Raw genomic sequence first — 144,179 nt, forward strand, 5'->3', positions numbered from 1 at the left:
TCATGTTAATGTTAGTTAACACTTTCGAGACGAGAATCTTGGTTGATATAACGAACAACATGGGCGATTTTACTGTTAGTTTATTTTTGTTAATTGATATAGAATGTATACGATGTATATATCATCGATGTTACCCTATAAATCTTATTGTCTTATTGAAGCTATATTCTGTTGATTTCATGTTCCATGAAGTATTTTACATTAACATGAGATATAAAAATATATATAACTTCTATTGTTCAGAGAATGGATATCGTCTATGTATCAAAGTAAAATGTTTATCAGTTGATAAGCTGGTCTATGTATGCAACGTTATAGAAAAGTATGATGGTGATGTCGTAAGCTATCCTCGTTCGTTTGTTTTGAGTAAGGAATGACGTCAGCGGCCAACAGTGGTGAATTTGCTAGTTTCCTTATTTCAAGTTCAACGTGGTTATTTTTTAAAATGGCTATTGTCAATATTTCAAACTAGTTGATAAGATTGGAAGGATCAAGGTAACTTGTTCTGGTAAGTCATTTACAATGTATATTAAGCTTCGTATAAAAAGTTGTTCAACAACGGTGTATGAAGAAGTTTTATCAATGGTATGCCGGCAACTGGTTACTCAAGGGGGATAACCGAAAGCAATCCGATTATTATTGCAATCAAAAAAAATTAAATATTTCTGAAAATTCTGAAAAATAAGAGTGTTGACAAAAATCTATATTTTTACCAACTTTAATTTAGGTATTTTAACTGTATTCACATTAATTAAGGGCTCATGTAAAAAAAACAAAAAAAAAAAAAAAAAAAAACAACAAACAAACAAACAAACAAAAACAACATTACACTAATATACTTAATTTATTTCATACTTCGCTTTTATTTTGTTTTGTTTGTGGTAAATACAATGGTTATAAAATTGACGGATCGGACACGACATGTACACAACTGTAACAGTTGGTCAAGGTAAATAACATGGGTCTACAATGTAATTCCAACCATGAATAATTCGAAGTCACAAACCAGGAATGTAATCATCTAAAGGAGGCAACCAATAGCTTGTTAAAGGCATCGGCAAGGAAAATGTATATCATATATTGGTACCTCAAACATTTCAAGAAAATATCGAAAAGATAAACGAAAATAAGTATCAACCTGCGTTAAAGATCAATTCAACAAAAATTACATTCCATCAACGTTTATTTTTAAAAAAAATAATGTATATAAAAATGACAAATCAGAAGGACTTTGGATCATTGTCCTCGATATTCCAGTGCTTATTATAACTGTTGCTATATACACCCCTGGACTATCTCATAGTGAAATTGGAGACACCAGAACAGAGCAGGTAATTTTAGTCTTTTGAGTTACATCAAAAGAATTATATAACGGTACACAGTGATTGACTGTGCGGCTTTGATTCTCTGCAGTGTTCAAATGAAGTCTTTTCATGCCTGTTAATGGTCATTTTTTCCCGAACCGCCTCCAGTTTTCTATTAGATAGTCCACAGATGGATATAACGACAGTGATAGTAACCCCTGGTGTATCGAGGATGTTGTATCATATGACTCAGTGTTATCAAGAAAATTAAACATCAGTAAATAGGTTTCAGAACGATATTCTCTAAGTGCATTCTCTAACGCAAAATAATATGTTTGATCATTAAAAAACGAGAGGAAAACATTGTGCATATGAGAAATAACGAAAACTGTGGAATAGTCAAAACTATTAATTGTTCGAGGTCCGTAAGGGCCGAGAACTGTTTATTATCTTGACTGTTCCACAGTTTAAAGTGTTTCTCATACTTAAAACATGGCAGCGAATGTCACTGGTACTCTCCACTATTAAACTATACAATTATGGTCCTCTGTGGAGGGATACATCTAGAATTGTCTCCCTGGAAAGAGTTATTTTTCTCGAGGGCGAAGCCCGAGAGAAAATAACTCTTTCCAGGGAGACAATTCTAGATGTATCCCGACACATAGGGACATTATTATTTTATTATGCCGAACAAAATTAAAAGAAAAAACGAACTCATGAAGATATTTCCCAACTAAAACGTTGCAAAATTTGTTGGGATGCAAAAAATACGCATCAGTGTTGACATTGTTGGTGACGTTACAGATGACGTCAACTTCCGGTCACGTGCGGAGCTTCCAAGGGGTTATTTCCCTGGGGTTATTTCCCCCAGTGTTTTTTTCCCTCAGGGGTTATTTCCCTAGGGTTATTTCCCTCGCCTTCCGATTCCGGGGAAATATCTAACTTATTCAATGTCACGTGATCAATTTTAATCCAACCAGAACATTCTAAATGGAAGTGAGGTATAATAATGGGTATTGTTGAACTATTCCACAGCTCCAGGTAAACACTTACTACATATTTAAACCTTGAGACTTATTCATGATTCATTTTAATACCTAATTCGGTGAACAGGTACTATGTGGCACTCACTGAAACATTTACTCAGTTTACTTTTCGCTGTTCAACATGTAGGACCATCTATATGTAGCTCTGTATGCAGATTTGAAAACAGTATTGATGATTTTCGGATATAAAGAAGCAATTTGTGCAAAATTATTTTCCCTTGCAGCACAGGCCTTAGAGAGAGCTAATAAAAATTCAGATTTTTTTTTTAAAAGTTAAATCATGTTGCAAAAGAGTGTTTTTTGAAAGTATTCCTTTGGAATTATTATCTTCTTGGTGGAATTTTAATGAAATATGAAGTGATTTGGATATACCGAATATGGAAAAAATCATGTCCATCATCTGTTTTCATGTTGGCAGAAAATTCAGTATTTTCTCTCTTCTGGAGTTGTTAAAGGGAATTCTTTTCTGGGTTATGGATACAGTGGTTGTGAAAGATATTATTTATTTCATAATAAAGTGAGTGAAAATTTCATATATTGGTATTATGAAAATAAGTTTATAAATACATCACGATGACGTAGACAAGTACGTGGGTTAATCGTTAATTCATCTCTCTGTGTGGATTTAATGAATAGGATGTATTTCTGACTACATGCTAAGCTATGATCACCAGTCTCTACATTTACCTTCAACTGTGGAATAGTTACCTTTTGCCATGGAATAGTTCAAAAACCATTCCAAAGTAGTAGGTAATAACAGTAGTCATTGCCCAAACTATACCTCAAGTTATAACAATAGATGACATCACAGCCATGTTTTAATTTATCATAATTCTGTATGTAGAAATTGAAACATATCAATATGTATACATGTATTCATTAAGATCCTCCACCGCTGACAAATTGTAATGTTCTCTATCAAAAACAAGAACAGACGATTTAGTATTTTTCTTCAGTTACAAAAGTTACTTACTTTACATTATTACCACCATTGAAAAGTTTGAGCTTCTAATTTTACTTCAATATAAAAATATTAAAAATAATTAATTGCATCTCAAAAATATCCACTATGGCACCACTAAATCCTATATACAACGAAGTACTGATTGCGCTTGCACCAATAGCAAAATTGTGTGTTAATTAGACAAATATATATACAATTAAACACCAATTATTGTTAAAATGATAAACATTATGCTCTGTCGGCGGAAGAGCATCTTTATGTATATTATGTAAAGGGAAATGATTTATCATATATTACTTGACATACAGTCTAATAGCACCTAATTGAGAAAAGAACGAGTCCGGACACATTGGGCACCAACCCTCACATTTCGGATAAAATCACAGCTCTGTCCTTGACATGTCTCGTTCACCAATCGAATCTCCCGCTGGATGTAAACGCATGTGTAGTCACGTGGGCCGAGCCTCCTACACGGACTTTCGTTCCCACTGTTCTGACAGCGTAGCTTTGCCCTGAGTATATGGGAGGGGAACAACCCCGGCTGATGAGACAGTTCGTAATACCAGGGACAGAGTGAGGAGGCGTACACAGGGAGGCGGTCTGTAGAGGGATGTTGCGAGCTAGGTAATAAAAAGGGGAAAAACATTAACACACGATCGAAGTCATACAATACGACCGTAAATGATATTCCCGTAAAAGGTACAAAATTAGTTTAATGTATGCTATGGTCTATTCGTATTAAGTATTAGGTGTATTGGAGGACAAATAAAACAGAACAACAGAAACTTCAATGGAGTAAAGCTGTAAATGGGTTACTGGAAAACCTTTGTTAGATGCGTGTATTAACATAATCTGATTATTTTGAATAGTTATTAACAGACAGTTGTAGGTATCCGTGGTTTTACATCACCAAATAAGGGTTTATCATATTTCTTTGACTGAGAGTTTTCTACGTTTCGCCCGCAGCATAATATAGTAAGCTAGTTATACTCTACATTAGGAGTCATGACACCAATAAGCAATCTCATACTAGATATAATTTAGGTTATATATTCTAAAAAGATCTGAAATATACTGTTTATTAGTGTTTATTATTATTATGATTATAATTGTCCATTTTTTTTTTCTTTAGTAAAAGAACGTTAGCTAGATTATGTCATTATACATTATTCATTATCGCTTGAACGAACAAAAACCGATCCATGTCATACACAAAATAATCAAACATTTCCAGAAATAACAAAATGTTTGTTTACCTGTCACAAGTGGTACCATAGGATTGACTCTCATTAACCAGGGCCTCGATTTCTGCTCTCGTAAAAATGATATTTCCGGAGTGTACAATATTTTGAAGACGGTGATCCAATATCGGGTTTGCTTTTAAAACTGTCATTATGTATAACGTCATAAGAATGAAGATCAGCTTGTACATACTGAAATATTAAATAAAAGAATAAATTACTGTAATGATTGGATTCAGTCATTGTTAATTGTCAGCAGGAATACCAAGAGAACTAATCGGCGTCTAATCTGATCCATATTTAGGATGTTGGTAGAATGTAAGCATGGCTATTTCAGCTATTTTCAATATAATATCAATACAATGATACGAATGAAACACAGCCTAATAACAGCCTAATAACAAAACGAATAAAAATACCGAATAGGTATGCATATTCCAAATATTGAAAACTATGTGAAAACACCACAAGTGAAAATACTACTATGTTCTGCATTTATATACGATCTTTAGGTAAAGTAAATATATATCAGTCGGCAGCAAAATGTAGAATTAGGTTCTCACAATGGCAGTATCGTAGTTGGTAGTTATTTGTATATAATTCAATTTTGCTTGTTACGAGCATTTTCATTGGCTTTAAAAATTTACTTTATCAGCCCATAAAGGAAAAAATGGCGTCGCCGTTTATAACGTTGCTTCTGATTGGCTGAGATTACGGCGTAATGATTTCATAGACAAAAGTGTCCCATAATGAATTTTGAATATTGAAGAGATTATCTTTAGTAAATTGAATTATAAGGATTAATTTGAATAGATTTTTTATGTTATGGAGATATAACACAAAAATCTGAGTGTACTCTCAGCATAAACCGCTTCGCGGTTTATTTAGAGTACACTCAGATTTTTGTGTTATATCTCCATAACATAAAAAATCTATTCAAGTTAATCCTTAAATAGTATACAGCATACCATACCTTTGTAGTTGGTCGGATATTATGTGGATATATTTTATGAAATTATACTTCTGGTAATGCAGCAAGCTCAAAATTCTCTAATTTATATAGTATTAAGAACGGAACTTGATGACGATTAGAATGGTATGATTACTCTGACGGATGTGATATTATATATATATATATATATATATCTATAGCAACTCGCCTCCATATAACCTTTAGGAACCTTTGATTGATGCCCACTGCTGTCTACAAAGGGAGATTTTTTTTTGTATTACAATTTTCGGGCAAATATCAGTTAACGTTTTACGCAAAATGTGAACCAGATACCAGTGGGTAAGTCTTTATCAGCGTGTATTTACTATAAATAGGCCAGGTAATATCCGGAATGTGTAGGTAGGTATCGTCAACACCAGAGTCGTCAACTTTTAAATCCAGGAATAGTTTAACATACTTTTAATTTTTTGAATGTATAGAACATTTTAGGTTTAATTAAAATTTTCTAATATGTTTTACCATTAAAAAAAAATTTATTTATTATTTAATTTCTTATTTATTTATTTTTTATTATTATTATTTTTTTATTCTTTGAATTAAAAATTTCATTCGTGTAACATTTATTTCCAAGAAAAGTTGTAGGCAAGAGAACTAACCGAGCGTTCCATTTGCAGAGTCGTACCAGTTGTATCAATACGAATCTGTTGTTTCTCAAATGGAAGCGCTGTACCAGCAGAACTGTACCGGTACAAGTGATTCGTTTACAGAAGCGTAACATAATGGCGGACCCGAGATTTTTCATTTACCATCGGAATTTTGTCAATGTTGAAAACAACACAGATAGTAATTATATGCAATGAAATTACATGGATTGATTTTTTCAATGTATGCTAAAAATATTTTGGTATTACTTTTATATCCATTTTATTGTGAACACCGAAAATGCTTGGCTTTTATATTCGAAGCGTATCTTTCATATGGGTGCCGCCATAATAGAAAATTCCAAACGCAGGGGCGTAGGAATCAGGGAGGGGGGGGGCAGGGGGGCAATAGCTCTCCCCCCGTTCCCCAGGACATGGGGGCAAACATGTCTTTTTGCCTCCCTCCCCCCATTTTCGCCGCGTGAAATGTTCTAAAAATGCACATTTGAAAGAAGAAAGGGTTCTCCTGCACATTTTTCGTACTTCATTTCAGTAAATTTTCCGCTGCGCGGCGCTTTTCCTAAAACGTTCAACCACGTAATGTTCACACCTTTAATAATGAAAATTCAATACAGACGAACTAGACTGAAAATGTCCATCAAGGGATTATACTATTTAAAAAAATGTTTCTTAAAAGATTAATTTATTTATATGTCTTAGTTACACAACAATGTGCCGATGGTGTGATTTCAGTATGTTCAGATTTAGCAGGGTTGCATATTGGTTAGCCCGAGATACTCTGGCCCTGACACCAGACTTAGACATTATGATAGATAGATGTCTTTAAACCAGACACCTATCTGACATTATGTCTTAGTCTGGTGCCAGGGCCAGAGTATCTCGGGCTACATAATGGTATGACGACATCCACAATCATCATTTCTAAATACAAGTAACATTAAATCGAAAAATTACCGTTTTAAGAACGCTTTATAACCATTAAAATAAATTGTAAAACTCATCTCAGCCATTCTAAATCGTAATGTGTCTATAGATGTGTATAAGGTGATTGCGGGGTACGCAGGGGTGGGGGGTTTACAAAACATTGAGGACCTTTGCCCCCCCACCCCCCATTAAGATTCATCTTCCTACACCAATGAAACGCGTTCCATTCGGCAATGCCGTTTCAATTTAGTACGACTGGTACGAATTCGCAAAAAAATAACATCAAAGCACTTTTCCAGCTGATCATCAAAACAAAAGGATCTTTCGAAAGCCCATCTTATCTAAGAATAGGTGCAATGTATTCATCATCACTTTAGTATAGCGTGATTTGACAAAGGCTTGCCTATCTTTCCCCATTAGCATATCATCCCTATTAAACTCAAAATATGGGTCCATCTAAACGAAGGAATACAACATCATGGTATATGGATGATCTAAATACTTACTCATCAGATTGATAAAGGGGTTTAGATATATTGTATATATTTTTTCGGCACCTACAACAATTTATATATCCTCCGCAAAATTGACTCAAAACAATTCATTGACGTCACGAATTGTAGGTGTGACGTCATTCCGGTCCAACAACACATTTAAAAGTCGATTTTAATAGTTCATTATTGGCATTTTTGTCAATAGAGTTTATATAGAAACTATTTTATAGGGGTATAACAACATGGAATGATTACGTCATCATAGAATTTACAAAACCTACATTTATACAACACTGCATACCATACAACGATCCCTGTCATGTGTATCCTTTTAAGTCTCCTAATGGGATTTTTATCAATGATGCACAAGTCTATATACCAATATCAAGAACATGACACACAAAATAAAAAAAGTATTCGAACTTTATTTCTTCCTGCATTACACGTTAACTGACTTTTTAAAACTTCCATAAAATAGAATAGAGGTCGCGACATAATACCACAAGTCCTGTACTTCCGAGTCACAAGTTTGAATCACAAGTAAGTCAGTTGCTAGGTACTGACCGCTGGTTGTTGTTTTTGTTTCAGTAATTCATCTTTCCTCCAATGAGTCTTCACCCCACGTACGTAAATGACCCTTAACCCGTTAATCTAATCAAACCAAACAAAGCGTTAGTCTCTTTGCTCACGTAAATGTTAATATCTCGTAATACCTTAATACCTTCGAGGCAATAATCATGGTGAAAGGAATCAAGAATTTGAAATAGAGAACAACGTGTGCAAACTGAGAGATTTTACTGATTATTCATTTTTGATATTTGATATGGAGATAATCTATGTATATATCACCGATGTCATTATATTAACCTTATGGCCAAATATTGTTTAGTTATAAATTGCGATGGAAGGCATATTCTTTTTCTCATGTTCCATGAAGTATTTCTTGTTAACAGGACACATCGCATTCATAGTTCAGAGAATAAGTATCGTCTATATATACCAATATATTCAATATATGCAACGTCATAGCAAAGTATGATGGTGATGTCGTAATAGGCCATGGGCTAGGAGGGTCCCACATGCAACCCCCCCAAACCTCCAAACCAATATTTTTCTGAACCCTTATGACCCACTGATCACAAATCAAAATGTTAACATTGCATAAGTTGGGATGAACTTCCGGTTATGACGTCATCAAGATGGCCGTCATCTCGAATTTGACTAAAAATTAAAAATAAATAGTCACAACATTGACATTTTTCAACCGAAGTAGACAAATGAGGTATCAAAATGACCACAATTGATCAACAAATACATATCAGGACCAAAGAATCCAATATATATAGTGATTTCTACGCAGGAAATGAAAAAATCTGATTTTAACCTCAAAAATGGAGATTTTTCAAAAAAAAATTCATATTTGGCTTGACGCAGCAAAAATGTTTCCCAACAGCAAACTATTATTTCTAATAAGTTTTTTGACCCCTTATCTATTAGTTTCAGCAACGAAAACAACAAAAACCAATGTTAACATCGTATAAAATCCGGTTATGACGTCATCAAAATGGCCATTATCTCGAAATTTACTGAAAAATGAAAAATAGTCATAACATTAACATTTTTCGACTGAAGTAGACAAATGAGGTATCAAAATGACCACAATAGAACAACAAATACATGTCAGGACCAAATAATCCAATATATGTAGTGATTTGAACGCAGGAAATGAAAAAATACGATTTTAAGCTCAAAAATGGTAATTTTTCAGCATTTTTTTTCATATTTGGCTTGACGCAGCAATATGTTTCCCAACAATAAATTATTATTCGTAATCAGTTATTTGACCTCTTATCAATCAGTTAAAACAACAACAACAACAAAAATATATAGAAATGCAAAAGAGAATTGTTGTTATACCTCATCATTTGGTTTACAAAACAACACCGGATGCGGCATATGATTGTTATTTTTTTCCAAACCACTGACACTACAGTTTCCTGGTGTCTCGGAATTTCCTGAATATAACATTGGCTATTGACGATTTATATCTTAACAAATTTGAATTTAAAGTTGGCTGAATATCTAAGTAGGACTTCAAAATAATTCATTTTCATGTTCGAAATATTGTAGACTAGTAGCCTCTCAAACTGAATTATTACAACAAAGCGCCAACTAATAGCTATAGGGTATCAACTTAAAATTCCGCAAATACCATGACACTTTCGAAACGTGTTGTGTCTTCTAGAACGAGCACATCCATTATTTACTTCCTGTGTATAACGTTAGGAAATATAAGATGGTTACAACAGTGTCACATATTTCTTTCACTAGTTCTTAATGATTATCATTTTCGTTGTGCGTGCTTTCTCGCCAGAGTGTCGTCTTCGACCTCGATGACCTGATGTGACATTACATTATCGGGTTACTATCGTGGTTCTAACTTGTCAACCGTCCATTATATAACATCAGAAACATCGGATTCAGGGATGTTGGAGCTCTTCCTCTTTCCTACCTAGTTTCACCTAGATTCACATATCGTATATGATGTTCCAGGCTTCCCCGGTATTATGGAAAAGACACCAGATCCACATTCTGCGGAGGGTTGGGTTGGTTCTCCTTAATTCGTATGAAGCACAATTCCTCATTCTTGTGAACCTCAGTAACCATAGGTGGCAGAGGTGGATTCTTTGAGGTCATAGATGAGGTCTGCAGTGAAGTTTCACTCTTTGCCAAGTCTGGAACGCACTGTAGAGAACTTTTTACTTGAGAGTCTTCAATGTTCTCTTTACGCATACACCAGATGTGACACAACTAGCACCTTCAAGGGAGTGAGAAAAGTCAGACCAATGAAGAGCATTTAACAATTTATGGCCTCATTAATGACCTCGATGATATCACCTGTGCCATTTATGGTTGCACGAGGGTCCACACGATTGATGAATAGTACTTCATACGAATTATGGAGCTATGCGTTAAGGATAACTAATGAACGTGGATCTGGTGTAATTCCCATAATGCCGGAGAAGTCTGAAACAGCATATATGTACGATATGTTAGAATCTGAAAGAGATCCCACATCCCTGAACCTGTTGTTTCTGATATGAACTCTTGCCATGGATGGGTCATAAAAGAAGACAGGCTAGAACAAGACTGCCAATGTAGTGTCACATCAGCTCATCGACATCGAAGACGACGCTCTGACTTTCAACGAATTGGATACCGATATCTCGATTACTCTGATTCGGACTGCATGTGCCAGCTACCAGATATGCCGAGTCTCTTCAGTGGATAGTGCAGTGAGGCGAGAAAGCACGCACAATGATAATGGTTATCATTGAGAACCAGTGAAAGACTTATGTGACACTGTAGTAACCATCCTACATTTTGCTTATGCTATGCATAGACAATAAACAATGGATCTGCTCATTTTCAAAGACACAAACGTTTTGGAAACTGTTAATGATATTAACGGAAACACAAGCTTAGCTTAGGTTATATTTGTTACGCTATCATTAGGCGTTGTGCTATAATAATTATTTTTGAGGCGCTGCTAATCTACACAATTGAGGGTATAACAATAATTCTTTTTTGCATTCCTGTATATTTTTGTTGTTGTTGTTGTTTTTACTGATTGATAGGAATTTAAATAACTGATTACGAGTAATAATTTGTTGTTTGGAAACATTTTTGCTGCGTCAAGCCAAGTATGAAAAATTGCTGAAAAATCACCATCTTTGAGCTTAAAATCTATTTTTTCATTTCTTGCGTACAAATCACTACATATATTGATTAATTGGCCCTGATATGTATTTGTTGTTCTATTGTGGTCATTTTGATACCTCATTTGTCTACTTCAGTTGAAAAATATCAGTGTTATAACTATTTTGCATTTTTCAGTGAAATTCCGGATGGTGGCCATTTTGATGACGTCGTAACCGGAATTTATACAATGTTAACATTGGTATTTGTTGTTTTTGTTGCTTAAACTGATTGATAAGTGGTCATAAAACTTATTAGAAATAATAGTTTGCTGTTGGGAAACATTTTTGCCGCGTCAAGCTAAATAAGAAAAAAAATTGCTGAAAAATCTCCATTTTTTTGAGGTTAAAATAAGATTTTTTCATTTCCTGCGTAGTAAGAGAAATCACTACATATATTGGATTTTTAGTCCTTATATGTATTTGTTGTTTTATTGTGGTCATTTTGATACCTCATTTGTTTACTTCGGTTGAAAAATGTCAATGTTATGACTATTTATTTTTTTAATTTTTAGTCAAATTCGAGATGGCGGCACATCTTGATGACGTCATAACCGGAAGTTCATCCCAACTTATGCAATGTTAACATTTTGATTTGTGATTCAGTAGGGTCATAAGGGTTCAGAAAAATATTGGTTCGGAGGGTTTTGGGGGGGTGCATGTGGAACCTTCCTAGCCCATGGCCTATAAGCTATCCTCGTTCGTTTGTTTTGAGTAAGGAATGACGTCAGCGGCCCACGATGTTGAATTTGCTAGTTTCCTTATTTCAAGTTCAACGTTGTTATTTTTAGAAAGGCTATTGTCAGTATTTTAAACTAGTAGATAAGATTGGAAGGATCAAGGTCACTTGTTCTGATAAGTAAGGTATATTCAGCTTTGTATAAAAATATTGATCAACAAATGTGTATAAAATAGTTTTATCGGTGGTACGTCGGCAACTTGTTTGTATTTATTTGGTACACGCAAACTAATTGGGTTTTTTAAACTCCCATGAACAGATTGCGGGCTGATAACGTGGACAGGAGATGATATCACAAAAATGAAATTCTGAAACGTACGATTATTCTGAAAAATAAGATTGTTGACGAAAACATTTTCTGGCCAACTTTGTTTTCAGTAATTAAATTCAATTCACAATGATTTACAGCTGATGGAACGAACCTTACAGCGATATTGTCAAAAAACAAGACTGTATTCGTCTCAGGTAGACATCTCCTGTAAATATTTGGGACGAGGGGGAATTTTGAGGGCAACACTTTTGTTATCTATTTCCTAAACCAAGTTTACCCAGAACACCAGACTTGGATATTTTGATAGATATGTAGAAAACCTGACTTAGCTACCGCCTTTCTATAATGAAATTAAAGATGAACGCCATGGTCGATGATTGGTCGAAATTTACCCTGACCACTCCCTAACAGGCAATCAATAGTTTTTTTTAAAGTCATCAAAAATTTTAATAATGGCGTCATGTGTAAACGGAAATAGGTATTTACGTCAATGCAGATTCAACAAAAATTATATTTGCATCAACATTTATTAAAACATATATATAACAAAGAAAAATCAGAGTGACTTTGTATTACGTAAATATAACTCCGAAAACACGATGCATAAGACAAGCAGAGTAAGTTTTTCCAAGAGAATTCAGCATCCATAGATTTCAGAACGACCATCAAATGCGTTCTCAAATAATTTGTTCATCAAAACGAGCAGGGGAGAAACGTGTAAGTATCAATTCGTTCTAGGTGGAACGATGACGGAACTAAGGTTATGGAATTAACAATGAAAACATATCATTATGTAAATGGGTATTCATTATGTTTGGCGTCGGAGAGAAAGGTACTGATGAAAACTTATACCACTTTACAGCCGAACAAAACCGACTAACTGTGTAAAGATTGAGTCCGGACACATTGAGCACCAACCCTCACATTCCGGATAAAATCACAATCCTGTCCTTGGCATGTCTCGTTCACCATTCGAATCCTCCGCCGGATGTAAACGCACGTGTAGTCACGTGGACCGAGCCTCTTACAAGGACTTTCGTTCCCACTGTTCTGACAGCGTAGCTTGGCCCTGAGTACATGGGAGGGGAACAATCCCGGCTGATGTGCCAGTTCATAATACCAGGGACAGAGTGAGGAGGCGCACACAGGGAGGGGGTCTGTAGAGGGATGTGACACGCTAGGTAATAAAAAATGAAAAAAATATTAATATACGAACGAAGTTATACAAGCACGTAAATGTTAATTTTCGTACAAATTTGTGAAGATAATTTTATTATTATTATAAAAAGAGTTTCTATGGTCTGTCAGCATTAGACATTAACGTTGAAATGTTGGAAAAAATTCAAAATTCATCAAAACAACTACAATTTGTTGAATGCAGGAGATCAGTAATATATCATTAGAAACGGTGATTATTTATTACATCTGTGTTTTACCATAGATGCTTTGATTTTCTATAGTTACATGTAACCTCCCATCAACAAATTAATGGTTCACCACATTTCTAACAGAGATTTATATTTCGGAACAACATAGCATACTTGTAATTTTTAACGTAAAGAAGTCATGATATAAGTACGAATTTATATTTTCAATTCCTTAATACGATTATGTTTTAAGTTTAAATTATGTTTTGTGAAATAGAATTGTTATATTAACTACTAGAGAACCTTTCTTTTGCGAAAGAACGTTAACTAGATAATTGTCATTATTCATTATCACTATGAAGAATAAAACTTTTACCGGTCCATGTCCTAAACAAACAAGAAATCAAACATATCAAGAAATAACAAAAGGTTTGTTTACCTGTCACAAGTGGTACCATAGGATTGACTCTCATTAACCATGGCATCGATTTCTGTCCTGGTAAAAATGACATTTCCGGAGTGTAAGATATTTTGGAGACGGTGATCCAATATCGGGTTGGCTTTTGACGCTGTCATTATGTATGACGTCATTAGTATAATGATCAGCTTGTACATACTGAAACAAATCAAAGAATCAATTACTTGAATATTCTGCATTGAAATACGATCTTAATGTACAGTACAACAGAAACATGTTTCCTTATTTACAACATGAAAAAAAATCTAAATGTGATTTTGATGAGTTCTTTAAGGACATAACATTACTATGGCATCCTTAGTGCATCTGAATGTAGAATTAGCTTCTCACAATTGTATTTACATAGTTGGTCGTTATTTGTATATAGTACACAGTATATAATACCTTTGTAGTTGGTCGGAATTTATCTGGATATATTTTATAAGATTATACTTCTAGTAATGCAACAAGCTCAAAATTCACTTATATATATAGTATTAGGTACGGAACTTGATGACAAATAGAACAGTATGATAAGTCCCACGGATAACCTTTGGTAACCTTTGGGGGTGATGTCCACTGCCTACAGAGGGAAATTTCTTGTATTTCAATTTTCGGGCAAATGTCAGTTTACGTTTTACGCAAAATGTGAATGAACGAACCAGATAGCGGTGGGTAAATATTTATCTGTGTGCACTTACTATAAATAGGCCAGGTGATATCCGGAATGTGTAGGTAGGTACCGTCAACACCAGAGTCGTCAACTTTAAACCCAGGAATAGTTCAACATAGTTTAAATGTTTTTTTGAACTGTTCACATAACATATTAATCTACATACAGTGTATACCCTTTAAATATAACATCAATATTTTGAATGAAACAGAACATTTAAGCTGTATATACAAATTCCTAAAATGTCTTTGCATTTTGTTTTCATTCTTTGAATTCAAAATTGCATGCGCGATACATTTATTTCCACGAAAAGTTCTAGGCAAGCCTTAGCTTTCTGATAGCAGTTATTAATAAAGAAATAATCGTCAGCGAAAATAGGTTTTTATAAGTTTACTTTTTTGTCATTGTTTGCTTCTTTCATTGTTCGCATATACATGTATTTTAGTCAAGATGTTTAATTATCAGTACCCGATACGACATTCGAATTAACCGAAAACCAAAATATGTAAAGCGAATGTTGTTATGAAGCAGAAAACGCCGAAAACTTTAGGTTCTGCTTCGCCGTATTTTTACATAGGTATCCATACTGATATAACTTCAACGTATATTGTTCTATTGTTATTGTATTGGTAAGATGTGTGTTGTTGGTGCTCATTGTTTTGCTGTTAAGACTTCTCTAATCTATTTTAAATTTTGGGTCGTTTTCAGTATTAACGTTACTATATATGTCTTACTGGGTGAATGAGTCAATAACTGACGATTAATTGTGTATATATGTGTATAATTAACACAAAAATTTATATATTTTTTGTTTTGTTCATGCGCAATCAGGTCATGAGATTATATTACTGTTTAATAACTTTTTTCATTATATGAAATTTCACATTATTTATTAATGATTTGTTTACTATATACTGGGATTTGTTTTATCTTCTCAAGATTGCTTTAACAAAGATGGTCAAATGCAACGTAAAGGAAATGGACCTTATGTATAAAAGTTAGAAAATTTTAATCAAAGATATAATCATTAAGGTAAAATATAAATCTAAAGCCACACAAAATGCATAAAATAACATCAAAGCATTTTTACAAAAGATCATAAAAAGGTATTGCTAACCCAACAGAATATAAACGATACCATTCATTTGAACAATAACTAAGGTTTAATCGTGCATATTTGTCTAACTAACACAAAAATGCTAATAAAATAATTAAATTTGTTTTGGTTCATGCGCAATCAGTCCATGGAGATTTTTCGGGACGCAATAAATTATTTTTGGTATACATTTTATTTTTATCTTAAAAAACATTAGAAGCTCAAACTTTTCAATGATGGTAATGGTGTAAAATAAGTAACTTTTATAACCGAAGCAACACTTCAAAGGAAGAGCAAATTGAAAATATGAGTAAAATGTATATATTCATTATAGGATTTGCAGGGCTGAGGCTATTCTGATAAGCTGCTCTTTAAATCAGCTTCGTATGAAAACAAAAACAATACGTGACACAATTTATGAAACATTGAATTTGAGGTACCAATGCTCTGTTGGAACATTCGATCACCTAATATAAGTGGATCTCCAAAAGAAAAGCAGGCACTATCAATATGGGATTTGTCTATGACGCCAGATCATATTGTCTACAAAGTAAGCAAACTCTATTTTTACAAGAATAAAAAGATATGGGTAGATTATAAAAAGTAAAATGGTTAGTATTTATTTCGTCTTTACGTTGAAAAAAAGCTTATTTGAGCTTTCGTCATTACTATATCAGCGACAGAAACATTAAAGTAGAAATGTGGGTCCATACAACCGCCCGGTACATTTGATGGTTGATTTATCTAGTTATAGTGGTCTTGTGTTCGATATTAAGTATATAAGCAGACAATATGATATAATGATAACGACACATAAGGTATACTTCCTTCTCTGACCTACTTTAGGCTGCGGTATTTATCAACAAAACGGTCTTCTTGCCAAGAAATCTGTATACGGAGATAAAAATTATACAACGTGTTGACAAGGATTACTTATCGACGAGTTTAAGTATACAAAGATTTGTTTACGACAACACAATTTCCGGATATCGCGCGACCGGTTAATCTGACGTGAGCACTGATACAGGGTAACCCCCTTCCCCGGGTTTGATTTATTCATTGAGACTTTCAACGTACGTAAAAAAGTATGTGTTCGACAATCAAATATATCCCCCTTCTGATTCACCATTGGCCATCGCCCTTCAACAAACGGAGGCGAGAAATTCGTCATCCAATATCTGTTGGACCAAATTCTTTCCTACTTATCACGATGTCAGTTTGTCTGGAGGAAAATAACATTAAAACACGCCCATACAGCTATCGTAAACAAAACAATTATTGTATATGCCGTTAGAAATAGAATAGGTATGGTTGTATATTTACATACAAACAGGTACAATTATATATATAATTGAGCGTTAGTATGACAGTTTTTTAACATGCGCAACCGCCATAGAAATTATAATCAAATAATTAGGTCAAATCACCATATCTTTTGAGATATTAACCAGAAGCATGGAATAAGTTTCATATTGCACAGAGGTTATAGAACAATTTCCGATAAAATCACCATTCTGACCATAAAACTACCCGATAGTTTTCAACCTTTGTTAACAAGGAAATAGTTTTTTTAGAGTTGCAGTGTAGTTTTATTGCTAAAGGTTATTACAAATGTGTTTTCTCTTTGTAGAATCACTTTATTTTCGAATCAAAGGAGGCGTGGTCTTTAGGTTTATTTCTTATTTTGAAAGGAGGGGAATCACTTTGGGCCGTTTTACGGCCACACAGTGATAAGCAAAATATTTTGCATGAATATACCTTTGGGTCAGCTGCATATTTTATGCTATTTTATGCTTAAATGTCATTTTTTTCACCCTTTGACCTCTGAGATTACTATGAGCCCAGAAAAAACCCAGGATATTCTAAATTGCATACAATGTGCAGATATTCATGCAAAATATTTTGTTAAGCACTGAGTTATACCCCTCCTTGATTTTAAACATTGTCAGATAAAGTGTTACATTTTTTTAATATCGAACTGGCTTTATTTCATACATATAAGTTTCTTAACGATATGAATGCCAGATATTCTAGCAGCTTCCTAGTTAGAAATACACAAATAGGCACATTGATTAATTGACAATCGCAGTCGATAGATCTGGCGGTTAATTAGTGGAATACAGTTTGCCGACAGGTTTTGGGGTATAGGAGAAGCGTTCCACAATCTAGTCCAGGGATAGAAGGCTATTGGTGGAATGTCAGACACCTTAACCACTTCGTCAACGCATGTCTTCAGAATTAGATGTCTGATGGTGAAATATCAGACAACTTAACCATTTCGTCACCACATAGACACAGATTTGGAGAGCCAGTGATGAGAGACACAATAACCACTCTCCTATCGCGACCCTGCATGCATTTGTGTTTGTGAATGTTGATATGGATATGATAGGTCCATGGTCACTTTCTGGCCGTATCGTACCACTTAAACATCGCATCAAGTCGTCCGTCATCTACCTGTGTTGTCCGAGATTCTGACCAGCCAGTGACAACAATCAGGGATGTTGAATGCAGTGGCCCTTACCTTGGTATTACTGATATCAAGCTTAGTCGTAGCAGGTATTTAACTATAGTTTATATCTAGATGTGTATCATTAGCTTAACTGTTCAAATAACACGAATAATTGGACGATTAGTTAAAAACATTTTGTGATTAGGTGTTCTATTCATTTACCAAAACTGATTTTGGGAGTTATTTTTAAAATAAATTCTGATAGAGTTTTACAATACCAGCATACATATGGATAATTTTAATGTATAATATACTTTATTACATGTTATTGTGCCTCGACTCTGAAATGAGTATAGGTTGCTGTGTGAATCATATCTCTATAGATAATTTGTTTACGTGTCAACCTAATGGATCGACCTTTTATCTCAGTTATACTTACCAACACTGACATCTCATCAAATGTTGACAATCATTTAGAATATTTAATTGGTTATTTATTCAATGCTATACAGAATGTATTACTCTCGATGATATATACATCATTTTTTACTAGAATAACAATATGAATACGCCTGCACTTTTTTTATATATCAAATGGCGGGTTTTTCATGTATAAATCAAGCATAATTCGATGTGATTTATATCATTTTGATAGACAAACCATATACAAATTGAAATCTACTAATGCTTTCCAGTACAGTGCAGTCTTCAGGATGAGCTCAGAGATTGTCCTCCATCTCTACCGAGGTCAAGCCATACGAAATCATACGGGAATGTTTGCCTGGTTTTCGTGACGACAAAATACTCCTGGCCCGACGCCAGCTCCCATTGCCATCACAATGGCGGTCACCTGGTGAAGATAGAGAACTCTCAAAAACAACACTTCATCTATAACACCCTCAGAGCTTTACACTGGAAGGAAATCCGAGTGTGGTTAGGAGCAAATGATCGGGCTTCCGAAGGCACGTGGAAATGGCAAGATGGTTAGTAACAACATGATATTATAATCAACAAACAGCAAACCTTGAAAAATAATTCACACGAAGAGCCCTATGAGAGGTGAAATCCGCTGGTGGAAGTCGACAATCAAACTTTTAAATTTCTGCATTTTAACCACTCAATTTGGATTTCAATTTTCTTTATGCACTGTCGATTTGCCAGAGACGTTTTAATAATATAGAGCCATGTACTCCGGAAGAGTGAGGTTACCTGCTTCATCGATTACAGGAGAGTGATAGACTGGACCATAGGGCAAATTGACCGTAACTTACTGTAGTAATGCTGGAATACCACCTCCCGCATCGTTCACATTAGATGAATGATATTTGAGATTGAAACAGTTCTCAAAATAACCTATATATGTATAGTGGGTGTAGTCGATGAAGCAGAGAAGAATTACTTTTCTGGAACTGTTGTTTCTGTTTTCAATTACTTAAACGAAGTTGAGTTTGGATTGCAACTACATCTTGTATGGTAGTTCATTGTATTGTTTTAACAATAAGTATTAAGGACTTCAATGATTTCACCAGCAGAATCTAAACCTTTCATCCCAAATAAGCGTACACCAATAAGAACCTTTACAACAATTGTATTAGCATTATTGTCTCTGACATAGGTACCAGGGTGTCCTACTCCAACTGGCATCCAGGCGAAGGTCCGTCACACAGCGGGTTTCTGTTCCAGTCCGGGTACGAGGACTGTGCCATCATGAAGCTGGACGATGGAGGGCGATGGTATGATTATGACTGTGGAGGGGTGTTGTTTCTGGAGACGTCCATTTGTGAATATAGTTAAGTATGGTGGTTTCAGGACACTCCCCGTCCTCAATATTCCAGGGGTTACTATATGATATCTACCCCTGGACTGTCAACAAAACTGAAGGCAGTTCAGGAGGAAAATACTTACCAATTATATAGGTATTCAGAGACAGAGATCCCTTTGACGATTACATTACAATCTTTTGGGCAACTGGCGTGTCTGACTGTTTAAGAGACAGTTTGGATATTAATAATTAGATTTAGGAATGTTAAGCACCTTTAGTAGTTCAATACACACTTTGTACAATATACTTAAACATTGTAGGACTACTCAGTTAAGTTTCATGACCTAATGAAATGGTGTTATCATTCGGCTCAAACCTAGACTTAAAACAGAAAATTCAATGAGTTTGAAACTTTTAATAATTTAAAAAAATGGATATAAGTCATTTCTGAGAATATAGCAATATTATTGAAAACTAATTCACAAAATTAATGGATAATGGATTAATGTACCTTATCGCAGATCTCTACTAAAACAGCAGGCTCTTGGAATCTTCAAGACTCTCATCCTCCACTAGACTGCTACCTTGATTTTACCCTCACTATTGGCAGGCGACCACTTATGGCCAAGTACCCATTCTTGCCATCGCATGTGTACTTGTATGATCACACATGGTAGTGTCTTCTATGAGGAGATGACTTTGATAATGTAACTTCCCATGGTAATCGTACAGATACAGATGCGATGGCGAGAATTGGTTTTTGGTGAGAATTGGTTTTAGACCAGTAACTATTAATGTACATTCCCTTCCTCTTTTATGAGCACACACCAACGTGGCAGAATGATCAACCTAACAATAACGGCCGGGACCTAGTAGAAGTTTGTAATTTTCTTGCAGTGTGATAATACAATAACATGACATTTTACCATTAAATTTCTATCAGGAAAAATTGTACGAACAACTAAGCGAATAACAACTACAAGATCAACAACGACAAAGCGAACAACACCACCAACAACAACAACTACATTGCCATCAACAACGAAAAGTGAGTCGCCTTCTTGTATTTTATATTGAATCAGATTATTCATTTGATTTATATGTGCCCTGATAAGTGAGCAAACTGCATTGGCCGAATTCCAGATGAATCTGTTCTTTATTTTCTCGGTTTTTTCTCTCTCTTCCATTGAAAACCATCATAGTAAACTACATGTGAAAAATTCAGTACGGTTGTCAATTTTTCTTTGCCATCAGGCTCGAAATTGACATAATACTAGGAGAGCCAACATCTGAAATATGCAAAAAAAATACCAGTACTTTGTTAGAAATAGTAATAAAAAGCATTGATAATCGATTCCAAGTGAAAAAGTCTGTCAGTTATCTAGATTTTATATCGAGACCAGAATAAAATAAGCACAACAAAGGAGCAAAGTAACCTTTGTATTACATTTTAGAAATATCATTTTTCTTACCTTCTGAGAAACAGTGGTAATAAACTTTAATGTCTATTTTCCAAAATGTCCGCTTGTCAGTCAGATTGTTTTGGGGTCAATTCAGAAATACAATATGCACAACTAATAGCCTATTAAAGAAAATTCGTGTAACATTTCTAGGAAAAGTAATATCTGTATCCTCCCAGAAATACCAGTGCTGAACTTCAATTGTCGTTTAAAAAATAACACAGGCAGCAATGCGAAAGCACGACTAGAGACAAATAAAGATTCAAGCAGTAATCTTTGCAATTCAGTCTTCTTTTTTTCTAACATTCATATGAACTAAATGTTATTCCAACACACCATATTGGTTACCTGACCGATGTGGAAATTCTATTTGATAGAGCCCAGGCATCCCTACGCATTCATAATTATATTGGATTTGTGTGTTTCATAGGCTTTCCTATGCTACAAAGATCTTAGTTTTTCCTCTGCAATTTCTTATTAATGTGTTATGTACTGTATTATTAATAGATACGTCAAAATCTATTCATAACTTAAAACCCATAAAACGTTCGCTATCCTCCAGAATCCTGTGCGTCCTTCCATCCACCTGCCTCCCTGGTTAGATTCTATGCCGACTCGTGCCTCCGGTTTGTACGAGGAGACAAGTCCTGGGATGGTGCTGATGCTGAGTGTAAGAGTCAGGGCGGACATTTACTACGTATACATAACAACCACGACCAGTCTTATATCTACCAAAGTCTCAAGTCTCTGCACTGGAGTGACTCTGACGCGTGGATAGGGGCAACAGACCGGGGCAGTGAGGGCCACTGGAAATGGACGGATGGTAACTAAATAGATAATGCAGAAACATATATATCTACAAGTACATATAGAGATTGGAAACTCCTTCTTTGTCTTTGTTGACAGCAGAGAAACCTCCAGTTTATAGGCATTTTACCTTGGCTAACTACTAAAGGCCCACTACCTTTCCGAAACGAAAATTAAAAGTTTCTTAAAAACAATAGTAACGTCAGAAAATATTTATTGATGGTCCAAGATGAAGTTACAAACTCAAACAAATGCAAGATTTCCTGCGTAATCTATTTTAACAGAGATGATTCATTTCGCTGGAATGTCGTCTGTTTTTTATTAATAGTCAGCTAATCCGCAGTATTTAGGACGACGGCGGGAAACAGAAGACAGAAGAAATAATTATTTATTTGAATTAAATTGTTGATAAGGTGTCAATAAGAGTAGCCAATGATGGTAAGTTGATAACATTTGCAACTCTACAAAATTATCAATCTCGTTTTACCTTCCATTTTAAAAATTGAAATCATTTTCGGAAACGTAGTGGGCCTTTAAATGTATTATTTTCAACATGAAATTTTTGCATCAATACAAAGTTTAAACATTATATCATGGTTTGATATGACCATTTTCCCCACTTGATATGTTTTAATATGATTTTTGAAAACATAAAAATAAGCAATTATACCTGGTATTCGAAAATCAGACATTCAAATCCGGAAGTGTATTTTTGTTGTTATTTTTTGTTGTTTTAAGTAAAAAAAAAAAAATCCGCAGTTCTAGCCAAAAGTTGCATTACATTACGAGCAAGGGACAGGGTTCGGTATACAAGAAGTTCGACCACAGTGTGCAATGGCGGAAAATCCGGAAGTGTATTTTTGTTGTTATTTTTTGTTGTTTTAAGTAAAAAAAATCCCAAAATCGTACTCAAACCCTCTGAAAATTACCAAACTTTTGTAACGTATCAAAGTTATCCTCCTGCATTAACTATTTAAGAGTAAGAGTATACATGAAACCCCTAAGCACATTTAAAAATGGCGGAGTTGTCAATTGCAATCTTTCTAATATACACACTGTAAGTGTCTGGTTAATGTAGTTAATATGTGAATCCTTGTGATATTATTCTGGAGTTGATAATTTCGTGGAACTGATAATTCATTATAAGAACAGTTGAAGACGCATATTAAAAAAGAGGAAGAAACACAACATCATAATTTTCTATTTGTGATTTTTTTAATAATTTGATGTACCTTTCCAAACTTCCAACTCAACATTTCAATCATACCACAAGTATTTATCTTCATTTTAAGAAATCACGAAATCGTTCCAAACTCGTATTCGTTACACACATTTAACCAATATTGGTCAAATATCAAATATAAGTTATTATTTGTTAGTGTTTCAGCAAATGCTTTGATTTTCAGGCTCATCCGTAACGTTTGGACACTGGAGTCAGGGAGAAGGTCCTAACCACAACGCCACAAACGAGAACTGTGCCATGATCAGCGTGGATGATGGAAAATGGTACGACTTTAATTGTGGAGAAGTCATCTACAACCAGGCCTACATATGTCAATACCATTATTAGAATGACAGAGTTATCTCCCCTGAATGTCATTATTTCCCTTAACGAAGAGCTCAATGGTGGCTGCTTATATATGTCAATGCCATTATTAGACTGACTGAAGGAGTTATCTCCCCTGAATGTAATTATTTCCCTTAACTATGAGCTCAATGGTGCCCGTTTAGTCTAAAATTGACATATCCCCCTTCAATATACATGTACATAAATATATATCCATGTCAAAGTAAGGTTGAAATGAGATTCCTGTGCAGCTTACACAATATGGAGGTCAGTTTAAAGTTATATTCCTGGAAATGTACCAAAAATGCCAATATAGAATAGAGTTTTTAATACTCGTGTAAGTAATGTGATATGGTTATCTACCCATATTATAATTATAAAAAAAAACCTTATTAAATACAATAAGTGTGGCGAGATTATCTCGATTAATAAACACATTGTATAGTTTACTGTGTAGTTATCTCCCCTTATGAACATTTAAAGAAGATTTTATTGGTTTATATACCTGGTACATCAAATTTATGAACATTTTGTCAGTAGTTATTTGTTTGATTTAGTTATAACCGTAGTTGTGGATGAAAAAATGTCAATCATATTTTAAATCTTTCTGTACCCATGGTACATTAATCTGTTAACATGCATATGCCTTTTATCCTTTGAGACGCATTATTGTGTCATGATTCACATGTAAAAGACTCACAAGCTCATGTAATATGGGATACAATGCTGATTGTAGAGATTAGAGGCATCACATGTTGTAAAACATGGTTAAATCCATGGGATGGGGCGTTTATAAAACTAATCTCTTCTCCAAACAAGCAAATTCGTGGAATTTCTATCCCTCGCAAGACCCATCCTCCAAATAGTGTCCAATGAAAATACTTATTGAGCTTGTCCAAACCCTTGAGACATTTAAACATGTTACCAAGTTTCGAGAAAAGCTGGTAATATTTGCAAGAGTTATTGAATGGAAACCAGTGAAAATGGCATTTTTTGTAAACCTAAGGGCCATAACTCAGTCAAATAAGGTACAATCAAAGTCCCGATCAAACTTGATAAGGAATGACTGTTGCGCTAATAAATCATGGCAACTTTGTTGTTTTCAAACGACAACACAGAAAACCTGATATAGTTGATGTGTTTTTATTATAGTAAACCCAGGATACCCGTTGGCAAGACAATGACTACATACAATGACAGTCACATACATACAGGGACATATACATACAACAGTTTTAATCAATTATCACTCATATATCACCATTAATTAATCGTTAAATGAAACTTCATGACAAGTTTCAAGATGTTCCATAATTTGAGAAAATTCCTTGATTTATAAAAATTCCTAAACTAAGAATTGCCCAAAGGAAAACATTAGAGATTTTAAGGAAAAATCTGATGTAAACGGATCTTTCTTATTTTACTCTCCTATGAAGAATGTTAAGGAATTTTCTTTACCCAATGAAACTGGGCTCAGATCAAAATTATTTTTACTACTTTTGTCTATCACATAATCTTAGCAATTTCTCAAATTCTTTCCAAGCACACCAAAACCATAATTTTCTTTTTTTTCTAATCCTGATTTCTCAGGGGAAATTTTGTGAATGATAAATTCTGAAATATCTTTTATCTATACAAATCTAAGACATGTTTTGCAAAGATTGTGCAAACATGTAGTTGAAGCACAAAAAACAAATTTAAAGAACCAAATTATGTTAAAAGCTAATTTTTTCAGTTTTATATGATGTTATTCAACAAAAACATAAGATATCATGCTTCAAAATATTGTGACACATCTGTGAAACGTTGACAATCAAATGGAGGTCAATTACTTACAAAGTATCATAAACTTGTGTGTAGCATTACAATAAAGCCACTTACAAGTTATCTTGACCAGATAATTGAAGAACACAGGGATCTGTCACAAGTTTTCATCACCCAGTTCATATGTTTATAGTGTGTAAATATATCATATGGGCTACAGGGTGACATCTTGTGCCCAGACCCTGTCAAACAGAATATATGATTTCGTACCATTAAATGGTAAATATAACTACGTCCCCAATGATGAACAGATACATACACACAGACAATAACACCATATATCATAAACAACGTCGCATGATACCTATCCAAATTGTTAATACTGGAAATGTTTTATAAACATCAGAAATCTTCTTTACTTCCACATAATCATGAAACATTAATCAATATCTATTTTTATGTTTAAAAAGAAATGAAATAAGTACAATGCATATTGACTTTTTCCTCAATTCTCAAGAAAAATGATAACCAATTTGAAGAAATTTTCACTTTTGCAGATTTTTAGTATGTATAAAGAATGCCTCTGTTGTATTTCTATCTTTGAGGTCAGTGCTACAGTGAGATAAAAGCAATGCACAACACATTAGTTTAGGTGATGCAAGTTAACTACAGGTTTTGTAATGATATCTTCAATATTAAGAAATTTTGATGGCGAGAGACAAAATTACAAACCAGATTTTGGTGGCATGGATAATTTGATAACTTTTAACATTCAGACAGAGAATGGACATGCAGACTTCTAGATAATAGAATATGAATGCATTTGCACTATTTATTTGACTAGATGTTAGACTAGAAATTTCTCCTGAAAATATATGCCAATATGTCAGGCATAAAATCAATGCTTTAAGTTCTCTTTGACCCCGTAGTTCAGCCTCACTTTGGTACTTTTTCAGCATTAACCAGACTAACAGACCTACTTTTGTTTTCCAAATGAAAATGAAGTACAGCCTTAGATTTATCAACACTACTATGAGAGAATCTAAATCCTAACCTTGATATTGTGGCCACAACACTTAACAATTTTGGCTATGAAAGTGTGACCTTGACACAATAAATTTGACCTTGGCACAATTTTAAATGCTATATTAACACTCTGTGACATAACGGCAACACTGTGCAACATTAAAACCAGATTGAACTTTGACCTTTCCGACAAAAAAAATAATGGAAAGTCCTTAAACTTTTATTACACTGAATACATATTTCTCCAATTACACACAATGAATAAACATTGAATATTGATTATTACACAGTAATATAAGATGGAATATGAAATATAAAATCTCTACATACATTCCACAACAACTTTGACCAACTTACACAAGTTTTAACAAAATAATATAGTCATTTCCAACCTTAACCAGCAACTCTTGGCTTCATCTAAGTAATGATAGGGAGCATAAAAATAACTGAAACATGATGATTCTCCATTTTGTTAAGGAGTCATGCAGCGTAAACAGAGTTCGTTTTTTCTACTTTTAACAAAAACCTTCAGTACTTTGACTTACGAAAATAACATTTGAAATATTTTTTGAATTGATTTAATTAACCCATTCTCTCCAAAACTAGTCTTTGAAATAGAAGAATCTAAATCTGTCTTAAGGGGATGAAAGGGATATGGCTAATGAAAATGAGGTGGGATGAAATAGGATAAAATAGAGATATAAAAGGCATGTGTAATTAAATCACTTTTATGTGAATTTTATATGTTACGCAAGTGAAGGATTTTGCAAACAAAAGTCAAAGTTTTTCTACATCGACATGTATATGTATTTCATATCTGCTGTACCTCGTATGTCAAATATCTATCTGATCTGATCAAAGTTAAATCTGAATCTCAATGCCGTTCCATATACTACTCTCTCTTATGTCTTGACACAACAGAGAGTAAGTTTACAATCAGATTGGTATCCACAAAATTCTTTTTTTCAATAGACCTGTGATTCATTTAATTCAAGTTTTTGTGAGACGGATAGACGTTGTTGCCAGAAAAAACCCTACAAATCTCAGTCAATACATAGCGCCTGAGTCTATTATCAGATGTTTGGGCTGGTGGTAAAATGTCAAGGCATACAAACCACTCGACCACCACAGACTCTACAAGTTATTTAAACTATCATGTTATACAAACATGGGTGGATTACATACATGTAGCATGCATCAGTATAAACCAGGAAACTTAGTCATTACCCAGATTCAGGAAGTACTGAGAGTTGCTGGTCTTGGTTTGACGACCTTTGACCTTTGACATCCATTCCGATCAGACTGACCACAAGACTGACTAAACAACAGGAGACAGTAACAATGAGATAACCAAACAAATAACAATTTAATGACCAAAATGATACATACACCAAAATATACAGGAGTTAGGTCTGGTACCAAAACATCATCAAAGACCCCATATCCTCCACAAAGGGAGACAATGGCTGAGTTTGTCATCAGTCAATAATATTCCATTAATGGTGATAAGAGCAATAAACGATGTGTGAAGTCCAAGGAATTCTGAAACAAAATTCACATTTGAAATCTATTTTTTTTCCTCAACATATGTCTCTAATCCCATACCAACACATACAACCAGTAACATTTGTGAATTACTTCAATCATGTTTTGGTAATCAGACCTTAAAAATCATAATATTACATACAGATATAAAATATGTTAATTTCAAATGGCACATCAGACAATATTTTATATAATATTTAAATACAGATTTAGTTGGCTGCACTGGCAAATACCAATTGAGAACACCCTCCTAAACATTAAAGTAGGCAGGCTGTCCATGTTCTGGTCAGTACGAAACAAAACAATAGGTTTATGGAAGCACATGAGATAATGACTCTAAAACTTCAAATACTGACCCTGCTTGTGGACTCTCCCCAACACTCCCTTCACTCCACCCAACACCTCCCAAATCAATTCTAAGTTATTCTTACCCTCATATACATGTCGGTATATCCAATCAGATATATATTCATAATATTTCTTCCCTTACCTTATCTCTCATTCACTCAGACCCAGTTCTGTGTTCCTCTACTATATGAAATTCTTTATTAAGTGTTAACTTTCCATAGGAAAGCATTACTGAATTTAAGTAAAGATGTAAAGCACTTGGAACATTTCCTAACTTCTGAAAAGCTATCCGAAGGAAAAAATTAAAATAAAGAATTTCAGTCGGTGAAGGAAAATCAATGAAACTTGGCTCCGACATTATGCTGTTTTCTTCAAACTCCTTTATACAAATCTATGACGTAACCATCTATACCTTCTCCCAGGAGCAGATAACTCATTATGATATACACAACATAATAGGGTCCTTTTATTTTCTACATTTTCAGTACATATGTAAAACGCAAATGGAACTAGCCAAGGATGTCATTCTAAATAATGCTTTTATTGGTAGTTAAAAAAGTCAAATATCATTAAATCGGCACCATGATTTTCTGTATTTTGATGAGTATGTATGAGTATTTCATCATTAACAACTGTAACATTAACATTATGTAAAATCCTACATGTTAATTCTTAAACATAAAAAACTCCTTACACTGCCTAGTGCTTCATAACAGCGTGAACTTCAATATCGATAATAAAGCTATCAAACATTTGCACCAGTTTATCAAAATAAAATACCAATGCTGTGTCAAAAACCTATTGGACTTTTAACAAATGAAATCTATTCACCAAAAATGCCACACTACCAAATTTTTTAGTGGGATGTCTACATTTTTACAACTGACAAAAAATAAATATCAGACAAAATTCATGAAACCAAATATATACATTGTACATCGAGCACTATTCTTTACTAAACAGTATATTTACATTGCAGTGAAATAATGAATTCAGAACACATTTCTGTGGTAGAAACTTAGTTTTTCACAAAACACATTTTCATACAAGTCCATCAAATTTAAAAGAGAATGAGAATAATTCATTTCTAGATTTCAAGTTCTATTGCTTTGGGAAAGTTCAACTGAAAAATGACTGGATTATCTCCCTTCAATCCTAATTATGAGAAGAAAAAATATTTATCTTCCACAAACTCCAATGGAATGTTGAAACAAATTTAAAACTACGAACTATAATTCAATCATTAAAGCTTATTAATTTCCAAAATGGAAGGACACTCATTAAAAAATACAATTTCTCTCATAATTTTTGGCCAAGAGAAAAATAGTGTTATTCTTTTAAGCAAATGAAATAACATTACACATTAAATGTTTCATCAACAAAATTCTAGTCTCAAAAAAAGGTAATTATTCTATTTTTAGAGAAAACTGTCTAGCTTTACTTCCTTTAATAATCTTAAAAAGTCTGATTACACAGAAATAATCTATTAATAATAACATTTGTTTTTATCTTCAATCACATACACTCGCCATTGACTAGACTCAGAACTTTGGCAAATTCAAAATTCAAATAGAACAAAAATATGACATGATATATCTCAATCATCTAACATAAACTAAAGTACCTTATGACCTAAATAATGATAATGAAAAAACAGCTTGTATGTATTTACATATTACAGAGTGATCTCCTCTTGAAGTCAGGTATTCTGTATTAGTATATTGGACTTCAGAGTAGACCCTGTTTGTGATGTCATGTGTTTGCGAGCGTAATATTTGTCATTTCTAAAGAAAACGACGTGAATTGCGTCCACAAAATAATGACATCATGATGGATACCTACCCTCAAGGGAACTACCTCTGTAATATGCAAAGACGGAATATATTTTTACTGAATGTGTTTGCGAGTGTAAATTTTCATTATTTTTTTTTATGAAAATAAAATATCACTTTATACAGTACACAATTTTCAATATCAACTCAAGTCTAGATAATTCTGTACTATGCAAAGATGGAATTGTAATAGGTTATGCAGTTTTCATGATGGAAATGTTTGCAAAGAGAAAACCTATCGAGTAACATTATGTATAAATTTAAGGAAATATACAGAAAGTCTGAATTTAACATTTAATGAACAAAGCCAAATCAATAATCCAATTTCTCCTATAAATACCAGTATTTTCAAATAAGTATTTCTAGGTTTTTTTAATATCTACCTGATGAAATTAACCAATGCATAAAACTTAATGTCAAAATTATGAAATTGACCTATAAAATAAATAATTATGTTAATATGGAACTTATATGGGTTCAAGCCTCATTGAATCCTGCTGATCTAGTTTAAATATTCTGTACAAGTCATTTACAATGTCTACATACACCCTATGGACAACTAAACAACTATCACATTTATCTAAAATAACAGATCTCTATTTTGACAAACTGTGTATAAAAATTCTAACATTTGGAAGCTCTTGCAGTTCGAGGTATTCATCTGTGAATCTAAAAGTTAAGTGGAACATCTGTGCGCCTATAATAATTCAAATAATAGTGAATGTCATTTTTGATCCAAAATGTTCCTGAAGAATTACAAAATGTTTTTAAATCTGAAAAACAATACTTCTAATGATTTAGTATCTGTCATCAATATATTTAAAGAACAAACTATGTCAATAAAATTTCAGTTTTAATGGTGAGAGTTTGTAAAATTCATACAAGCAACTTGTATATATGTTTACTTTAGGATATTTTTTCTTTTCTTCTTTCATCCAGCACCAAGATGGAAATTATAACAAAGTGAATATAGATTTTGATTATATCATTAACAATTTTTTCATTAAAGCAACAATACACATTGTTGTAAAGCTTAAATAATGTTAATTTTAATGAGATTACTGATTAAGCTACATGTTATCAGTTGTAATTAACTTCTTTGATTTAATTCCACGAAACAGATCAAGTGAGGGTATAATATTTGATATCATCAAATTATCAAACATGTTTTAAGAGACAAAGCGACTTCTAAAAGAACATAATTTTTAAAAATTTCAGATCAAATCAGATAGACTAGATTCTACACAATATAGCTATCATACTCTACGAGAATAATCTATTGAAAACATAAATAAATATTTAACAATTATATAACACCATACCCCTAACATCAGAATATAACTTGAGTATGTATACATCATAGACGAGAAAATCTCAGATTTTACCCTGTAGGTCGGTACATGTTGAGAATCTTTAACTTAAATAACGGGAAAATTAATTCCACTAATTAGAAATGAGAATTTTTTCTTCGGTTTTCTAACTAATTCTACTTTTCGGTTTTCTAACTAATTCTACTTTTAATATAAAGGTTCCTTCCTCATTAATAGGAACAAATATAAATAAGCACCGTTAATTTCCATGTTCCAACATCTTAATAAAACCTTGACAATCTATACCAGATACAATTTTCCTTAAACCCAAGAAACTAAATATCTATATACAGAAGATAAAAAAAACTTCGATATTAGTATGGTTCTTAATTTGTTGTATTCTTATTAGTTTTATTTGTAAGTTGTCATGTTTGATATTGAGATATTGAAACAAAATCAATCTTATGTACATATTTAAAAAATGATTAATTGGTATTATTTTATTAAAAGTTAACTTCTGGTAATAGTTTAGCATGCAGAGAATATTGCAATTTACAAAAAATTTCAAGTCTAGTGTTTTTATTAAGTGTTATACTGAGGGTAAAATTAATTCAAATTAATGAAAAGGATTGTTTAATGAACAATTGAACAGATTCTAACAATTATGCAGATGTCAAGTGACTTTAACAGATGAACACATTGGATGCTGAGAACAGGGCTGCGGTGGGTAGCTAGTAGCTAAATGTAATATTGGGGCAGTGTTATAAATGTTGAAGGTTATCAACTTATTTCTTATCATATATGCATTTTATAAAAGATCAACAAAGGTAAAGAATGGCTGAACAGTTGTTTTAAGTGAATTAACAAAGTTTACATGTAAATATTTCCAGCATACATTCCAATTAAACAATTATCTCCCTTAGGGTCCATGATTTTTATATACACTGGGATGCCAAATATGCAACTCATTTCCACATATGTATTTATAGTGTGATCATTATGAAAGAACATTATTTCGAACAAAAACTGTTTATTAATAGTAAAAAAAAATCTGTTCAACAAAAGAAATAACAAATGACTGCACCATATCTAACATACTACAACATTTCACAATAGTTTACTCGTATAAGAATCATATACCAGTAACAATATTTTGCCCTTATATCTTGGCACTGAGGGAGGCAAAATCAATATTTACAAGCACTAAAACTTTATTATTATCGGTCATTTATACCTTCATGACCAAATTTTCTTATTAAAGCTATGAATAAAAACAAAATCTAAAACAGCATAAAATGTCTGACAAATAAAATCTAAATGGAAGTTCTGTACAAGTTTTACTGACATTAAACCTCTGACCATACCAGTGTAGATAGAGAAACTGTATGTTGAAATTCTGTACACACATGCATTAGTTTTAATCGGTCCTAATTCAATCTTCTCCTATACAGTCATTTTTATTATGAACCAATATCAATTTCAATCTATGGAGAAAAAAAAACGCTGGGTTTTTTCTCTCACAAATTAATGAGAATTAATCTTTTTTAAGTTCCTGATACAACTTTTTAATTTATATAACAGGTAAGTTTGCGACATAAGATCCTAGTATCTTAAACAGATCATTATTGCACAACTGAAACATTCAGATTCAATGCCCTTTATCATGAATACAAGCTAGCTATTCCTATCTCCTGTCTGTAGGAGGTCGGCGCTGACATCTGATCGTGTCATGAAAACTGGAGAATGGTATCTCTTAACAGTATAATGCACTCTTTGAGACTTAGACAAGTATCTAACTTATTGACACTAGACAGGTGAACTACAAGTCAAAAAATAGAATTGTGAGTTACTCAACATATTTGTTTTGTAGGCATAACATGATATGTTAACCTGCTATGTCGTAACAACCAGCCATAAATGCCAGTTGACTATACACCAAATATAACACTCAGTACTGAACATTTCATTCACTATTTTGAGTTTTCTCCAAATCTTCACACATCTCTTGGCCCTGTTTGATTTGTCAGTTTTTTGTCATGTCTTAATCCTAACTAGGTTGTTCCTCTGGGGCAGGGGAGACTGACCCTGACCCCGGGGCTGACACCGGCTCTGACCCTGGTGTCACATCTGTAGATGGAGGTGTATCAAGCTTCCTCTTCTTTGCATAGTACTCTATACGCTGTTCTAGGCTTTCTGTAAACAAAGGAAATCTCAATCATCAATCACTGAACCCCATCTGTCTTTGTATATCACAGTTATCTGCCCTTGCAATTAGGTTGCGATTGTGACATCATTTGTTTTCATGTGTCAATCTCTCCCAGAGTACATTGCGGTCCCCACATTTCACCTCTGTAAATAGCCCATGCAAATTTCAAGATTATTGAAAAACATGTTTCGGACGCATATGAAATTCTTCAATGCGTGTTGTAAGTTTCCTTTGGTATCATTTCCCTGTAAACGACTGTCAGTTTTGACACATATTAATTTGATCATTCAATATTTAACCAAGCAAGTATGGATTATACTGGGTTTACTTGTAAGTAAATAGTCATGATTTGCATACGATGTCCGCTGTTTCAAAAACAATCACTGTGATGTCATACATAAAGGGGAGCAATGTATCAAACAATTGTCACGACGTAATATTCTGTGACCTGAGGTCAACAGACGGTCAGTCTGTGAGCTGTTGACAGAGGTGAATGTGGGGACTGCAATGAACTCTGGGAGAGATTGTTCATTTGTAACATATTTTTCAGAGAAAATGAAGCAAGTTTCACTCACAAAAAGTTTATGTCACAATCAATAGCTAACCAAAAGGGCAGATAACTGTAAAACACAAAGAGGCCATTCATGTATGGTAAAATACATTTAGAACAAACATTTTTATTTATAAATCATGGGTGATTTGGATTCTCTGACAATTGTTTTCTCTTAAGTATGGATATATGTAAAACAAATTATAATTATAATGGACACCGCAGATTCATTATATAAAGTAACATGTTTTACTGTATTATGTATTTTATTGATACAATTAGACTTGAAATAATAAGGTATACTGTCACCTTCCTCAACACAATATTAATGGCATCAAAATCACACACACATAGCATTGTGTTCCTATCAATGTCCTTATTTATTATGTAAAATGTTTACCACATGTTTGGCGCTCCAGAAGCCGCTTGTGAACCTTGCTTTTATTTCCAGGAATGATCCAGTCAGTCTGATTGTATATAGGGGAGCTCAGATCTCTCCACGGGGCAATATCACAATCTACAAACCAAAAATATCATATCTATATCTGAAATAATACTTTAGATCAAAATGATATATACAAACATGATGTCAAAACCGAAATGTGTGTAATAACTTCTTATTATACTAATGACAGAAATTTTGCTCATTCTTTGGCTTCAAAGACGATTTTCTAATACTACAATAGATATGAATTTGCTGTTCTATAGTAATACACAGGAAAATGTGAAGCTTGTGATATTTACCTGTCTCTACCTTAGCACAGTCCATTTCCTCTAACATGCGGCGGATCATCGTCGACCTGCAACATTTTAAACATCACATTTTCATTGTAACATACAATGGACCTTCTCACCTACATTTTAATACTGTTGTAACATTTAACAGGTTATTTTCGCCATGCAGTGTCTAACTTTGGCTATTTTCGCCTGAGCATTGCTTAGCGAAAATTAACTGGTGAATATTAGTCTGACAACAACTAAGACTTGCATAAATGTTTTCTTTCCTGTATAAACCAAGCAATCAATAAAAGAAATATATAATTACCCATATTGTTACATTATACGCTATAATTATAATGTCAATCCTGTATCTGCTACAATACATCAATACACGCGCTACTAAACGAAATACATGTAACGCCAACAGCTACCAGAAAGAGAACCCTAATCGTTGACATAATACACTGTTTTAATTTAAACCCGTTCTTCAATGGCAAAAATATGAAGTAGCTAAAATTAAATATCATATTTTCAGGAATTCATGTTTTTTGTTTTTGTTATATAGTAGTGGCTTTTAGATTTCATATAATGCAGAATACAGGCTGTATCTAGCTTTACTGGTTTTAGACTGAACTTTCAACTTACATACCCAGTTTTTATTATAAATCATTCCAGTCTAAGAGTTAGAGTTAAAATTTGTCTTCTGGGCTCACCGAAGTAGGTCACAGAGAATGTTAGTCGGAGGTAATACCCCACAAAATAGTCTGGGGACAAATTTTTGTTTTATTTCAACCAAAGCATTACCACAATTGCACAGACCAGTACATTTCTCAAGAATGTATAAAAAAAATTCTCAGATAGAGGAAAGTTGGACAGAAGATCTCAACATGAAATCATGAGGTACAGCTTACAGACACCGGTATCTAGTGCTATGGTGATCCACAGTTTGATGTACTCACCTCACTGTGTGATGAGCCCAGATCTGCTGTAAGTGGCGAATGTTTTCTTCATGCCAATCTGAAATAAAGGGAATTCTAATTGTGAATGATATAAAAAGTAAAAATTATAAAGAGAATCTTTGAAAACAGAAAGATTGTTACATTTGCCAGTTAACAGTTAAAGTTTGACCTGAATACTGTTATAACTTAGTGTTGTGTCCTGAGATAGTAAGATATTGTTGTATGTTAACAAGCAATGGTTACCTGCTTCATATATCCACTCTACGTCGTCGGAGAACTCACAGTCAAACAGCACAAGTGGCAGTTCTGTAAAACAATATGTTTACAGTTATTCCTATTACAAAACAGAACATCTGTAACCTCTGTTCAAATACTTCTTTTGACATAACAAACTTTTAAACATGTTTTTAACATTCAATTTTCTTATTTTCTTTTCAAACAAAACTTGACATATCTTACCTGAAGCCATGGTATATTGTGGTTTCTTAGGTGTCTTCTCAACGTCTAGTAACTCATCAATGATCTGAAAAAATTAACACAATCATATCATAACATACAACCTTCATCATGGTCATTATACTATACTAACATAAACTTAAAACAAATACAGAGTTATGTCCCCTTGGTCATATTTTTTCACCAATAATATTAATTTTGATCAACTGACCAATAAAATCTTTAACAAAGCCAATTATTTAAATCAATGCATTTTAGATTGACCAATCAGAACCAGCGTACCTCTGACTTTTCTTTCCCTTGACCAATCAAATATAAAACAGCAACAATACAGCGAATCTGGTGCCACAGGAATGCTAACCCGACAATGGTAAGTTCACACATCTGATAACCATTCTCCCTACGAGGAAAAAGAAGACACAAATCAATCAATCTCCTTCCTTTCTTTTCAACTGGTGATCATTTATTGAGTCAAACATAAAAATCACAAATGATTAAGAAATCAGATATCTATTTGTTACATCATAGTTTTTTAATTGCTCTTCTGGTACAAAAACAAAAAGATTTGGAATATTTTTCAGATATTGCTTTGTTTTATTGTCAAAGTGTCTAACTTCCCTTCAAATATTCCGATGCATAATGTTATTTTCAAAAATATTTCATACATCAACAAATATCACTAGCATTAAAGAGTATTTCTCCGGAAAAATTGACAAAAGAAAATCAGAATTCTAAGATTATACAAGATTATCCAATTTTTATCAAGGATGTTGCATGTCAGAAAGTTTACCTTTCATCCAAGTTCTTGATGTCAGCCGAGACAATCTTACGCCGGAAATTCACAACTCCATTACCTACATCCATCTTACATAAATTACGGAAATCATGTTCACCTGTGATTTTCTCAGCAGCCTCCGACATTGCCTACAATATGATAGGCACATATTCATTATCATTTTACAGCAAGAGGAACTTTATTTTTGTTAATTATTGATTTAAAGACATCATTGATAATATTACAACACTTTATTACTCTTGAAAAGAACTGAATATAGAAACAATTGAGTACAGAAACTCTGCTACATATATCTACCTATTTATATACTCATGACTTACTTCAATATTGAGGTTGCCCTTTGGGAAAAAATACTTGTATGTTCGTTTCTTGCAGTCAAATCTGAAATTTCCAAATCAAGATAACAGTTAGAGTTCAGGAAAAATAAGATATTAAGTTGGTCAACATTTTCTTTCCAAATTTTGCTGTGGGTTATGTCCTCTGAACTATAACATTAGTCTACTTTAATTGATTTAAAAGTTCTTGGCAAATATCAGATAAATCATTATCATAAAATCATTTCTTACTAAATCTGAGAGTTATGTCCCCTGCATTATACAGAGGTCTATTTGAATTGATTTTTTGCATACCTGGCACTGAAGTTGTCGCTTACTGGAGCCCATGCCAGAATTCTAATTTCAGGAGGTAAAACTTTGTTAAGAATGTGGACATAACGAATCTCAGTTGTCTTCTCACCTGTTAACCAAAATTACACATGATGAGTTAAGTCAATTTATACAACTTATGAAATTACCAGGTACCAATACCTATAAAGGACTCTGTCAACTGACGGAGATTATTTTTTTTATTTACCAGTTGTTGTTGTTTTTTTGTTTTCTTTATTATTGTTATTATTTGCCTGTCTCATTTTTCTTCATACTTAAGCATTCAAAAGATATTCTGTCTCTCTTAATACTTTGAAGTACACCTTTTCACCCTTCATTACTACAGAAGCTATCATATTTTTTCTCCCTTTAGTACTTACCTGGCCTTTCATAGGCTGTTCCATCTTCTCGCACTTTCACTCCTGGTCCCTCTAACAAATTGGTCCGCAAATCAATGGAAATAACCTGTCAAAATCAAACATAACCCTATGTCAATACCTTCATACTTAGCTAAAATGGTAAACAATATGAATGCTTTATAATTAAAGTATTCATAGTATTTAATTAAAGAACTCTCATAAATGGAATTTAAAGAAAGTTTTGGATAAAAGAGTTGAAGTTTATGAGGTTAACTTGTACAACAATATACCAGTAACAACTGGCGGGATACAGGTAAACTACATACCTGGCCGAAGGCACTAACACCTTTATCCGTTCGTCCACATCTGTGATAACTGGAAGTTTCTCTGGAAAACAAATAAACTCTTGGTGAAATCATCTATCTCTGACATGGCTAATAAAACCACATTGTTATCACTACAAGGATAGTATCACAGACTGTACATCATGAACAGCTGTTTTATTCTAGGAGCAACCAATGATGGCTAAATTATTTTCAAGCAGTAAAAATTAATCTGTTTATCTTTAATCATTTTCTCACAATTATTGGTGTAATGCTCAAAACTGAAGTTATGACAATCAAAATATAAACCCTAGATTGTCTTTTTGTATTGCTTTTTTACCTTTAATTTCATTTCTTTAAAGTAAATGAATATGTCATCAATGGCACTTTACACTTGGTACAGGCAGTCAATATGTAACTTACACAATAGCAATAAATAGCATGAAACAAAAGATTCAAACTTAGACTGGCCACAAGAACGTAAGTGAAGTACTGGTGGCAATTCTTATTCTGACTATACCTGGCTTCGATGAGCCTCGTTTTGAGAAGCGCCTCAAACAGAGCAGTTTCTATAGTTTTTTCGGTGTCCTCCTGAGCAGCGAAGCCATGGTAGTCCCAGCCGAGATATAGCACCTTTAGGGCCACATGACGGGTGTTGTACCTATTTTAACACATTAATTTACAATTATATATAAAGTCTAAAACTGTCATAATTGTTAGGACCATGTCACATCTCGTATTTCTCAGCCTTTAATTTTATTTTTCATTCTCCATATTATAAACAAAGACATTTCCTTTTTAACAATTTAGGGTACAACATCACACATCTTTTATGTTTTTTTTTTAACTCTGAAGACACAACGATTATTGACCATATTATTTTCAATTTTTAGAGTTCTTACTTTTTGAAGTCAAAGTCCCGCTGCCCTTTTTTCCGACTCTGTTTGGTGTTGCTCTCCCCCTGCGATTTCAGGACAACATTTCGGAGTTGGTTGACATGGGTTTCAAGCTGTCGCACTCTTGTGATCAGATCCTTAAAAAATAAGAAACAAACTGTCAAACTTGAGTATCACACTACATCCTTGGTTTTCACATCTGTCCTATCTACTCCTTTGTTGGATAACAGTTAACAGCTGGTTTATCAACATGGTGTTTTCTGTTTTCTACCTGCTGTTCAGTAAGATGGATACAGCTCAAAACAAAACTATGTACCAGTACCAGGTGTATATGAATAAAGTGGAGCTTTAAAAATACAAACACAAGTAAAAATGTTGATACTTCAGTACCCATTGCTGATGGATTTTACTAACAATTCTCAGTTTCCCCTCTGATCTTTTGAAGTCATATCCCTCTCCCAGCAATCAGTCTCCACACTCCCCTAACCCATGCACATATTTTGTGTCCCCAGTCAGCTCTTATTCTGCATTCTATACTACCATACAGGCTCCCTCATCTACCAGAACAACCCACCCCAAACCCCTAATCCCGTTAATACCCCCTCATCCTAACTCCTTTACACCTTATCTGCCAAAAACCTCCCCTACAAACTCATATTTTCTTTTACTCAAACATCCATTATTCATCACTTTCATTGAGTGAAGGCAATATATTAAATAAAAACATGTAAAAGATATGAACATATAAATTACACTATTTTTATATGTCTTATTTCATAACAATGTTACATGTACAATATAGCATCTTAAATATACCTTCTACGGTGTATTTTACAGAGGCAACCTTTTACAAAGGGAGGTAATCTGGTAACTTGTATGAAACCATTTCTCAGACATGTATATACCTGGTTCATATCTATCAATTCTTTAATTTGCTATTCATCAGGCCTAAAGTTATTATTCTGGCAAGATTACAGGGACATGGTTGTTTGTTCCGACTCATTTAAGTACCCCATTTTATAGCAGGATTGTGGGAGATAATATGCTAATTTCCATACAGTCTAAAATAGCTTCACCCCTAGAGACGCTGGTAGATTCGATCTACACAACGTCAACAATACTCTTAAGGGTATCACTCCAATAATGTATTACCTAAATGTGTTTTAAGTTCTTTTTAAAGTATTTTCAATGTATGTTTGTCCCGAATATGACTACATTATAACGTACAACATGAATACTTAACAGATTCTAGCTGGCTGCTCAGGGTACATGGATAAAATTGGGAAATATTCACACTAATAAACACTCCCATTTAGTAGTTAACATCATAATCAAAGTCAAATTACATGTACACTCAAAAATATACTTTTTCATGCCAAATTTCCTTTTTCAGATTTCATTTCATTACACTTGCTGGTTAATTTCAAAGTTCATATACTAATTAACAGCATACTCACAACATGCTACATTTCACTATATCATAATTCTGTAACAGCTATTCTCCTTAAAGTGACATTTCATGGTTTATTCTAAATTTCTTTCTCTCTCAAAAAATATAAACGAAATAAATAAGAAAAAAAAATCCCAGTTAATCCCTTTAATTGTTCTACAGACAAAAATGTTTCAAAATTATATTCATACCATCGTCATTATAAAAATAAGTATTTTGTTCAGACATGGTAAAAAAAAAATGGACATTTTGTCTCTTGCTTTAATAATTAACTAAATCAATATAGCCATTAAATATTTTAATGAATAATAATAAAAAAATCCTAAAACAATGCCTTGTTTTTATCTTTTTCCGTTTAAGTAAAAATGCCTGGGGCTGACATTAAGAACATCTGGTACACTGTAGACACACATACCCCAGGGTAGCGTATGGTATCCATAGCAACCTACCCTAATCTTCCGCCACTCATCAAAAATGTTCACTCACCCATACAAACAGCCAGATACAGATATGTAAATCGGACAAATATTAGCTGTAGGGTTGTGAAAGTGAAACAGCAAACACAAAAAACCAATTTCATGAATTTTTATGAGCAATTTGATTTATTTTATTCTTTTTCTCTCTCTAGCTGATACCCATAGGACTTTCTTTGTGTTCATTAAGCCTGCCATACAAACTTTCCAATCCTTAAGCCACCCATCATTTTTCTCCCCATTTACCTCTCTGTTAATACAACAGCCCTCCTATAAGCTAGTTATATGCCAATTTGTTGTAGGATACCCATCAAACTATTCCGCCGCCCAACAACATCAGGGTATTATTCAGTACAATGGGGAAAGTTAAATTGTGATCTATCTCGCTGCTATTGATTCCACTCTATACGACAAGTTTCGAGTGTTGCAGTGAAAATCAGGGAGCTTCGGGGTAGAGGTCTCCCTGGGTGATCGGATGGTTATCGGAAATATGTCTGATTTTATACCCTCGCTACAGGCATTCACTGAAAAGGAATTCTGGATCTCCGCCATTAAAACCTCAACACCCGGACTGTGTAATCGGACTTACTGACCAGATATGTATAATATGTGCAAGTATCTTACCATATACCATAGACTGGCATTCAATAATGTGTGTAAATCCTTGTGCATTGATTTATATATGTGAAATAAAAACTTCAGCAGAAACATAACTTGGAGTGCCGAAAATCATTAAACTAATCTAAATCAATTCATAAACTAAGGAAGAATCTAGAAGTTGTAATTGATCAAATTCTTATACAAGTACTAAATTAGGGAAAAAACAATTCCTTTTTCAGCTTGTATTATTTTGAAATAAAAAGTATTTGAAGGAACACAGTTTCTTTCTTCTCTTTCTCCTTCTCATTTATTTATTTATTTATTTAATGATTTATTCTATTTTTATTTTTTTAGGAGAAGAAAGTAATTCAATGGTCATACCAGCAGTTTGGATTCACAAAAATGCATCTTGTAAATTCTATAAAAAAAAATACTTATTAGGAAACACTCTCTCTGCCCAAAATCTATACTGTTTTACATATTTAAAAGGAAAATGTAATTTGATATAAACTGATATATGTCTGAAATCATATTTGCATACAACGATATATTTCAAACTTTGTGACAATTTCCATAACTTATACACACTGAAACAATACCTAGCCTATTCACACCATCATTGGTGTGTCCCTACGCACAGGTAAATATTTAACGCATTACAACAGTACAAAAACTAGTCCCAATCTGATTTCAGCATTAAATGGTTATTTTTCTTCATTTCTAAAATCAATAAGTTGTTCAATTTTCTAAATTCATTTTTCTAAGTCTTTCCCAAATACAAATTTGATTGTTATGGATTCAAACATGTTTTGTTGCAGATGGAAATCACAGAAGTCACGACCAAGGGAGATAACTTTGTTCAGTAAGGTAAACACAAATTCTAGCATGTTATGACTATCACACCCAATGGATCTGATTGGTTGAACCCACACTATGAATATTCATCCATAAAAAACATGTGTCACATGAGTTATAGCGGTGCGTTTATTTGTAGTACTTCCGTCGATGTAAAACCATGGCGATATCTCCCCGACCTGCATGTTGTCGGATGGTTATTAATCACGCGCGGGACTCCATTTGGTACATGATGCAGGTCTACGATCAAAGCGGACAGATATATACCTAGTCATTGTACCAGCACCGTCTCTGTATAACCAAATCACCGACTCACTAATCATGTCTACTCCTAGAAAGCACCAAACTATATGTAATATCACTAACATCAAAGCCTTTGACCTAAATCTATTCAGTATTTTCTCAAAATTTGTCAAATTTCCTTACCATTTAATCAAATTTTATTGAGAAAGCTTGACTCCTTTTTTGTTAATATAGCAGTTTATGGAAAGACATTATACATAAATCCTAATCAATATTTCCGATATGTGTAAGAATTTCTGAATGAGTTTTATATCCATACCAACTAGGAACTTTGTACCAAGTCCATTGTGATATTGTAGTATATCTGTACATGTATCATTAAAATACTTCTAACGTTGCTCAGTATTGAAAATAGTAATTTGATCTATCAATGATTAGTCTATCTATCATATTTATCAGACTGATATACTGTAGAAGAAATATCAAATATTTAGGAAATGTTTCTCAATTTCATTTTCTCAATTTCTGCTATGCCTCTCCCGCAAAATGTCATGATGTCTAAACTAAAATGTCTATTAAGGAATAAATTAATACAATTCCAATATGTCAAGCGACTGGAAACTTTTGCTGAAGATTTCCAATAGGGAAAATCCTGATATGGACAGAAACCTTTAGACCTCTACTTGACAACCATATAGATCAACAATCATATTAATATGTCATGAATTTGAAACATCCCGAACACTTGATGTTAGTACAATGTATATTCAAATACAGCTAACGAATGTACATGTATAACTGCACTTTGAGTCTGTTGGCAGTTGATTCTTTTAACTCAGGGTTAGATGTGCTGTAACTGGATAGTGTGAGGCTCTAGATGAGGACCAATCGGATCACACGTTATATCATTGTAACATCCTGGTGCTGTAGTATATTGTTATAAAGGCTGATAAAACAACTTCATCATTGTTACTCATTATTCTCATAGATGGATATATGATGTGGGAATTACCTGCATGTATAGTAATTAAACTATTAAAACTATCTCTAAAAACAACATACTACATGTATCTCTCAACATTACTAGGAGGCAATAGTCATATAAAAGGTCAATACAGATTAATATAACTTTCTCCTGCACCCATCAACCTGTGTATCTCTGTTATATGTATAAAGTAGAACAATTCACTCAAAATGCCTCTAGATATAGAACCCTCCACTTCCCCCTCGAATGGGATGGTACAGGACTGTATGGGCTAGATATATAACCCAACCCCATACCCATTTCAATATTGTAAGATTTGTATATGCTAAATACCACACAATCAATTTTTTTTTCAATAAACGATTCACATCTTAACAGAAATGATCAAAATCAATAAGGATTCTCAGCTACTGTATATAATACAACTGTAGAAACACCTGTTGTACAGAGCCAGTTTCACTGCCGAATCCCCTAAAAAACCTGACATACCTCGAGGCTTTTGATATAGAAGACATGCTCTTTTTCCTGAACCTAACCTCTACCATTTTACTATACAGATATTGTTTTTGTACCACTTTGCTATACCTGACAATCCCGCTCAAACCCAGGTAATCAAGCACAGGTGAAAATGATTTACAGAGACAAAGGCCTTTCATATATATTGGAGGCATTTATACCCTTTTTCTTCTCAGCTCAAATGCTGTCGGTACTCGGGATTAATTGCCCGAGGCGAAGACAGTGGCCGATCAAGTGATTTATGTGACAATGTTCTGTCATAAAACAAAAGGTGAGAAAGTATCTGTGTGTTGTACCTGTGTCATCCATGACATATACCACAGGTATAAAACAGAGGTACATTACATCGTAAGTCTACCTCAACAACTAGTACAGGTACAAAGGCATTTCCTTGTAATACGGTACATGTTCCCAAACAGTAGTGCTACAGATTCAGTCTCAATCAACAGTCAATTATCTGCCTTGTAACCTCATTTTTCAATATAAAATGGTTACTTTATACTTGAATATTAGGACTTAAGAGGACTAAAGCAAAAGTTTCAATGCAGTTCCATGATAAATATCAGCTTCATACATTTGGTCAAAGAACACCCCTTCACTCATGAAATGTCATTTTAATAAAATTGCAGAAAAAGGGATAATAATTGAAAAATCATGCGAAGAGCTAAATGTACAAATAAACAGAAAAAAAATTGTTGTTACTTAAAATTAGATAAGGAATAAATAAATCTATGGTCGATCTGCTAAATCTAAGCTATCAAATGTCTAGTTTATTTACCGTACAGGTGGCAGTTACAATGTCTATATTAAATATAATTAATTCTACCTGTAGTATACCTGTAACAGTCCCCATCCACAATTAATATTAATTAAGTATGTACATAATTAATCCACATATCAAACAGGGTTGATTCTATCAAAGATACCACGAACAAAAGCTCACGATTTTACAATTAAATATGACAATTTTTTTAAAATTTATTTCAGGAAGACATATCAATCCTTTCAGCTGTGAATCAAATTTGAAAATTAAAATTCAAAAATTTTAATTAATATTAGGCAGACATGTTAATCCTTTAAGCTGTGGATATAATTGAAAGTTGGTCAATTAATCATTCTGGACGCCAGAGAAAGGAAGATCTACTATAAATTTGTGTATAGACCAGAGTTGGAGGATATGTCTTTTCCATCAGATTCTTACCATTAGAGTGTATTACAGTGTTTTTGAATTAATATTTTGTTGAATTATTTACATTTTTAAATCTTATTCTACCAATACACACCGGACCCAATTCAACATATCCTTATCTTTGAATTCATTTAAGACCTATAGAAAGCTTTGAGAATCTCCAATTTTAAAGACAGTTACAAATGTAACAAAATATTGCCTCCAAAACTGTTTATTGACAGATCCAGTTTATTTATGATGAATACGACTACATACTTTTACTTAATTTTACTTGAACAACAGTGTTACACTGTTAAAAAGTTTAAATATACCCTCCAAAACTTAAAAGAGTTTACATAAACTGTAAATGACAGATCCAGTGTATTGATGATGAATTTGATTATATGACTAAATACTTTGGCAATTTTCCTTCAACATCAAGTCACAACCTATCATGGTGATTTTATTGTTAACCTGTTACCATCCATCCACCCAACTTTACATTGTGACGAGCCGTTATTGAGAGAAAAAGCGACGATACATGTAAAATATTTAAATGAGGTACATTCCTGTACCCTGACTTGTATATTGATCTACCCAATTACAAAAATTCTCCACCCATATTGCTATACATATATAATCAATGTTTAAAGTACATTTCCATTGAAAGTTCCTTTCAGATCTGGGTACATCCTTTCAATATAGAAAACTATCTATTCAAAAGGTAAAGGGGTACCTATCTGTTTTATGAATAAAATTGAAGAATTTCTCAATTAGCTATTGATGAAAATGGATCCGTTTCTTGCTCACAGAAGTACGGGTTCTTATCCTAAATGTAAAATTCCCTTTAAAATACCAGACAGACAGTTCTTCATGAAGTAATGTTCAGGTCTCCACCCAAGAATGACTACTTAATGGTATAAAAAATAAGTTTGTGGTTTTACAACCAGGGATAGACATATATATCATCCACTTGTATCTCATTATACCAAAATATTTCTCTCCTGACCAGTATCTCGCATAGGCCCATTTAATACAAGTTCCTCTTAATACTTTGATTTGGTGATACAAAATGACATAAAATACATTTACAGTTGATTAGTCTCATCTTCCAGTGATCATGACGTCACATTATGACATCATTATGACGGCATTTTTGTGTCATTACTATAACTGGAACGTTGGACTGATCAAATTTTACTTTAACCAGAATTTTTTGGTATCTCAAAACCCTCACACTATTTGTTATCTTTCAGTAAATTAAACCAGTGACAATTTTTACAGTATAAATCTTAATTTCTTATCTATGCTTATTACTTAGTCTTTAAGTCTGTATGTAAGTAGATTGCCAATTGTGGCAAAATTACATCTAAATTAAAGAATTGAAGGGCAGCATGCAGAATAGATAAACACTAAACAGGCAGTGAGAAGGGTAAATTTGCAAGGACCATTCAGATACATAAAGGAGCACACATTTGTATTTTTTAATGTACCCTTAAACTTGGTACCAATGATTAAATAAACTTTCGTGCAACTTGCAAAATTCATGCAACACAGTTAAAGTAAGATTCATTGATTCCAATTAATTCTAGATCTTTCATTATGTCGAAAGTTTGTGGCCCCAACTGATTCCAAATTAATTTGACATATTGAATATGTATAATCCCTTCCTAATACAGCCATCGATACCAACATACCCATCAAGTTCATATGCCGTCAAAAGTATCCTTAATTTAAATTCTAGATACAATTTAACTAATACTGTTTTAGCTTGGAAAATTACCAACAATCATGTGCATTCATTGAATCTTTGAACACGTTTTGGCTATGCAAGATCAGACCACAATACAACATGTTTACATATACCATTATTCTTGCATGCAAATGGTAATGCAAGTTATGGTATGCTTTGACACTTTGATTTTTGAAGATTTGTTTTTTCTCATAATTGATTACTGAACTACAGGATCTTTTGATACAAGTGAGTCCCATAGTTCAAGAAGACATCTAGGGCCTATATCTCTTTCAAAATCACTATACAATTCCATATCATTTCACAACACAAGGGGGAGGAGAGAGAGATATAATCAGTACATAGACAACACTCAATGAAATACAAAACTTCAATATCAAAACACAAACAAATTCTTCAAAACTGAATAAGGCATTACCAAATCTTTTTTTCTTTTTTTTTTTTTTAAATATGAGGTATTGACATATTGACATTTAAAATCAAACAAACTAAAAAAATAAAACGGCACCTTGCCCATTTTCCAGCGACCATGCACATGCTTTGCAACCTTTCTTGCTACCTTCTCTTCATTGGTCGTTTCCATGGCAACGTCTTCCTCCATTGGTTGAGAATCGTTCATGTCGCCGTCCCAGACGTAGGTGTACATGGAACTGTCGGTAGGTTCATCACTAGGGTAGGTTGCCGTCTCCGACCAGTAATCTACAGGACGCACCTCATGTTGCCCGTTCATTGAAGTAAAATTTGAGGACGATGAGTTTCTATCTTGTTCTCGTCGAGCAACAAGTTCTCGTAACTCTTTGCGCACATGTGACTCCATATTGACTTGGGGAGCACTTGGCATTGTTTCTGGAGTGTAAACTGTTTTAGGCTGGGGTAATAGTTGACGGTGGGCTTCCCTCTGTCCTGTCACCTGTGAGGGATGGAATCTCTTCCGAGCTTTAGCACGACCTCCAGAGGAAATCTTAGGAAACACTTCACTATGAGTTACAGTCATTGATGCATCATTAGTGACATCTTCCTCCTGGGATGTTACAGTTTCTGGTAACGCTTGCTGAACGGAGGGTTCTGCCACAGTCTCCTGTGCTTCCTCCGGCTCTTTCTTCACTTTGACTAGAGATATAGGCATGTCCTGACAATAAGTTTGTGTTACACCCTCCAATGTGGGGTAGACAACCTCGCAAGGACTTGCACCATTGTACAACCGGACCGCCGCAGCATGGCTGGCAAACAGCCCCGGGTGACTCACAATAGAAGATACAATACTATTTGGCAAGTTCAATGGCAGACTCATTGGTTGACTAGCAATGATATTTGGCAAGTTATTATTAGATAACGCAGTTGTAAGACTATTTGGCAAGCTGCTTGTCAGACTATTTGACAATGAATTGGTGAGAATATTTGGCAAGTTTTGCGGCAAAACAGAAGCTGTTGTGATGGCTGCTGAATTTGGAAGATCTGAGTTTGGCGATTGAATTATTGGAATAGGAGTAGGGGATCCATTAGGGCTACTGCTATTAGACATCTTTGGTGAAGGTGAACTTTTAATGTCCATTGAGTCGTCAAGACTAGCAAATTGCTCGTGATCACCAAGAACTTCGACGAACCAGAAATTCACATAGCCCAGCCTCATTGTCAGTTTGACTCTGTAGCTACACTTGTGACCCCGCATCTTTGTTTTTTCACACCCTGAAAAATACAAAAGAGGTTGCTCTTATCATTTCTGCATTTATCACATATATTGTTGAAGATTTGTTTTTCAATTTCACAAGTAAGTTTGCTTCTTTGATAGAGAAATAATTATTTCATTGAAAAAAAAAATGATCAAAATGGTATCTCAGGTACATTGCATATTGATACTAAGTATAAATTCATTTTTTGTGGCAGGAAAAATCTTGGAAGATTTTTTTTCAAATAAATACATAATGTATATGCGCGTCAATCTGTCTTAGAAGAGCAAATTCTACCAGACCTTTATTTTATGAATTGATCTCCAACAAATTTTATTCCATTCTTAATTAACCTTTTTTTCGAAGTTACGACAAAAATTTGAATAAAATCATTATCTCTAAAACCTTGTTTAAAATTCCAAAACTGTCATTTAATTACATATTATTCTCCATAAAATATTACTGGATAGACGTTAACCAAACAGCAATATACGAATGACACGTAAAACTATAGTGCACAAATAAAACTGAGGACAACCACCACTGGTTGACAGGAGCTAGGGTGTTTTTACTGGGTGTAGTGACAAAAGGCGTGATTAATTACTACATCGTTCCTAAGAATACGCCACAAGATAAACGATGAAAAATACAGAGGCTACGCACTACCTAACATGGCCAGCAGGGTTTGTTTAATGTACCTGTGTCCTTGTACAAAATCCAGGTATATTTCTTGTTAACCAAGTCTTACACCAGGTAATATCCACTGACAATTTTTCCAGGATATGCACTTCAAAAGCTTTGTTAGAATTTTTGAAATCATATCAAAACATGAAACTCCTGTGAAAACCTACATTTGAAAAGTATTTCTTTAAAAACCAATTTCTTTCATCAGATCTTTCTCAAAAAAGAATGAAGTATAAACAAAATTATGCAGTTGTGTATGTTTCTTGTCAAATTGATTTTTGCTGGAAATCTACAGTTAAGTTGACTAGACTTCCCTTCTCATCAGAACTTAAATCTTGAAGCACATGACTCATTTGATAGTTACAAGATTGAGCTTAATGTGGGGACAATTCCCTAGTTTCCGTATCATTAATTACTGAGTGTACAGGTATATTCTAGGTGTGATGCCTTATCTAACTAACTGTATCTTATCTGGGTTTCTCTAACTAGCCACGAACTACTTTCACATTTTAGATTCAGAATTTTCATAATTAAGATTACATTTTTGCTTTAAATTTTTAGTGAGGAATATTACCTTTTTGATATTTAATTTCCATACATAATATTAAGATGTTTTCATTTGTAAGATACAACATTGATTATAGAATTTTCATAGATAGAAATAAAAATGTTCATGTAAAATAATCAGCAAATTTCCGACCAACCAAATTTGTTTTAGTACAAGTTCAACAGTAAAAATTTCGAGAATGTTGCAGAAGAAGAATCTTCATATTGTCACCTTTGTTCCTTCATATTCATGAATTAGAATTTTCAAAATGCATTAAATAGAATTTAGCACATATTTCTTGCATGCTATGTACCTTACTTATTTTACATATAACATATTTTTTCTATTATGAAATTTATTTACCAAATCCAAATGAAAACTTATTAATGGTATGAAGTTATACTATAATGGTACAGCTAAATAAGGAATAACAAAGCAGTGAATTTGTGCATGCCCTTTCAACATCAGTTTTCAGCATTTTAAATGGCAAATCATGATCAATTTTTTAAAGATGCTCCACCGCTGACAAATGGTATTTTTTCACTATCAAAAACAGAAGCAGACGATTTAGTATTTTTCTTCAGTTACAAAAGTTACTTACTTTACACTATTACCACCATTGAAAAGTTTGAGCTTCTAATTTTACTTCAAGTTAAAAATATGAAAAATAATTATTTGCATCCCAAAAAAATTCTGTGGCACTATATTCTATATGGAATGAAGTACTGAGTGCACATGCACCATAGGCGAAATAAATTATTTTATATTATTTTTTGTCTTAATTAGGCATATTGATACACGATTTAACACCAACTATTGTTCAAATGATGAATATCTTTTATACTCTGTCGGCAGTGGAGCATCTTTAAAGAATTCCCTGAATACATTTACTTTAAAGTGTACAAATCCTATACCAGTAAATCAGCAATCCACAAACTATATCATAACCTGTTCACCCTCCCTTTTAATACACAGGTATAACACCACAGCTTCCTCAACCCCAGTCAGGTGGATGTTACATGTTTAAACTTCAAATCCTGACAGGTCAGTCAGGTTTGATCTCCACCAATATGCACCTGCTTCCGGGTCTTCATTTAGTTATCTTACAAAAAGTCCTACTGTCGCTATGACACTACTTCGGTGGAAATTGTTAAGGAAACACAAGTATGAGTCTTCATGTATAAAGGACAGATAGAATCAACACTTTCAGCTAATTTAGCCATCTACAGTTCCGATTATTGATTTTTTTAATCTTTGTTAAGACTGCGTCTCTTCATGGTGACCAAACTTGTCACCTAAGTCTTGTCAGAACAGATTCTTCAAGATGACCACCAACGTCACAAATTCTTCCTAAGACTCTGGGGATATTTCATTTGTAATATGTAATTACCGAGTAATTACGTTAACATCCTTTACTGTACTATCCAATTCTACCTACGCCTTTCCAAACCCTAAGTCAATTTGCTGTTAAGCTAGCTTTTCTTTATTTTTCTCATGTTTTGGTGGGGTTTTCAATTTCTTTTTCAATTCATTGCAAATATAACCTGTGATACAAATCTTGCCATTTTACAACCTGTGCAATACAATGTCTTTTTCACATTCACTGTTGACTAAATGTGTTTTTATTCTCTATTTTTTTCCGCCAGTTTTCCCTGTATTTCCTGTTGTATCTTACCTTGCATACACTCGCCGTATCCTCCACAGCCTCGTTTACAGGCTCCGGACCCACTACAATATAACGTCTCTCTGGCTACCACTATCTGTTTGGCATTCTTGGCCCGTCCCGCTCGGATCGTCCCATTTTGGAGGACCATTCGGCCGAACTCTGTTAGTGCGAACTGGTCGTCGAGGAATGTTTTTCCTTTCATGACTTCCACGTATATCTTGTGGACCTCGCGACCTTTTCGTAGCATATTGGCCCGTTCGAAGGTGGAGATACCGGAAAGATATGTCCAGAGTTTGGCACATTCGACCAACACGCCCTTCCATGGTGGACGCGGCTCGTCTGCCGGCAACTTGTCCTGTTTACATAACACAAGGAACTTTTAGTAGGGATATAAGCCAGGCAGGATGGAGGTTGGGATTAACTTCAAAACTTATTGCAAAATAATATAGAATGGAATTAAAAAATTATCAGGAATTTTGCACAGTAAATTTCAAGAATCGCTTCAAATAAGTATCAAGAAATTTAACACTATCTGTATAACCAAAAGCGCACTTCATCAGAGAATGTGTCTTTTACTTTTCGAAATACCGGTACTGCACTTTATATGTCTTTAATTTTCAAAATATTTGCAATAAGTTTTAACAAATCTTGCATGGAAAATATTCTACTTTTGATCATGCTTTTCCATCCTCTCTTGAATAGATAAGGGAAGACATTAGATTTAGTTAGCTTGGAACATTTGAAGCTTTCTTTTTCTTTCCATCTTTTGAGTCAAATTTAGAGATATTAAATAATGCCAACGGCATAAACTCTAAATGTCATCAGAGCAATTAGACGTACCTTTATTTCAGTACACGGTTCTAATATAGTAATTGCAATGAAACAAATTTAATATAATTTCTAAATTCATAATCATGTACATATAATGAAATACCATCACCTATAATGTAACAAAATTTGTATTCAAACTTACAATAAGTTCTTTTTTGGGCTGCTTAAAAATATTCTGAAAGAGAGTGAAGGAAAAACACAAAGATCAAAAGTTTGTATCCTGACAGCCCTCTCATTCTCAGTAGACAGATCCAACTACACAGGTCATAGACATTCTACGAGTATTTCAAGGGGTTGAAGGGTGAATTAAACATTTCAACTTTGTCTCAATGATTAAATTTCTAACTTTCGCAGGAATGTTATCATGCAAAACGTTTAAACTAGATAATGCTTATGATGCAGCAAGACTGAAAACATGCAAGCCTGTAAACTGATGTTAATATTGCTTGGAGGAATTGAAGGTTCAAAATCACTATCTAAATATACCTGTATACAATTGCAATTCTCGACTAAGGTTAATTTTCTCTCTATCAGCTTGAAATACATATTTTGGCTATAAACTCTCTAAAAAAGCTATTTTTTGTTTTCAATATACTGATATATGATACATGTTTAATTTTCTACATGATCTATAATTACACATAATTTCAAACATTGAGTGAACATGTATATCTGAAATGATGAAATCGATGAACTTAATTTCCGATACTTTCAGTCCTAAATGACCTCCAACATATTTAATGAAATTAGAAAGGTCTTTCTGTACTCTTCATGTAAAATGAACTTGAATAAATATTTCAATATGCTTTGCAGGAAAATTGAATTCACATCAAAGATCATATAAATTACAGTTTATAATTTCATTATCATCAACAGAATCTTCATTAAGTTTTCATTAAAAGAACAATAATTTGGTTAATTTCAAAGAATCAAAATTAAGAAATTATTGTCAGAAAATTGTCAGAAAGTTTTAAAATATGCATCAGATAAATTTATGGAAAATGAAAATTCATATTCTAATTTCAACGTACAACATATCATATCCATGACAACATATCACCATGCACCAGCCAATCACTGCCCTTCACCTGTGTCGACCTTTCACCTTTCACCTTTCACCACTGCTCCATAAGATTCCGTGACCCTTGACTCGTGCGTGTCAATCCGATTATCGTGTGGCAACCGACGGGGGATGGACATCATATTTATAGTATGAATGCCCAAAGCGGATTGGCAATAGCATTTTTTCAAACACCAGACTATATATGGTTTTCATGCAGCGTGTGTTAACACTAGGGGAGAGAACTCCATTCCACAAACATAACAGGAAAATTACCTAGATATAACAATAAAGAAAATGTCAACATCATAACAAAATAATGATTTCAAAATTTAAACATCTAATGTAACTCTTTAGAAAATATCTCTACATGTTTGATTCCATGATACATAAATCACAGAATCAAACATCTGAGATGCAGACACAATAATTATATAAATAACTAACACTAGAATATTTTGGAAATATATATTCTGCGGCCATGCAAATAATATACTGCTACTTTCAATATATTCATGTAAATAGCATTTCCTTAAAGAATGTGTCATTGATTTAAAGCGGATTACTGTATTTTCAAATTATCTTTAGTTACGGTAAAAATACAAAAAGCTAAAGATTGCAATACTAAGGCCCTTTAATATATCTAATTCAGCAACCTTTAATTTTCAAAATAACAAAACAATTAAATGCTTATCATATATTGTTTCTATGTTTTGTATAGCATTTAAGGCAAAAGTGAAGAGGAGTGTAAAATATGCTCAAACCAACAGCATGCATATACTCAAGGTAATATAAAAGACAATCTCTTGGTCATATACAAGTATATCATACCAAACGATGCTCAACCATGCATGACAAATACAGGGAAATGACTCTAATCACAAGTTCACTCATGCATTAAAATCTAATCTTATCTCCAGAACAAGAAATTAGAAGTACAAACAGAACCTTATGCAAATGCTATTAAGATTTTTACTAATTAACATAAACGTCTAACCAGACCATAAACCAATCTATATACAGTAACAGTCTACGTCTGTATCCTAACTTATTCCCCGACAACAGGTTCTTCCTCTGTATAAACCCCAACCCTGTCTAGACCTCTTTTAGTTCAGTGACAAAACCCTTTAGCCATGATAAAGCCAGGTCTGAGAATAAGCCCAACACTAGGACTGTATGCCAAACAGTTCAGTGAAAAATAAGCCCAAGTCTGGGGAAATGGACAACCTAATTCTAGTATACCCCTCCTTAACTTTGTTGGTGGCATATGATAAACCCACATCTGAGAATAAGCCCACTGTCAATTACAGTTCAGCGGCAAATAAGCCTAGGGTTTGCGACTCAGAGGTGGAGGCTTGCGTAATACATGTATATGTTGGGACATCTTAACCTGTGGGATTTGTTTGGCGACATCAGCCACCATGGTCCCATAAGTACCAGTCTATCATAATGAGTTGTGTTTTAATACATTAAATCACCCTAATTGTAGATTTAGGAAGTCATTCCCATGTTTAGAGGTCCTAATTGTGGATTTAGACATCATCCCATGTTTAGAGGTCCTAATTGTGGATTTAGGGAGTCATCCCCATGTTTAGAGGTCCTAATTGTGGATTTAGGGAAGTCATCCCCATGTTAAGAGGTCCTAATTGTGGATTTAGAGAGTCATCATCATGTTTAGAGGTCCTTATTGTGGATTTAGGGAGTCATCCCCATGTTTAGAGGTCCTTATTGTGGATTTAGGGAGTCATCCCCATGTTTATAGGTCCTAATTGTAGATTTAGGGAAGTCATCCCCATTTTTAGAGGTCGTAATTGTAGATTTAGGGAGTCCATCCCCATGTTTAGAGGTCGCAATTGTAGATTTAGGGAGACATCCCCATGTTTATAGGTCCTAATTGTAGATTTAGGGAGTCATCCCCATTTTTAGAGGTCCTAATTGTAGATTTAGGGAAGTCATCCCCATGTTTAGAGGTCGTAATTGTAGATTTAGGGAGTCATCCCCATGTTTAGAGGTCCTAATTGTGGATTTAGGGAGTCATCCCCATGTTTATAGGTCCTCATTGTGGATTTAGGGAGTCATCCCCATGTTTAGAGGTCCTAATTGTGGATTTAGGGAGTCATCCCCATGTTTAGAAATCCTAATTGTGGATTTAGGGAGTCATCCCCATGTTTAGAGGTCGCAATTGTAGATTTAGGGAGTCATCCCCATGTTTATAGGTCCTCATTGTGGATTTAGGGAGTCATCCCCATGTTTAGAGGTCGCAATTGTAGATTTAGGGAGTCATCCCCATTTTTATAGGTCCTAATTGTAGATTTAGGGAGTCATCCTATGTTTAGAGGTCCTTATTGTGGATTTAGGGAGTCATCCCCATGTTTAGAGGTTCTAATTGTGGATTTAGAGACTCATCCCCATGTTTAGAGGTCCTAATTGTGGATTTAGAGACTCATCCCCATGTTTAGAGGTCCTAATTGTAGATTTAGGGAAGTCATCCCCATGTTTAGAGGTCCTAATTGTAGATAAAGGGAAGTCATCACCATGTTTAGAGGTCCTAATTGTGGATTTAGGGAAGTCATCCCAATGTGTAGAGGTAGCCACTAGCTACTGAAAAAAAGGCTGTCTAAAACGTTGACCCTTGATGCTGATAAAAAGATAACTGTTACCAATAGAAACCCGGCCCCATCAATGTACTCCATAAATTAACATTCACACATATCCTTTATTTGGTGCCCTTTATTTCACATCTACCATCGTCATACCAATGAGAAGATCGACTCTAAATTCAAATTCAATATTCATTTTGAGAAATATGAACTTCCTTTTCCTGTTTTCACTGAAATTAGCAGAGTAATTGTTCTTGAAGTCAAATTTCAGTGAAGTCATTTTGATTTAACCAGTATTAATACCGAGGTGGGAAAGGAAATGGCCACTTTATGATATCATAGTGTACATACACTGTGTAATCCGTTAAGTCAGCTAGGGTAAAGTCAAAAAGGAAAGCAGTGAATAGTACCACTTAATGATCATAAGCTACCCGGATACATCTACACAAAATATATTTACTGTAGTAATACTAAGTCTGTCATATGTATATTCTATGATAATTCTAAGCCTCATGTACACATGATGATTTATCACAAGATGTTCCAGGGATTACAGGGTTGGAGACAACAGGATAAAATGGAACTGATAGGCATACGTATAATAATATATAACCCCCCTCCCCCAACCCTTTGACCAGAAGTTTGAATAATTGAGATTTTTTCTACATGTGTTTTTTTTTGTTGTTTGGGTGCTTATCTATAAGTCATTTGGCTTATTTTGGGGACAAAAGCATATTTATTTGTATAGGTTTATGTGTTGATATGCACTTATTTGTTCATCTAGTTTCAAGGATTCATTTCATTTGTGAATTAACAAGTATTACCTGAGTAGATCATTTGTGGACATACATTTTATACTTATTAGTCTGTAGGACTAATTTGCGGACACAAGTAAGGTGTACATTTACCCGACTGATGTAGTAGCACTAGATTCTGACCCAATTCATGCTTAATTAGGACTATATCTATGCCAGGATACACCCTGGACTTGAGTTTTGTATGTTATAAACTGGGTAGGGTGGTAATTTTGTATGCAGACACACGACAGACCTTCACAAGTGACAGATTTGGGTACATTTACCTAGTGTTAAGGGTGGCATCGACTTTAAATTTCACAAAATAGGTAACACTACATATGGATGTGTATAGCTATCAAATTACTCTTTAAAACAATTCTGCTTTCTTAATTGGATTTTGTTGTCCTTTAAATGTCAGTTTTTCAGTATAACTTAACTCAATGAATGGTATTGCTTTACCGTTTATCCACAGTTCAAGTTTTTAAGGAAAAATTTTTTTTTTAGGTTTTGACATAATAAAAGAACAGAATTTGTTAACATTTAAAAAGTTAATTCTTTTTGTTCTAGACTAACGTTTTCTTCTGCAATATCAATAAACTTATTTTATCCAGTTCTGCGGCCATCACAATTCAGTCAAATAGTATATAGTTTTAGTACTTCATTTATGCTGTTATCAACAAAATATTTCCAGCCATAGTTTTTTTCATGGGTATTTGTCTAATAAATTAAAACAGTCAAATTTTATATCAGAAGAGGACAAGTCACATAGATTAACAAAGACCAACAATATTGTTAATAAGATCTATGATATTTATATAAATCAGAAGGATGGATTAAGTCTGAATTGGAAAGATCACCAAACACCAAAAGGTTAGTCTAATGTTAGTTAAGAATGCCCTGTTCAATAAAATAACAAAACAAAAAAATAAACAAAATGAGATTGCAAATATAATAAGAAATCAAACTTACACTTTTTTGTTCAGATGAATATGAATCCCTGTAGTCAGGCGAGTATGTTTCACTTAAACGCAGCTGTTTAGTTTCGTTGTCAAACATTTTACAGCACTTGTTTGTTACTTCTATAGATCTAAACAGTTCTAATGTTGTGTGACAAAATTGTCAACTAAAGCTTCAAAAATACCCGATTGTCTTCTTCCATAAAATTTTACATTTAAATGATTTTTTGCATACATAAATACAACTTTCATCAGCTGTCCCCAAAAATGATGTCTGGGTCTATACTTCAGGTAAATATCGGGTGTGTCTAACTGTCCAGAAAGTCACAAATAACTAACATCTTACTCAAATCACCTGTAATCAACATTGCCCAGGTAAGGGTAGCCTGTGACCAATCAGAAATAACTCTGATATCTGGGTATTACATATCTATTAATAGGGTATATCTACCTATCCATCAAATCTAACATCAGATACCTGATTGAGATAACAGCCCCACCCCACATAAATCATCACCTGTCAATCGTTAGCACAGGTGTGTCACTCTACCCACAGGTAAGGCCATGTACCCTACTGCTATAAATCACAGACTGACCTCGGCTGATTGACTGTACAGCTGCCAGACCAGACCCCAGGGACACAGAATATATAAAGTATCAGAGAATTACTGTATGGATCTTGATAGTTCAATTCAACAAGATTTTTTTTAATCAACATAATAAGCATGACAAAATTATACAAGCTGATTCCATCAAAAGTCAAAAACTGGACTAGAAGTTCTAGATCAGTCAATGTATGAAGAGTTGTATTTGAATGCAATTTAGCTGTGTTGATCCATAAACATTAGGCAGTCGAGCTTATATGAAGGCTGTAAACCAATGTATCTAATGAATATCCAAGATCACCATTTCATTATCAGGATTTGTTTTTAACATAAAGGTATATGTTATTGACGTGAGAAATAATTGAGTGTTAATTAAGCTTTATATCTGTTTCCATTTGCTTATTAATTTTCATTTCTGCATGTGCTCTCTATTTGTGTGGAATAACTTGAAACAATTGTTATCATTATTGACATTATAAATCATTTATTTTTTTATTAATTTACCTTTATATCCTTGGGACACAATGGAAAGATATATAGAAATACATTGTATGCTATTTTTTAACCTTACAAGGTTTCACATAGGGCTTTTATCAAACTATATATTTTTACATATTCAATTAATATTTCTTTACTTACAGATACACGTATATTCATATCTAGCAATAAGGCCTTCAAACGCTTCAAAAATTTAAAAAAAAAAAAGATCCAACAAATTGTATATATATATTTAGCAGTTACATACTACGGAAATTTACCACAACATCAAATGATGTTACATCCATCCATCTACTACATATACACCACATGTGTGAGCTATATGATGCTCAACAAAAGTATAATGCGATCAGGAATCAGGAGTATTTAATACCCTATGAATGGTAAATCGATACAACTACCCTACAGAAGTACCCTATACCATCAATCAATGCCGAGGTACAACAGGGTTTTTTCTACATAGGAAAGTCACCCTATTTTATATCTCCCTTCAGTGTACTGCACCGACTTGCCTGCTATAGTATGTGCACAATATACTGATCCGATTTGTCTTCACATCCTGTGCCAGCTGTTTACATGTACATTGTACTGGGAAGTCTGAAATTCTGCTTTCAGTTTCTAAAAATACTTCTTCTGTATGATGTTATTATAACTTACTACCATTTTGTTTATATTTATATAATTCAAATAAAAATTACACATGTGGTTTGGGTTTGTGGAAACAATGCCCTTGCTGGCATCCTGGTTTGAATTCACATTCATAAAACATTTGAAGTAATTCAAAAACAAAATGAAAATGTTTATGATATCCTTAAACATGTTAAGGTTAGAAGTACTTAAATTTAAAAGCTTTAAAACAATCAAAAGTAACTCTACAATGACTGTTGAATTTTATGTTTCAAACAATGAATAAAGAAAATTTTCAATAAATAATATAATCACATGGCATATATAATAAAGCCTAAAAGTAATTTGTGAGGTGTTTTTTTTAACTCCTAATAAGTATATAAACTATCTTGATAAAATTTGAACAAAATACTCATTGAATGACCCAAGACAAAATGCTAACATTTTAAAGCGAATAGTCGGGCAAAGGAAACCAGTCTAAATACGTTCTTTGGCCTTCCAAAAGTCCTTGTATACCATAATGATGGTCAAGTTCTGCTTACGGGGTCAGTTTTGACCATTGAAATTATGGGAAGCCCCGTGTAAATTTAGCACAGTTCTAAATATAAATTCGCTTAACTCTTTGAAAACGAGGCTGCGTGGATATGCGTAAATAGTGAACTGCACTGATAGCACTGATAGCCGGTCGGGAAGACGTATTAGGATTCCTATAATATATATTAATTTCTTCGCATACAGAGCGATTTTGATGGAAGATTTTATCTTTCTATTTCATAAGAAATTATACTGGATATATTAACACCATTTTTACCGACTTAATTAAATTCAGTCAAACATATTTTTCTTTGCTTTTTAATTAAGATTTTTTTTTAATTCACTTAAATTTATTTTTTTATCACCAGGTATTTCTAAATTGCTCCTAAGAATCGTTATTGAATATGTACAAATAACAGCAATGATAAGTTTCATAAACTAACAATAAATAGAAATAAAAAATTTCAAAAACAAAATTAATGAAATGAAATCATTAACTCTTACATCATGCTGTGATGAGATATAATAAATAACATCTTGTCAGTATATATACCCAACCATATAGAAGGCCCACAGACATCTCTACTAACGACCTAATTGAGACATCCTGTATCAATCCCACAGAGAGCCCCAGGGGCAGGGCCCCTATAGGTATATCCTGTACTGAAGCAGCTAGAGGGGTGGGGATTTATCATGTAGCAGTACTAGCTGACAGAACTGGTGACATATATAACGACAAGTGGCCTTTGTTAGGAGAGGACTTTATCCTCTAGATCTATAGACTTGTTATAGGAACAAGGGTGGCAGAGATAGGTCTCACTAATCACATGTCTACTTTCAGGACTGCTTTAATTTGGGAAAGATTAAAGGGGCAAGACTTTATTATTATTTTCCAAATGTTCTTCATCTGTTCTGTACTGATTTGAAAACATAAATAACATGGAAACAGTCAAATCTTTTGTAATTTTGGACTTTTTTTTCCCCATTTTTTTAAGCTAGGGGTGGAGACCCTGCAGTAAGCTATAAAATATACTAACATTATGATTTTAAATACTATTGATCAAACATCCCAACTAAGTACTTTGATATGTTGATAACAAAAATATGTTCATGATGTAATATGTGTAATAAATGACTTAAATGAAGTCAAAAGATAATATTCCCTTGCTACAAAATAATAGCTAAATACTTTATTTCAATGACAATGTAACCTCTCTTTCTTTCAGCTTCTATAACTTAATTACTGCTAAATATAAGCTTGCAGAAACAACTTTTTCAATGTCAGAGAATATTGTGAAATATCATACAAGGAAATACACTAATGGGATCTACAAAACAGTTTTTTTTTGCATAACAACATCAAATTAGTGGATACCTAAGATATGACTGTTTTAATTATATTCTAATTAAGACACATGTCAATGCAAAATGTATATAGAGAGCATTTATATACCCTCAGTTTTGACATTTGAAATTAAAGCTTAAAAGTATTTATCATAACAGCATTTGTACAGCCCTGTGTGAAGGATATGTGTGTCACTTCTAGGGAAGTCATGGCAAACAAGATGAAGGTATTAGTTAGGCTTAGCAAACAGAAAGGCAGGAAATGATAAATTCTCATCCAATCATTGACAAAACACCAGGATACTGGTGTTGACATACAAGATTGACTTCCATATTTTGAAAACTTCCAATTAGTGCACATATTTACCCAATATAGCTTTGTGAAGCAGTCTAATCAATTAAATTCAGGGTAAACCTTCACACAAAATACTAATATTCAAGTGGGCATTAAACTATATCCTGCTTGCTAATTATAACTACAAATTCAAGCCCCATAATTTTCCAATATTCATAGAATTTGCATCCTTGTATGAATTTTCATTAAAACAAATTAACAGCAAAATATTGTCAATTCAATTGAATATAGATCATAGATTTGATTGTTTAAAAAAATACTTTAATTAACTTAATTACAATTATATTACAATATTACATCCATTATTTAAAATTTATATATGGTGTGATGAGGTAGTCATTGTAGTGCCTTAAATATTTTTCTTCACTATATAATTATTATATACATACATATTTTTGGAGAATCTCCTGTAATTTTTTACCAGAAAAATGTTGTACCTCAACAGATCACAATTATATGTTTAGTTAATCTTCCATTTTCATTTGTATAGTCTGTTCACACCCATTTTTATACATTTGATACAATGTTATTTATAAACATTGTTTTACAACATAATTCAATATTTTTTATTATAACAAAGTATAACATGGTTATATATATTGAGTATTTCTGAACAATGTTCATGATATACATTTACATCGTTCATAATTTATAAATTCCCCCTATAATTCAGTATAGTTGTGTTGGTGTATTGCTATATTCCTGATAGTAAACCCTAGAAAGGCATTTGCTGGTTCTATTTGGCCTTATCTATCCAACAAGGCACCAGTACACATCTAGACTAAATATAAGCATATCAACTCCCATACACCAGATCTGGCTGATTATCATTCGCTATCTACCTATCGCTAAGATCCATCTAGTATCGTACAACAGAATGCTGTATGTCTGTTTTATTTTCCCTTGTCTGTCAAGAATGATGAATTAGTTTGTTTCCCAATGTTACGGTCCTACATTGTGTGTGACCTCGGCTGTGACGTCACGCATGGATGACCCCAATAATGAAATGGCTACGAAAGGAAAAGTCACGGGCGAGCGATCTCGACTAACGGAACACCCGACCGCTACCCTCGCTATATACAATACTTAACAGCTCAAATAACAGTAAAATGACAGAAAAATGTTAGTGGGGGAATCGGGAGACTAATTCGAGGCAGCTAGAACATGCTAGGCTAAATATCAGGGCTGTCGAACTACGTGGTTGAACAGGGTATCGGTGGGAAGGCATGCATACACCGACCATCTGGTCAAATTACACTGCTAAGCTCGAAAACCCTACCCCACGTACCGTACAAATAGCACGTTTTCTGGTAAATAACATTATACACCAACCCCAAAAGCCTTGACGAGACCCGACACATGTTAAATATTGAGTAGAAACAGTACTTACGTCTTTCGTTAGTTCTTCTAGCTGTACGGGTGTTTTGTTTGGTCCGAGCCGAGCGGGGACGTCAGATTCGGGTGCAGCCATGTTTTCCTATGGTGTCTTCTATGCATCGCTCAATTGGCGACCCCTAGCGGCAGGGTAAGGGGAATACCCAACCTACCTCACGGATGGGGATTTCTCGAAGGGTAAAAAAGATATTTACCTCGGGTAAATTGTCAATTAATTTAAATACTCCAGGTAAAATGTGACCGCTTTTTGGTGACAGTGACAAGTCTATTGTCAATTGATAAGGCGTCAAGGTAGATATACTACGTTGACAAGTATACACACAGGTATTCAGTACAGGTAGGTGTATTTGTAGATTGGCGTGTATTTCGAAAATGAAAGTAGGGTAATATTTATAAACACGATAATCGTACGTTGCGTAGTTTCTATTTACGGGTCATCTCGTCGTGTTATTTTCGCCGCGTGATTTGCACGTGGAAATTAATATGCACGTGTCACGTGTTATGTTGTTTATTTATTTTAATTGTCAATGTAAACACGAAATCATAATTTTAGATAAGTTAGAAATAAAATAAACATATATTCATGTAATATAATAAATAATGTATATATTCATAAAACCGATAGCTGATCTTATTGGTCGAACACTTATTAGTTTAGACTAATTGTATCATTTATAAATCCGCATAACGTTCTTTAATACGATTGTAAATATAACACTGCTTTTATTTATTTCGATGTACATAAATATGTAATTCAACTTCATTCATTTTTTTTTTTTTTTTGTGATATGTACTTTTCCAGCTCAATATTGCCATTTATTGCGTCTATTAATGTTATATTGCAGATTATTTTCAAAGTTAGATATTTTTGAGACTGAAAAAATTACCAAGTGCCCGAAGCTAAATTACTTAATTTTTACAAATTTATATGAACCCATAATGTCTATTATTTGAATTGTTTAATTTGTATAATTTGAGTCATCAATAAATTTTAATTATGATAACTGTCTGAGTCTACCTTTTATTTATAACATTTTGCAACTGAGATATACGTCGTGCTATTATAATAGCCCTCGTTTTTCATATGTCACACGTGCGTGTCACACGTGCGCACACGCGCACATGTACATTACAGGTGATGTTACGCCTTATGACATCAGCATTTGTTTGCATATGATGTGATGGTATTTCCTCAATTGATTTTCACATCAAAGCTATATTAAGCCCAGTCAACACGTTCTGTTTCTCTATTTTACTATCGCCTACTAACTGTGTTCATCCAGATATATATAGACATATGGGTTAGTAACATAATTCTATTTAAAATATGATAACGACGCCAAATGACAATATTAAAATATCCCAAATATTTTGTCGATTCAAGATGTATTATAGCACGGCTACAATAGCTTCCTTGTTCCCATCGAATTCTCAATTGTCTGGGGGGTATATGGAACTCGTAATGTCGGACTTCACACATAATGTTCACTTGAAATAATAAATATTAATTAATTTGATATTTTATATGATTCCACATCGGTAATAAAATATACTTTTTCAAAATTAATTTCAAATGTGTCTTGAAATACCGCTATGTAGAGATACCATAATTTTTATTTTCTGTATTCACCCCTTTCCTAGCCCCACCCGACTCGGCCAAAACCGCGATACAAGACACACAAAAACCAACACGGATCTGGCATAATATGTCGGGGATGTTGGGTTGTGGAATTTAAGCATTGGGCTAAGAGCCATTGATTTTGTTGGTATGCGTGTACCAGTGTACACGCGCTTGCCACCCAGTCTATCTGACACGTCAGTGTCCGTCCGCGCGCTCACGAGCTGCGTACCGGAGTACCACATCGTGTACGAGTTATCGATTGCCAGCCATCCAGCCTCAGTAGCATCAGTAGAGTCACTCTCTGGGATACGGATTCTGGAAGAGACTTGGGTAGAGGGTGGGGATAGGGTGAAAAGATCGTTAACACCGCTAAACATCCACTGGCTATCATATTGATCAATTCTAGTCCAGCTAATCTTCTCAAGAAATCGATCCCCAGCTTTCTCCCAACATTTCTGGACCCTACTTAACACAATTGTATCTAAATTAGTCATTAACATGTTTGTGGCAAAATCTTTGAATTACATTCTCAAGGCTATATGGTTTAGTTCAATTCAATTCAACAACACTTATTATTTCATAATGCTAGCCTTTCGGTTGATCAAATTGGTCAATTGATAGTTATCAATAAACATACGGCTAACAATATAATAACAACCCCCCTCCCCTCCCATGTATCAGCATTTTGAAGAGAATTTCCCACAGATTTTTCGTTTGAACCAAATATTGGCTTTTCTTGAGCTCTACTTAATCAGTTTGAAGGGTTTTCTAACCGCTAGAAATCATTGGTTATCATAGTGAGACTCCGTAGCTCCAGGAATCAACTGCTCGAATCACTTCTCCTTATAGATATATAATTGAACTAATTCAAATGTTGTAAAAAGAGAATTTGATTGAACCTAACTATCTTTATAAAGGTCAGTTAAAACCAAAATATCTGTTTTATTTGAACCCATCTCTTTACAAAATGTTTGCTCGCTCGCTGTAATTTCAGTCTGTAGTAATTCATAGTCAAACCATATTTTTAGCAGTCAGATCACCTGATCAATATTGTGGAATGGCTCAAACACTTTTAAATATAAACGAAGAAGTTTAATATATATATATATTTTAGGAATTTGTTTGTATTCAGTCAACCTCAGATTCTGCGTATTCAAACACTACAATCTCTTAGAGCTTGCTTAAACCATTAATTATTTTTTTGTGAATTTGTTTGAAACAAAAATTGATATAGAATTTTTAAAAATATATATACATTTGTTCGTATCTGAAATTTCTTATTTACTTTCTGATATCTATAGAAATCGTATCAATTTACATCTCCTTTGAAAAAAATAATTTGTGTTTCAAGGGGAATAACTCGCGTTTAAGCAGCGATCATTGACGACGCACACTATCCTTGTTTGCAAATTGATATAAGATCAGAGATAAACATCAATTTTACATTTTTAAGTGTACTTATGAGCTGTAAATGTATGTGCACAAAGGCAGGGTGCCGTAGGATCAACTTTCGTAGCATGCATTTTTGGATGAAATCTATGGTGTCATCTAATCCGGATGTAGCTATCCAGATTAACACTGGGCAGATGTTATCCTTCCTACTTCTTACTGAGTGGTCGATGTCAAAAAGGGACGATTGTTAAAGGAAAATACAAAGGTTATATATGGACAGTCTAAGAGCAACCAATAGCCAATTGTCATATGAGGATGAATTCTTCAATAACATTTACCAAGTATTGTTATTATATCATGTACATTCAGTTGTAAATGTCATATAAAGACGAGATGTCAACGAGACACCTACAATCAATGTCATATAAAGATACTGTTAATATTATATAAAATGAATTGTCAAGGAAACACCTATAGTCAATGTCATATAAAGAGGAGATGTCAAAGAGACACCTACAGTCAATGTCATATAAAGACGAGATGTCAACGAGACACCTACATTCAATGTCATATAAAGACGGGTTGTCAAGGCGACACCTACTGTCAATATCATATAAAGACAGGTTTTCAAGGGGACACCAACAGTCAATGTCATATAAAGACGGGTTGTCAAGGAGACACCTACAGTCAATGTCATCACCTACTGGCAATGTCATATAAATTGGGATTGTCATGGAGACACATTTAGGCAATGTCATATAAAGACGGGTTGTCAAGGAGACACCAACAGTCAATGTCATATAAAGAGGGTTGTCAAGGAGAAACCAACAGCCAATGCCATATAGAGGGATTGTCATGGAGACACCAACAGTCAATGTCATATAAAGACGGGTTGTTAAGGGGACACCTTCAGTCAATGTCATAAAAAGACGGGTTGTCAAGGAGTCACCAACAGTCATTGTCAAATAAATTGGGATTGTCAAGGATACACCTACAGCCAATGTCATATAAATTGGGATTGTCAAGGAGACACCTTCAGTCAATGTCATATAAATTGGGATTGTCAAGGAGACACTGACAGCAAATTTCATATAAAGACGGGTTGTCAAGGACACATACAGTCAATGTCATATAAAGACGTGTTGTCAAGGAGACACCAACAGTCAATGTCATATAAAGACGGGTTGTCAAGGAGACACCAACAGTCAATGTCATATAAAGACGAGATGTCAACGAGACACCTGCATTCAATGCCATATAAAGACGGGTTGTCAAGGCGACACCTACTGTCAATGTCATATAAAGACAGGTTTTCAAGGGGACACCAACAGTCAATGTCATTAAAGACGGGTTGTCAATGAGACACCAACAGTCAATGTCATATAAATTGGGATTGCCATGGAGACACCTACTGTCAATGTCATATAAAGACGGGTTGTCAAGGAGACACCAACAGTCAATGTCATATAAAAAGGGTTGTCAAGGAGAAACCAACAGCCAATGCCATATAGAGGGATTGTCATGGAGACACCAACAGTCAATGTCATATAAAGACGGGTTGTTAAGGGGACACCTTCAGTCAATGTCATAAAAAGACGGGTTGTCAAGGAGACACCAACAGTCAATGTCATATAAAGACGGGTTGTTAAGGGGACACCTTCAGTCAATGTCATAAAAAGACGAGTTGTCAAGGAGTCACCAACAGTCAATGTCAAATAAATTGGGATTGTCAAGGATACCCCTACAGCCAATGTCATATAAATTGGGATTGTCAAGGAGACACCTTCAGTCAATGTCATATAAATTGGGATTGTCAAGGAGACACTGACAGCAAATTTCATATAAAGACGGGTTGTCAAGGAGACACCTTTAGGCAATGTCATATAAAGACGGGTTGTCAAGGAGACACCAACAGTCAATGTCATATAAAGAGGAGTTGTCAATGAGACACCAACAGCCAATGCCATATAAAGAGGGATTGTCATGGAGACACCAACAGTCAATGTCATATAAAGACGGGTTGTCAAGGGGACACCTACAGTCAATGTCATAAAAAGACAGGTTGTCAAGGAGACACCAACAGTCAATGTCATATAAATTGGGATTGTCAAGGATACACCTACAGCCAATATCATATAAATTGGGATTGTCAAGGATACACTGACAGCAAATGTCATATAAAGACGGGTTGTCAAGGAGACACATACAGTCAATGTCATATAAATTGGGATTGTCAAGGAGACACCAACAGTCAACGTCATATAAAGTGGGATTGTCAAGGACACACCTACAGTCAACGTCATATAAATTGGGATTGTCAAGGAGACACCTACAGTCAACGTCATATAAAGTGGGATTATCAAGGAGACACCGACAGCAAATGTCATATAAAGACGTGTTGTCAAGGAGACACCAACAGTCAATGTCATATAAAGACGGGTTGTCAAGGCGACACCTACTGTCAATATCATATAAAGACAGGTTTTCAAGGGGACACCAACAGTCAATGTCATATAAAGACGGGTTGTCAAGGAGACACCTACAGTCAATGTCATCACCTACTGGCAATGTCATATAAATTGGGATTGTCATGGAGACACATTTAGGCAATGTCATATAAAGACGGGTTGTCAAGGAGACACCAACAGTCAATGTCATATAAAGAGGGTTGTCAAGGAGAAACCAACAGCCAATGCCATATAGAGGGATTGTCATGGAGACACCAACAGTCAATGTCATATAAAGACGGGTTGTTAAGGGGACACCTTCAGTCAATGTCATAAAAAGACGGGTTGTCAAGGAGTCACCAACAGTCATTGTCAAATAAATTGGGATTGTCAAGGATACACCTACAGCCAATGTCATATAAATTGGGATTGTCAAGGAGACACCTTCAGTCAATGTCATATAAATTGGGATTGTCAAGGAGACACTGACAGCAAATTTCATATAAAGACGGGTTGTCAAGGACACATACAGTCAATGTCATATAAAGACGTGTTGTCAAGGAGACACCAACAGTCAATGTCATGTAAAGACGGGTTGTCAAGGAGACACCAACAGTCAATGTCATATAAAGACGAGATGTCAACGAGACACCTACATTCAATGCCATATAAAGACGGGTTGTCAAGGCGACACCTACAGTCAATGTCATATAAAGACAGATTTTCAAGGGGACACCAACAGTCAATGTCATTAAAGACGGGTTGTCAATGAGACACCAACAGTCAATGTCATATAAATTGGGATTGCCATGGAGACACCTACTGTCAATGTCATATAAAGACGGGTTGTCAAGGAGACACCTTTAGGCAATGTCAAATAAATTGGGATTGTCAAGGATACCCCTACAGCCAATGTCATATAAATTGGGATTGTCAAGGAGACACCTTCAGTCAATGTCATATAAATTGGGATTGTCAAGGAGACACTGACAGCAAATTTCATATAAAGACGGGTTGTCAAGGAGACACCTTTAGGCAATGTCATATAAAGACGGGTTGTCAAGGAGACACCAACAGTCAATGTCATATAAAGAGGAGTTGTCAATGAGACACCAACAGCCAATGCCATATAAAGAGGGATTGTCATGGAGACACCAACAGTCAATGTCATATAAAGACGGGTTGTCAAGGGGACACCTACAGTCAATGTCATAAAAAGACAGGTTGTCAAGGAGACACCAACAGTCAATGTCATATAAATTGGGATTGTCAAGGATACACCTACAGCCAATATCATATAAATTGGGATTGTCAAGGATACACTGACAGCAAATGTCATATAAAGACGGGTTGTCAAGGAGACACATACAGTCAATGTCATATAAATTGGGATTGTCAAGGAGACACCAACAGTCAACGTCATATAAAGTGGGATTGTCAAGGACACACCTACAGTCAACGTCATATAAATTGGGATTGTCAAGGAGACACCTACAGTCAATGTCATATAAAGACGTGTTGTCAAGGAGACACCTACAGTCAACGTCATATAAAGACGTGTTGTCAAGGAGACACCTACAGTCAATGTCATATAAAGACGTGTTTTCAAGGAGACACCTACAGTCAATGTCATATAAAGACGGTTGTCGTGTAGACGCCTAGGACGAGGTCATACAAAGAATTGTCATGGACACCTACATTCAAGATCAGATATTAGTTTGTTGATCGGTGGAAGCAAACCTTACCGAAATAAAACCAATACTATAATTTTTGAATTTTGTGTGAATTGCAAATAATATTAAAAACGATAGGATACCGGTATGAGAAGAAAAAAAAACCATGACAAGTATTTGGAGTCGGGTGAGGAAAGGAGTGTTCTGGAGTCTAAGTCGCAAGTGTCATATTCTATTTTAGTGACCTGAGACCGCACCAACCCCCTGTAGTTTATAATTTAAAATCACAGACATTTAATGTGCAGTGTATATTTTTTATTTAACAAGAGTAAAAATGGTAAAGTAAATATACATATAAATAAGACATTTTACAAACATGTAAAGATAAATGTCGCCATCACGTCAAATTCATCCACCAAATGATAATTCCAGAGAAGAAGACAAGACGAAAGTCCGTTCGTCCGCCATGTGTCGTTGCCTGGTTGCATCTATCAGACTCACAAACGCAAATCGTACTCCTGGGAATTCCTAGCACATGACTTCCGGTTAGGCACGTGCCAGAGGCGCCATCTGTTACGTCACACGTCCTCACGTAGAATCCTGACAAGATAAGACACAGACACATGTTAATACTATCACCAAGGAAACACTTGACCTTTGTGACCTTAATACCCGTGTGTCTGATAACATCATTATATGTGACAGTTTTAGTAAGAGAAGTTCAAGGGGAAGATAGCAAGGACACAATTACAAAACTACTCATTGAATATTTATCGCAACGAAATATCTTCTATTTCGATACGCGAATTCTTATAATAAAGAAAATTTTCAGAAAAAAAACTCACAATTATGATCGAAACGCATAAAGATTATGTTAATTAGTTCGATTTATTTTAGCATTATTCTCAATATCTTTTTGGGTTGTGAAGTCATAGACAAAAAACGGAAAGACATTCTTCATAGACGCGAAACGTGACGCGAAACGTGTCCGCCCGTCTTTTGTTTTATTGAGATTAATGCTTATAATTTAATTCAGATAACTCAATCAGGTACTAATTGGGCATAAATTTCCGTAATTTCACTTACTTTTACAATGAAACAAATTGAGTTGTAGCGCATTGATATCTTATCCAATATTTCAGGTTGGCCAATGACTGTGTCGCTTTTGAAATTCCCCGCGAAAACGTTTTGTATTTATGACGTCATAATACGTGACGTACAATTCTTTCGGTCTATGGAAAAACTACCTAAAAGATCTAATCAATAAAACTGAGTGTAACATATGAAATTAAATTATTCAGTTTTAACGCGACAGAACTGCACGTAAAACTGCAAACACCACACGTCAATTTGGGGATCTTCAATGCTTCTGACGTCAATTCGTTTCCACTCCATGACGTCATAATAGTAATATTAGTGACAAACGTTTAATTTTGTAAACAATTCACTAGATACTGAATATGTAATTTAAAAACCTAACTTACTTTTATTAGTGTCTACCATGGCCACGAGTTTCATACAGCCTCCAGAACAGTTGACCGTTTGGGCGGTGTAAAGTGAAAGGTCCTTGCCGACAAAATGTTCTGTGCACCATTCGTGATCCAGAGAGGTACATTCCCAACACACCGTGCTCATGCCTGCGTCAAACAAAAGACACATTTAATTTAATTTTATTGTACGGTACCTACTGTACCATTTGCTACTTGATCTATGATTAGAACATGATTCTTTTTCCATTAAGCGACAGAATAGCCACGGTGATAAAACATCATATTACATGCTAGTGCGATCAATGAAACGCGCATCCTCGTTACTCTAGGAGTTCCGATCACTTACGATCTCTACAGCCCTGGACTATTTCATAGTAACTGGAGGCAACAGAACAGAAAATGTAATTTAGTCCTTTAAGGTACATCAAAAGAGCCGTATAACAAACAATGTGGTTGACTGTGTGGCTTTGGAGTTCGGCGTCGCTATCTCTAGTCTTCGAAGGACATTTCTGACTTTTTCTTGCCTGCGATTGGTTCAGATTGTTTCCTATGAGTTGCCTTCAATTTTACTATTTCGTTAAACCATGATATCGCACTAAATCGCAGCTTGAGTTACGCATTTCACATCATCGATACTTCAGGGGTTCCGATCACTTACGATATGTACATCCTTTAAATATCGATGATGTTAAATGCGTAACTCGTCAAGTTGCGCTTTAGTGCGATATCATAATTTATCGAAATAATGGTTGTTTTGATACTTGAATAGTACGTGACTTTATCTTAAGAGTTCTGTTTAAACAGCATATGGTGATAAAAAGGTGACATGGACAATTGGTACTGTTGAGCTGGGGTAACCAATAACATAACGCATTACTACTCAGTAAAATTAATGACACGTGTTCATTTCATATCTTGGCGATATTGCCACTATTATCGTTATGCTCTATCAGAGTTACTCCCCTTTTTTCGAGCTCTGTCACCACCAATATAGGTCTAACTACACGGTCCTGTGAAATCCTAGCTGGGTTAGCTTAGCAGGTATATTAAATACATGATGCTTTAAATATTAAGTAACTTCATCTTTATCAAAGAGATGAAAATGTGAGTTTTTATTGTGGTTACACTTCATATTCATCATCAACAAATAGCAATATAACCATTACACAGACTATCTCTATACAATAGTTTAGTTCAAACATATTTTGTTGTCACAAATACAAACAACTAAAATTTAGAATAAAGTCATCATCGCATGACTAAACATCACAGAAAAGATGAACATGTAATTTTCGACCTCTCATCTTCCGACGTAGATACAATCACTAACAGAAGTACTGAAACATATGGTATGCATTTAACACAAACTAATCGTATCAGTTTTCTTCTTCAATATACGTATGTCAAACATTACATATCATGTATACTCACACGTTTTGCAGTAGAGTGTTGATATAACAAAAATAGTAAATAAAATCCTCATTCTTCAAATCGGAATCAAAACACTGGGAAATACTGGACGTCCTTGTGCACTACCCGGACTAAATGTAAATGTTTCACACCCCGACACGTAAGAACACCCAAACAGCCGAGTACTTGTCACCCGAGGCGAAAAACTACCCCTATTGTCTGTAGGTGATTCCAGCCCCGATTACCCTAGCATCGTTAGACAATTAATCACCCGGAACGCTTCGATATACATACTGATAAAGAGGGCTCCTGGACTTTTATATATAACCATTTAAATCCTGTAGGACCGTTAGCAGGGAGATTCTGATCTAATAAATCCGGAGTACAAACACGACCTACTGTTGTAAAATGTGATTTAATAGTTAGATAAAGACTGTTAATAGCTCACACGTCTTCGATAGATCATCACTAGATGGTAGGGTTAACCGCCAGTAGTGGGTAAAGTCTAACTATGTCCACAGCGCTAATTTCGGTAATTATTTCAATATTGATATATGAATGTTGGTAAAGTGATAATTATTGTATCATCTTTATCCAGCATTTTAAAATGTATATCTACTTCTTGAATTCATGGCTAATTTTAACGACATTGTTTTTTTCTGTATTGAATAATGTCCTTAGGTCACAATTTTTACAAACATAATCATGAGCGCTGTACATGTAACAATACCAATCGCTGGGTATGTACTTTTTTATGAAATCACATTAAATTTTATCAAGGATATATGTCCTTGACTGTATATAGTCCGAAATGACTATTGTGGTCAACGATTTTTAAGAATAGCTGGACTGAGCCAGAACATTTTGTACACAACACTATTTACAGAGTTTATGAAGCAACGCATTTGACTTAACACTTGTAGTCTTCTTTTGATCACAATTATATATTAAAGAGTAGTTATAGATTGCTGTAGATTATATACATTTAGATAAATCCTGACATAACCTATTGTCTGTTGAACACTTTGAACATTTGGAATCTAGATTGAAATTCACCAATAATTGCACTTCTGCGTGTTATAAATATCAACACGAAATATACAAACAGCCAGCAAGGTTAAAGCCAGACACTGCACATATCTCTATGATAAGTTATTGACTATCATACTAACGATTATTTTTTACGTGAAGATGTATTGTCTGCAAAGCGGCGAGTTGTATCAAAATTAAAATGTCACTGAAGTGGGATGGCCTTGAGAAACACCTGCTTCCATTTGACCTATACAGCAAATTACGGTTATAACGAAATTAAAACGGGGAGTGAAAAATTCTGCCATGGATACCTTGTAAGCATGATTCATATAAATATGATATGGCACTGTAGTAGAAATTAGCATATGGCCCAAATTCCAAACCGTGCAGAATACCTTCCATATATTACATAATTCAACACAATCGTGTTTATCTTTCTTCAAGTGCAATATCGATGAGATGATATACTGTTTGTTGTGACAAATTTTACATACCCGTTTCCTCCCCATTGTTTAGTATTCCTATTCATGTAAAGAAATATTATTTTTATGGGAATCGAAGTGTTAGAAACACAGGACTGGACTAAGTTCTTTACCTATAAATAGATGCACTGCTGACATGTGATGTACGTGAAGCAGATGAAATGATTGGGAAAATACGTATTCAAAGAATCGTAGACATTTTTATAATTGTCATCAAAACGAGTTCCAATTTGGTACTATCACCTTAATTATCCTTTTGTTTTAATTTAGAAGTGGGAAACTAACAATGAGTATTAGACAGGATGGAATATACAGTCGTATGTTAGGATGTGAAGCGGTTACTTCCCTTGGTTTAATGTTGCTATCCTATGATATCCTTGTAAATCCTTGGTGTTCAACATCACTGTTTTTTCCAATTCTTTTCCCGATCGGATAACAATACAAGAAACTCTTCTAAATGCATGTTTTACATTTTTATTATTATCATATACCTTGTATACATAAATAAACGAGAACATATGTTATATAGGAAGAAACTGAGAATGGCACATACATGAAGGAAAAAATAAATGAGATACAATGTCAGGGCGGAAAATCTTGTCAATATTGTAAAATAGATAGACTAGTAAACATCCATGTTTTGTAAGGTAGAGTCCCATAACACCTTTATTAAATGTCTGTTGAATTATTTTAACATTTGGATCAGGAAAAGGGGACATACCTCCAATTTAACAAAACAAATATGGACTCTTTTCAATTGAAGATAAGTCAAATGTTAGGATGTTCCACCTTTATATCATAGAAGTTTATCTTCTTCTGATATACTCAAAGAGGAAGTGAAACAAAGGGAGGTAACTCCAATATATCGTCAAAATATTTCTGATAAAATTCACAATATTGACAATGTTTCATCATACCCTGGACACAGTGTTTTCATTTTTCTGTAAAATTTTCCACTGGGATGGAAATGTATTTCATAACCTTATAAACAATAAACTGATATACAGATATAACGAGTAACAATACTTGTTTTATAAACAACAGCAGTATTGGTGAAACTTTGATCCCACAAGAAATGTCATAACAGAACATTAAAACTTAAATAGTATAAGATAAATGAAGAAATTAAAGACATAGATATAGAGCATCATGATAATTAATAAAATCATTATCATAAAATTGAAGAATTAACTTCAGGCATATATGTATACAAGATACATACAAAATAATCACAGAAACAAATTATCAAATCTTCATAATGAATGATTAAAAAAAAAAATTCTGCTGTGCATAAGCCTTTTATACAGATCTGCATTTATTTAAAACATAGTTACATACTTAAGTTTCATTGTAAGATATTTACATTTTCTCATCTTTCATCATTTGCAATACATGTAAACTGAATGAAGTCCATCTTATGAAACTACAAAACTATTTCATCACAATTTACTTTGTAATTGATAGCAGAAGATCTCATTGTGACAACATTTATTTTCAGTTCTATTCAAAAATTAGTATTAAATAAAAAGGGAAAGAATGGTGCATACCAATAAATAGTATTTAAAACCATTAAATTTTGTTCTTTAATCTGAACTCATTTAATCAATTAATTTGTTTATTGTGTCCAATTAAATTTTGTAGGGCTTTTAAATTTTTCCAAAAAGTTATTTCTCTTGAAAATGCTATAAACTTCAGAAAGCTCTTGTCCATTATAGAAAAAAATTCTTATTAGGTCAATATGGTACTAATGATTTTAATTTATATATACTGTATATAGACATAACACTGAATAGATACTTAAAAACAGTAGAAAAATTGAGAATCTAGCATATTTATCTAAATCACAGATTTTGTAATAATAATTAATTAATTAAATATATCATTTTTTTTATCAATTAGTGATACATATTTATACATACTGTGCCCATTTTTTCAGCAGTATTAAAGGTGTAAGAAAATATTTTTTGTGGAGTTTTGAAAAATAATGCCTTTAATGCTAACGGATATGTTACCAGATTGTGTTTTAAAATAAGAACATATTAAGCAAGACTATGTTTTATAATATGTTCTTTAATGTCAAAATTAACAGATCAACAGAGGATTTTTTCCCCAACAAATCAATATATCATGTTATTGTGTACAATAAACATTAAGTTTTTCCTGCTACATTTTCTGCCACTTACAAATAGAAAGAAAAAATGATCAATCAGAAAATTCAATCAGATAATTTATTTCAGCTTGCAAGTAATATACTGTAGAAGTCTTTTATATCAACTGCGTTTTGAAGTAGATACTGTTTTTTTAAACTTTTATCCTATTACGTAATCAATTAAAGCATTCAGAATTCACACATATTAAGATGATTTGATATTAAAAGTTACATCAATGTTACAAGAGTGAAACTGAATTATATACAAAACAGTCAATTTGATAGCATTTTTATGGTATCATAGAGAAAATTTTAAGTTTGCATAAATTTTTGAACAATAAATACAAAGTACCATAACATTGCACTTAGCAGTATTGCATAAAACTGTACATGTACATACATCAAGCAGTTATCAACCATTTCATCTATATGAAAAAAGTGGTAGTTTATCATAGAAATAAACTTATTTTTGTCTATTGAATGTCTTAAAAAACACTTTAGGGTTACCAGGATTTCAAATTAGTTACAGCTATAAGCACAAATATCTTTCTAAAGCAATTCACATGCATTTTGAGATGATAGTACATGTAAAAGGGTGATTAAAAAGTGACTGAATCATCGGAAATTATCAGGAGAAAACAAATTTTACAATTTGAAAAATACATAGGACACTATAAAAGTATCTGTTAATGTCAAGTCTTCTAAAATGATGTTTTGAGTTTACAAGCAATTTCATCAAGCTGCATTTGTTTTTAAGTATTGCCATACAAATATACATTTTCACAAACACCTTGGTATACATATATAGCTGCAAAAGAATGATACAAAAATCACTGCTGATACAACACGATAAACTGTAGAGTGTTTGAATATAAAAAAATAAATCAATTCAAATTATTTAGCAAAATATATTGGTAAGAAAATTAATAGTGTAGGCTCATCTTTTAATTCTTAAATATGATTATTTTATGTAATAAGAAATGATATTTAAACAACTGATGTGTATAGAGGTGAGTTCAAATTGCTGCTATTTTTTTATGAAAAAAGCACAACACTGATTAAGGTAAAGTGATACCGCAGCACTAATGGTAGATAACCAATGTCAAGGGAGATAACTCTATCATCACAGGGAACTGACTCGACATTGTGAATAGCAAGATGACAATGGTGGTAAACAGCTTTGTATAATACATTCTCTAACATTAATGGAAAACAGACCCATGTGTTGTCTAGTATATATATGCTAGAACATATTAAAGAACATTGATATTGGAATAAATTTGTGATATGTTCAACAACATTTTTAATCTAAGCAAAATTCAAATATAAAGCACCTGTGCTGTAAAAAATAATTTCAATAAAATATTTTATTTAGATACGCAAGAATATTAAGAAGAGTATTTTTAATATAACCACTTGATTCGATTCATGACAGGAAAAAAATTGCTCTCCAAGAAAATTAAACATTGGAAGACAATGACAAGCTTGTCAACTCTGGATAGATTCTACAATATTTTGACAGTAATATTTTAAATGGCAGAGTTGAAAAGAAAGAGTGTTTGATCACAGCATTATTCAAATTAACAGAAAATTTGGTATGAAACTGCTAACAATTGAAATACAGAAAAGGACACATTTTGAAAAGCAATATATTAATTTGGCTTTTTGGCATTAACGCTGACAATGCAAGTTAAAAAATATACATTTGAGAATAAAAAAAAAATAATAAAGTTTTTTTTCAATATTTTTTTTCAAAGTTCGGTTCTGAGACAACCCCTTGCGTTTCTAAGGACGGGCAGTTGCCATTTTGTTTTAACTCTGCTTGGATACAACACCGGGTACCGACCCCTATATAAAGTGCGTGAACCACACACACATGCAATCAGTCGAATGCTTGCTGTTCAAGGTGTAACAACTAACACTTGACCGGCTCTAGATCTACTGCACTTTATACCCAAGCCGTAACGATAACAAAATGGTTAGTACTTTCAATGTTCTTTCAAATAAAGTTTCTAAGAACCATATGAAGATATATACAGTTAAATTAAAAGTAATGAATGAATTCATACTTTCTTTCCACGTGCGAGATCAATTCTGATTATAGCGTAAACAAACACGGAAATTCTAATAGGAGATAACATTGTCAACTAAATATAAATACTGCACTCAACTGACAAGGTTTCATTGAAGTAATAATGTCAGCTACATCCCAAAATATGTCAAATACGAGCAAATAAAACACTTCAACATATTAGATATTACACGCACATGTGCACGCGTGTGCCTTTGGTAGTTTATATATGGAAGCGTCACTTGTTCGGGGCAGGTGGTCACGTGCAAGTGGCCAGTCGAGTACATCGGGTACGATAGCATACATGGAGATATGTGGACGGATTATTATCAGGATTTTTATTCATTTGTGTGGAAAGTTAAATTTGTGAAACCTCTAAAACAGCTTAGAAGAGTTGACATGTTTGCTTGCAAAAACCAGCCCTACACATATTTACAGGTAAGGTGTTTTGTTTATGTATCAGTAGGTGATACACAGTGGACAACTGCTAGCGCACGTGTGTCGATTCACACGCTTTATATAGGGGTCGGCAGGCGTCTCGTATCCAAGCTGATTTAAACAAAATGGCGTCTGCCCGTCCTTAGAAACGCAATGGGCTGTCTCAGAAACAAATTTAAAAAAAAGAAATTTCATTATTTTTTTTTAATCTCAAATGTACATTTTTTAACTTGCATTGTCAGCTTTAAGTATTGTCAATATAATGCTGAGATTATGATTCTGCAGGTTTTGAAGCAGTTTACATGTTAAACATCAGAAACCTTGATAAAATTGAAATTGAAACAACATTGTAGGAAACGAATAACAATAATTGATTTGGCAATTCTCTGTTACCTGGTAATGAAGAGCCATTATTAAATACTAGGTTCTGGATTCATAGTTCTATGAGCTATCAGTAGAGGCTTCCTAGATTCTTCAATCATGTAAAATATATAACGACATCTATGAAAAGCAACAACAATCTGAGGAATTGTTATAGGTTATCCTTTTCTTGGTATTTTATTTCATTGGAAAAATGCCAGCATTTTTCATATGAATGATTGGTATTTCAACAAATGTTTTGATATAACAGTTCTGAATTCTTTGTTCTGTCTTAATATCCCCCTGATATAAGTGCAAACCTTGTTTTGTGTATATACTGCCACACACAGGTCAAATCAGTGCTCCCACAGAATAGGAATTTTTAATTTTTCACACACTTTTTCTTTCGATCTGCTCAGTAGATTCATATGTATGACAAATGTCGTTCACATACATACATATACAATGTGTGCACTACATCTTATGTGATACAACAACATAGTAATGTGACTTCATCATTAAGTCACATGACATCATAAAGTAAAGTCACATGCTAATATGATCATATGAAGCATAAAGATCACATGACATGATGCAATAAACTCACAGGACAGGAAGCAATGAAGTCACATGACAAAATAGCACATGATCACATGATCTGCATCATCCAATGGAATTTTTCACACATTCATGAACACTTTACATCTATCCAATGACAGAGTTGGATGTGAAAACAAACAGCAGACACACGTGACGTTGTCGTATAGATATTTTAGTAGGAGTATTTCTCATTATATTCCATTTAAACATCCCAAGAAATACTGAACTTTCTTCTGTTGTATAGAAGTCCTCAGGATGGACACTCATACACAGCCTCAAATCTCATCCATTCTGTATATATGATTGTCAAAAGTCGTGAAGTCATGATCACCGAAAAGTTTGCAGACCTGGATTATGTTGAGTAAACATCGCCGTAATCCTGCGAGGCCAGTAACAGCCTGTATCGAAGACGTAGATTTCGAGCCCTAACGTGGGAATTAATGATCTCCATTGTGTTTGCTGCAGGGAACCATCCCCTTTCTCCATCACGAATTCTCTCTCCTTCGTACCAACCTGGAATATTAATGTGTTTGTGTAAGTACATGAAGTACCAAGATAACCAACAATATTGTCTTCTATGTAGATAGACCACAGTCAAAATAGGGCAAACAACTTTGTATCAATACAAAAGGAATCAAACAGACTGAAAATATATGTACTCAAAATTCCCCAGTAGTTGTAAGTTTCTGCTATATTTGACAGTTTTGAACTTGAATGAAGGTCAAGGTCATTCATTTGTACAAATTTGGTAGCCCAAAACATGTTACAGCCAGGGTCAATACAACAGAAATTAACTGAATCATATCTTACCATCACCCATTTTCTTGAACACATTGATGACATCTGATTCTTCGAGACTGAGTTCATCAGGTTCTGTTGCCGTGTATTTGGTCGTACACTGGACTTGAGGACAGTCTAGAAAAGAGATATTATCAGGTATAAGTACACTATAGATATAAGTATTATTATAATGTCTCAACTCACCAAAACCTTCTTTTATATAATTTATGTGACCTTGACATGACCTGTAATTTCATCTTTGGCCTATAGACACAATCTAGTATTGTGTCTACAACCTTGAAATAATTTCTTTTTGCAAATGTATAAGTGACCTTGATTCAAAATATATAATAACTGAAATCCTGACACAAAAGACAATGACCATGATACAGTCACTGCATTATCTAGTATTAAATCTATGACCATGATATAGTCACTGCATTATCTAGTATCAAATCTATGACCATGATATAGTCACTGCATTATCTAGTATCAAATCTATGACCATGATATAGTCACTGCATTATCTAGTATCAAATCTATGACCATGATATAGTCACTGCATTATCTAGTATCAAATCTATGACCATGATATAGTCACTGCATTATCTAGTATCAAATCTATGACCATGATATAGTCACTGCATTATCTAGTATTAAATCTATGACCATGATATAGTCACTGCATTATCTAGTATCAAATCTATGACCATGATATAGTCACTGCATTATCTAGTATTAAATCTATGACCATGATATAGTCACTGCATTATCTGTATTAAATCTATGACCATATTATAGTCACTACATTATCTAGTATTAAATCTATGACCATATTATAGTCACTGCATTATCTAGTATTAAATCTATGACCATGATATAGTCACTGCATTATCTAGTATCAAATCTATGACCATGATATAGTCACTGCATTATCTAGTATTAAATCTATGACCATGATATAGTCACTGCATTATCTAGTATTAAATCTATGACCATATTATAGTCACTGCATTATCTAGTATCAAATCTCTGACAAATGAAAGTGTGAAGAAGTGTTTTCGTGAAAGTATATTTCTATGATAAGAATTACGCTTTAATTGTGCCTGACATTGAAATAGGTCAATGCCATAGTAAGCATAAGCATGAGGCTGTCATTTGGATTTATAAGCATGTGAACGTTAGTGCAGTGGGAGAGTGTAATATTGTGTTCATTCTCAATCAACCCAAACAAATAGCATTGAGTTCAAAGGTACAGTACAGCAAAACAGTCTTTACCACCTCTGTATAGACAACCTGTTTATCTAGACTACTTTAATTGAGTCCTACATGGCCCAATTCAATACACTTAAACCTGTCTATAAAGACCACTTTGCTATAATGACCATTTTTCCTCTGTCCCTTGGGAGGTTTTTGTTAATTTACATCAACATTTTTACTTCGAGAGCAGTGTTACAAATATTTTCATGTTTTAATGGACACGAGACATTTTAAAGCTATTATATGAAGGAAACACTTAAAAACGATAACACAATAATTTTTATCATGACTGCTCTTATGATGCTTCTTAGTCGTGTGACATTGAGTTGGGGCTGAAGCCTAGTGGCAGGAAGTGGGCAGGAAGTGGGCAGGAAGTGACAGCAGTGTAATATGGTAATCAGTCAGCCATCTATTGATGTTCCGCCGTAAACTTTGTGTGAGGGCTGTACTTTTTTTGATAAATATATACATACATTTCAATTTGTCCATTTGTGATACAGTTACTTTGTGTGGTGCCTAAATAACAGACAGGTCAAACTAGCTGTAATATTATATGGAATAGTAGATGTCGGGAGATCCAAGGTTTTACTGGCATTCATATGTGGGCTGGGTGGGGAGAGTTGCTAGTATACTGGAGATCTATGAGTTTTATGTACAGGATAGAGTTAGGATAGAAAGGAATTAAACTCTATGACTGAAGAAGATATTGCAAGACTTTCATCACTCTAATGTGACCTTGATGAAGCTTGGAACTATATGTATACAGTAACTTTGATAATAGTAAATATGGAAAAAAAAATTTGTGACCTTCACACTGATAAGTATATCATTTGCGACCTTGCCAAAGCATAATTTGATATCTGTGCCCTTGACCCAGTTTTGTTTCATGTCTGACCTTGACACAGTTATCACTATGACCTTGACATATTTTTATACCTACCCCATTCTTCGTAGATTTTCTCGCTGTCATTTTCCTTTGCTGATGGACTGAGGGAGTCTATCCATCTCGTTCTGTCACTCCTAGAACATCGGAGAATTGTGAATAAGATCACCAATTAAAAACATCAACTATCGCTTTTAGTATTTTCCAAAAACAAAACTAATAGCTTATCTTACACATAGAAACTATTTCTTTACAAAGGGTCTGGTACCATAAATAACATATCATTTCCCTGAAACTATTGCATCTCTTGTTCAAAATTTAAGAATTCACAATCTCAATCTGATATCACATCAAATTAAACCACAAAGAATCTATATAAATACATGTATAATCATGAGCATTTTTGAAAATTTTGGTGACAAGAAGTGATCCTGATAATTAGTGTATAAGACATTGTTGTCCTCGTAACTTTATTAATAAAAGCATGGTGATCTTACGGAGATTTACAGGACAGGATGAGTTCTGTATGCTTCTGTTCATGGTTTTCCAGTAAGACAACAACGAAAAGATTTTTACATCCGCTTGGTGCACCTTGGGGGAGGTATCGAGATTTGTCAGTGTTCTCCAGTGTTTCCACATGAAGGGCATTCCTTGGGGCGTAATCATTCACCACATACTGCGTATTACTGGAAAAAAGAATAACGTAATTTAGAATTATTATCTATTTCTTAAACTTATAGAAATGAATATGAAGAAAAAAATCAAAAGATGTCTGCTTGTGATGTAATGCAACAAAACTGTGCTGGATTATACTTTTTTGGGTTATATAATATCATAAGTTTGTTTTATATTGTTGTGTTAAAGAATTGTAAATATTACAGAACTTTGACTACAAAGACAGTTTGTTTCCTGATCTTAAAATTTCATTAATTTGCAAAATTAAGGAAACCTTCATTTAATAAGAATTCCTTTTTCCTCAATCAAGACTTCTTCCATGAAAAATGACAGTGATTTCATTTCTTATGTTAAAGTATTTTTTCATGATGCAGGAAAAATAAAAATAACAAAAATCAACAGTTGCTTTGTTAGAAAAAAATGTTATCATTGGAACAAGAGTTATCTCCCTTACATCTAACTTCATTAAAAAGCACACCATGCTTGCAGTAAAATGTTTTTATGTCCCCATGGTAACAGAGAGTCAAGCAGATCCATTAGCTTCATTAAACACAAAAACACATCATCTATCACATGTACAAAACGTTTTATCATGTTTTAGCGGATCAATGTCTATTTCTATTGGAGCAGTCAGTACAATGTAGTGCCCACCGACAGACAGACTTATTCATGTAAGGGCTCCCAACAACTTTTTGAATGTTCCCAATTCTTTTGTCTCCTCCAGCATACATATAATTGACTGTCATCAGATGGTATGTAGCCATACCTAGTGCTCACATATATCTATCAAATGTTAGAGCATACACAATGGAAAATGCAAAGTCACGTGTCATACCAGGGCTGTTTCATTGGCAGCTAGTAGCCAACAATTATCACTATCAAATCAAAAGGTCTTTTCAAAACTGTAAGCATTCAAGCTAAAATGTATCTCTAATATTATTTATCAACCATCAGTTTAAAGTTCCATACCTTATCTGTAAAGAGCTCAAAGAAATTTCAGGATTAAATGATGATGTTTGTACATAAAAGAACAATGTTTTGGATTTCATAAACACTAAGTCTTCATTTCATTTCATTCCAACTGAAAACCATTCAAGTAAATTAGAGCAGACAGGAAATAAAAGCAAAAATAAAATCTCAAGCAATTTCAATTAATAAATTCTGAAAATTAAGATACATGCTCATTACATCAATATTTGTTAATTTCAATTTCAAACACAACAGATCAAAATAATTGCTTCAGAAACCTGAAACAGAACTGGGTCTTAAATGCAATGAATATCTTAATACATGTATATCTATCTTTCAATAGGATTCACAATCTATTACTGCTCAAAATTAAAACGAATAACTGTTACATGTACATGGAAATCTTACTAGTAAATGAGGATCATGCAGTCTTAAAGATCTGTATGCAATGTCTGGTACATTCTAAATTAATATTAAAATTATATCCACAAATAAAACAATTCTTCTTTTATTATTAATTCTTCTTCGAAACCCCAGATTTCAATCTCTGACTTTAAATTTTCTCGAGATTTATCTCAAGGAGACCATGCTATCAAGCATCCGATGTTAATGAGGAGACTGAGAGAGATGGTTTTAGTTGAAGTATGCAAGGTCAAAGTTGTCAGAAAATTGTGCTTCATTTACCATGCGAAAAGAAACTGGTGATGGCGTACTCACAGTAATTCATTAATGTTCTGAGGTGTGAAACTATACGAGAATCTATTTCTGAAATTAATTACATCAGAGTCTTTACGAAAATATCAACACATCAGCTCAATAGATTTGTTTTTGAACAAAGGCATGCTATTACATGAAATGGGGTTTTCTTATTCACAAAAGCAAAACCAAAAGCACAAAGATAAAATTAAAGAAGAGATAAGATTTTAACAATTGATTAACATTATTTGCAAAACTGGCTTTTTTCTCTTCCTTCAGAACCACTAAGATATGCAGTCAAAGACTGGAAAAGCCTACATTACTTCATATTCTCAAAAAAATCATGATATTGATTCACAAATTAATTTTTTCTACCTGGAGTCACTTTATAAACTGACTGGTATACTTGCTGTTGTAAAATTAGATAGATCAATTTCCCTCCTTCAATTTTTTTTTGGCTGAATATTATACTTCCATATGTGGAATGATAACAGGACAAAACACTGTAGCAAACCTCTAACAAGTTGGTTTTAATGGTTGGAAAAGATTCAGAGTGAAAATAAAATTGAAAGCTGAACAAGTTTTTATGACAGGGATGAATGTACCACAGATAGGTTTGTACCTGATATGACATTGTGTTAATTGTGTCACACAACAAATACTGAAACAATAAAACACAAACAATACACTCTACCTGTTGAATCTTAAATGCCATTGCATTCATAGCAGCATGAATACAGCAGCTCATTCATTTCTGGTGTTAATATTTTTCATAGAACTTCATGTACAACTTCATTTAATAGTACATGATTAGTAAATTTTTCTGAGTAGAAAAAAACAATAGAAAATTTAGTTTCCAGGGAAGATTACTATATTTAGACAAAAATCACAAAATATAATTTTCAAAAGTTAATTACCACAACAAAGGATTATGATAATAGAGAAATTGTCAAATTTATTACATTTCATAGCTAATTTTACCTTTTCTTTTTGCTGATGAGGATGATATCGTTGAACAAGAATATATTTATCGCCTGTTTCGTTTTTCCTTTTCGTAGAGGAAGTCGACTTGATGTGTCTGTAAGGACCCTGGTTAGCTCCCCTTGTTTAAGCAAATGTCGGGAAGCAGATACAAGTGGAATTTCCTAGAAAGAAAAGAATGTATTTGATGGAAAATTTAACGTACCAGTATATATTTAGTTGTCTTGCTATATCTCCGAATGTGATTTAATTATTTAGTGTTGGTGTTATATAGATACATATTTCTATCCATACCAGTATAACTGCATTAACACAAAATGTAAATAAACATTTTTTTGTCTCTATCACATAGAAAAATATGATAACCATAAATAAGTTTAACTTGTGCCTGACCAGGCCTAAACCAGCAGACTTACATTGACCACAAATTCTATATACTGTAAATAGTCTATACATCTTTGCATGCTTATTGTGACCTTCAATTTGAGGACTTGTGATTGTATATTTCAGCATACTTAGTTTGACCTTGAACTGTTGATTTTGTATATTTTAGCATATTATCATTGACCTTGCACAGTAGATTTTGTATATTTCAGCACATTAATTTTGACCTTGAACTGTAGTATTTATACATTTCAGTATACTTACTTTGACCTTGAACTCCAGATTTTGAACAAGACGGCACATCTGTTCTGTCTGTTGCATTTTCCTTGCCCCGTCATTACATTTCCTCACCACCTGATCAAGAAAGAAAACAAGCCATGATATCTGAATGTTAAGTTTTCTATGGTTAAGTTTCTATGTTTCAATACCATCTGACTTTCAAGGAGGCTGTTTCCAGTTACAGTATACTACAAGGGGACATTATCTGTATCAAATCAGTCTTGGCTATATACAAATACAAAAAAAAAACTTTATCTGGTAAACTACAAAGCAAAACTTTGTTGATGATAAGAAATCTAGATAAGAAATATTAGAAACACATGAGAAAACTGACATCCAACAGAAGGGCCTTGGTGAAGTATTTCTTAGCAGCAGTCATTTCAAAACTATGACCACTGTTTGCAGAATCCATGTATAATATACTTAAGTTCATAAACTTAAGTTCACTGAAATCTGAGTATTTTAAAATGTTGACTCCTTAAGGGGCCCAGGCAGCTGTTTTGGGTTCCTTTGGAAAAGTATCATCAGCTGTTACCATGTGCAATTTCAAAACAATAGGCCTATAAGTTTGTTAGGGAAATAGCTGAAAAGCAAATGTGGACAAACAGACAGACCTTGTTCAGTGCGTCCAGAGCACGGGTGGCCCCCTGGTGCTGTATTGTGGCGGGCTCCATCCTGTGACATATGGCATCCACGAGGAGAGGAAGTCGGGTGATTCGCTGCATTGGAAGTAAAAGGAAAGACATCATGGGAAGACCTTGACATTCCGGACTGTTCTCCATTCGCTTGATGGCATCCGCAAACTCAGGCTTCTTCCTGTGAAAAGAGACACATTCCCATGATATTTTCCATTTGCAAAAATATAAGACTTATTCTGTTATTATTGTATCACTTTTGTTGGTCAAATACAGTAACACATGTTTATAACACACACACTTACAATGAATTCATGGTTATAACATAGTAATTTGCAATCCCTATCAAGGTTTCTGTAAGATTTGTGTAATGTGTGTATAAGAAACAATGCTTATAACAAAGTGATTTCCTTGGTCCGTGTTTTACTGTAGTAGTGTTGTTCTGTATGAAGCAGTTTTATTTGAGCACAAGTGTATCAGATAACAAGCCGAGAATATAAAAGAGAATTTTTTTTTCACTGTCATTCAGTTATTTTTTATCTTGGCATTACATTAAGACAATCCCCTGACATCACAAATTCTTTCCTATCATAAAGTAAGTTTGTCAACACATCAGTCATATAACATACATGTCTGATTATATTTATGACATATAGAAATATGATTTAGTATTCATGATAATCTAGAAACTTACATGAGTTCCTGGACCTGTCGTTCCTGGAATGTTTGGTTGCTACAGTAACGTACATAACATTCAAACTTAGCACTGGCGTGACTCTCAATAACAGAGGAAATGTCTTCCATCATAACAGACTCCTGCCACTTCGCTTCAAGAGCCGAAAGAAACCTAAAATTATAGAAAAGGCATTCTATAAATGTCAGTGTAACAAAACAGACCCTTGTCCCTAGTCCCTCTAAAACGTTCCTCTAAAATATGATAAAACGTTTTGAATATGAAGTAAAAATGTGACAGGATGCAATGGGACAGACATGGGTAATACTATAAAGCCCACCTCCACCACCCTCTACCCTATTTCCACCAACTCAACATCAAAGTACATCCACAAACATTTTCAAAAGTAAAATTTCAACACATTTTAAAGGAAAGAGCCTTCCTAATTCCAGATAATCATTTAGCTTTTACTATTTCATAACCATAAACAAAGACCCCTCTATCTTGTTGATAATTCTAAATCACTATAAGTCTTGTTGATGAATCTAAATCACTAAAAGTCTTGTTGATCATTCTATATCACAAGAAGTCTTGTTGATCAATCTAAATCACTAAAAGTCTTGTTGATCATTCTAATTCACCAAAAGTCTTGTGGATCATTCTTAATCACTAAAAGTTTTGTTGATCAATCTAAATCACTAAAAGTCTTGTTGATCATTCTAAATCACTAAAAGTCTTGTGGATCATTCTTTATAATCTCTAAAAGTCTTGTAAGAAAGACAATCGCACAATAAAATTACTTCCATATCATACCTCTCACTGGTATCCCTGATGGAGCCGATGTTAGAGAAGATGACGTGTCGTTCCTGTCGTGTGAGGACACACCGATCGGAATGTTCAGCGGAGAACTCCTGTGATAACAGGAACGTGTTTATCAGGACGTTCAAACTACGAAGATATGTTGCTTCAGATGTGATGATTTCAAATGTTGCCTGAAATGAAACAATGTAAATATTAAATCTCTGAAAATGCATCATCTTCTTTAATATTTAATACCTCACTTGATATGTTCTTAATAATTAAATCAGGAAAAGTAATCTTTATGGCATATTCTTAATTTATTTTCTCTTAATGATTTATCTTGAAAACCTCTATTCTTAGATACAACTATCTCTTTTACATATAGAGCATCTTACATGAGTGGCTATGTGATATGAAATACATATATCTAATGAGTTCAATAATTTGATATGCCACAAGCCTTTAGGCAAGTGGCATATCAGATTATCTAACGAACTTGATAAATTTAGTATCACATAGTCACGAGCGTAAGATTCCATTTATCCCATAACTTTTAAATAATAGAAATCTAAGTAAAATCTAAGATTTTGTCTCTATATAAAACAGTAGAAAGCTTGCTCCGATGTGATGTTTCCGTCTACTGAGTCAATCATGCAACATCATATATAGATTATGACTTCAAAACTACCGGTGACTTCAGAATAGTGTTATTACACATGTGTCTTATGATATTTATAACATGGCTGGATGGGCTTATTATGTGATATATAAATAATTTTCTTGTTTATCACTGAGATTGTCTCCCTTTATTTCATTTTGATCTCTCCTCTTATCATCTACAGCACCACATATCTGGGGATAGTACCTCTTGAATCTTTCGTTCTGATGATGATAATTGATCCAACAGACCGCTCTCTTTAACCTTCAAAAACAATTTATGAACGTATGAACATTTGCATATTGATAATTCAAGTAAATCAAAAATTCTTATTTTTCTGTTTTCTGCCAGGCTGTAAGGATCGACAAAAAAAGAAAAAAAAAAGAAAAGACAAACAAACTGGTTTTTGTTTGATTATTTTTAAATATTATTTTCAATTTCTGTTGTACGATTCACATGTCATATAAATAGGAAGGTATAAATGTAATCTACCACAGTATATCATGTACCTGGTATATACAGACACAGCAAGATGGTTCACACCAACATAGAGGAAAATTCAAAATACAATATTTATAAAGGTTACGTATATTATAAATTTGCTTATTACAGTTATCTTCCCATGTGGATCAATATTGATTGTTACATATTGTTTTGTATGAGTATAACAACATATTTTTCAAAGAAAATGTTGTCAGAAAGTAATGGCTTCACAATTGATACCTGCCCGAAAGGGAGATAATTCTGTAATATAATCAAACAGTAAACAGCTCTACTTATCACTGAAAACTGAGCAATAACAGTTATCTGTTCATACCTCTGGCATTTCACACCATAGAGCTCTCATTGCCGTGCCCGTTTTCTTGGTGAACATTTCTAATGTTGACGTCTTAACCCGATCTGCCTTTGTTTCTGCAGGAGATTCTATCACATCATCTAGTGCCTCATAGATTCTTTCCTCTGTAATTTAAATTAGCAATTTCTCAAGTGGAAAACAGACTTATGACGGCATTTTTTTGTTTCAAGAAACCAGAGCCAGCTACGGATGTACTTTTAAGTATAATACAGTAAAGATATGTATAACATACCTTCCTCTTCATCATCACTTTGGGCGTGCATCACTGAACATTTCTTGCTGGCGCGGGAGGCCATGTCTTTGTGGTAATATTGATAAAGAGGCTCTGCTGCGTGGATTTTCGGTGTGTAGCGCTCACCAAGCGTGCCATATAATTGGTCCTCATCCTCCTTTAAAGACATTCAAGGGTACAAAATAATCATCCAATGAAAAAAGAGCACACAAAATAATCATCCAATGAAAAAGGATCACATAAAATAATCATCCAATGAGAAAGTAGCACACAAAATAATCCTCCAATGAAAAGAATGAAAACATAATCAAATGAAACAAGAGCACACAAAAAATAATCCAATTAAATCAATGAATACAGAAAAAATCTTCCAAAGAAACAAGAATTCATCCATAAAGTATAAGTCTAAAAAAACAGTGTCCACTAAAACCAGAAAATATAAGATTATTTTTAGATGAAACAACACTGCACAAAATTACACAAAATAGTTTCACATCTACAATATCAGAGATTTGCAAGGAAAAGACATTAATGATTTGTAAATTTTGCTTACACTACATAATAATGTTTTTGAAAAGGATAATTTTAAACATGAACTATCTATAAATTCACTTAACATTGCCCGACATCCTTCACTATTTCCTGCCTCAGTACACCACCACAAGTACAGGAAGTCTGACACAGACACCACAACTGCAGTGTTACAGCAGAGTAGTGTTTGTAGGGAAGACAAAAAGCGGTATTCTGACTATGTTACCGTGTACCAAGATCTGATAATACTGCCTGACAGGAGGTGAGCCAGGGATCTACTTCTATGTTACACTTGTTTACTTTTATTTTATCTATGATCTTTTAATTCTTGATGTAATATAGAGGAGACAGCTGTCAGACAGTAGAGCTGCATCTTCATCACAAATCAACATCCAAATGACCTTGACAGCAGAATCAACATCAAAACGACCTTGACGAGCAGAGTTACAAATAAAATAGTACATGTGTTCCAGCTGAACCTTCATGCAAAGAATAATTAAGAATGAAACATCAGTGAAACTGAAAGATTGTTTTCTCACAAAGGATTTACTATTAGGCATCCACTTATTTTAAATGAGGAAAATTTAGAAAAACAAATTTTGAAATGGTAGAATAATATGAATTTGAAATTAAGATTTGAATTAAGATATGGACCATACACTATATATATCACACAAGGGACCCAGAAATGCTGATAATACACCAATTTGAATGGTGAGCATTCTTTACAAGAAATTATCATATGGACTTTGATATAGACTTACAGATACAACTATGGCATTTCTATATTTTTATTTAGCAGTTTTTAGTGCAAAGTAGATGAAAGCTTTTTGATATTATGAAATGAAACCATTCTAAAGCTGTAACATAGCCAACAAGAACTACATACTCTGCATACAAAGTCAAAAAGATCAGCCATCTATAGAGAGGAATATGTACAAGTTCATGCAGATTTCTAAAGGTAATTCATTCCTTTAACAATCAAGACATTACAATTTTCCAAAACATAGAACTCTCTTCTCATAGGTAGAGCCTGGCAGCAGAAAGTCTACATCATTCATCATATCGCAGTTGGACATGTTGCAAAGGCGGTTAATAGTTGATGTTTCAGCAGAATAGTACAACAGATAGCAGTCAATAAAGGCTGAACACAACTTAGTCCTTGTGAGAATGGAACTTTGACAGTAGAAAGTTTTGTAGGGACATTCTTAGGCCGTAAGATAATCATTCACAGCAGGTACTTACTGGGCCAATGGTAGCATACATAGATTGACATATCTAAGGATTGATCAATAGATTGCTTTTATAATATATCAATTATTATCAAGGGTACCTTATCCAAAAAAAATTAAAAAGAGAAAATATAGAAAAGTTAAATTTTTAAACATCAAACACCTTTCCAAAACACTTTTTAAAAAAAACACCCAAAAATAAAGAAAAGACTTTTTTTTTAATCTCAAAGACCTTGCCCAAAAACATAAAAACGAGAATATCAAAAACATTGCCCAAAAATTAAAAAGGAAGAAAATAGAGAAAAGTATCATGCTACAGGACTATGGAATGCACTTCACACACTTTGCTGTCGAGGTCAAGGTCACAGGTAAGATTTCTAAATGCAGTAAACAACAGGCAGACTAAGGAACTCTGTCACTACCATGCAATAGCAATAGAACTGTCCTTTGGATAATTCTTTATGGCATGACCTTGACCTTCATTTATCTTTAGTTTATGTAAACAGATTTTTGGATTTAGATAAAACAGACAAAATAAATTCTTATCAAGGGAATGGTAAAAAATCTGGCTTGTTTCAAAATTAATTTTTCAGGACAATAAAAATTTCCTTCATTCTCTAATGATGTAAGAACCTCATTTAGAAAACAAACTTTATTGGAACCAAAAAACAACAACTGAAAGTTCTGAAATAAATATTTTCAATTCAAACTGTAAAGAATCAAATTTTCCTTTCCGAAAATTTTCCTACTAAAAGTTGGATAATTTTGCGGTTTGCTACACATGGTAGTTTTGACACTAGGTTTAACAGTGTGTCACACAGAACTGGGGAAGATATAGGGTGATTTATCCAAGTGGTCATTCCAAACTTACCTGTAGAATAGGATGTATTATTTTAACTCTTTTCTGTAGGACCAATGCAGAGATTTCAATTACTACTTTCATATCTATACATTCATTACAATTTCAACATGTCATACAAAATCATTATCAACTTCTTTTGAAAATCAAATTAATTTTTTTCAAAAATGATTCATTCAATGGCTTAAATCACACAGTACATACCAACATGTAATAGCGAAATAATGAATTGAGGACAATAAATGTATATCATGTATGGTTAATACAACAGGATACTTACCAGGTCGAGGTACATATTGTCGTCTGCAGTGTTTTGGTACTGAGACTGGAACATCATGATATCTTGCAGTGGGACTGGTGATTTTAGATTTGCAGATGGATTTTTCTCAGGTGTGCTAGCGATGTCCCCAGACTTCAGGTACATGGATGATAACTTCTTCTCCAAAGGACGTTTGTTTCCACTAAGGAACAAAAAAAATTATCATCTTTACATCATTTGTCAAGATTTTTTTCACCAGAGATGAAAGATTACAATCAATTAGGTATGTAGCATTCAGGTTTTGATTGAAGGCTATCTGCAACCTTTACTTTCTTATTGGTTCCTCTCCTATTATTATTTTACATCTACAGGCGTTTTTCTAATTACGCTAGGCCATTTTGAAACAAAATGTTTAATGTAACATTAAGATAAATGAATTTTATTTCTAGAATTCAAGCATAAGTCATCAGTCCTTGTAAGAGGTATGTAACTAAAATTTGTTAAGTACTTTAGTGTAGACAGGTGAGATCTAAAGGTATATAGAGAAGATCTCTACCTCAAAACACCAGCAAGGGGAGACAACTCTTTAATATACAGATGCAGATTAACTATAAGAACTTACTCGTGTTCTGGTCCAGACTGTCTGTCACATTCTATGTAAATATTCTCATCACCTAAAACAATATTGATGTGTACAGTAAAACATGTTTTTAACAAACACGTAAAACAAATTCACGGTTATAACATTATAATGTCTATTCATTGTCAGTTTTCCTATAAGATGTGAGTACAGCGGAACCTCCCGAAACCGATCATGGTCGGTGCATATAATTTCGGCCGGTTTAAAGAGGGTTCGGTTTGGAGAAGTGAACCAAATACCGATCATTATACAATCCTGATTTAATCGATCGGAAGTCGTTTTTACACTAGTGTTCCGCATGTATGGCTAATGTTCATTAAACCCGACTGATATTGATTGTTAATGTGAATGTTATCACAAAAGAGAGAATCATACGTTCAAAAGGAATGGATTACAACAATCTTGACTTTGTTACTGCTATAAACGTAGTTAGTTGTGTGAATGTTCTTGGAGATGTTCTTGTCTGCACTAACCTACATACGATCGTTTCCGGTTATGTCAAGAATCAAATTAAATATGGTCTAATTACACGATGATCAGTCAATGCCGGTCATTATATGACATAGTCATTTTCTAAAACAATACATGGCTTCGGCTTCTTCATACAGATAATTTATGTTATCCGACAACTACATATGTAAAAAAAACCAGTGTAATTTGAATACAAAACTTTCTCTTTATTACTAGCTCTGCTTGTTTTCCTACAGTAAACAAATCACAAGCACGTGGTAGACCTTCTTTAAATATCTAAACAATAGACATGATTAAATAATTACACCACCATCTCGGGTATAATTACCGTGTACCTATAGCCTTCACATCTGTATAGATACGCAAGGACATGGCATGCGACCACTATGGTACAGATATATGTGTATTTCACGGTCGGTTGATCAGACCTCACTGCAATCTATCCGTGTCGCTCAGGTAAGGCCGGTTTTCAGAAGTGTATTTTAGTTACATTTGACCATTCTGATCTCAAAATCGGTCCAGTATTCGGAATAGGGAGGGATCGGTTTTGGGAAGTTTTATAGAATATTCATAAAGAGGAATTCATTCCGTACATGACATCCATGTTCGGTTTCTAGAGGTGATCGGTTTTCAGAAGGTTCGGTTTTGGGAAGTTACACTGTACTAAATGTATAACAAACTATGTTTATAACAAAATGATTTTGTTGGTCCCCAGAGGTTTGCTATAACCGTGTTATACTGTATATTTCATGTGGTCAATATAACAAAGATATAACAGGTTTTACTCTCTAACCAAATTCTTCATATAAAAACAACAACCAATCAATGGATTTAGTTTTGATTTAGATGTGTTCTCAGTTGTGACAAATGTCATATTTACATACTTGTTCCAGTGCTGTGACAATAAATTATTTCAGCAAATGATTTTTTGGGGGCACAGATATCAAGTTATGTCAATAGAGCACAACATCTATCCATACTATTTACTATAAAAAATATACATAAGAATGTACAAACCCTTTAATATTTAAAGTTATTCTCCCATTGCATTGACAACTCACTGACCAGTTATTCTGACACCATATAAACAGCCAGGGTCATGAAGGATGTGCCAGGTTAAGGAGATGGAGGACAGTTTGAGTCTCCTATGAAAACAACCATAGTACCTGGCACCTGCTCCATGTTGAACTTGAAAACAAGTGGCTAGCAAGTCAGAACACCTTAACCATTCGAGCACTGTCGCCTCTTTTTAACAAGGTAACAAGTTAAATATGAGTTAGGTCTGGTTAGTTAAGTTTTACGTCTTAGTAACAGTCAAGGTCATGTAAGAATGTGCCAGGTTTGATGATGGAATATAACCAGAGTACTCGGAGAAAAACCACCGACCGGCAGTCAGTTCCTAGGTTTATACAATGATTATTTCCTTACCACTCCTACGATGAGGTGGAGGTGGTGGTCCATCGGCGTGGTCAGAGTCCGACTTCACCAGGTGGCCGTGGAGATAGCTGTCCTTACTCGCATGCCACTGGCCTTTCGAGTTCCTTATAAAAGTATGAAAGGGACATAATCAGTATGAAAGGGAGGTAATCAATGGAAAAAATTCTTCTCAAGAATTAAACAAAGTTACAAAATGTAGACAGATTATGTACATGGACAAAAAGTAAATAGTCCCATACAATATAAATACATATTTCCCCTCAAATGATTAAAGCCACCTCAAATAGGCATATATGATTGAATAAGAATATTTTGGGTAGATAACAAGCTGGGTTCAGTAACAATGATATACATATTCTACTACCTGGATAACAAGTTGTTCAGTATCTATCTGCCCTTGGGTGGGGGAAACATACCTTGGATCACCAGAGGAGGAGGAAACTAGCCCAGGATTGACTGGTACCACTGTATCTAAGTTGACATTGGCGGAGACACGATTCCGAGGGGGAAGAGCAGGAGTAGGGCTCTCATCCTCTGACTGAGGACGAGAGCTATTCCTTTTGGGTGGTCCCATCGGAGCAATTCCTAAACTGGCATCAATTGTATTAACCATACTAGATCTAGTCTTTGGCGGTGGTTTGGGAGCACTTTCCTCGTCAGACACACCTCGAGGGGGTAAAGGTGGCGCCGTATCCTCGTAATTTTTGTTTTCATGATCAGGTGACTCCGGCAGTTCAATACTGTCTGAGGAGTCAATATACACAATGTCTTCTAGTGGAATATTCATATTGGATTCACAGTCTTCCTCCGTGTAACCTTCAGGATCGTATTCACTACTGGATATCACGACTTCAGCGTCAGCCAGAAGTTTGGGATCAGAACTTTTGGCACGTGTAATTAATTTCAATTTATCCCCAAGTTTGTTCAGCACCCCAGAGGATGATTGTTCTGAGAGACTAAGCTGGGGGGCAGAAGACACCTTGGTGAGTCCAGGCTCACCATTACTTTTCTTTGGCTTGTATAACTTCTTTAATTTGGATCCAATTGCAGCTGCCCCGGTTTTACTGCCATCTTTCTTTTTCTTTTTCTTCTTCCTGTCTGCAGGGAGTTCAGGTGGTTGGTCACGTTGTTCAGCTTTTATTTTGTTCACAAAGTGTGGATTTATTGGTTCGTAGATACCGTTACTGCTGTCCGAGTCATTCTCAATGTCGCCCTCAACAGCTCTCTGTAAAAGACCAAAAAACATTCAATTAAATGTCCAGTAAAATAACAAACAAGATCAAAGACCATGTTTGATTTAAACTGCTGGTCCTGACCTTATCAATAACACTTCTTTTTTCTAGTTTTTTTCTGATTAAACTAGGCTGTATCATCATTATTTTTTTACAAATTGCAGGAACTAATGTAGTCAATCTAAGGTGATGGCCTCTGCAGGCCATTTTCAAGAATTAGCGGTCTATTAGTTGTTAATTCCATCACAAATTTAGATCACATATGTGTTCCATTACAGGGGTGTAGCATATACTTCCCTTGCATTTGCACCAAACAAAGAATTTTCCTGAACTATACCTCCAACTCCCCCCCCAAACCCCCACCATCTCCATCCCCCCCACCCCCCCACCCCCTCAATCTCCATCCCCCCCCCACCCTTTCCCTTTCAAAAATCAGGGATGCTCCTTCTATAAAATATTTATTCCTAAAATTACACTGGATTAAGCATTTTTTAAATTAAGGAAAATATATGCTACATTTCCTTCTTAAACATTTTAAGCTAAACTTTCGACTCCACCTCTTAAAGAATTTGAAATGCGGGAAATATCACTATCAGAGGTTTGCCTGAGATAAGGCCAAAATTAACTGATAGAAAATAAGGTCGATCTCTATCTACTCTCACCAAGACCAACTTGAAATACCATTTGTGTATGTTTCAGGAGAAAGTCATATCACATACAGTCTTGGCTAAAAAAACTTCCCCAATTTATAACTTTTACACAGAAAATATCAAATACTTTTGACAAATATTCAACCCATCACAAATTCATTAAGCTATTGATAAAAAATGGTCACATCTTACAAATTCTAACTCCTCTGGTCTGTATCCTTCTACCAGGACCTTATAACACATGAGTTCCACCATGGCCAGTACATATCAGGCTAGTATACATACAGTACATCTGGGTACATCTGGGTAGTATATACAGTACATGTACTACCACATTCTACACTAGACTGTCCCTTACACCTGGGTATAGTGCAGTATGATTCAATATTACGTAGGGTGAAATCATGGCTACAGGCAAATTCTAACACTTTATAGGAATGTACGTATGGTAAATAATTTCTGTAGAATAGGTACAATGTTACTATGGTAATCTACTGCATTAAAGCAATATGCATTCTACTTTTACACTTATGTTGACAATGATAATTATATTACAGTAGCACCATCACACTCTAGTTGATTATTATCTCTATTTAATACCAAAAATTACAAATTTTACAAAAGTAGCCTGAGAGTAACTTCAGGTGTTCAATTTGTTTTCATTAAGCCTAGATCTTTTCAAGTACGAACTTTAATTTCGTCCTTAATTAGACTTTTATCCCAACCCCAATTATGATTATTTTTATCATTTTCCCTACAGTGAGCTCCCTAATGACTGAACAAGATGAAATTTACACCTATTTGACGTTTGACATTGAGGTCAAGACTGACCTTTGATATCAATATCAAGACCATAGTGATTAGATGTCAAAAAACATATGAGGAAGACAAGGGTTTAAAGGAAGGAACATAAGATTTAATTTTACCCTCTAAATATTTCCCTTCATTCTATGGATAGACTAATGTAATACCTGACACATGCACAAGCTGCCTGTGGGCGACAGAGCTCTACAGGTCTTAGAGAACTGTGATACACAGTTCATCCTGGGGGCAACAACAGAACTCTGCAGATCTTTGACAACACCGATAAACAAGTCATTGATAAACAAGTTTGTGATAAATGTGGAAATTCCCAGAAATACAGCGATACTATTTATTAATTTGTTTTTAATTAAGCAAAGGAGTACTTAACACCAAACCACTATCATCTAGACCGGTGATGAGGTAATCCATCGTTTGAATAACACCAATGAAATCAAAGACATTTTCGCTGTTGTTGAATTACATCACAAATGGAAAAAGCATCCTTTGCTGATCCAATAGCTGAATAAATTCTGGATGCTTATTTTCCTATTCTATAGTTATCTAATCATTTAAGAAATATTTATCTGTCACTTAAAATGAAATCTGAGATAGCATCTGCATTGTAAATTCCACTTCAAACATCCTCATCATCATCCTTAGGTATTGGTACAAAAACGTTTTTGTAATCCTCCGATGAAACTAGTTAACCCCTCTCTATGACTTTCTCCGTCCAATTTCACACTTAAAAACACATATTTTTTCAAGAATGATTTTCAGAACCAATCCTTGTACTGTAATCCTTCCTAATCCAAAACCAATTAATGAATATGAATTCCAGAAATCAATATCCATTTTGAATCAAGATATTCCATCTTTATTCAATGACTTCATCAAATGTACATATACTCCAATATGTTTACACCATCCACAGAACTCCACGTAAAGTTATCAGAACAGATCTTAATTTGACCTGATCTCATTAACATTGTACCAAAAGGTACTGATCTCATGTCGTAAAAATTCCCACGTTCTACAAAATTTCAGATTTTTGAAGATGTGTACTCTATCCTCGACATCTGAGCAAAATCTATAAGTATTACTGCTAGGTCATGTAAGCTACCTGTAGAGCATAATTTGGCGGAGTTCACGAACTCTGCTACACATTCACCCAGAGCTATTTACGATGCTATAGAAGCTCTTTACTCTATCAAAACCAAAGTCCTAAAGTCTTTGATGATCAATGGATTTCCTCTGCCATTCTTCCCTAAACTTCCAACATGGTATAGTCCAATTAATGAAAACAGTCTGTTCCACTTTCCAACAAAGGGTTGTAAAAAATTCAACATTTTGAAAATCTGACAAAGAACAAATTCCTACTTAATTAAAACACTTGAGATTGCAGGGCGAAAAATCTCAACAGTGTTTAGACCTGGAACCTGAGGATATTATCAATTCAGCTGAAAATTAATGTGGAAATTTAAATACATGTGGCCTTTTGGTTTTCAGAGTACCAATTAGATTACTGGCATGTGAGATTATCTTGAACTGTTCCTACAGCTTGTATTAAAATCACTGGATAAAAGACAATGGAATTTATCAAAGATTCAACATTGGTTGGTTGACCTGCAACTGTGTAAGAATCCTGTCAACCATTCCATGCCTGGTGATTTCAGACTTGAAGGAATACTGTCAATCATTAGATGCCTGGTGATTTCAACCTTGAAGGAATCCTGTCAATCATTTGATGCCTGATGTTATCAACTATTTAATGGTTTCATCAACCATTTGATGCCTTGTACCTTCCACCATGTTATGCCTCCATCATCTGGTGGTTACTCCAACCAGAAAGATGATTTCACTTCCTCACAGAAAGCTGTCTATCGTTCTAGACAGAGTCAAGTAGGCGATAAATCAGAACTAACTTTTCCTCCAGAATACTTAGTCGAGATGCTGATAATCCTCACAATATTCTTACAAGGTAGTTCACATTTACAATGTCTATTATATATTATCCAACTTCTTTTTTAATTGCTGCAAGATGTGCTGCAATTTAAGAATATTCATTTAGGAATATACGACCAAAGGCTGTTCTTCACTGTTTTACACACAATGTTAGAAATGTATCTGTATACTTATGAACGGATACGCGACTACAAAAGAACAAGAGTATTAATACTTGTAGATTTTATGTGTAGCAATTGATCTAGTGTGTTATAGGTTCAAGCTGTTATAAAATTCTTCACATTCCAAGGAAAGGTTTTATCAATATTACACAAAGAAGGACGCAGCTATGAGGCTGTCCGCTAATAGTTTGGAATATTGTACGCCTAAACACATTTGTATTTCTATATTTCTTGCAAAACAAGTTGTTAAAATAACAATTACAGAAAAATCATACACCGAAAACATCTGGATTTCATAAAAAAAAAAAAAGCAAATTTGATTTCTCTTTTAAGGTGAAACAGGCAATCGTTATTATGAACTTGGACAATTAAACTCTCCAATGAATAGCTCATCAACTCTTACCTCATTGTCCAGGTATTATGGGATGTATGTCCTTATTATACCCACTATTGTTAATATATAATCTATTGTTTTTTATTATCAAATTATATACCTTTTTAACAAATCGGACAAAATATGAAACCATTAATGTTATTCCCCCTGTAAAATGTAATGGAATAATCACAATACTATTATTGGATTACTTTGATTTGTATATTTTAGGGGAGAACAGGATGCTGAGTGGAGTTTGACAAAAGCCAGGAATCGGACTTGAGCTGAAATATTTTTTTGTCTTCACACTTAACTGAAAACATCTGCTGTACGAATCTGACTGTTACAATAGAATCCATCCATTCACATTATAACATATGTTACACATATACACCATTGTGTTATGTTATGAATATTTACACATACTCTGGTTTTGTTTTAATCATTCAATAAAAATACACTGAAATTAACCACAAGTCATCAATTAACAAGAACAATAAAATAAAACCTCTACCATTTTATATGATATATTATTCGTTATACAAGTAACATTATTAGCTAGGTACACATATTAGTTCAAATTCACTATTTACTGAATCCTTCATTTTTCAAACAACTAGTAAATCAAATGGGATTATCAAAATCTTGAACAAAAATATTAAGGTAATTTTCATTTAAATTTTGTCAATAGTTCAAAATTGAAAAAGGGTGAAATCTGTTTTGTACTTAAAGGCTCATGAAAGTTATTATAGAGTCAAACATAGGATATAGCTTACACAACTTTCAAAATGCTTTATAAATATTTTCTACATTATCTCTGTTGAAAGATATAAAGCAAAAATACGACTTGTATCTGTTGAAACCTCAGCCTTATAAAAAATGCCATTGATTCCTCAGGCTTGGATCTTATTAATTCTCCCTTTATATTACACCATATGGATCGAGTTTTCTGCACCAGTTTGAGCTTTCGGAACAATTTAGAGGTATCTATAGACAGTCAGAAGAAAACATTGATATTTCTTTGTATAATAATGGTAAGCCTTTGATAAGAGGTAACCTGGAAAAATTCCTCTCTCATTCTGTGATTAGGCTAATAAAGAAGGTACGGCTGTATACAAGCACTGTTCTGACCAAATAAGTACTAATGATGCTTAAAAACAAGGAACTAGAAATGTTCCTTATAGACATCAATGTCCCAGCCTCGTGTGAAATCAGAGAGATATGCGATATATAGGATAGGATAGGTCGGACAGTATGGGACAAGATGGAACAGTATGGGACAAGATGGGACAGCAAGGGTCAAGGTGGGACAACATAGGTTATGGTGGGACAGCATAGGTCAAGGTCGGATAGCATATGTCAAGGCGGGATGGCATATGATAAGATGGGACAAGACAGGACAGCATGTGATAGTATGAGACAACATAGGACACCATGTGACAAGACGGGACAACATGTGACAAGATGGATTAAGATGGGACATGGGTATATGGCAGGGTCATACAAATAGAATGGCATTAAAAGAGGGAAATTGAAGCTAAGGTTATTATGTTTTGTTTGTTCTTAGCATGACTAATTATCAATTAATGGACTTTTGAAGAAGTGTCAAGTTTTTGTTGGTAGAATAAAACCAGAAAAAGCATCAACCTATGATATATTTGTATTATCTGTCATTGCTGATCTTATGTCAGCTCCAGAGGTAAAGAGATTGTGTGATCGAATGTCTAACAACTTAACCACTTGAACTTCCTCTGACAATCCTACACAATTAACTGCCATTGACTACCTATTATGTTATCTGTATAAGAACTGGTTGTGTTGGTGGATATAACATTAAATATTTTCAAGAGAAAACAACCAGTTTTCTCACACATACACTAATGGCATGACCATCAATACCTAATTCAAGGGCAGATAACTCTGTCATATCGAAAAATGACAGTAAGATTAGAAACCCACAATGCAATATTCGCACAATGTATTCAGATCCTTACTTTATTGTATTGAGTTTTTGGTCTAATTTTTCTCTCTTCATACTCTTAAAATTATAGTATTAGGAAAGGTATGAATTTCTTCGTTTTCTTAATCTCCAATCATCAAACTTGAGTATCCAACAAAAAGGTGAGCGAACAAACTACAGTACAAACTCCCACACCTTGTGATCCTCCATTATGCAGATACATGTTTTATGGTACAGTGTAATGTGTATCTCACAGCCTAACAGGTAAAGTCAGCATACAAATAGCTACATTATACCTAGAAACTTTCTATCTGTGTTTCAAAGTTAAAGCAATGGAATAAGTAGATATATTTGTAACTAAATCCTATTGTTGGGATCCTCTGGCCTATAAAACTATGAAGATGAGCCATAATGGTTGTGTGTTTATATTTGTTCAGACACTAGCTCTTTCAACCTCTGAGTTGTGAGTTATAACTATGTTAGGCAGCTAATGCCATGTACTTGCTGTTGGTTGGTGGTTTTTCTGTGGCTACCCTAGCTTTTCTCCATCATCAAACATGTCCTTAAGTGACAATAGTTGCTTATAGAACATAAAACAAAAAGTAAATCTACGTTTTCAAATGTTAGCTGTAAGTGTCTGTTAACCAATACAGTGCTGGTTGCTCCAAAAATTGTTCAGGATGTCGAAAAGCACATAATCTGTGGGAAAATGTCTTTTTTTTCAGCGTCCTCTTCAGTCCTCAAGAATGTCTCATAGGATCAGCTTTAGATTTAGTTTGTTTTGTGGTATTAACATCTGAGACTATTTCAGGAGATGTCAGGTTTACGAGCTAAAGTCGAACCCGGATATTGTACACCTAGAACAATCACTGACTTGTAGTCAGTACCTGACAACAACTCACTGTGGGTCTCAAACTCACAACCCAGAGGTCACGGCCTTATAGGGCTTGTGGCAATATGTGGGAGCATCTAAACCACTTGGACATGATGACCTGCTCATGACAAGGATTATAAGGCAATACAATATCCTATCTATGATCCCTGATCTCCTTTAAATATGTCTTCAAGAATATAGTTACAGCATCAATAATATCTACCGGTATCAATATTTTACCTAATGGCGACTGACAACATCTGATTGTATATGAAGACATGTCTATCCTATAGTTTGAATTACGGATGTTACTGTAAATACCATATATGACAGTTCTATCCAATTAAGGAATTTAAATTCCTCAGGAAAATAGACATGTTTTCTGCTTTAATTGTTTAAATACTAGATTGAAGACCATTAGACGAGTCATGACTATATAATGTAATGGAAAGACAAATTAGAATTTACAATACCTTTTATGTCCTCGAAACCACTATACCCTGGGTATATCAAAATTTGGCAGAGTATCTAGCTATCTACTAACATATTTCGGGTGTTGGATGTAGCCTATATATATCTATACAAAGTTGACCTCATTTATCAAACGTATATAGGTCTATACCACCCGGTAGTCACGCTGTGTATAGGTTTACATGTAAACATCGTTAGAAATGACAGGTGTGTCTATATATACACACAAAAATACAATCTATTTACATTGCCACCAGGTAAAATTTTAACCTAAAACACACATTTTTAAAACAAACATTAAAATATCTACACCACACAGACTTTACCTTAGATCAGAGGAACTCATGCAGGATTGTCAGATCCCGGAAACTCCCAACTGCTCATCTTTCGTTTAACAGGGCACGACAATAGGGGGATTTTTCTTATCTATTGTCCTAAACCTCACATATCCTATAAGCTTTACATTGTGATATTATCTTTCTTACCTAAATCACTATAAATGATAATGTATATGGTAGTATAGATATATCTTTTTATTATCTGAAAGATTTAAAAAAAAATATTTTAATTTATTTCTGTATCTCATCCTGTCATGTTTTTGATTACCCTCTAGTTGGCCCCTTTCAATGAAGTATACACCTGTGTATATAGGTACATGTGTATCACGCTTCAATAAACGTCCTCTAGGGGACAACTTTTTATAAGTTAACTTTGATATACGTATCTATATAATATATACACATAATAAAGGTACCTTCCTGGTAAGTGATAATATGTAACTCTGTACAGAATTACACTTCTCCTTGTCATGCTAAACAATTTCAAATATTTATTTCTCCAAATCTCTTTTTGGTACTGATGTCAATGTAAAATATGATGCCAAAAGGGGTATTATTAATTTTTAATATATTACACGAAAACTCTTTAAGGTAATATGGTGCAGATTACATATTTATGTACAACTTATAGATAAAGATGCAAGTCTTCCTCTTCTATGAAATACAGCTGTATGCATTTAAATGGTAAGTTTCCTAAAAATAATAACAGGGATAGATGTTTGACTATAAATTTGTTCAAGGGAGATAACTTAAAACCATTTACAGTATAATGATAAATCCACAGTAAACATAATCTTATTACAGTTGTAGTTCCAAATTTAACATTTATTTTAAGTCATTTTAAGAGCTACAGTTATATACCAGTTACTACAATTTTATGCCATGGTTTGGTGGGAAAGCTAGCTGGAGTTCCCAAAGAAAAATCTTTGAACTTCATAAAGCTTGTAAAGCTATGTTATAACATAATTCACCTTTAAAGGAAGGTTCTTAGGAGCAAATGTCAAGGTCATATCATGACCTCTGAACCCTTTATGAGATTTGACTTTCATAGGATTAATTTCAGCGAAAGTTACAAAGGTAATGGTAATGTACAGTAATTATATGTATCAGTATATAGTAGTCTCTGACCCATTGATGAACTTTGACTGCTACAAGATGTTTTTTATAGACAGATATAAAGGTCATGACCCCTGACCCCCTTTATAAAGAACTTTAACTTACATCATCAGTACTTTCCAGCGTTCCGTCCTTACTACTGCCGTCTGCTGTGATGTCTGATGAACTCTGCTCCTCAAAGTTGGGCCGAGACACCCCTCTCCTAGGAATGGAAAAGTGTAATTTTAACATATTTCAATTTATTTTGCTTTCAACAACTTCAACATTTACTGCTAGTATACAGTTTAACACTGAAAAATAAAACATGTTTTTAAAAATTATTGTTTTAACAAATTTCCTGAAAAAGTTTGCAGTAGAATGAAGTTAATTAATGTTTTCCAGCATAATAGTATGATATTATATAGGTGATGTTCCATTAAGTTAGATCATTAGCATTTCTCAATTTCAGCTGTGTAAGTTTGCTGCATTTATCTCCCTTAGGCAAAATTTCCTTGTAGTTTAAATTAACATTTGTAGCAGATTTCTTTTCACCAGACTCAGGCTTCCATTTTTTTAATGAATAAGAACGTCATCAAAATAACAATTTGAGACATCAATCACACTCAGTATAACCTATATAGGTAGGTATGCATTGTAAATATCAATGGGACTGAGTTAATACCTATCAATCGGTTCAAGGCAAATCAATTTACAAAATGTGATTCATCAGTCCTTACCATTCCTTGTGAAGAACCTACCACTTTTATCCAAATTATCACTACTAAACAAGACCCATGCATGTATTTGTAATTAATAAAGAACAAAATTCCAGCAACCTCCAAATCATATTCCATGCAACAGTCCTTATTCACGTCGCCATCGATTGGAACTTCTAGCTGACTAGCTAGACAAAACCAATCAGTTGGTGAATTAACAAAGGCATGTTTAATTTTTCATTAGAAACCCAAATTGTTATTTTGCCAGTAATTATCTCCAACATGCCGTTCTAAACGACGGTGGTAATCCCACTTTCATGTTACATAACTATGATTACTACCTGTAACACCTAAAACCTATTATGGACTGGAATAAATCAAAGCAACAGACTGATCCATTTTAATTAAAAAGGACATTGGGTTATCTCCCTTTAGTTATATATCACCACACAGACACATGACAATTTTTACAATGTGTAAATAATTAGCAAATTATCTCATTTATACATTAAAAACATTTGATGTCGTAATCATTATCGACTTTCAGAGGATCCCCCCAGAGTTGTGAGATCGTCATTCAATTATATATTGAAATCATCATAATTAGCACCCGGGGCGCTTAGACAAATTGCAACAACAAGATCGCTTATAAGGGAACCAAAATGCAAGTTTGTGGATGTAAAAACTCTTTCTGTACTCATGGCACATCAATCTATAATAGTAAACATGCATATGCCTCCTTTCATTTGAGACACATTATTACGTCATTATTCACATGTGAAGTTTATACACATGCTATAATATGACTATTGCTTAATCCACTTGATGGGGGGGGGGAGGCATTTGTAGATCTCCTTCTTCAGAAGAGGAATGGGTTGCTTACTGGGGGAGGGGTGCTATGGTATGTATTTTCAAAAATATCAAAACCTATTTACTTAACGATGTAATATACAAGTGCCACGTAAACACTTAACGTGCACCATATCAGAGTTTTCTGATTATCATCAATTAACCTAGATCTTTCACAAATGAACCAATAACAAACTTTCCTAGACTTTATAACTGCTATATGGAAGCTGAAAGGAAGGTCAAAATGTCAACTACCATGTTATTAGAAGAAAATTTGATTTAAAAGCTGATTTATTAGTGATTTTCTAACAAAGTAAAATCGCCCAAGCTACTCAAATGCACAAACAAGTTTTTTAAAGACCTAAGAAGGTTTTAGGAAACAGCAACAGACTCTTCGTACCTTGAAAAGAGTCAAGATGGATATAACATGCTTCAATAAAAGTTTATTTCGGCAAATTTGTTTTCCCCTTAACATTCAAGACATCACAAGTTATACATTTCATGCATTATATAGTATATAACATTGATACAGTATACAAATTTAATGTGTGGCACCCATAGCGATTCTAAACCTAGCGGTATTATTTTATACAGGCCAATAATCATACTGTTGATTATTCATCAACATATACACAAACTGACTTCAAAATTAGATAACAAGCTTTTCTAGCTCACCAACTTTAATGATTACAAGATTGAAGCCTTTTTCAACCTTATAACATCTCTTGCAGACAATTTTAGCAAAAGCTCTGATTTATTATATAGGCATAGCCACAGCTCTGTCTATACATTGTACCTTAATTAATTAATATTCCCAAATATCACCAAGATTATATTATGATATTTGGATAGCAGCAATTTCTGCAAAGATAGAAATATTCTTTTCTAGCATTTTCAATAAGCTTTGATATATGATTTAATCCATACCATTGTATCTATCAAACGTTATTGATTATATACGTAGATCATTCGGTATACACAAGATAATCAAATTTGTTAGCGTCAGGCTAAGCAAGGCACTTGTTTATGCAGGAAAGTTAGATAACTCGCAGTTTGCTTACCCAATATCTACATCAGGACTGCAATCAAAGCATAGTGTGTAACTATATACAAAATCTTACAAAGAGAAGTACAACATTCAACATGTAAACTGGATATATCATCTTATATCATTGGGAAATTAGTAAGTCAGGAATAAAAGATTTTTAACATTTAATCATGATATTTAGATTTCTCATAAAAGTGAATATTGAAGGTGAAATTTCTTAGAAAAAAACTATCATTCTGCGGAATGGATTCCTTAGATTCTTTTTTAAACATTTCTGAACAAATTTACAGCATATTTTTTTCTTCTTTTTTGCTTTTTTTTTGTTACTCCAATTTACATTAAATAATAGGATATTAACAAAAAGGACTTCAGTGTGTAAGCTGCAAATAAATATGTCTACTATAGATAACTATTGTTAACAGTCTGGTTACAATATGAGTGTAAATGTTAAAGTTTCATCAGTAAGTATACCAAACGAGACAATCCATCAAATTAAAGTGACCAGAAAGATTTATCTCCCTTGTCAAGATGGACTTTTATTTCCTATACAGATTTTAAAAAGAGAAAATTTTGAAAACTCTTTACAACATCAAACACCTTCAAATTTTGAATCAATAATTTGACGGAGTTCAAATGCCAAGCTGTTTTTCTAAAGCTTGATGTGTCTTATGAAAATGAAAATCAATCTACAAACAAGACAAAAAATCTAAATACTTGTGTAAGAATATTAGTTTATAACAATGATGAGCTGGAAAAATCTGCAGTAAGAATGTTAGTAAGAATGAAACATTGATTAAACTGTTACCTTTTCTGGCCATGCCTGCGTGCCATGCTGTGAGTTTGGCCTGGCTGTCCATCGTCTATAGAATAAAGAAATTTGGTGTTAGCTTGCTTGTATCGTACCCAAATAATCAAGATAATCACATTAATATCATAATTTGGCATAAAAGATTAAAGAATAAATTTTATCTGCTGAATAATGTTTTCATTCTGTTTTGTTATTCAGACTTAAAAACAAGAAATTCAAATTTTAATTGAAATTTCAGTCAAACTAAAAGAGTATGTATCAATGTATATGAAAATCACTTACTATTTTGAGAATTATACATTTGCGACCACAGCAATGTCCCTCAATAAAAATATCATCAAATCATTAAGTAATAGCTATAAACTATACAGCATTCAGTAAACTTTATGTTCATGAAATATTTCAAATAGTAATATATTAGTATTTGAAATAAAATATTACAGATATACTAAATACCAGCAGTGACATATAATATAGTAGGGTATATCTACGTCTCTATTACCTGTACTTGGTATATCTGTTGATTTAAGCAATTTATAATTACTTTAACTATCAAACTTAGATTCCCTAATTCTTTTACCCATAATGGCTTACCTGGGTCTCCAATATATTCATAGAGGGCTTCGCCGTCTTCGCTGCTAAGATCACTGTTTGGCCACTCTTGACGTTGCGTAATAGCATCATGATACTCCATATCACTCCCAGAATCCTTTATACTCCCTGTGCTGAACGCACGAGCACGTCCTGCATTGATCTCTTTGGCAAACTTTTTCACATTTGGTATTGACCCAGTCTCCTTCAGAACTAACCGAGTTGCATCCCTTGGTGATATGGGTGGTGATGGTGGACATTCGAATGAGTTTTTACGTTCCAAAACAATGTTTTTTGCTCTTGATACAGGTTTTTTAAAATCAATCTTAGGGTCTGATATTTTACGCTCTGGTGTTGTGCTGCCACTTTTACACTGTTCCTCAAAACTACCGATAATCTTTTTGAAATTTCCGGGTTCCATTTTCCGAATAGTGTATTCTTTTTTCTTTAACAAGTCACTACCACTAGGTAAACTACTAGAACTTCGACTACTGACATCACTTCCTGTGTCCGATAGATCCGACGATCTTCTTTGAAGGCTTGATCCAACAACTCTTGGCTCCCAAGCAGGAGCCATTTTGTTACTATTTATATCTGTCTTTCCGAGCTTACCTTTGCCGGTCGTTAATTGTTTAACTGTCCTATCTACAGGTTTACTATTTTGAGACTTTGACACGTCCTTACTATCACTGGCAGTAACCAAAACGTCTCGTGCCGTTGGTTTAAGTTTAGTTTGGAATTTATTTACCATATCTTTACTCTTATCCAGCCATTCGGGCTTCGATTCTGAACTAGACGTTTTTATGACATCGGTTTTTTTACCTGCCCATGATCGAGGAAAGCCACTTTCTGATTGGCTGGTACTAAATGACGAGACTTCCTCGTGAGAAGTTACTGTCTTATTTCCAGGTCTTTTCAAAACATTTGTTGTAACTATTTTGGTTTCTGTGACAATAGTCCTTGGACTTCCAGCTCGTTTGCTTCCAGTTTCAACTGTTTTCGTAACAGTTTTTGTTTCAACACGATTTCCTACATGTTCTATTTTACCTGTACCTAAGATGGAGTCAAACTTTTTTAATGATGAAGAATCTAACTGCACATTTAGATCGTTTGATCGCGGACTACTTGTGGAACTACCCAATGAGTCACTACTGGATTGTCTACTATGAGAAGAAAACGTTTTACTAAGCACATCCCGAGATTTATTATCATCATTTTTCTTTGGTGAAAATGAAAGACCAAATTCCTTTGGTGCACTTGATGATGATGATGTGAATTTCCTCCCTGCTTGTGGAGATCCCCCAGAATTTGCTGAAAATGGTTTGCTTTTTGTGTTGAAGTTACTTTTAACTGTTGTAGTTGTGGTTTCCACCTTGCTGAAACCATTGTTAGATTTCTCTACAGAACGACTTGAGAATGTTGTACGTTCCTCCTTCTTTCCACCACTTCCCGGACGAATTCTCAACATTGCTAATTGTCCGGTCAGTAAATTACTAGCCCTGACCTTGTCCACTGGGTCATCTGTTGACCCCTGTCTTTGGACACGATTTTCCACAGTAGCTGTATGTGTATGACTGTCCTGTCGAGTGAAAACTTTCCCGACGACAATCTGAGCTCCATCGTCATCATCGTCCTTTGTAGTTGCACCCATTACTTTCTCCTCCAGTTTTGTTTTTCTTTCAAACGATCCTCGGCTTGTAACATTCCTCTGAAAACCACTTTCTCCAGTTTTTCCCAATTTTGCCGGCTGACTTAACTTGGCTGTACTGTTAGGTTTCTTTGTGGAGTAATCTGTGCCAAGTTCTCTCCGTTTGGACCCTGGGGAGCCGAAAGTTTTCTTCGCAGGCTGGTCCTTTTTGTCTTCATCAAATCGAGCCTTGAGGTCTGTGAACTTTGGAGGGGGACCTGTGTAGCTCGACTTCTTCACTGTCGTGGTTGTTGTTGAAGAAGACGGCTTAAAATTACGGTCCGTTGGTTTTCCAGCTCCGGTTGACTTTAAGGTAACACCAAACTTGTTCTCCATTTTGGTTTGCTTGTGACTTTCAATTGTGACAGTCTATTGCCATTGTGGATATGAAGATGTAGTTATTACGTTGAATTTAAGAGATATTGGTGGTCAACATTCGGTTCACTCTCAGAATCATCAGATAAATCCATCTTGAGTTGTTTAACATAGAGACTGCCTCCATTCATAGTTTCAGTAAATCTGTACTACATCCTATCTGACTGTATGAATGACCTGAAAAAAAGTCAAGAAAACAATTGTAAACCATCAGTGTATAAAACAATATTCAATACTAATTACAAAATAGATAGTTAATCCACATATGAAGCATCACTCAGATTTAATGATACTATATGATGTCTCTCAATATATGTTAAATCTTCTATATATTTAAAAGGCATCTGGGGGCATAAAGCATGCATTAATATCCATCCCCTCTACAGTGTATATTCTGTTTTCAGGAGGGTACATGAGGTGGGTTATTGTTGACAAATCGAGTCAGGGTATATGAGTATAGAATACATCTACATATGGAAAGGGGATTTACCCAGTACTTGAAAAAATTCATTCACATTCACTAGGGGAGTAAAGGTTTTTTTTTATTCAGGCACTTAAAGTTGCATGTACTAACAACTTCACCATTACTAAAGGAGGGCTATGCATTCATTGGAATGTCCTCACAGAACAACATCAACTATCAATCCTGTCTCCTATGGAGAGGAAAATTACATCTACATGTATTACCTTTCTCATTGATATTGAATTCACGCTACTATGATTTATCTCAGTTCATGGACAAGTCATGAAAATATGAATAATATTTTTTTCATATTGTGTCTGATAAATTGTGTCTAAGAAGTGTCTTATGAAATATGAACCATATATTCTCGCACCTCGGACAGGGAAATCTCACATGATACCTGGTGCTAGATTTTTCTATCTCGTCCGATCTGTCTGGTACCTTTACGCGAATTTTGGCGGAATTTTACGCCATTCATGCAACAGTCCGCGCATGTGACGTCAAACTATTGAACCGGTGACGTCACAAGCGTCAGATAGTCAATATTATTAGAAATTTGTGCATTCAGTGATTTACCATGCATTGTTTGGTTGTTGTTTTTAATTATGAAACAGTATGTACCGATTGATCATCGTTTGTCTTTGATATAATCGAACTATAGTTTTATGCGGAATGATTGCCAAATCGAAGCGCAGATGTAATGGTTAATCGGCTTTGAACCAGGAGGCCCATGACTGGATAGTTTTACACTCTGAACGCATATATAGATGGGTTTTGTTATATCTTAGAGGCGCGAGAAAAAAAAATCTATTACCTTTAAGTGATCGAGATCGGGTTATCTCAGTCTCGGGCTAAGATTTCATGACATCCCAACCTCGGCTAACGCCTCGGTTGGGATTATGTTACAAAATCTTAGCCCTCGACTGAGATAACCCGATCTCGTTCACTTACAGGTAACAGATTTTATTAATCAATAATGCTAAATCTATAGGTATTTCTTTTTACTACGTTATTATAACAATACAGAGTATTTGTTCTATGTATGCCTTATCCAGCTCGAAGAATATTTAGGAAGACAAAGAGAAGAAGATGGGACAAAGGAGATGAGGAAAGGGTTTATTACTCTTGTGGAATAGAAAGTTTGAAGGTTTTGTGTATAGGATAAAGTATGTTCTGAGTGATTTTCTAGCTATACATTATACAAGCAATGATGTAAACTGTTAGAAAGATGTCATCGTCAGTAAGAGTTACTGGCCTTAGGTTAACACTTTATCTATGTTGCTAGGTTTTACAATAGATTAGATAAAAACTCTTTGTTTAGAGACATTCCCTTGTTGAATATCTTTTAACTTCCTGAAATGTTTTTAAAATGAGGTAATCTAGTATGAAAAGCCACTCACGTAACTTTTTTTTACAGTTTTCTTTCATATAGCAAAACCCCGTCAATGAAGACCACCCAGGGACAATGAAAGTTGGTCTTTATAGCCAAGATGTCTTTTTTCACAAGTTAATAAATTTGTTGAGATTGACCATTTGAGTCCAGTCAAAAAAGGGATCAGGTGGTCTTTATACAAAGATTCTAAGTTCTATGGTAGTTTGAGATATCCTAGTTATCTGGACTGTATACATAATATACTTGTCTTCTGGCCAGGTCTGACTTTACATAAAACTCTCAACTCTCCAGACCCATAGATGATATGATATGGCATGCCCCAGATGTTTACAATGATAATGTAACTTTTTGTTTCACCGAGTTTTAAAATGTCTGTTTTGTATGTATGTCAAAACCATCTGTTGTTAACATACCTTCTCCAGTGTTTTTAGAATTAAAGATATATTTATGTAAAACTTGTTTAAAGCACATTCCACACTTCTGGGTGAAAGCAGTCTGAAAGTTCAACCACATTCATTCATTTCTATTTCACAAACTTAAATCATGCCTTTTAATGTCTCCAGAAAAAAGCTGTGCATATGTTCATATCCAGGCTTTCTATAAGTACTCTAGCTAGCAGTACATATAGCCATCTAATAAGTATATATCATAAGCTGAACTGCACCAATTGTTCAAATATATATGTTTTAGTGATTCTTGGAAGACGATCCCCGAATCTATAGTTTCTAGATACAATAAGATTCTTTTTTAGGTTTATTGTATTATAGATGCAGGTCCATCTAAAGTTTCCTAAACACGTTACCTGTTCATGTATCATGCTAAATCAAGATTTTTGGGAGTTTGGTAATTACCAGGTGAAGGCTATGCCAGTTGATCATACAATGACAATTAATTACACTAGATTCTGCATGCCTTACCTCATTAAAACTAATCCTGAGAACCTCGATAAATAAAATATTTCAACTCTGGACTAGAATTTCTTAAATATTTCCTTGAGACACCTTCTGACATCCAAAAGTCTGGTTAGCTTTACAACAGTATCAGAGGAAGGGAGGTAACTCTTAAAGACTAGAATGCAATATGACAACTTATATTAAGCAACAACATTTGATGCACTTCATTATTGTCCAGTGAGTTTTCCTGATAACCAGAGAAAAGTCACCAATCTATGCTAAGTGCATCTTCATAGTTACTGACCTACACAGGTTTTGAACACGCAACTTAGACAGGGATGGCCAGTGGTAATGTTTTAGGACATATACCATGAATTAGCCTCCAAACAGCCCTTAAACTTCCATAAATTCTCCAAACAGCCCTTAAACTTCCATAAATTATGTATACATTTACCTAAAACTTTGTTATAAAATTTACTGGTATGTATTATTCCAAGCCATTTTTACAAACATCTGTCTTTACAACTTATTAGTAGTAAGTTACATGTATATCCTATCAGTGTATATACAAACCTAAATCAAGGTAGAATCTAGAAAGTGTTTTACAATATAGCATCATTCTTACCTGTTCAGAGGATATATATATATAGCACAAATCATGTCAAAAATCTGTTTACAGGTATAAACACGAGCAGTTTTAATCACGTTTAAAGACACTCACAGAGTTACTTCAAATTATCCTAACTTTTTGTACAGCTAACTTTGGATTTTACAATTACAACAATGTATCTCTTTAACAATGAAATTATCTTTTATGTATTGTTTTGCTAATATTAAAAAGACTTAGGTAATAAATTAATATAATTACAATGTAATCTGTACATATATTTTCATGCTATACATTAAAAGTAATTGTCATATAATTAAATAGGGAAACGACTTACAAATTTTCCAACACTTCAAGTCATCGTAAATCATCAGCCTCGAACAATTAAAGTAAACATCCTAGTGATCTAACGAGAATATGATGGATGAAGGGACTAGTATTTATACACATAAGTGTGTAACACATGTATATCACTGGTACACACGGCCAGTATATAGACCTCTATTGTACTACACTCTTCACAGTTAAACCAGAAAACTAGGTCAATATCACAGAAAAAAAAACCTAGCAAAACTGCTAATTGAAATACTTCTCAATTTTCGTTAAATAAAAATTCTTATTCAAAATTTAAAGTTTTTTTGTATTTTCAGAGAATATGATTTTTTGAAAGGTGGTATTTTGGTAGTTTTAGAAGATAATATCAAACATATTTTTATCCAGTATCTTCAGTCTAGCGAGCATTCCCTAATGAGGTCCAGATGAATTGCATTATATGATTAGCGTTTCATTGGTTGAGGGAAATTGAACTATTTCTGTTTTACATAGTCATATACACCACCTCTAATTTGTTAATAGCATTGAAAGACTGTTGTACAGGGTACAAGACTTACACAGCAAAAAGTCAATCAAATCCGGGTGGGGTAGGGAGGGTTAGGATAGAAACTTATCAATATAAGCATGGAGAGGCAGTGGGGGTAAGTGTGGAGGGGTGGGGGTGAGTAAGATAGGAAATATCAATATAAACAAGGAGAGGGGGTAGGGGTAAGTGGGAAGGGGTGGGGATGGGTAGGATAGGAAATATCAATATTTTCAAGGAGAGGGGGTGGGGGTAAGTGGGAAGGGGTGGGGATGGGTAGGATAGGAAATATCAATATAAACAAGGAGAGGGGGTAGGGGTAAGTGGGAAGGGGTGGGGATGGGTAGGATAGGAAATATCAATATTTTCAAGGAGAGGGGGTGGGGTAAGTGGGAAGGGGTGGGGATGGGTAGGATAGGAAATATCAATATAAACAAGGAGAGGGCGTAGGGGTAAGTGGGAAGGGGTGGGGATGGGTAGGATAGGAAATATCAATATAAACAAGGAGAGGGGGTGGGGGTAAGTGGGAAGGGGTGGGGATGGGTAGGATAGGAAATATCAATATAAACAAGGAGAGGGCGTAGGGGTAAGTGGGAAGGGGTGGGGATGGGTAGGATAGGAAATATCAATATTTTCAAGGAGAGGGGGCGGGGGTAAGTGGGGAGGGGTAGGGTGGGTAGGATAGGAAATACCAATATGAACAAGGGGAAGGGGGTGGGGGTAAGTGGGGATGGGTGGGGATGAATAGGATATATGATATGAAATATCAATATTATCGAGAAGAGGGGGTTAGTTAGGACTGGGAGGCACAGAGGTGGACCAAACCTGAATTCAATGTAATTTTGATCCACCATGCAATTTTAGGTTTTTTTTCAGGCAAGTTCCAAAATTTTTATAACATGAGATACAATTTTGCAGTATAATTCTAAAGATTGGCAGAGGGGGGAACAGATTCTATTATTTTCAGTCCAGCATGCTTCCAAAAAACATCAGATATCCAAGTGCAGGTCACTTATGGTTGTAGGATCGGAAGTGACCATAAGCCCCAGTGTATCGAGGATGCTAAAAGATCTCAATTCGATAAGGTCAGCATCAAACCTTACACTTTCCTGCCTCATCCATTTGCTTTAGGTATAATTGGCCGAGTTTGTTAAGCCCACATTAATTAATTGTAATGGGTTTTTCTAGTACCAAGTAAAACCTGCACATCATAGTTAATGTTAATCAAGACAAAACTATGTTAACAAAGTAACTACTTTTTACTTGTTCTAGCTGACCATTCAGTTTAATTATTTTGTTTCTAAAGATTCTGATGAGGTCAGCACGTTTGAGTCTGATCTTATGCATGTATTTAAAGTAGTTTTGTAGACTGTTACAGAGTTAATGTATTTTTCTCAAGGAATATAAAGTGTACTCTTCTTAACTATACCCAGACCTATATAAACGGCTCTATTTGGTATTTTAGTAAGTGACCTTCAAAACCACCAATATCTACAGAAAGTGACCAATAACAAATTAAACCTGGCTACTCATACTCAAACACTTATTGAATGTACAATAGTATTTTTTCAGAAAGTTAATACCTAGAAAGAGTAATGGAACCAACATGAACATAACTAAATTTCATCGAAATAATTATCTAATTTTCAAGTTTACAATTGTATGCAATATATACTTGTAGGAAAAGGCAAAAATACAGTGGATTTACAGTAAGCAACGTTAACAGGGACTTGTTAATAGTAGGCCTGAGATGTTTTAGGACATTACACTAGCTATAGTGTATAAACCATATGGCACATCTGGTCATCATTATTTCATTATCCATTGAATTCTCTGTTTTAAAGTAGCACCCTTCTTTACAGAACCCAATTTTTATGTCTGGTTCAAAAGTACAAAATAATAGCCTTGTAAAGTGTATATTTTACAGTGGTGGCTCAGTGGCTAAGGTGTATCAACATTCTACATTTAAAGCTAACCATCAGTTTGTTGGTTCCAGCATGAAGCCCAATTTGGGCCAACGCTGAAGTAAAGCATGCTACCAAAGACGTTGATCAGGAAACCCAACGTAGTCACATCACATTAACATTATACTGCCATCTCACTGAAGCATGCTACCAAAGAACATTGATCAGGAAACCCAACGTAGTCACATCACATTGACATTATACTGCCATCACACTGAAGCATGCTACCAAAGACATTGATCAGGAAACCCAACGTAGTCACATCACATTGACATTATACTGCCATCTCACTGAAGCATGCTACCAAAGACATTGATCAGGAAACCCAACGTAGTCGCATCACATTGACATTTTCTCACTGAAACTTATGCTGTTGTAGACATCCAACAGGAATCCTAACTTGGTCCTGTGTTGTTGGTTCCAGCACACTGCCCAATGATATCTCACTTAAGGGTATACTACCAAAGAGATTCAGAAGCAGACATTATACTGACATTGTCCTCCCTGGCCCAAACAGTGCTTATTGCCAAGCACCTATATATTACTTATACAGACTATGTTCATGTCTAAACAGAGGGACATAAAGTCCCAAAACCTAAAGAATTCCAACTGGGTGAACATTTTTCATCTGGCAAAAGTAAGAGTCATTCATGTGTATGATTTTACACAGGTGCTATATCTGTGTATCATATTTCACAGGTATGATTTCGGTCACACTCAATCAAGTGGAGCATATGTCCCATGTCTCATAAATCTAACCTCCATCCACACATAGAAGATATCCATCATAATCCAGATGTATCGTTTTCAGAGGAATATTTCAAGGTTCACCTGGTGACCTTTCGGATCAGGTGTAATGTCAAACATGGTATTACACATTTTGTACCAATGTACTACATTGCATGCACATATAGGTACATGCTCTTGTTGTATATATATATATATATACATATATATATATATATATTTATGATATATTGAATAGTGGTATTAGCTGGAACTCCACAACAGGTTTTCAACTTTTAAGAATATAAAGATTTAGAATTTTTTCCTATTCTTTGTTCAATGAGCCTTTTTTTATTTGAATAGGTCGGAATTTAAACCAAATTTTATGTATACAATGCAGAAGAACATTTCTATTGAGCCCGGAAATCAAACCTGGTCTCCTGCGTGATAAAATCAGCAGTTCTACCAACTGAGCCAAAGAGCCATCCTGATACTCCCTCAGCACAGCTCTGTGACAGATACCATGTATAAGCCACACCAACCGTCTCTTTAAACACTAATATTGAGAAGCACAAAAAACTGAAGTTTAATTAAAACTCCATGATGTAAGCATGATATCTTCTGAATAGAACCTCTAGTCATGTTTTGAACCTAAGAACATGTCTACCTAATTATAGAGCGTTACATAAGGAAAGCATGTACACAAGATGATAAAGGGTTGACAGGGGAGATAACTCAGACAGAAAGAATTATACACAGACAAGGTGGCAGAGTCATCAAATTACAATTGAAGATTAAAATGTATCATGTTACCATGGAAACACCCAATTTGTCTGTATTGCAACATCACATTGATGAAATATACACTACAAGTGTTGTATTAAACTTGTTTTAGATAAATCATTCCATTTGAAAGATTGTAGGGCAAATATCTAGCCGACTACAAGCTCCTTTCAGAGATGTCATGAATGGAATCTTTCATGCATAATTTCAACATTATAAAATAGTGTGCAAGTCTGTGAAGTGTTTTCATGCATGGTTTATATGTGCATCACTTTTTCAGTAAGACAACACTGTAAATCTGTGATGTGACATTTCAGTGAGACAACACTATAAATTCATGGAGTGATATTTCAGTCAGACAGCACTATAAATCTGTGGTGTTACATTTTAGTCAGACAACACTGAATCTATGGTGTGACATTTCAGTCAGACAACACTATAAATCTGTGGTGTGACATTTCAGTCAGACAACACTATAAATCTGTGGTGTGACATTTCAGTCTGACAACACTATAAATCCATGGTGTGACATTTCAGTCTGACAACACTATAAATCCATGGTGTGACATTTCAGTCAGACAATACTATAAACTCTGAATATTAAGCAACATATGTAGTTGTCTCCAGACAATACAGTTGGCCAGATGAAAACAAATCTGGATTCCAACAAATGATTTTCAAGCTATCATACAAGATTTTGAAACTTTCTAAATTCAAATTTTAACCTTGATCATATGTGTACATGAGACAAAATATACATAAAATTACAATAAAGTTAAGAACTATTAGTGTAACTTATGTTTAATAGCAACCACACATATCCTGATAGAAGTCAAGTAGATGTTGTAAGAAAATCGCTAAGAGGGGGCTCGCTCCAGGCACGTATATTAGACCCCTACTTCAGTATGAATCACTTCCGATACCACTTCACAGCTTCGTTTTAAATTTCTAAAGGCATAGTTTATCTTGTACAAAATATTATACATTTTATAATTAATAATAACATCTTTTGAATTTTCAATCTTTTCTTCATATAATCTCTGCAACAGCCCCATCTCAGGGACGTAATTCTGGTAATTAAAGTGGTCAGTGGTTTTTCTCTGGGTACTTTGGCTTTCCTCTACCATCTAAACCTGGCATATCCTTAAATGACCCTGGCTGTTCATAGGACATTAAACAAATGAAATCAAACCAACTGTTACAGGAAGTATATTTCTTTTCATCTTTTTTAAACACTACAAGAGAAATTTTGACTGTGACAGCATGCGGTCTTGACATTTTACTATTGCATGGCAGCAGTCACACAGGTTTACTTTAGCTTTTCGTCCAATCAACAAATATTAGATCCTTTATGTTTTGGTTTATATATTTGGTTTACATCTATCTTAGAAGATGTACATGTTGGAGTTGTAAATAAACCTTGTAATACAATGTAGTTCCATGTGGATTCTGAACTTGCTACATCAAGGTGGACTGACCTAAAATGTGTCATCTGTATAATTATGTTATAATGTATGTGATTGTTTTGGGAGACTGTAGTAAGTTTGTTTTGTATCTCCTTGTGATTGCAGAAACTCTTTTCAAGTGCATGTTGACAGAATGTCTGACACTTAAAAAACTACTTGGCCTCATCATAGCAGATTCCATGCAAATGTGAAATACATGCAGCTTTAATACTGACAGATTTCCAATGTGCAATGAAAAGATATGTACAATATGCACAATATTCATAAACAGACAAAGATCAAGTTTTGTTTATTACACAACAATATAATGAGAAATATGATTCTGTCTATAAACCCAACGACATGGGAATTTACAGCACATTTTAATCTGTTATAACTAAGCCTACAGAATGTTTTTCATCTGAACCAAAGAGGCAAGAATTCTAAAGTAGCTATAGATCTTAAGTTGAAATATTTTCTTACAGTGTAAGTGCTTCCTCATCACAACCTATCTTATGCTGTGGACAGTCACGTATCAAATTAAAGCGTTTCACGGTATAATTATAAGACCACCTGTGTGTATCAAGTATTATCTTCCGAGTATGCACATCTTCCTGAAACCTTAGGATTTATTTCCGTTCTGTCCTAATTAAAAGCATGTTCATAATTGTACCAAGGCCAAAGTGAGAATACATATACGTATATTGGTACACATTAGATGTAATGCTCGTGTAAAAATACTTTTTCTGTAAAAATAAAATTTTAACACAGTGGAAAATTTTAATCACATAATATTAATTGCTGTGATGACATATACAAAAATGAAATAAGCAAAAATTTCTGAAAACTTGTACCATAGAATAGCCTCTGAAATTGTCAGGTAAATTAGTGGTAATTGTTTAGAATCTCTTGTAGTAGGCCGTGATTGTAGGGTAAAATGAATGTCCACTATGCTAGCCCTCTATTTCTGGTTTGGCTAAATGTTTGAGTGTTCAACATTCTACCACCCTCCCTGCACCTCTATATGCTTCTATGGCCAAGTGGTCAGTGCGTGCACAACAATATTGATATTGACTATTCCTCCATATCCAAGTTACTTATAAATAGCCAAGTGGTTAAGGTGTCTGACATAAAGATCCACTAACTCTGGGCCACAGTTCTACAATGGGTTATCTATATGTGCCAAACATTTTACCACTGGCCTAGCACCTCAATGGACTCTTGAGGTACAGGTAATTACCCTCTCCCCATATATGTACATAATAAGGTATAAACTTGAGAGTCCATCGAGATCTTCAACTTATCACTAAGTTATTTGCTAACATTCAAATAAACCCTAACTTTTAATTGGCCGGAAGTGCTAGCAGGTCGACAACGTTTGATTCAGAATATTGACCTTTTACAATTGGCAGTAAAATTTCCGGATAATTCAGTGATGACAATACACTGGAATGGGTCATGCCTGACTAGTATAACTACCGACACAATCCTACGATAATCACACTCCCAGGTTAAAGGGTTACTGGAGTAGGTTAAAGCTGCACAACACTGGTTTATTTTTTAGGGAAGTGTTGAATAGTTGATTACTATAAGACTTCTCCTCTGTATATCCAAAGGGACTAATAATATCATGTCACATACCACTGTGTGTGTGAACTGTTCTTGAATACTGACTTTTTGGTCAAGGTTAAAATGACTCTTAGTCGTCTACTCATTACATTTTTCGTGTATGATACACATTATCTTTTACAATTCGAAACTTACAAGAGGCAATAAGAGTATATCTTATGTCTCCTGAGTCAAAGAGAGAACTGATGAAATCTTGGACATAAAATGTAATGTTTACAATATTTTCTAAAATTTCATCGTTGCAACGCCAATATTTTTTTCACTCAAATTTGATAAATCATGGTATTCAATTTTTATACCAATCAAATGTTTATGTGAGAACAGAAACTTATTGACTTATTCCTGGATACTGTAAAATATAGCAGTTAAATCTGATGAGAAAAACGCCGTCCCTCAAGGACTTGTTAAGCGATGAGTAATTAAAAAGGAAGTGTCGCCCTCTACGGGCAGGAAACTCACACCCTTCATCAGCCGGTCTTCTCTGTCAGTATGAACCAACTCATAGCATACAACTATCCTGTATTTTAAAACCGAGATACTTATTTAAACTCCTTAAGGATCAAATTTCAGCAAAAACGATTTTCATTTTTTACATATTTGTGGCAGATTTGTACAAAACTTTCTGGTGACCTCTCGTGTTTTAAGTGGATAAGGGCTGTAATGCAATACACCTAAATCTTATGTAACATCCCCTTTATAAGATGTCAGTTTGACACATCGCTTACATCATCTACCACCTCCTGGTAAAGGTGGACATTATTTTGAGGATTAAAACACACATACTTACCTGTTCAAGTGAGATACAGTCATGTAAACATTCTATATAGTAAAACACGGAATATAACGAACGTGCGGGCCCAACAAAATACATATAATTTGTTATAAGCACAATTAGTTATTAAAACATACTGCCGTATTCAACCCAATAAGTACCCCCTAATGCATTTCTGGTTTTTTTTTTTTTATACATTTCATGAGACACTATCAAAAAACTGAAAAATGATTTCTTATTTTAATCCTGTATTGTGGTTTCACTTTTTCTATGCAATTATGAATAAATTGCATTAGATATTTGCATTTATCGTAGAAACAATCTGCCATGCTTCCAACATTTACAACAAGGTTGTATCATGGAGCCTTGAAGTTGGACAAGTAGCTAAGTTCAAAGAAAAGATAATCAAACCTTGGAATAAAGTCATAAATCTTACAAATCCAATAACCTAAGATATGTAAACTTACAGAGTGAGATTTGGACAGGTAAAGTTCAGATAAGATCACTACCCACAGGATTTGTATACTACCTGGACATTGGTGGACAACTTATAATGACCACAGCTTTGTTTGCTACAGGAATGATGGCAAAAGACCTTATAGTGAAATTGGCCACCCGATATCTGGAAGCCTTAGTGATAATAGACTCCTCGGTCGGGTAGAATGTGGTGAAGATCAACTCATAACTATAGAAGAACTGGATTGACAGATGAAATGTCCCTAAGTAGGATTGTTTTCCCATTCAGAAGATTATGCTATGGGTGGCTTGGAAAAATACCCAACATAATGAATTGCCGAAAAGATTAAATAATGCAGAATGAATGCGTGTTGAACAACACCTTAGTCAATCACGCATGGTTTATTGGAGTATAATTTGGACCAATGATGACCATCACACCCGCCTATTGGCTTAGGAGCTCTTACATGACCTTAATGCTGACCGAGATACCTTATCTATGTTGAATCACAATGAACATATCTAAGCCGTTAAACGATAATGGAACACTAAGATGGCCAGGAGACCTAGGCCTAACGATGGACTTTGGTGCTGACCTTATCCAAGTGTTGACAAACCATACTGACAGAGACAAACATATTTACATAAGGACTATTGACACAGTAGGCTATTGCTTTGTATACAATTGTTTGCTCTGTTCAAGTCTACCACCTATTCTGGGTCAAGAGGGGAAGATTAAATTCCACATTCCTGGACTTAAAACCTAACAGGTCTACAACTAATACTAATCTTGTGTAGACATCTGGGCCAGAGCTTACACACACAAATATAGGATGTGGGGGTGTCAGTTTTCGTCCAAACATGGCAATTGTTTTGTATATACTAAGGTATAACATCCGTGTATTTTGAAATGCCTGGATGTTATTCAACACAGGTAGCAGAGCCTTGTACATATTTACCTGTATTATTTACCAGGCGGATGATTACAGGATGATAGGATGTGTACATAATAAACGGTGTCAGTTTTATTACAAAGTATAGCAAGCTGATTACGTCAGGCCGCATTACATACGTACCGTGTTTTTCAAGTTTTTGTTAATATTGCAAAACATGCAAGCAGACTTCTATATTTACAGGAAAGCCAGATACTCGGGTAAATGTTCATAACTACAGCAAACTTACATAAAATGCATCTAACTGAAACGAACAAATCATATAGCGACACAGCACAACCTGAAAATAGCTGATGTATAGTAAAGATTTAAAAAAAAATTTAATTAATGAATTCATTCAGATGCATGACAAAGGATATAATTAACAAAGAAATGTAAGGACATGAGAAAACAAGTAACAGGGAGAGATAATTTACAATGAAATACAATACAAATAACAGGGGAGATAATTAACCATGAAATGCATGAAAAGAGGAAAATAAAAAATAACAGGGCAGATAATTAACCATGAAATGAAAGGAACGAGGAGAAAACAAATCACAGGGGAGACAATTAACAATGAAATGAAAGGAGAGAGAAAAAAGCAAATACCATGGGAGATGATTAACAATGAAATGCAAGGCCAGGGGAGATAACAATTCAACGGAAATAAAGAAATAATATACAGTATATGTACAAAATAAGATTGAAGGGTGGCGATCTATGGTTAACAACAAGTTCTAAGGACGAAAAAGGGGAAGTAATTAGAAATCAAAGAACAGGGTAGATAATTTGCAAAACCTTTCAAGGACAGGAGGTCTTAGAAGGAGGATGAAAAAAGTTCAATTTGTCTGCGATCTTGGTAGAATTAAAAGACCATAAATCCCCCAAAAGGCAGTTTAATGCTTATAAGTATAGAGGATCAAGAAAATCATCTATCGACAGATTAAGTTCAGCATGAATTAACGAGAAATTCTAAGAACAATTACAGATTGTCAAAGAACAGTACAGAGACAAGGGATATATGTGCAACAATAAAAGATATGTCAGAACAATGTTTTTTTTTACATTTTTATCTGTTTGCATTTACTTGCATGATAAATATATTTAATCTAGAAGTATAATTTCCCATTTGACAAATGTAATCCATATCTCCAAACAGATTCTGTGCATTCCTCATGATAAATAAAGCACTGAAACAAATATAAAGGGCATAAAAAACCTGTAAAAACACTTAATAGGACTATAACAAGTCAGCTCTTGGATTAGACTATATGACACTCCCTACAATGTTTAGTCGACTGTATGCAGTAGGGGGTAGATGTCGGACTTCTATATCCTTTGTCTGATTATACAAACTTCCTGCAATGTGGCATATTTTTAGATGTAACATCACAGACTTCTGAAATCTTTAAACAAGACACATCTGAACTTTTTTTATAAATTGTGTAGATGTTGTTTTTGTTATGATGTTCACACCCCTCTATTAAGTTTATTTTGATAATACAGTATTATCTCTGGATCAAGGAAACTGATCATGTTCGGTGGGGTTTTCACCATTGTGCAGAAACAGCTCTCAGCACGACATCCATTCAAGCGCTACATATAATGTGTATGAATAGGATAAAATGTAGGTAATTCAGCCAATCAAAACCACTTAAATCTACATTGAAGGTTTTAATGAGAATTGACGATATCTTAGATTTGGTAAGTGGGCAATACATCAAATCAGGTTCTGTATTATTGGCATATTTCAATGGATTTGAAAACTGAAAGCAGATCAAGGTATTGAATCAAAATTACACAATCTTTTTCAAGGTATCCATAGCGATACAATTTTTGAAAAAATTGTAAAATTTAGTTATACAGTGAAACATGTTAATACAGTTAAGAAATACATACTTCAAGTGTCCTAATCACACAAAAAGACATAAAAACACAGAGGAATATTGCATGGAAAATTCTCCTAATGTATTCACTGTAATTAGCACCCAGGGCACTAAAGAGTTGTAACAAACCCGGTGCTTATTAGGGGACTTTCCTTACTCTTGACACATTAATCTGTCACAGTAAGCATGCATATTTTATATGCCTTTCTCCCCTTAAGATGCACTATTTAATCAAGATTAACGCGTGAAAGACTCTTAAATTAAGTTCATGGGATGCAATGCTGATGTCAAAAGCATCCATGGGGGAGGGCGTTATTAAAAAACTTCAACTCCTCTTCTAGAAGAGGGGAGGGGTGTTTATATGGGGATTGGGCGTTAATTATGGAGAATACAGTATAAATGTTGTTTAGTAACTGTGAGACAGCCACCAGCTACTACAATATATCTTAGGAGTCTTGATGTTCATGGAGACAATACATTAACTTTTAATGCAAAGCTTGGTTTTATTTTGTTTTTCGTTCCATTGTAATAGTGGTGTAGAGCAAGGCCTAATACATAACAATCAAAGCCAGAACAATGTATGGAATGCATTGGTACAATATTTCTGAAACCAGAGAACCACACAAGTCAGGGTAGAAAATAATATTGGACAATATTTAATGGCATTTCTCTATTAGGTTTTTGTAATTCAATAGACTAGTAAGGATGGGCTTATTACCAGACATGTAATTGGTATCATTTATAAAATAAGCATTTCGATTTTTGAAGGTTCCTTCTTTGGAAAGATACTTAAACAAGGGATAATTTAATACTGTGATAATTTTTAATACAGCTGCGTCGAACTCTGCATGACTTTTCGTTTGCGTTTGCTCACGTATCAGTTCTATATTCCATAGAACCTTTGATTCATCATCATTCTATAGCTACATAACAAATATTTGTCCACACATTTGATATTATTGTGTTTTGGCATGCCTTCTTTTCTTGCTTTTTCAAAGATACATGTAACAAGTATCAGATTTCATTTATTCCTAATTCATATTGATATAAGCCTGATCAATGTACAAGCTTTTGTTTCGTGTCATTTTTTCAAAGAGAGGTCAGAATTTTCAGCATATAATTATAACATGGTTTCTATATATAACATATACTACACACAAAAAGCATCATGGGTGGTTATTTTCAGAAAAGAAAGGGGTGCTTCAGGGATGTAAAAATCCACTAGCACCCTCATGCTCAATGAGACCACAAACATTTGACAAAATTATTGCATACAATAACTTACAAATTAATTTGCAATTTTGTTAAAAAAGCAAAATAAATAACGTTATGGTTTTTCCATTTTGCATTAATAAAGATTTAAATTGAAGGTAAATAATTGAGGCTTTGAAAAGTGGGAGGGCCACTTGAGACTCTAGAGCATTAATTACATATATATAGAGTCAAATACGGTATATCAAAATAAACAAAACTGTCTGCATGAATTACTTTCCAAAACAGAAATACATAAATAGGTCTGGATTAATAGTATTATGAACCGGTATGTTCTATGGTGGTATTTATAACTACAATGTATACACTCGACAGGAATCATGTGTATTTTCAATGTTCTTCTACACATCTTTAACAAAGTCCTCACTGTTTTACTTAGTCTCACACCTGACTTAGTTTTTGATCCATTACAGGTGCCCCCCCCCCCCCTCCTTCCCTTTCCCAACACCTATATACATAACATTACCTGGACATAGGTATAACACCTACGTACTACTAGTAGGTAATACCTATGGTATGTTCTGGTATAATTATTGTTCTGTTACAAATGTAAGGTATATGGCCAGTACCATGGTGTACAATGACAAGGAACTTCCATAAAATGTCACTAAAGACGGTTACCATAAATAGGCGGTAGACAGCTCACATTAAGGAAGTGTGTGTGTTTAGATGTAATAATATATGTGATAAATAATGATTACTGTAATCGTGTCAATACAAGGTGTTCGCTTATTTTGTGTACCTACCATTCATTTTTTGTGGGGTACATTTGGGGTCTAAAATAGGCCTCTTATGCTTACCATGTATGGTCTTTTATATACACATTTTACCAATTTTGAGTACCCTACTAATAATATTTTCCTAATCAGACCAAAAAGTTTCCATGTACAAACTCTAGATTTCCAACCGGTATACGTTCATGATTAAAACCAAATTATTTACCAATACATCCAAGAAAAGATTGTGATGCTTATATAGATCCTTCAGTCAAAACACCAATTCTTAATGAAACTAGTGGTAAAAAATAAAAGTCCTACATGCTTAATTATCAAAAAAAAAAAATGTGACATCTGTACATATGTGTATGTTACTATATTAATGTGTGAAGGTCACATTCAAGGTCACACATACCAACACTATAATCAGCCCCTAGGCCAGATTTTGTATGGGCCTGTCACAGTGGACAGCTAGCTACTAATACTTTACATAAGATTACTACAACACCTTACAATCTCCAGCTCTCAATATACCAGGATTGTTCCTAAGAACCTTAAGGCTTTTCAGAACGAGATAAAGAAGTACAATTTAACCATTAGACATCCCACATCAACTATTTAAATTCCACATTCAACAATTATATGGGCTGAAATAGCCCCGGAGGGTTCATGGCTCAGACTAAATAATACAGGTTTGATAGGGATTACCAGATAGGGAGTAACAGTCTTAAAAAATACCGTCAGGATAATTTTTATAATCATCTCCGTAAATTAACAAGCAATGCATTTGTGCTATTCCTATATGGCAAGCCTGGTGCAGTAGTAAAATGTGTCTTAGTTGAAATCTAAAGCTGCTCTAAACCTGATTAAATTGGGGAGGTTTATGATAGGAACGAGTGACTCAGATCCTAAACAATGATTACATTCTAGCAACCCGGAGGTCTGCACATAGGGAAGGCTGTGTACAGTTCACTAAAATAACACTTTGTCTGAAATAAACCCAATATATATATCTAAATTGCTTACTTATATCACTGAATTGATGTACTTTATTATCAAATTTCAATTTAAATGTCACATATACATCATTCTAAATCCTGTGAAACAAAAAAATATGACATAATCCCTTTCAACCATGGAGAAGGTAAACGGAATCGGGGTGCGCAAGGGTTGCGTACCCTTGACTTAGGGGGGCGCTGCGGCGGCACTATGGGGGAAGGGGGATCATGTCTATATGGATATACTTATACAATGTACTGTGACAGCTCCTCGGCATCATGACCACATATATAGGAACTTGTACTTAGTGGGTCTCAATCACCTTATGTCCCCTCCCCTATTTATTATTCTATTCTGACACCCTTCAACATGAACTCCCTTCCCCATCACCTATATCTACCACAAATACTTGTCACATAATATATTTTAGTACTTTTATACTCTAAAATATCCATCTTCAGAAGGACCTTTGATGAAATTGCATACATCTACTATAAGAAATTTAAAAGTATCTACATCAAAATATGTTTATAACGATTCAAACATGGCATTTTCAATTTTCCAATAAGCACCCAATAACTTCTTCATCCATCAATTACTGTATTCGACCTAATAAGCATCTGGCCCTATATGCGCCCTTACTCCTTTTTGAGACCTCAATTTCACTTACCTCAACTTATACAGGGTGATACAATGAAAATTTCTCTATTTGACTTCTTGTTTAAATAGATTAATGGCTTATTTTGTGCACGAGTTTTGTGAAAGGTTAGCCTAAATTTGGTCTTTCATTGATGCTCCTTCATTTTTTCAAGCATTCCGGTGCTTATTGGGTCAAATACGGTATAAAAGAAATTCAGTATTAAACTTTTCTACTCTCTAGAGTCACCACATTTACAGCAAATTAAAATTCTCTTACCAAATTATTATCACATATATCTATATGAAGTTGTGTATGATGGTAAACATAGATTGACCTAGATTATAAAAGATAGTACAGATAATGGTATATAAACGAAAATCCCAATATGATATACTGACTACTGTGTATCTGGGTAAGGAATATTTACATTTATAACTTACCCGATAAATAAAGTTATAATTAGAAAGTGCTGCCTTATGTTAGCTAAAAACACTCATACTTTATGGAAAAACATGATGTCTTGGGATCTCTTTTTTACGACCATATAACATCTATTCTTTGGTCTATATTTTGAAAGTAATCTACATTTATTTATTGAATTTAATCGAACCTTGAATTGATTGCCAATTAGTATTGTTCAATTATTACGATGTATCATAATCATTATGTATCAGGTCTACAATTCAATTATATATTCAAGAATTAAGTGCTATTGCCATCACTGTAACATCTTATGTAAAATTACATGCATGCATATCAGATACCTCATTATCATTTTGAAGGGGTAGGGGGTGACGGCGGCCATCTACTTATAGGAGATGACTCTACAGTATTTATCACTACCCGCTATATTATATAACACTGTATTTCTGTTTATGTATCTAGTCTATGGTGCAATTATTTAATAAGTTATATTATCATCACTGTTACATCATATGTAACATTATATCAGACGGTCACATGCAAGTATTGTATGCTATCAGTAAATAATACATACAGGAAATCCACAAAGGATAAGGGTATATTATCAACAGGAAAATGTTTAATATTTGTATGTTGTTGTTTCAATAGACTATCAATAACTACCAACTTTATACTCTAGAAAACTGTGGTGTTGTGTTATTAGTGTATTGATGGGTCCACTCGCGATACCACTTCCTATTCTAGACATATCGGCCACTAGTCGCGGCTGCAAGGTGGTTTTCATAGCAGATACAGAAGGCCTAGTGAGAGCTATCAGGCTATAGGACCTCCCCAATACACACACAGGAAAATATAAATACAGAGTATTGACAAAATAAAATGACGTCATACGAATACCAATATTACATAGCAGCATAAAACATAATATTTGAAATATGATTGCATATAATTGTGTGAGAGGGTACGAATGTGTAATCTGAAACTGTCGTCTGAAAGTGACATCGATTTGGGGACATTTTTTGTCGACTGATAATCGAACACGGTGATCATCGTCACTATTACCACAAAAACGACTACCACTTACCGAAAGGTTGCTATTTATCCAAAGAATAATTTGTCGAAACTGTCACAAGATGAAGCATTCACATCTCCAGATAAAAATCTACATCCGTTTCGAATAAGCAATGGATTCACCAGATGGCCGAGTTGACTCATGAGGTTAATTCTACAGGTGCGCTGCTAGGTCTCTCAAACGCTTGTAAACAAAGGATTTTGATAAGGTTGAGGGCGTGTCCCCTCTCAAACATTCCACAGACAATGTGTATTGCACTACAAACGCTTGTCTCGGCGGTTATCATTGTTTTACAAGCGTTTGTGTGATAGTCAACAGTGCATCAGCACTTATCAGAGTTTCAGATGCTGGCATTAACGCGGCATGAAACGAATGACTCGATTTTCTCATTAGTAAACTGATCGATATATTTACTGCCATTATGAATTTTTATGAACTACGTTGATAATTATTTCATTGTTAAAATGATAATTTGTAATTATTGGATGAAGCATTGGTTAAAGTGAATATCGGGCAAAGAAAACCAGTCTAAATGCGTTCATTGCCTTCCAAAAGTTCTCACATATTAATACGACGGCCAAGTTCTGCTTACGTTTCCCAGTTCTGACCATTAAAGTAAAGAAAAATTGAAAGTATTGAAAGCGAGGCTGCGTGTAAATGTAACCACGGACATAGTCAGCCGGGAGGACGTATTAGGATTCCTATACTTTTAAATTAATTTCTTCGTACGCAGACAGATTTTGGCGAGAGATTTTATTTTTCCATTTCATAAGAAATATACTGATACATCACACCATTTTTACCGACTTTAGCCATCCTTGCCCGACTGTTCACTTTAAGATATAGAATAATTAAATATTGCATTGATTAGGACTAAAGAATGAGTGGTCACAATATATATATCGAGTTTGTATACGATAAGGCATTGATCGAACCAGTGAGTGACACAGAATTTGATTAGGGGCTTCCTATGACTAATACCAGCTGACGACATACGACACTATATATTAGAGTATATTTTGTGGTATTTGAATAAGACCTTCGGATTATCTCGGGAACCAAAACTTCCGTCGGAAGATACACGTCCGCATGAGACACAATGAGAGGAGGTAATGTAAAGGAAAACTTGATTTACTAGATGTATGCGTCATGTGTAGTTTGACAGATTATTTCTGTTGGGAGAATATCAAATCGTCGTCGTCATCATCATCATCATCATGGAATCATCGTCGTAGTCATCATCATCATCATCATCATCATCATCATCATCATCATCATCATCATCATCATCATCATCATCATCATCATCATCATCATCATCATCAACATCATCATCATCATCATCATCATCATCATCAACAACAACAACAACATCATCATCATCATCATCATCATCATCATCATCATCATCATCATCATCATCATCATCATCATCATCATCATCATCAACAACAACAACAACAACATCATCATCATCATCATCATCATCATCATCATCATCATCATCATCATCATCATCATCATCATCAACAACAACAACAACAACAACATCATCACCATCATCATTATCATCATGGACTCATCGTCGTAGTCGTCATCGTCATCGTCATCATCATCATCATCATCATCATCATCATCATCATCATCATCATCACCATCACCATCATCATCACATCATCATCATCATCATCATCATTATCATCATCATCATCAACAACAACAACAACAACATCATCAACATCATCATCACCATCATCATTATCATCATCATCATCATCATCATCATCATCATCATCATCATCATCATCATCATCATCACCATCATCATCACATCATCATCATCATCATAATCATCAACAACAACAACAACAACATCATCATCACCATCATCATTATCATAATCGTCGATTTATATATATTAGCTGCAATATTGTAGCTCAAAAGACTTTTAGACAGAAAATGGTGTCGTCTTTAGAGCTACAATTGGTGCCTATTACTGCTAATGGAGCAAAGTAATGATTATGCAAACCATTATAAAAAAGTTTGTTTGCATTTTTATCGTACTTGTTTGATATCATTTACCTTCTAGGCAATAAAAATGAACCACATAAAATATAAAATTCTCATCGAGGCATTTTTTTTTTACATAATACATATGGAAGTCTTTCTGAAGGGAATTTATACGGCAAGTCTACAAATTGTGAATTTGACGTCTTGTGAGCGTTACAGTAGATATTAAGAATGGTAGTTATGTTTGTTTTGGACAAAAATAATATGTAAATGCATGTATACGCAGAAGATAATTGGAAACCTACAAAAAAGTAAAGTAAACGATGCCCGAGTGATTTTCGGAGGCAGTGCTCCACTACGACACATAGGGACCAATTCGTACCCGACCGAAAGGTATAGTAGGCCGGGTACGTATATATATCTACAGTAGTTAGTGTAACTCATTGTCATCATCATGCTAGCGTAATCATTATCGTCGCCATCGCCTTCGTCATTTTTCACCTTTGCATTCATCATCGTCATCGTTACCATCTTTGCGTGAATAATAAGAAAACAAAAATATTTTCAAATGGAATATAATTATTCGCACAGAACATACGGAGCTAATCTCTAGATTAAAATAAATGGTTTAAAGGCCCATTACCTTTCCGGAGCAAAATATAAAGGTTTCTTAAAAAACATTAATAACACCAGAAAATGCATACCGATGATCTAAAATAAGGTTACGACACCAAACATATGCAAGATTGCCTGCGTTAATATATGAAAACAGCGGAGAGTCAATTCGCTGTTTTGCCGTCTGGCGCAGTGATAGTCAACTACCGCGCGGTATTTAGGACGACGGCGGGAAACATAATACGACCCGCGTTATGAAAATAAACATTTTATTTATTTTAATCAAATCGTTCAGAAGGTGATGATAAATGTAGTATTAACGGTAAGTTAATAATTTTTTAGGACTCTACAAAATTATCGATCCTGTTTTACATTCCCATTTTAAAAATTAAAAGCCGTTTCGGAAAGGTAGTGGGCCTTTAAGACTCCCTAGTCATTGATATTATCAAACCTTTGTTATATTTTGAAGAAATTTTTGCTTTTTGCTCAATCATTGAAGTATTACTTTAATGGCTTGAAATCAGTTTAGCGCTAAAATCTTATTGCGCGCTAGCACCTATGTTGATATATTAGAAGTCTTAGGAAATAAATTATATTACATGGATAATACCGCAGGTGCGATTGTTTCTCACCTTAAGATGAGTTGTAGGCAAATATATTCCATACTCGTTATAGATGTGTCCACGTCAATGAATTAAAATTTAATTTCATTCTTAAGATTTATAGATAAAACTGGTTATGTCATTAATATTGTCTTCTGTTTAATTATTTTACTAGTTTGTATTTCTTCAGCATACCAAGTCCACGATGACCGAATTCAGGAAAACCAAGGCCACAACTACATCACAGGAACCAACACTTTCCTGTTTATTAATAAAACACACCGCAAATACCCCTCATTTCAGTCTACGTTATATAGATTTGACGACAAAAGCTTTCTCACTATATATATTTTTGTACACTGTATATCATATAACTTACACGTAACAGCGTGTTCGCTAGTATCGATTGATAATATTTGTTTTTATTTCCATTATTATGTCCTTATTTTAGGAAAATGGTGAGGATGGATGTTTGCATATGATTTAATAATTTTATCTCCCCTCCCTTTACCACAGTAGTACGGATATACATTGAATCTCCTCGAATCAATCAAGAACTACAGAGTTATCTCCCTTATGCGCTTAAAAAATATCGCTTATATTTACGAGGCCACCAACACTAGTTTTTCACTATATTATCTCCCCCCTAGTTTAGAACTTAATCTGAAATCTAGGATCAGACAAGTAGTAAAGACAAAAGAAACCAAATAAACTTTTTTTTAAAAGACCAGTCTATGCGCTTGCGCTAGGCTAATCTAATCACAGTTTTAACAACAATTTCCAAACCAACCTAAAGTCATCGTCGGAGCAACAGGCCGCGTTTCTGTATAAGTACACTGGTTTGTCTGCCGTGTATATTAACAAACCCGTTTTCCAACAAAAAATAAAAACAAATCCTATTTATCAATATTTAAGGGGAATGAAAGAATTAATAAGTAAATAATAATAATTATGCCTCCACAACAGTCCACCTTTCCAGATTAGTTGGTAGTTTTCATAGAACCAGTAAATATACCCGTCCCGTAAACAATGTCATTTTTTGAGATAGATGCTTACATTGTGAATACTGCTGAATGAAATTGAAAAAGACCGATGACAAACTTTGCCCCTTTTCCTGAGACGGTTGTGTCAACACTTTCTCACATTCTTTAATGGTTTTCCAGGAAAACGATCATATAGAGATGAAGCGAAAAAATGACCTTCATCTGAAAAAGGCTCTATGAACCTAACATTAATTCAGAGAATCTGCAGACACCGCTGTAGGTGGTAAAAGAATGATCATATATCTTCTGATAACTTATTAGAATATCATAATCGTCACTCTTTATTCGAAATAAGTTCGGGTTGTATTTGCTATTTATACACAACTGCAATAATATTCTTAGTATAATCACGACATTGGTGGGCATTGTTTTATCTCGTCTCGACTTCTGCAGACAATGACATTATTGTTCGTCACCATTCCTACTATGACGTCATTGTTAGACATTGTTCTAACTGTTCTCATAGTACATGAATATAACGTCATTGTTAGACATTGTTCCAACTGTTCCAAAGTATACGGAATATTACGTCATTGTTAGACATTGTCCCAACTGTTCTCAAAATATACGGAATATTACTTCATTGTTAGACATTGTTCCAACTGTTCTCAAAGTATACGGAATATAACTTCATTGTTAGGCATTGTTCCAACTGTTCTCAAAGTATACGGAATATTTGTAAGACATTGTACCAACTGTTCCAAAGTATACGGAATATTACATTATTGTTAGACATTGTCCCAACTGTTCCAAAGTATACGGAATATTACTTCATTGTTAGACATTGTTCCAACTGTTCCAAAGCATACGGAATATTACGTCATTGTTAGACATTGTTCCAACTGTTCTCAAAGTATACGGAATATTACGTTATTGTAAGACATTGTTCCAACTGTTCTCAAAGTATACGGAATATTTGTTAGGCATTGTTCCAACTCTTCCAAAGTATACGGAATATTACGTCATTGTTATGCATTGTTCCAACTGTTCTCAAAGTATACGGAATATTACGACAATGTCGGACATTGTTCCAACTGTTCTCAAAGTATACGGAATATTACTTCATTGTTAGACATTGTTCCAACTGTTCCAAAGTATACGGAATATTACTTCACTGTTAGACATTGTTCCAACTGTTCCAAAGTATACGGAATATTACTTCACTGTTAGACATTGTCCCAACTGTTCCAAAGTATACGGAATATTACTTCATTGTTAGACATTGTTCCAAATGTTCCAAAGTATACGGAATATTACGTCATTGTTAGGCATTGTTCCAACTGTTCCAAAGTATACGGAATATTACGTCATTGTTAGACATTGTTCCAACTGTTCTAAAAGTATACGGAATATTACTTCATTGTTAGGCATTGTTCCTACTGTTCCAAAGTATACGGAATATTACTTCACTGTTAGACATTGTCCCAACTGTTCCAAAGTATACGGAATATTACTTCATTGTTAGACATTGTTCCAACTGTTCTCAAAGTATACGGAATATTACGCCATTGTCAGACATTGTTCTAACTGTTCTCAAAGTATACGGAACATAACGCCATTGTTAGACATTGTCCCAACTGTTCTCAAAGTATACGGAATATTACTTCATTGTTAGGCATTGTTCCAACTGTTCCAAAGTATACGGAATATTACTTCACTGTTAGACATTGTCCCAACTGTTCCAAAGTATACGGAATATTACTTCATTGTTAGACATTGTCCCAACTGTTCCAAAGTATACGGAATATTACGTCATTGTTAGACATTGTTCCAACTGTTCTCAAAGTATACGGAATATTACGCCATTGTCAGACATTGTTCTATCTGTTCTCAAAGTATACGGAACATTACGCCATTGTTAGACATTGTCCCAACTGTTCTCAAAGTATACGGACTATTACGTCATTGTTAAGCACTGTTCCAACTGTTCTCAAAGTATACTGAATATAACGTCATTGTTAGGACATTGTTTCCTACTGTTCTTAAAGTATTCGGAATATTACGTCATTGTTAGGCATTGTTTCTACTGTTCTCAAAGTATACTGAATATTACGTCATTGTTAGACATTGTTTCTACTGTTCTCAAAAGTATACGGAATATTTGTAAGGCATTGTTCCAACTGTTCCAAAGTATACGGAAATATTACGTCATTGTTAGACATTGTTCCAAACTGTTCTCAAAGTATACGGAATATTACTTTATTGTTAGACATTGTTCCAACTGTTCCAAAGTATACGGAATATTACTTCACTGTTAGACATTGTCCCAATTGTTCCAAAGTATACAGAATATTACTTCATTGTTAGACATTGTTCCAACTGTTCCAAAGTATACGGAATATTACGTCATTGTTAGACATTGTTCCAACTGTTCTCAAAGTATACGGAATATTACGCCATTGTCAGACATTGTTCTAACTGTTCTCAAAGTATACGGAACATAACGCCATTGTTAGACATTGTCCCAACTGTTCTCAAAGTATACGGAATATTACGTCATTGTTAGACATTATTTCTACTGTTCTCAAAGTATACGGACTATTACGTCATTGTTAGACATTGTTCCAACTGTTCTCAAAGTATACGGAATATTACGTTATTGTAAGACATTGTTCCAACTGTTCTCAAAGTATACGGAATATTTGTTAGGCATTGTTCCATCTCTTCCAAAGTATACGGAATATTACATTATTGTTAGACATTGTCCCAACTGTTCCAAAGTATACGGAATATTACTTCATTGTTAGACATTGTTCCAACTGTTCCAAAGCATACGGAATATTACGTCATTGTTAGACATTGTTCCAAACTGTTCTCAAAGTATACGGAATATTACGTTATTGTAAGACATTGTTCCAACTGTTCTCAAAGTATACGGAATATTTGTTATGCATTGTTCCAACTCTTCCAAAGTATACGGAATATTACGTCATTGTTATGGCATTGTTCCAACTGTTCTTAAAGTATACGGAATATTACGACAATGTCGGACATTGTTCCAACTGTTCTCAAAGTATACGGAATATTACTTCATTGTTAGGCATTGTTCCAACTGTTCCAAAGTATACGGAATATTACTTCACTGTTAGACATTGTCCCAACTGTTCCAAAGTATACGGAATATTACTTCATTGTTAGACATTGTTCCAAATGTTCCAAAGTATACGGAATATTACGTCATTGTTAGGCATTGTTCCAACTGTTCCAAAGTATACGGAATATTACGTCATTGTTAGACATTGTTCCAACTGTTCTCAAAGTATACGGAATATTTGTATTGTTAGGCATTGTTCCAACTGTTCCAAAGTATACGGAATATTACGTCATTGTTAGACATTGTTCCAACTGTTCTCAAAAGTATACGGAATATTACGACAATGTCGGACATTGTTCCAACTGTTCTCAAAGTATACGGAATATTACTTCATTGTTAGACATGTTTCCAAACTGTTCCAAAGTATACGGAATATTACTTCACTGTTAGACATTGTTCCAACTGTTCCAAAGTATACGGAATATTACTTCACTGTTAGACATTGTCCCAACTGTTCCAAAGTATACGGAATATTACTTCATTGTTTAGACATTGTTCCAAATGTTCCAAAGTATACGGAATATTACGTCATTGTTAGGCATTGTTCCAACTGTTCCAAAGTATACGGAATATTACGTCATTGTTAGACATTGTTCCAACTGTTCTCAAAGTATACGGAATATTACTTCATTGTTAGGCATTGTTCCAACTGTTCCAAAGTATACGGAATATTACTTCACTGTTAGACATTGTCCCAACTGTTCCAAAGTATACGGAATATTACTTCATTGTTAGACATTGTTCCAACTGTTCCAAAGTATACGGAATATTACGTCATTGTTAGACATTGTTCCAACTGTTCTCAAAGTATACGGAATATTACGCCATTGTCAGACATTGTTCTAACTGTTCTCAAAGTATACGGAACATTACGCCATTGTTAGACATTGTCCCAACTGTTCTCAAAGTATACGGAATATTACGTCATTTTGTTAGACATTATTTCTACTGTTCCCAAAAGTATACGGACTAATTACGTCATTGTTAAGCACTGTTCCAACTGTTCTCAAAGTATACTGGAATATAACGTCATTGTTAGACATTGTTTCTACTGTTCCAAAGTATACGGAATATTACGTCATTGTTAGGCATTGTTTCTACTGTTCTCAAAGTATACTGAATATTACGTCATTGTTAGACATTGTTTCTACTGTTCTCAAAGTATACGGAATATTTGTAAGGCATTGTTCCAACTGTTCCAAAGTATACGGAATATTACGTCATTGTTAGACATTGTTCCAACTGTTCTCAAAGTATACGGAAATATTACGCCATTGTCAGACATTGTTCCAACTGTTCTAAAAGTATGGCGGAATATTACTTCATTGTTAGGCATTGTTCCAACTGTTCCAAAGTATACGGGAATATTACGTCATTTTTAGGCATTGTTCCAACTGTTCCAAAGTATACGGAACATTACGTCATTGTTAGACATTGTTCCAACTGTTCTCAAAGTATACGGAATATTACTTCATTGTTAGGACATTGTTCCAACTGTTCCAAAGTATACGGAATATTACTTCACTGTTAGACATTGTCCCAATTGTTCCAAAGTATACAGAATATTACTTCATTGTTAGACATTGTTCCAACTGTTCCAAAGTATACGGAATATTACGTCATTGTTAGACATTGTTTCAACTGTTCTCAAAGTATACGGAATATTACGCCATTGTCAGACATTGTTTTTAACTGTTCTCAAAGTATACCGAACATAAACGCCATTGTTAGACATTGTCCCAACTGTTCCAAAGTTATACGGGAATATTACGTCATTGTTAGACATTGTTTCTACTGTTCTTAAAGTATACGGACTATTACGGTTCCAATATTACGTCTGATTAACGTCATTGTTAGACATTGTTTCTACTGTTCTCAAAGTATACGAATATTACGTCATTGTTAGGCATTGTTTCTACTGTTCTCAAAGTATACGGAATATTACGTCATGTTAGACTTGTTTCATGTTCTTGTTTCTACATTGTTCTCAAAGTATATCGGAATATTACTGTTCCAAACTGTCAAGACGGATTATTGATCGCATTTTCTACATTGTTCAAAACTGTTCTAAAAGTATACGGAATATTACGTCATTGTTAGGCAATTGTTTCCAACTGTTCTCAAAGTAATAGGAATATTACGTCATTGTTAAGACATTGTTCCAACTGTTCTCAAATGTATACGGACATAGTTACGTCATTGTTAGATAATTGTTCCAATCTGTTCTCAAAGTATACGGAATATTTACTTCATTGTTAGACAAATATGTTTTCCAACTGTTCCAACGATGTTTATGACGGAATGATTCTTCATTGGTTGGACATTATTCCAAAGTGCCTCACAATATACAGAATATTACTTCATTGTTAGATCAATTAGTGGAACTATCCTGTTCCAAAGTAATGACGGATATTACGTCTTTGTTAGGACAGTGTTCCAAATGTTCTCAAAGTATACGGAATATTTCGCCTTTGTCAGTCATGTTTTAAAAAAGTCCTAAAACAGTTTAAAAAAAAAACAAAAAAAAAAAAACGTAAAATAAAACTGTTCCTGCAAAGTATCCGGTTTATAACGCCATTGTTAGACATTGTCCCAACTGTTCCAAAGACCACTGAGAACGGACTATTACTTCATTGTTAGCACATTGTTTTATGTTCTTAATGATATACGGAACTGTTCCTCTACGTATATGGTTAGGCATTACAGGATACTGGTTGGGCACTTCAGTACATCGAATATTAACGTTCAGTGCTTAGACATTGTTTACTGTTCTCAAAGTATAGGAATATTTACAGTCATAGTTTTGACATTGTTTTCTACTGTTCTCAAAGTATAACGGAATATGTTACGTCATTGTTAGAGCATTGTTTCTACTGTTCTACATAGTATACGATGATATTTCGTCGAGAGGATCATACCAAGTCAAAGTTATTTATGAAATATAATCAAACTGGTATAACTAATATTATAATGCCACCGACCTTTCGTTAGTAACATAATCAACCATCTGTATGAGTATTGATATCGTTCATATCACATAAACGCATTGACTGATCATTTCGTCATTTATATGGAGTATACACATAACTTTCGAAAAAATATATAAAACATTGTTAGAAATCTGTAACGGAGTTATACAGAGTATGATGTCGACGGTGTTCCAGCATTGTTTTAGATGTTATAGTCATGGGACATGGTAAACACAGTTTGACGTCATTGTTAAAAAAAAAAAAGCATTAGTTTTAAACTGTTAGCAGAGTATACAGAGTTTGACGTCAATTGTTAAGAATTGTTTTATATGTCACGGTGTATACAAAGTATGACGTCATTGCTTAAGCATTGTTTAACTATCAGGGGGAGTATACAGAGCTTTGACGTTCATTTTAAGCATGTTTTATCTGTTCGCTGAGTATACATATTATGGACGTCATTGTTAAGATAGTTTTATCTATTCTGGGAGTATACAGAGTATGACGTCATTTTTTAAGCGATTGTGTTATCTTTTCGCAGCGTATACAGAGTATGACGTCATGTTAAGCATTGTTTTATCTGTTCGCAGCAGTATTCAGAGTATGATGTTCATTGTTAGCATTGTT

General features: G+C 34.1%; 3 protein-coding genes and 1 long non-coding RNA gene across 12 annotated transcripts; 1 reads left to right on the top strand and 3 right to left on the bottom strand.

Annotated features, from left to right (window-relative positions):
• Nucleotides 1–12,926: 12,926 nt before the first annotated feature.
• LOC138310044 (uncharacterized) lies at nt 12,927–14,984 on the bottom strand. The gene is made up of 3 exons (XR_011206357.1): nt 14,881–14,984; nt 14,162–14,338; nt 12,927–13,532 (listed from the first exon to the last, which is right to left on the bottom strand). It is a non-coding gene; the product is annotated as an uncharacterized lncRNA (long non-coding RNA).
• A 3,102-nt stretch (nt 14,985–18,086) lies between these two features.
• On the top strand, nt 18,087–24,836 carry LOC138321163 (C-type mannose receptor 2-like). The gene is made up of 6 exons (XM_069264633.1): nt 18,087–18,507; nt 19,096–19,383; nt 20,016–20,189; nt 21,106–21,210; nt 22,185–22,445; nt 23,836–24,836. Exons 1-6 carry the CDS (start codon nt 18,450–18,452, stop codon nt 23,997–23,999), a joined length of 1,050 nt encoding a protein of 349 aa, XP_069120734.1. The 5' UTR covers nt 18,087–18,449; the 3' UTR covers nt 24,000–24,836.
• Nucleotides 24,837–25,123: 287 nt separating this feature from the next.
• Nucleotides 25,124–64,305, bottom strand: LOC138321143 (uncharacterized). 4 transcript variants are annotated; one of them, XM_069264621.1, is made up of 19 exons: nt 63,935–64,023; nt 54,200–54,504; nt 53,311–53,343; nt 52,347–52,692; nt 48,282–49,459; nt 39,737–39,867; nt 39,355–39,495; nt 38,838–38,898; nt 38,533–38,617; nt 38,138–38,243; nt 37,829–37,889; nt 37,503–37,636; nt 36,995–37,112; nt 36,716–36,779; nt 36,500–36,562; nt 36,257–36,314; nt 35,322–35,377; nt 34,978–35,094; nt 25,124–34,014 (listed from the first exon to the last, which is right to left on the bottom strand). In XM_069264621.1, the coding sequence occupies exons 4-19, from the start codon at nt 52,582–52,584 to the stop codon at nt 33,869–33,871; spliced, it is 2,757 nt and encodes a 918-aa protein (XP_069120722.1). In that variant the 5' UTR covers nt 52,585–52,692; nt 53,311–53,343; nt 54,200–54,504; nt 63,935–64,023; the 3' UTR covers nt 25,124–33,868. The 4 variants fall into 4 exon arrangements, with proteins under 4 accessions (XP_069120722.1, XP_069120713.1, XP_069120695.1 ...); XM_069264612.1 differs by lacking the exon at nt 54,200–54,504 and having other exon boundaries at nt 48,333–49,459; nt 63,935–64,305; XM_069264594.1 differs by lacking the exon at nt 54,200–54,504 and having other exon boundaries at nt 63,935–64,305.
• Nucleotides 64,306–75,944: 11,639 nt separating this feature from the next.
• LOC138321170 (uncharacterized) lies at nt 75,945–133,454 on the bottom strand. Of its 6 annotated transcripts, none has more exons than XM_069264648.1 (24): nt 133,232–133,453; nt 111,231–113,466; nt 110,634–110,688; nt 109,842–109,859; nt 107,342–107,438; nt 97,712–98,520; nt 97,287–97,399; nt 95,370–95,421; nt 94,769–94,949; nt 94,501–94,533; nt 91,867–92,023; nt 91,596–91,738; nt 90,986–91,042; nt 90,133–90,311; nt 89,341–89,493; nt 88,626–88,827; nt 87,997–88,086; nt 87,349–87,512; nt 86,990–87,028; nt 86,389–86,436; nt 84,525–84,713; nt 84,085–84,164; nt 81,915–82,019; nt 75,945–81,617 (listed from the first exon to the last, which is right to left on the bottom strand). In XM_069264648.1, the coding sequence occupies exons 2-24, from the start codon at nt 113,248–113,250 to the stop codon at nt 81,457–81,459; spliced, it is 5,145 nt and encodes a 1,714-aa protein (XP_069120749.1). In that variant the 5' UTR covers nt 113,251–113,466; nt 133,232–133,453; the 3' UTR covers nt 75,945–81,456. The 6 variants fall into 6 exon arrangements, with proteins under 6 accessions (XP_069120749.1, XP_069120757.1, XP_069120766.1 ...); XM_069264656.1 differs by lacking the exon at nt 133,232–133,453 and adding an exon at nt 116,983–117,135; XM_069264665.1 differs by lacking the exon at nt 109,842–109,859 and having other exon boundaries at nt 133,232–133,454.
• Between the last annotated feature and the right edge of the window lie 10,725 nt (nt 133,455–144,179).

Source organism: Argopecten irradians, chromosome 1 (genome assembly GCF_041381155.1).
Source record: "Argopecten irradians isolate NY chromosome 1, Ai_NY, whole genome shotgun sequence".
NCBI lineage: Eukaryota > Metazoa > Mollusca > Bivalvia > Pectinida > Pectinidae > Argopecten > Argopecten irradians.

What these genes read in the sequence shown, in the direction of transcription:
- LOC138321163 (XM_069264633.1), top strand. Translation starts at nt 18,450, where the DNA reads ATGTTGAATGCAGTGGCCCTTACCTTGGTATTACTGATATCAAGCTTA. An exon ending in CACGTGGAAATGGCAAGATG is followed by an intron (nt 19,384 to 20,015) that starts GTTAGTAACAAC and finishes TCTCTGACATAG; the next exon opens with GTACCAGGGTGTCCTACTCC. An exon ending in ATTGCCATCAACAACGAAAA is followed by an intron (nt 21,211 to 22,184) that starts GTGAGTCGCCTT and finishes GCTATCCTCCAG; the next exon opens with AATCCTGTGCGTCCTTCCAT.
- LOC138321143 (XM_069264594.1), bottom strand. Translation starts at nt 64,015, where the DNA reads ATGGCTGCACCCGAATCTGACGTCCCCGCTCGGCTCGGACCAAACAAA. An exon ending in GTCGCTGGAAAATGGGCAAG is followed by an intron (nt 39,868 to 48,281) that starts GTGCCGTTTTAT and finishes TTATTTTTTAAG; the next exon opens with GATCTGATCACAAGAGTGCG. An exon ending in AGGGCAACCTCAATATTGAA is followed by an intron (nt 37,637 to 37,828) that starts GTAAGTCATGAG and finishes ATCATATTGTAG; the next exon opens with GCAATGTCGGAGGCTGCTGA.
- LOC138321170 (XM_069264648.1), bottom strand. Translation starts at nt 113,250, where the DNA reads ATGGAGAACAAGTTTGGTGTTACCTTAAAGTCAACCGGAGCTGGAAAA. An exon ending in TCCTCCTCTGGTGATCCAAG is followed by an intron (nt 97,400 to 97,711) that starts GTATGTTTCCCC and finishes TACTTTTATAAG; the next exon opens with GAACTCGAAAGGCCAGTGGC. An exon ending in TAATACATCCTATTCTACAG is followed by an intron (nt 92,024 to 94,500) that starts GTAAGTTTGGAA and finishes ATGTCTTTAAAG; the next exon opens with GAGGATGAGGACCAATTATA.